Source organism: Neolamprologus brichardi, chromosome 1 (assembly GCF_056152115.1).
Source record: "Neolamprologus brichardi isolate AB-2024 chromosome 1, ASM5615211v1, whole genome shotgun sequence".
Lineage (NCBI taxonomy): Eukaryota > Metazoa > Chordata > Actinopteri > Cichliformes > Cichlidae > Neolamprologus > Neolamprologus brichardi.
In genome coordinates, this window is record NC_142104.1 from 30186147 (window position 1) to 30312416 (window position 126270).

Below are 126270 nucleotides of genomic sequence, written 5' to 3' on the forward strand. Positions count from 1 at the left end.
ACTCCATTTTCTCTGTCAACGTCCCAACAGACCTTTGGTCGTCTCACAGCAATGTTCATGGATTTACTTCCAGCCTCTAACTCACTTGGCTCACATCTCCAGTTCGCTGTGAACACTGCAGGCTGCATATCTGCTGACAGATTTCCGTCCGTTCTGGTCACCGGTGTCCTTTAACGGTGGCTTGTTTTTATCCAGTAGCCCCTTGGAGGTTTGCGCTCCGTCCTCACTGATGACCGCCGCAGCCAATATTGCAATAGACATTTTATCAAGTTTACGGATGAGGTGTCATATGGCTTTCTTTGCTCGAGGGAGGAAATGGACACAGTGATGTAGTGGATGGCTACGTCTCGGGCTATGATGAATTTATTTATTTATTTGGATGAAGAATTTTCGGAGAAAACAGGGCAAACCATTTTTAGAAGTTTATGTTTGTGTGTGTTAATGCTAACAGCTGTTAAAGACGCTGAGGTCTGCAGATTACTCTATTTTCTGGACTTTAGAGTACGTTAGGAAGTTTTTCCAGTAAACTGTTTTATTGTGCTTTCCAGTAATTGTGTCAGGTTTTAGCACCCAGCTTGAGTTGAACTGATATGATTTAATCCGCTAAGAGCGCTGATGTGACAGATAAAACTTAGCCAGGCTAGTGGTACTTGCACTAATACTGAAAGGCCTTTTGAAAAATGCTCATTTTGACAGTGCTAACCTGGCTGTAGTGTGTAAAATTGTAGTCACTTTTAATTAATATTAGAAGTAAAGTGACCTGACTAATGAGTTACATTGCAATAGAGTGTTTCTTCTTCCCCAATCTGGATTTAATCATTAGTTATAATTAAACCTGGCTCTCTAAAAGAGCGTCTTTGGTGCTGTCTACCTCCCCTCCCCCCCAACCAGGCGCGGCAGATTGCCGCACCTCCCTGAGCCTGGTTCTGCTGAAGGTTTTTTCCTGTTAAAATTGAGTTTTTCCTTCCCACTGTTGCCAAGTGCTTGCTCATAGAGGTAATCTGACTGTAGAAATTTCTCTGTACCATTGTAGCATCATTACCTTATAAAATAAAGCACCTTGAGGCGACTGTTGTTGTAATTTGGTGTTATATAAGTACAACTAAATTGAGTTGAAGTGGTTGGAACTGATCACAGCACCAGATGAAAGGGGGTCAGGATTACTGATTACCACTGCAGTGCATACATGGGTGTGTTCGTGTTTCTAACAAATACTGTGCCAATCTACCACACATTTGACAAGATTCAAGTCTGAATCCATGTAATGAACCAGCCAACAGACATTGCCATCACTAGATCCACACTGCTGTAAGGCAAAAACAACAACAACAACAAAACATGACTTGACAGCATTTTATTATTGCGAGCGGGAAATATTCATTCTCAAGAGCTCATTAAACAGGAAACTTGTTCTAAATGAAAAGGAAACTGCTTCTTTAACAAAGTGCTCTGATATCGCTTCTAACATCAAACATAAAGATACCGGCAGCGATGACGAGAGAGCATACAGGTGTCCTTTGAAGACCCATACCTGTATCTGGAGCGTCCTCAGTGTTCTGAGTCGCTGCATAACAAACTGTACTGCATGGGGAAAATAGTTCAACTTGAATTTAAATCAGACAACAAAGCTTCACGGGCTGTGATGAACGATGCTTGCATCAACTGTCTATTCTCGTGTTTTTATAAAATATTAATAAGATTCATTCACACGTACACCTTTAACAGCATTATAAATAAAGACAGTGGTGCTGGTAAATAAAGAAGGACAGCATGCCTCCATTTCATAACACAGCCTGCAGTGAGATGACTGCACCCTCCTCTCCAAAAAATATGTACAGTAAAAAAAAGGACTTGCATTTTATTAGCATGCCCTTTAAAAAGGAAAAATATCCACCGTTGCAATTCTTTAAAGTTCATAGTTTTCAGCCCTTGCTGCCATTGCTCAATCTGTGGTAATAAGAAGAAGGTATGGAGGCGAAACTACCCTGGGCTGCATGACTCTTGACCTACAGCTGAGCTCAAGGACAGCGGGATGTGTACAAATGAGACATTACTGTCTGAGGAGTTCTGCAATTCTCTTGCCAGCCGGCACGATGAACTGCTGTGTCATGCTGTTGTCTATGGCCTTAGGTCAGTACGAAGAAGGGAGTGAAAAGACTGCTGCTCAAGTGTGTCCGGTCTGTGATAATCAGGCAAAAAGATCATTATGGAACTTAGCATGAATCACATTTTCAAGGGTAATCATTTACTAGCTGGATAACTGATAAAACGTGTTCTTAAAAACGAACGATTTGTCGTTAAACAGCCTTTAAGCTAATGCCAAAGTGCTCTCTGTAATATCAATAATTAAGACTCTGTGTCAAAAAGGTGGGAATACATGTAGGAGGGATTAGTTCCCATTTCAGCGCCGCCTTTGGATGAGCACGGATCAGATATACAATGAGAGCGAAGCCCTGACATTCAAACCTCTGAGAAATTATCTGTCAGTCTAACTCAGGGGGATGAGGAGCTCCGCTTATGAATTTCAATTGTCATCACACTCTATTCTGTGATTTTAAAACAGGTCACTGGCTTTATTTTCTTTGTTATTAATGCTTTTCATCCATTTTCATTTTTCTGTCGATAAATGTCTTATCAGCTTGTCAAACATAAAGCAGTCTGGTATCAAAACGATAAAAGGAGGATAGAACTGATACTGTCGAGTATGAAGCCCACTGAATTGTGTTGGAAATTTTTATTTAAATATACCTCAGACATATGCTATGAAAAATGGCTGAATCTTTTTGTGTTGACTGTCACATCTATTTTATTTGTAGCCTATAGCACATTTAAACAACAGACAGTGACTTAGAGACAGGCACATTTACATTCCAGGTCTCCAAAAAACAGAGTTTCAAAATACACAAAAAGCTGAAATATGTGTTCTTTCGTTTTAACTAAATATTGTGGGACGTAAGGATTCATCTCATTAATCACGACCCGCTGCTCTCCCCTACATACGCTGCTTTTATAGGTAAAAAATATCAGTATCTGTATCAGCAATACTGGCTGTGTATTTACTTGGTATTGGATTTATACCCAAATTTGCAGTATTGTATTGCATAAGCACTGCGTTGAACCTCAGCAGGTCATTTTTGCAGTCTTTAATAATGCATTAAGTTGCTGCAATGTGATCGTATATATGTATATATACACACACACAGAGCTACATTCAGCAGACCTCTTGTGATAAGGGTAGTTCAGCAGCTTTTAATACCAGTAGCCCTCCCTGACACAACCCAAAAGGAGAGTTGTGTTCTGGAATTGAACCAGCGACCATTTATTTGTTAGGTCACTATGTAATCCTCTACACTGCACACTTCCAGAGGCTGAAATTTTTTATGTTTTTCTGTACTCATCCCGCACAAATAAAATAAAACCACACCACTAAATTTAAAAAAAATTAAGGGAACAATTATAGGGAACAGTATAAGTCAAAGTCAATTAAAATTCAGGGACATCGATTCGTCCACTTAAGAATCATAAACCATTTTTCATTTCCCCTGCTTTGGTGACAGTGAAATGTTTAAATGAAATGTTGTGTGCCCGACAGGTATTAAGACAAGACGCCCTGGGCGATGACTGAGAGTTCCCTTTTTTTATTTATTTTATTTATTAACTTTAAAACCCTGTTAGCGTTTGGATGATACTATGTCACCATCCCATTCACTGATAAATATGTTACTGACTTCATGCTCCAATCATCTATACAATGTATACATTACACTCCATATGTTTTCCCCCTTTACAAACCAAACTGCTGATAATACTACAGAAAAGTCATTTTTAAAAAACAACATGCTACACTATATCAACAGCACAGACATTAAATATTGAGGAAAAAAATCTTTATTTAAAGAAAAGAGGGGAAAAAAAGAGTTTTCTTCTCGTGTTAGGTTTGTAAAACTTGATAAATATTGTGGATTATTTCTTAAAGAGTGCATCACAGTCTTGAATGGTCCATCAGCCTGATTTGGATATGAAATCAGAGAGAAAGAAAAGCACATCTGAAAACTAAATGGCGAACTTGTTCCGGATGATTTCGCCACCTTCCACTTCCATCTGCTCGTAAAGCCACTTCCTGTCACAGCGGCACTCAATGCCACACTTGCGAGATCCACATTCAGGGCACGGGTAGAAGCAGCCCATGCAGTCCACATCCAAACAGTCACACAAGTCCTTGCCATTGGAGAGCAGTCGCCCTTTGTTGTCGTACACTTTGTTTTTGGCTCCAACATTCTGCCTGCGTGATTCAAACAGACAATGTCTTATAGAACAGTTGCATCTGGTTTTCTTTAAAGCTTTTCTCTTCTGATAGTTTTGGTCATTTTTTAAAGTTTCATTCTAAAACTGTCATATAAGAAGGTCATAACTGAATGTAAACCACCTCTTTATGAACCCAATTTAATGCTTATTATGTCTGACAATGTTAATAATACTTAAAAACCAGCCACAGTTCCTTGTTTGAAACCCTGGTAAAGCTTTGAGTCAGGAAAAGCTCATCTTCTGAACACACTTATAGGATAGTTACTTTGGGTTGGTCACTATATTTCATGTGTTTTGTCATAAAGTGGTTAAAATTTATACAAAGACTTTGTGTCATTGTTAGATGATACTTAACCTCCTAGGACCTGGCGTCCACATATGTGGACATCACGTTTTGGGACGTCTAGCCTAAAATACTTAATTTCTCTCTACAAGGGCCTGATATCCATTTACGAGGACATTATACTGCCACTGTTCTATCAAAATTTGAAACAAATGTCCTCATATGTGGATCTCATTTTTCTCAAAAAACAAAAAAAGAGGTGAAAAAAAAAAATCTGGTAATTTTTTGTTTTTACATTGTTTAGGTCCCAATCAACCCAAATAGCAAAGAAAAATTAAAAATGCATGCCATGAAAGAGTTCGGGTCTTAGGAGGTTAAGGATGTACAAAGGAAAAGTTTAATATACTGCAGGAATTACAGTCTTTGACTGATTGGTTGGTTGGTTGATTGATTAGATCACACCACACCAAATTCTAAAACTTGTGGATGCCAATTTAGCTTATTCTATCCACATAAGAGTTCCTGGCTGCTGTGGCAAAACCCCGCCAACTCATCAATACACACTCTGGCAAATGAGAACGGAAATCTGAGGAATGTCACCAGCAGATGGTCTTAATTTAAGTTTTTTTGGGGGGGTTAATGTGTTTCTTCTCCAACAGTCTGCATAAGGGCACAATCACTTAAGCCAGAAAAGGAGAATGTTGTCCACGCAGGCATAATTTATGTTCACATCTAATTAGCAAACTAAGTGCAAGACAGTAAAAAAGGATTCATGGCAAAAAGAACTTAGTGTTAAGCACAAACAAATGCTTCTACCATCAAACTCAGTGGAGATAACTGTATGCCTGCATCCACACAGGGAACATTTTTATTTTAAAACTAAAACTGATCCCTGTCCAGGCTTGACTTTTAGCCCAATTTTAATAATATTATTCACCAAGAGAAGCCACAACAATGGGAAGAAGAACCATGACAAAAAACAAACAAAGAAAACAGGATGTGAGCCTAGCTGTGATGTTTCGCCTTGCAAACATGCAAACACAGCATTAGCAGCAACACTAAACTGGATCAGCAAGCATTTCCAAAAGGTGTGTGGTAGTGGTAGGTGTAAGCACAATAAAGGTTTCATGCTTTAGAATGCATTTTTGTGGATGTACAGCAAGCATCTCTCACCTGTCTGACAGCTGTTTCGCTCCACGGCCACCTCGTCCCCCCTGCAACAATAACAATAATAAAGAAATATAGCTCATGCAGAGATAAATTAGGCCTAAAATAAATAATACACTTTATATTACACATAAAGATAACTGGGGAAAGAAATTCGTGGTTTAATGACAACAAAGAAACTGCTTTATTTCAAATGATCCAGTGGCTTCTGGTTAATATTCTAATACCTCTGATGTTATATCAAAACATCACGGCTTTGTTGCATTTATGCAACAGTCATGACACTTTATTATTATTTTTGCATTTTAGACTTTTAAAAATAATTCTTGAGGGGTAAAAAAGTGAGCACACATTACCCTCCCACAGTATACACAATAGTAAAAGAGACACTCACCCTCATTCCTCCTCTTTTGTCTCTGCGAAGAGCAGCTTCTTTTGCTCTGTCTCTGTCCGCTTGTGTCGTCATCTGATTTGCGACATTTGTCTCCTTCAGGATTACTCCTCTTTTACGCAGTTCAATCTGTGGAATTTACAGAGTTATCACCTCAAACAAAGAAAGCAGAGTCACCCGTTTAGAACAAGCATGATCCTGTTGTGAGACCGCACCTTTGAGGAATCCTGTCCTTGGGTAAATATGGTGGGCACCGCATCCTCTCGGAGAAACTGTTTGCCATTGTAGTCTCTGAAGCAGTCTGGCCTAAAGTGCTCCGAACACAGGCAAGTGTTGGCCGTTGGGATGAAGTTTTTCATCCCAAGGCTGTGCACCCATTTGCTGGCGAGTTGAGGCTTGCTAAGAGGAAACCTGACACACAAGAAAGAGAAGAGATGCTCCAAACCCTGAATGCTCCAGTCTGCATGCCCTAGTATTCCTAAGCAAGATACTGAACCCTGAGTTGCTCTCAAAGTGTGAATGTTAATCCAACACTTTTCCTGGCTTAAAACGAATATTTGGTGATTAACCACAGATGTAAAGAAATTATGGTTCAGCAAAGGTAATTTGGTAGTCTGGGGATGCCCCCCTGCCTGTTGAGAGTTCTGGTGTCAGTTGGAGGCAGTCTACAAAGTATAGGAGCAAAAGCAAAGGTCACTCTTGTAAATGGTAAATGGACTGGTTCTTATATAGCGCTTTTCTACTCTTCTGAGCACTCAAAGCACTTTATACAACTTGTGCATTCACCCATTCACACAAGCACATTTGTCTAAGTGCTTTTTTTTAGCTAAAATATTCACACACATTCATACTCTGATGGATGCATCGGAGAGCAATTTGGGGTTAGTATCTTGCCCAAGTGTGGAAGTTCTAACATACAAAGAGCTGAACTGAAAATGAATGTTAGAAACAATGAGCCCCAAGTCTCCACTGCAGTCACTGGCTGAGCTTTTCATGCTGTATATTTTGGATCTTTCAAGTTTTGTGGGGGACTTTTGCTAATCTTTCCAGCCCACCTGTCAACCAGTCGTTCATTTCCAGCTACGTGCAGTTACAATCTAGGAGGACTGCAAGAAACGTGCACGCAGAGGGACGCATTTGCAGGACCATAAATTACACTTAAGCATGACCAGTCATCATGTACAGTGCAGAGTCAGCATTGCCCTACTTAACAGAACCTCCTACAGTTTCCTCTCATCTTTTGCCAACTGAATAAGTTAAATGATAAGATAACTTTCCTTTGGTGAACGGCCAAAACCTCAAAACTCTGGTCTACATGGACTTGTTTTACATGCAAGGAAATTCCAGATTATGTTTTACAAACCTGTAAACTATATCTTTGCTTAAAAGCAGATACTGACCGAGGCATCAACGAGTGACCACATTTATTACAGTAACATTTTATCAAGCTACCAAATTATTGTCAACTTACCTTCTATTCACTTCTGAAAGCCTTATGTGCAACCGGAATTTGTTAAATATGTTTATTGGTGTGCTGCATTAACATATCAACACCGTGTACATGAACATAAGCCGTAACCATAAGCAACTAGCTTTAAGTAGATACTCTTCCTTCAAGAAAACGAAGCTTGAAAAATCAGGAAAGCGGTGAAGTAACTTGCCCAGAAAAAGCCATTACGTTGTACCGGTGTGGCGTCGTGGTGCACCACGACGCCACACCGGTACAACGTAATGGCTTTTTTAACGTTAGCTAGCTCTGTGGAGCTAATGCTAAGCTAAACCAAGGCAGCTTTTCTTGAAGCTAATGTCCAAACCTGATAATGTTGCATTCAATCTTGAGGCCATCTTAAAGCGACTGAAAACACACGCACACCAACGCTGTGCAACAATACCGTTGCAAGCTAAAGAGAAACTTTAGCTCCTCCGCTGCACAGAAAGCTTACCTGTAAAATCTTATTTCCGACCCTTTCACAAACTTATTGTTGCATCCTGTTGCCGCACATATAACGGGCATAGTGACTCTCCTTTTTTCTTCTTTTTGTCTAAACTATATGACAATACGAATGAAAAAACAAAACAACAGCAGTTTACAAACTTCCTTTCGCCGTCTTCTTCGGCCAAACTACTCGTACTTCTGATTAAGCTTCCTGTTTCCCATTGGAAGAGTCTGCCCTCTGGCGGCGGTTCATGATATTCACATACATGTAAAACACTGGAAAACAGTCATGAACATGGTTGATTTATGCACAATATGAATGGGATGGGAAACAAACTTTGACAGGCGGTCATTCGGCTCAAGTTACGTTGATATTCTAAATAAAATAAAATACAATAAAAATAGAAAACACACATGCATGTATCACTCAGAGGAATATAGTCACAGCTCGAAAAGTGCAAAAACATCTGTCTTAGATTGCAGACACAACGCAAGAGACTAATGGGACAAACATCCAAAACATTTTCTGTAGGTGCAGAAGTGAATCAATGAATTCACCACACACACTAGAACTGTTGACAGCGAGTGCAGAATATCCTTAACAACACATTTCCATTTGTTTTGCAATTTTCAATAACGGCCGTGCTTACAGACTAGCAGAACAAGCTGATGAATGACCTCTTATTCCAAAAGTCTGACCCATCCACTATGTGTCCTCCTCAGTCATGTTGGTTACCATGTTAACCAAAAAATTGAAATGACTTTGCCCTGCAATGACTTACAAGTGATATGGGTGTTTTTGATTACCAAATTGAACAAATAAGTGTTACTTATAAGTCAAAGTATAACAGTGGAATTGAGCTGAGCAGGCGCAGTGACTTTATTGGGCATGTTGTAACTCTGAACACTGTCTACATACGCTGTATACACTGTGCATACAGAACGGCGACAATAAAGGGAAACTAGAATACAGGGCTATTTAAGTAGGGTTACAAAGCAAAAATCCCCCAAAGATGGGTGCTCATTTAAAAGTTCAGTGGACCAGAAATAAAGCCTGGTGTACTGAGATGGATGCTGAATACTTGATCACTTCAGCTAGGGGACTTGTGGGTTATTTTACTGGTGTGATATGACCTTCACAGTCACAGAAGGTGGGGCTCATAGGAAATCACAAATAAAATGAGTATAGAAAACTGGTATAGAAAACATCGGGCATGGCTTTCACGCTCGTGTGCAGCCTTGTGTCCTATTACAGATTTATTATGAGAAAAATGGAGGGTCATGAAACTTTGTGCTGGATTATGGAAAAGAAAGTGTAATAAGAAAGGGAAAATAGAAGTATGTATAAAGTCTGTGATCCATCCAATTTCTGTAAAATGTACAGGGATAGACCCCATATTTTCTCAGAGTCTTACACATGTATAAGCAGGTGCATACGGTATAAAGATGGACTATAAATTACAGCAGCAACCAATACAAACACCAGGTTCCCTCTACAAATTCATCTTCTTCTCTACCTTTCAGCTGCACCCTTTAGGGATCATCTGCCTCCATCTCACCCTCTATCTATCCTCCTCTGTCACACCAACTTTCTGATGTCCTCTTTCACTAAATCCATGAATCTTCACTGTGGTTTTCTTCTTTTAATTCTGTCCAGTAGCTTCATATTCAGCATCCTCTGTTCAACATTTCCACCATACCTCCTCTGATATATCAAAACCATCTCAGCCTTGCCTCTCTAACTTTCTCTCCAAACTGCTCAACCTGCTGTCCCTCTCATTTCTAATCTCATCCATTCTGGTCACTCCCAGTGAAAATCTGAACAGCTTCAGCTCGGCCTCCTGTCTTTTTGTGAGCACTACCATCTCCAAACCATACGTCATATCAGAGCTTATTACCATGTTATAAACCTCCCCGTTCACACTTGCTGCAGTCCTTCTGTTATTAGGTTCCCTGTAAATTTCTCACAGTTTGCAGCATCATCAACCAAGGCGCATCTTACATTATTACAATAATTTATCGGTGTCATATAGAGGGTCCAAATTCAACAATTTCATTTCATTTTAGTTGATTATGAAATCATGAATAAATTCCTAAAGCACAAAAAAAGAAAAAGGAAAAAGGGGAGACTGAATATTATTTAAGTATAATTTAAACGACTTTTGTTTTTTTTTTCTGTATGTAAATAAATAAATAGGACCTCAATTAAATGTATATATTTTTTAAAAAAAAAATCTGTGTTCTAAAAGGCTATAATTCTAAACAAGTGGGCCCTGTGGCCGATTAATGTGCTGGGGCTTTCCGCGCCTGCAAGACCAAATCCGGGATAGAGAAGCCCCCGGCCCCGGCCCCGGCCCCCTCTGCCTGATGAAACCTGCTTCCTGCTGCGACAGCCGCAGCCGGAGCTCCCCGGGGCCGCTGGATCACATGATAGAACGACACTGGCTAGCGAGCTAACATGTTAGCTTATGTTGTTAAAGCCCTTGCCAGGAATCGCACACGGACGCAGTAGCCCGACTAACAAGCAGCCCCAAAGTCCTTAAGTCCTCGGTGAGTCTAAAAACGCAGCTCTGTGTCATTTCTGAACGTTTTTATTGACCCAGAGACGTTAACTTAGCCAAGCTAGCTAAGTTAAACTTGTTTATAGGAAGTTCGTTTGGTGTGCGGGGCTTCTCGGCTAACGTTAACGATACTGGCCTTGTGTGGCTCGATCAAGAAGCTAATCTCACCTAAACACCTGGTTGTTTTGCTTTAATAGCAGTGTTGATGGCATGTTTACCGTTTAACGTATGTCGATGTAAGCTGGCTGATGTTTACAAGCCAAACTTGAGGCTAGCTGTGTGCGTTTGTTTGTTACTACTTGAGTGGCATTAAGCTTAGTTAACTAACTAACTAACTAAGCTAATGTTAGCAGCAAATCTGCGGTCAAAACGGCCACATCACAGTATACCGGTACTGTCAAAACGATACTTGTCATACGTGTTAAGTGTTTTCACTTGCGCTTTCAAGTGCTCCTACTATGGTTGCAAAGGGCGAAAAAACAAAAAACTAATGGTACTACTACTAAAGCTACCTTAGCTTGACAAGCCAGGCAGGCTGTTTACTCCCTCGTCCCTATATGTGCTTGTTTTCAGTGTGAAAACCCTTTGATGCACCTGCCCCACCCGTTTCACTTGTTTTTCCTGACAAGTGCTGTGTGCAGAGGTGACATCTGTTGCACCTGCTATCACAGCGGGGTGCATCACATCTTTATCACATCTTTATCATATCTTTATCATATCTTTTAGTTCGGTGACCTGACTTAATTCCCAACACGGCTCCACCAAAGATTACTCAGAAGAGAAGTATCGAGGCTAAAGAAGTGAAAACATCTGGGTGGATCTGCAAGTGAATACACTTCTTCTATTCTTCTTCCACCACATTGTGTGTGTGTGTTTGTCTGGGAACATTGATTGGTTGTGGAATCTGTGATCCCTGAAAGCACTGACTCTTTCCTTTCACATCAAGATGTTGCTGAGTGCAGTAATCCATTTCTGCTTCACCGTAGAGAGTTGCATCCGTTGTTACTCTGAGAAAGGGATGTTTCCCAGTTGTAGTCATGCTGTCTTCGGACACTGGATTCGCACCTTCTCACGCCGTGTTTTCTCACATTCAGTCTTGCCCGCCACTCTGGCTGCTGACACGCGCAGTAATTTGAATCTTTCTCAGCAGCTTTGTTTGCATATTACTTCTCAGTTCACAATCACTGAAGACTCAGAAAGCCCATAATGAACACGGACATTTTTATTAGGGGTTTTAAACTTAAATATGACCAAATGAACAATTTGTTTTCTACATTTCTACTATTTAGTTATCTGACTGGCACATGCAAAAATACTAGTTGCTAAATAATCACACAAGTTTTTTTATAAAAGCCTAATTTTGACGCCCATCAATTTTATTTGGCCTCAAATTGTTTATTAAAGAGCAGACTGATGTTTGACTTGCTGGAGTGTAAATGGAGAACAGGTCCTTTCTCTGTTTTTTTTCTCTGCATTTTATAATACTGACTCTAGATTGATCATCAACTATAAAAGATTATGATGACCAAACCAGGTACAAATCATTATAAGAACTGCATTTAAGTTGTTACTGATGGGCGATTTTAGAGTTGCATCGATTCTTTGTTTCTTTTGTGTTTGTTTGTTGGTGCTCTCATTTAATTTCCAACAGTCTGTGGAAACATGGTCAAAGGTGACTGACTGATAAGTTGCAGGGGACATTGGACTTTATCTGCGAGACAAGAGCGGGGATGACTTAAGGTCACATGCAGATAGGAATTGTTACAGCAAAAGACTGTTAATTCACACGGGAGACCACGATGCCCTCGATCATTGTACATTTTAACTAGTAAATCAACGAAGCTTAGACTTGTATGACCAGAATAACACATCATAATCAACATATTCTGAATATCATTCGTTTCAAACCTCAAACCCCCAGGTTAGGCGTTTTTGTCCTTAATGAAATGACCCTGAATTGAATAAGTGGAAGAAAATATATGGATGAGTGATAATTCACTGTTTTATGTTAGAAAATATTTTTTTCTAATAAGCTGTGTGGCATTTTTGTGAGAAAGGTTTAGAGTGGTAAGAGAGAGGACAAGTAGATGCTATGTTTTGACAGAACTGGAGAAAAATGGAGTAAGAACCTTGTAAAGATTGAAAATGGGTGGCTCTAATACTTGGAGAAAAAGAATCGAACACCACAACCCTGTGTGCATTTAAGAGCTGTGCAAATGACCAATAGTAACCTATGGTGTTCCCTCTTTCACCTCCCTCCCTCCTCCCCGTCTCTCTGTGTGTTTTCCCTCCTGTCTCCCATAGGGCATTGTAGAAAGGGACTTGTCTTCTTTCGTACTTGCCCTCTTCGAGATATCAAGTCATTAAACTTCTGCCCAACAAGTCACAGGGGTTTTGGCATCCTTTTAAGGATCATCAGGCGAGCTAGTCCTTAGCATCACCGCAGAGATATCAGCAGGCTGTTGTGGACTCTAATGGGAAAGATGGATAGGCGATAAATAAGACACCAGATTCTGAGGTAAGGTCATTCCACCACTGTGCCTGTCACAGTCGGTCTTGCAGTTCAATTCTAGCTGATAAGGGCTTTGAGTCAAAGTGTCATTGACCTTGTTTTTCTTTATCATCAAACCAAAGCTGGGTTTTCAGTGAGGAAAAGTAAATGTTAGAAATTGCCAGCATGCTTTGAAAGGCAAACTTGGTATTATTCATACATAGCCTCATTATAGTGCCATTAGCCAACATGGTGTAACAATCACAACTGCTATCATGGAAATGTTACCAAAGCCTCTTTATCCCAACAGACGTTTTGTGTTCATTATCTTTTAGCTTAACTATTACGAACAGTAACATTTTACTGGTTTCTTTGGGTATGTAAAAGCTTATCAGTGAGACTAGGAACATTACCGCCATAGTAGCTGTGTTCTTTGTTTCATTTTATTACAGGCTTTCCCTTTAATTTTTGAACTGGCATAACCCCAGCAGAGTTATGTAATTTCAGTCACATATATTCACAGTTTCATTCTCTTTTCTCTGTCTTTCTTTATCTTGTTGGAAACATGGGCAGCTTTAAAATGCACAGAAAGGCTTTATGATAGTTGTATGGAAAAGTACTACTGTTACACTGATAAGTACGGATGTTACTACATAGTTATACCAACTAGAACAACTACCTGCATGTGGGTTTTTTTATGTTATGAAATCTTGCAGGAGTGGTTGCCGAGTCCTTATCACCATTTATGAAGCAGGTGCTTTGCAGAGTAGCCAGTTTTTGAGGTTGCAATGCCACAGAAAGGACCTGCACCATTTGGCATACCATGAGTTTCCATAAATTTGATGCCTATGTCTTTTATGCTCATTACTTTCTGGCTATAGTAGACCTTTACAGTCTTTATTCCAGTCACTGAGCATGTTGCATCAAATAAAGTAGTTTAAGTTGTCGAGTAATTCATTGTTTACTAATTGGTTAGTTTATGCACTACATTTGTGTTGGGGGGGTAGACTAAATATCAGAAGCATCCTTAAATGTAAGGCAGTAAAGTTCAAAATGTCATCAGCTACAGCCTCTGAAGTGAACCAAGAGTGACCGTAGTTGCTTTAAAAACATTTCCAAAAAAAGGATTATAATATGTTTTTTTTAATTGTAGGATTGAATAATGAACTGCATTAGATGTGCAGACAGAATACAGTTCTGTATCATGCCGTGTGACAAAGATGTCAGAAAGTTTGAACATTATCGTTTTTATTTGTCACAAAAATAACTCGGCCCTCATTTCCAAACTTGCTTGTTTCTTGTAGGCTGGTTAAGAACAGCCAAATAGCCTCCTGCTGATTCAGTTTCCTGAAATGTATCCATATGTGGCACATGACATGCTTTCATTTCTGCTTTTACATCCAGTTGGCTTTGCTGTATGCACATCTTTATAGCCAGGCTCCGAGTGGCCAGAACTACAAGCCTTGATCTATTTTAATTCTTTCTAAGAACTGTGTTATGCTGCGTAACAGCATAATAATCCACTTGTCATTGATATCTTCAAACCACATCCTTATTTTCTTAATTACACATCCAACCAAGAGGTTTCAAGAGAACTAAGTGTGTTTCTCACACTTGACTGTTTTGTAACTCTGTACCAGAGTGTCTACCAGAGTCACTCACACTTAAGTATGTCTCAGGTGGTTGCTAACATGTTGTCTGTGAAACTCTCTTTTTAGAAATGCTTTGTAGCCACAACAGCTGACTACATGTGTTGCACAGACTGTATATTTAAAGAAGACAATACATTTCCTTAAATTAAAGTCTGTCATCAGAACAGACAAAACTGTCTTTTTTTTGTTTTTAACCTGCATTGAGACCCTTGAGGTGTCCTTGTCCAGTCCAAGGAGGCTCTTACCCATATTTACGGGTAGGATCCAAGGAAAAACTTTGCTTCAGAGGATTTTGTAGTGATAGTAACATTTAGCATAATGTCCTGTTGTTTTCATTTCGCAGGTACGTGTTGATTTCGTAATGACAAGCTGCTGTGCAGAAGATGTCCACGCTGTCTGTGACTGATATCCCAGATGTTGGTCATGGTAAGAGGAACGATCTCTGTCACACATGTCAGTCCAAAGTGAGAGATTTACCTGAGCAGGAGCCGATTCTTCCGATACGTGTCATTGTTAGATTATGCCACTTTATATGAAGTACTTGCTCTACATTCCAAGAGTGGGTATAAAAGATGGTTTTTATATTGTATTATATTTTTATTTTAGTGGGGAGAGAGCCCTAAAAGAAATATCCTACTTTATAATAAATGCAGTTTGTGCATTTCTCAACAAATAATACTAAAATAATTTAGTGAAATAATAAGTAATGCCCCCCCCCCCCCCCCCCCCCCCAAAAAAAAAAAAAGCAAACAAAAAAACCCACATCTATTTATGTTGCTTATCTTTTATTTTAACTAGTCTTATTTAAGCTTACTATGGAAGTTTTTGCTGCATACCTCAGCCATTTACAGTTGTAATAGTCTCTCCTTTCCCTGCTCTCACCTCACACACATGTGTGTCACATATGGAGATGAGCTGCCAAAAGACAGGTGATGTGTAATTAAGTTATTTTAATTGCAACAAAAACTTCCAAACTAGTGTTAGATCAAAAATAACTCGAGTGACAGCGAGAAAGGAGCAGAGACGCATTGATTTCAGAACTTTTTAGTTGTGACATCTCAGACACACCCAGAGTTTGCAGTTCAAGTGAAAAGCTTTTGGCTTAGGAAGTGCTGTTAGCTTCCTTTATCCTCTCCCGTAGCGAATGGTCCAACATGCCCTATTAAACCCAGCACAGAATACATTGGCCCTTTCTCACCAGCTCATAATTTACCATTGAATCTGTGATTGCTGCATCATGTTGTATATGTTTTTGTGAACATGGCTGTTTATGTCAGACAACTGTCAAAATAAAGATAAAGACGAGTGGAACGGCTTTGGACGATGATTATTGTTTTCTCTGTGTTTGTCTTGTCTCTCTCAGATGAGAGTAAGGTGTTTGATGGGGCCTCTGAGCTGCAGCTGGACTGCATGGTTGAGGAAAGCAGTGGAAGTACCACAATGAAGCATGATGGCCTGCTGTCACTGACTGACCTCTCCCACCCAGACGATTTCCCCGTCCCCCCTCATAATGGCCCCTCGCTGGTTGAGATGAGCAGCCCTCTGCCAGTAGAACCAAATGACATTAAGCTGGATCCAGCTGCAGGTGACACATCTGCAAGCACAGGTGAGAAGGGGGGGTACAGCTTTCAGATGACTGCAGTAGGAACCATACATGTTTTAAAAGTTTGTTTCAGCAAACCTGCGTTAAATACTTACTTCTGTAAGTTGGTTATTAAGAAGTGGAGGGTGGGGAAAACAGTGTCTTTGTATTTGTCACTATTGTAAATAGTTGAGTGGAAAACAGGACCTAGTTGTTAAATACAAAAATTAGAAAAAGGCATGACTAAACTTGCCCATCTCAGTTATGGCTGTTTGTACTGCAAGTGGAGTGACAACTTCCACAGACCAGTATAACCAGTATTATTTCCTTCTGATCTCTTGATCTTAGGCATGCTTATTCTATAGTTTGGCCTTTATGATGAGTCAGTAACGTTTAGTGTGTTTATTCTGTTCTATTTTGGTTTAGATACAAGGCCTAGAAGTAACCATCGTTTCTTGAAAGGAGCATACATAGCAGACTGCTTCTGAGAAACTAGCTAAACTAAACCCAGATCATTTTCTTGAGTTGACATTGGTGTCATATCTCTTTCATTTGTGTGTAGATGGTCAGCCAGTGAAACGAAAGAAGGGGCCTGCTCCAAAGATGCTGGGCAACGAGGTGTGCAGTGTCTGTGGCGACAAGGCCTCTGGTTTCCACTACAACGTGTTGAGCTGCGAGGGCTGCAAGGGCTTCTTTCGGCGCAGCGTCATTAAAAGTGCCCAGTACTCCTGCAAAAACAATGGTCGTTGCGAAATGGACATGTACATGCGCCGCAAGTGCCAGCAGTGCCGCCTGCGCAAGTGTCGGGAGGCAGGGATGCTGGAGCAGTGTGAGTGTCTGTACGCCAAATGAATCAGAGATGAAGAAAACTTGCAAACCCACATGCAATGTTGGCATGTGGGTTTCTAGCCAGAGTGCAAGTCGTGACAATGAAAAGAAACTTTTTAATTAGCTTGAGCTTTAGGATGTGCATCCTCTTTTGACCTGTAGGTGTGCTTTCTGAGGAGCAAATTAGACTGAAAAAGCTGAAGAAGCAGCAGGAGGAGGAAACGGCCCGTACGTCCACAGTGGTCACACCCACCCCTCCTCAGGAAGCAGCCACACTGGATCCACAGCAGCAGGAGATGATTCAGAAGCTGGTGGCTATGCAGAAGCAATGCAACAAGCGGTCTTTCCTTGACCGACCAAAAGTGACGGTAAGTGCTTCAGAGGGGAGTTGGAGCTGAAATGGCAGCAGCTATAGAGACAGTGTCTCAAATGCTGAGGCGGGTCTGTCTCAGAGTCAGATTTATCTCACTACTGTATATTTACTGTTAATGTATTCCAGCCTTGGCCACAGAGTCAGGATTTGCAGAATCGAGAAGTGCGGCAGCAGCGGTTCGCTCACTTCACTGAGCTGGCAATCATGTCAGTCCAAGAGATTGTGGATTTTGCTAAGCAGCTTCCTGGTTTCCTTGAGCTCACAAGAGAAGACCAGATTGCTCTACTGAAGACATCTACTATTGAGGTCTGTTGCTAGTGTGACTTTTGTTAAATTGTACCCATTACACTAACTAGAGGGGGGGGGAAATGGTATCTATCTTTTACTGGCCCTTTTATGCAAAGATTTAAGACGCCTCATTATGAGCCCATTTTCTTTGGATTGGCTGTCCATTGCTTGATTTTTAACTCGGCCCCTCTAAGAATAGCTACCTTGTTGTCTTGCCTCTGTGAATAATCCACAACCAAACTCTAAACATACTAAAAATACTTTAGCATTTCCATTTCATTTTGGCAAGTACTCTGTGATTCAGAGGTGGGAGTAAACACAAGTGCAAGTCTCAAATCCCAACTGTTAAGTATCAAGCAAGCAAACTCCAAGTTACTCCAGTGAGACTCAAACACGTCAGAAAAAAATTCTGCTGATCTTTCGGTTCAGCTGTTTTCAGTGTTACTAGAAATTGTTGCAGCCGACGGTCTTATAAGCCTTCTGATCTAGTATTTGTTTTTCTGTGGCAGTAACAAACCCTCAACAGAGCCCAGTGCTCGGAAATAGTAATATGATCAGTATATTTCTGAAAGGAAAGCTCTGTAGTGAAAACAATTAATAGTATCCAAGGATGACTACAGTATACTTTAACATTGCTTATGATGAGCAAACCCAAAATACTTACCAAAGCAAATTTAGTTTAAAAAGAAGAGCAAATAATGACTCATAGGATACATATTCTGATTAATAACTGTGAATCTGTAGTGTACAAACTGACTATTACATTTTCATTGTAATATGGCAACAAATAGTTTGTGTTCCCTTTTGAGTACAAAAGTCAAAGGCTGGTGTAGTTGAAAGACAAAAAAATGTTTTTTTTGTCTTTCTCAGATTATGCTGCTTGAGACGTCTCGGCGATACAATCCTGCCATTGAAAGCATTACATTTCTGAAGGACTTCAGTTATAATAAGGAGGACTTCGCCAAAGCAGGTTCATTTGTTCATTTCTACCTACCAAATAATTGTTTTTATTACTTAACCAGAGTGTGTGCATTTCATCTGTCAGAATCAAAATGTCTTTATGATGACAAAAATTTAAGCGCAGTACTTATAGTGTTAAAAAGGAGAAATAATATATACAAAATTCAGCACATGTACGCCAGTCCCTGCATTCACCTTATTACACCAGTCCCATCAGTAATGATTAAAAACTCTGCTTTAATTGCATCTAATGCTTTAATGGTTGTGTCGTGTGCCTTCTAGCAGAAAGTCAAAGATTACAGAGATGTATAGAAAATATGTTTTCATATGTTCCCTTACCGTGAAAATGCTCAAATCCACAGCGTGCAGTTGCAGTGCGTTTCAATTTGTAACATGACATTTTATTTCCTCCCTCCTCTCTCCACTCTTACCTCCTCAGGGCTTCAGTTTGAGTTCATCAACCCCATCTTTGAGTTTTCAAAAGGAATGAATGACCTGCACCTGGACGAGGCCGAATATGCTCTGCTCATTGCTATCAACATCTTTTCTGCAGGTCAGTATTTATAAACTACACACCCTTCTCATAGTGAAAATGCTTCGAGAACTAATCCTTCCCTTTTTAGTTCTGAGGGAGAAATGAACTGTTTGCATTTGCAGATTGAGCGTTTTTTCCCCTCAGAAAGCTTTCTTCGCATTTTACCAAAGTAGATCGTTTTTTTTCTCCATAAATAAACAGGAGAGATTAATATGTGTGTGTGTGTGTGTGTGTGTATATTTGCTTTCAGATCGGCCAAATGTGCAAGATCATGATCTGGTGGAGCGGCTGCAACAGCCCTATGTGGATGCACTGCGCTCTTATATCATGATTAAGAGACCAAATGTAAGCGCCAGATATATCTGTAGCTTTTTCTTCTGTTACAGACTGAACGTCAGTATAATCAGGCTGTCATCATCACAACAAGCACATTAGGTCATGACTAAGGTCATATTGTATTGTTGCGACTTGTAGGGGGTTTGAACTGTTAGAAGAGCAGTTGTGTGCTAGATAAAGCTGAGTGGTGAAAGGAATCAAATGTAGACCACATATTGTTATCTAAAAACAGCAACAATTATACATTATCAGCTGAGTTGATAATAGGTATTTGTGTGTTTTCACACACATATTGTGAAGTGATTGTGTGTTTTGAAAGGCGTTTTGAAAACTATTCATTTATTTTTAAATGAACTTCCTTAGGATCACTTGATGTTCCCCCGCATGCTGATGAAGCTGGTGAGCCTTCGTACACTAAGCAGCGTCCACTCGGAGCAGGTTTTTGCCCTTCGCCTCCAGGACAAGAAGCTTCCCCCGCTACTATCTGAAATCTGGGACGTCAATGAGTGACTGCAAACTTGATGTCACACTCCGTGGCTTTGTTAAGCCTGAGACAGACATTGCATCCAGCAAGATCACTGACTCCTTTCTGACGATCTTGTCAAGGACTGGTTGTTTTCTTTTTCATGGGGAAGGGAGAGCAACGCTGCCCTTTGCTCTCAGACTGCTATATGGCTTTGTGTTCCTAAGAGGAACATGAACGCCTACTTTTCTTTGAACCTTGCTTTTTTTGTTTTGTTTTGTTTTGTTTTTCTTCTTCCATGTAGATACTGACGTGATTGTGGTTAAATACCAGCATTCGGCTCTTTAGCCAGTTATTTCTGATTTAATATTTGTTGAACGTTTTGTCAATCTCTAGTGTGGTTTTTATCCTTTTCCTCTAACAATAATAATCAACAGGAACTGAGCAGGTCTTGGCTGTGGCTGTTTCAAATGTATGGATTACAGTCACACATTCAGTTAAAATGGTGATATTTGCATTTGTGCAATAGAACGGGGAAAAGATGGGCATAATCAGACCCACGACAGCTTTTCACTTTATTGACATTAGGTTAAAATATAGGCCATTTGGTTGATACATAATATGCATTTTAATATGGCAGCAAATAGATTTTTGTTCCCTTTGGAGTAAGTACAAAAGTTAAAAGCTGGTGTAGTTGCTCAGGTAATGTGAAGTAGACCTCTGAGAACTGGAGGCTTCTTTAATATCTATTAGTTTAATAGATTTACTTTAGTTTTTCCAGATGAATAAGGGACCTTTTTGGTCGTTTATAGAAGCCCATTACAGTTAGTGTAAATTGTATATTTATTTACATTAAAAATAAAAAATGCAAAGCTTATCCTCAAGATTGTACAATCACATGCTAACGCACAAGAAAGTACAACTCTGCAGGTGACTAGTAGGCTGGGCCCTTCACAGGAAATGGTGTGTTTTGTTTTGTTTTATTACTCAGTGCAATGGTACCCTGAAATACAGGCGGTATTGTCTTTAAGATGTAAGGAAAGATGAAATTTCAGTTTGGCAAAGTCAATCTACCATGTCTCTGAGCCTTTTTTTGTTTTCCCCAATGAGGAAAACCCCTTTTCTGTCAAAGTTGCATTCTCAAATAAATGAAAAGTATTGGCTTGATTAACACCATCTTTGTAACTGTGTAAGTGAAATGTACTTTTGTGATTTCGCTCTAGCATTTAAAAGTGTGTCAAATGTTTGAGCAGAAAAGGAGACGTTTTGTGACATTTTATTTTTGATAATCTACTATGTAACTAATACGGAGAACAATAAATGTCAAGCTGAATTTCTAGTTAGAAAGCTAACTTGATCTAAAGGTCTGTAATAGTGTGAGTATCTTCCTTGAATGGGTACTCAACATCAACAGCTTTAACCGGTCAGATTTTGGGAAACCTCACTAAAAACATGTACCAAAATCTTTATTAACAGGGAGCAGGAATCAACAGGAAAGAACTACTTTACTAGAGATATATATGTTTTTCTTATTGCTGTGTTTCCCATGCCTTGTCCTGTGCGGTGTAACACTGAAATGCTGCATAATGGATGATAAAGGACTGCCAATGGAAATCCATAATTGTGAAGTCTGTTTTCTCTTCCTATGTTGAGTGAAGACGGCTGAAAATTGGGACAGTTTAATGGCTTTGCAGTCTGTTTTACAGTAATTTAATTACCTCTGTAGCCATTACAAGATGTCAAGGTTAGATTTCTCAATAACTGTAGATGTAAAATGCAGTTTGCTCTGCCCTAACAAACAACTTCTATTATTTCAGCCGGGAGGTCGTCCAGAATCATGTTTTTTTTTAGCATGTTTTTGGGGACCTTTTAGCTAATAAATTCCATCAGACGGCTAACGTGCTGCTTAAATGGGGCATCTACACCTGCTACACAAATGTCACACAGGCACAAGTAGATTCTTCAAAATTCACTTTATTGCACATTAGATTTTTGTCCAAAAGCACTTGCTGGTGGACTTGATGTTTAATTATTTGAATTTTTGGTTGTTAAGCTTGGATTGTGTAACCAAAATGACCCTTTGTTTTGCTTTTTAACTTTATCGCCATATTGACCAACATGTCTGTATTGTATAATATTAGCTTAAACTGATTATCTCTCCCATGTTCAGCTCATGCTTTTAATAAAATTGGCTTTGTTTATTAAAGTGTTCCTGTGAACCACCATGCACAGCATCGGGAACCCCGAAACTGACAATATTATTTTCCACTTTATTTTTAATTTAATTTTTTTTTTTTTGCTTTCCTGCCTGTGACATGTAAGAATGTCTTGTGTGAAAATGATATATTGATATACTAAATTAATGACAACTCTAGTGATGGTTTAAAAAAAATAGTGATGACAATAATTAACTGGTAAATTAACTCCCTAGTTTGTATTTGCCTTTGACATCGTCTATGACGTGGCCTCTATGACAACTTGACTTTTATGTTTCACCATGCTGATTAAATGATCTAATGATACAATCCTTTAGCCTGGTTCATGCATCTTTGACCAAGCTGGATGAAAACTGATTTTAAAATGTCTCACACAGCCTAACGTTAAGAAAATGTGTAAAATGGTAAAACAGTAAACGTTACTTAATGGTTGGCTGAATAAATGCAAATGCTTGTCCAGCCACATTCCTTACAGTATTCACAGTGGGGTGCTCTTAAGATGTTAGAATAGCTGTGGAAAACCTAGTGACAGGATTTTCTTACTTAATAGTTGCTTGTGGGAAACGTCTAACAAAAGGCCATCCATAAGGGTTTGTTCCTGCCAGAAGAAGAATGGAACAGCAGCTAACATCAGGAAGCAAACTTCAGCTATGCCAATTTTTTTTCATTCTGTAGGCACAGAAAAGATGGTGGTGTCCTGGCATTTCTGACCATGTACTATATTCATCCTTAAAATTTAGTTATAGATTTGGATTTTGTTGATATCCATATAATCAATCTCTGATATAGTGTTTTATTTATTTAAAAAATAAAGAGCAGGTTAAGACAAGAACGGATGCAGGAGTGTGTAACCAAACCGGTGAAATGCTTATGGAAAACTTTCCTTTAGGTCCCTTTTTAACAAAATGTGAATTTTTGTATTTTGGGTTTTGGTTTGATGCTTGCAGGACCTAAAAATAGCTTCTGTAATATTACTATTAATTTACCACCTTACCCCTTGGTTGTATACCATTTCGGTTCACAGAGGGAATATGATTAACTTTATTATTATTTTCTAGTGTGCGTACTGTAATCAAAGAGCAATAGCTATTTTTGTGTATATGTATATTGTGGTAATGCTGCAGATATCTCAGGTTCTTAGCTCAACCACACATTTACTGTTTTACAAGGAATAACCTGCTAATTGTAATGGATTGAGAGGTGGATGAGACTCGTTCAGTGCAGTTCTGGTTTGTCTTCAGTAGATCTTCAAGCCTTTTTATGTTGCTGACCTCATAGCTTTTCTCTCTCTGAATGTACCCAACCATTAATTTGGTTAATGCTATCTTTGATAGAGATGTTCAACATGTACCGTTTCATTTTCATTCTCAGCAACACATGCTGGGTGTTCAAAGCGAGAGCTTTGAAATGCAAATTCCACTTTTTGAATGATCTGGAGACATTTTAATTGCCCCGGGTTACTGACAGATTATTCAACACTACTGCTCTAGAGTCAGCATGAAGTACTCTGTCATCAGATTGGCTGATTGAAGAAACTTTTGGGGTTATGTAGCACATATTTCACTTAAAAAAAAACCAACTAAATTTCTTTATCATTGCGTTAAACCAAGTAGCCTACTAAAATCCATACAGTTAAAATTTATTTGGATTATTTTTAATCACTTTTTGGTCATTTTAACTTTAGTTAATTATAAATAATGTAAGGGTGGTAGGCTTATCAAAAAATAAATATGGGGACCCAAATGGCTTCCGGCGTTCCTGCTGCGCGATAAAACGCAGGGAAATGGTACAAATAGATTTTTAGAGTGAACCAATGGTAACGATCCCCAGTTGGGAGCATTAGGTGGGTTTTGTCCGTTTTGTTTTGTCGCTTCCGTTAGCTCGGCCTCTCAGTATGCGGAACTCCCTGCAGGCTTCTAGTGCTGCTGATGATGATGAGGAGGAGGATGTTGTGAAGGCAGGTTGTAACTGACCGAGCCACACGTTTCACTGAGCAGGCAGGCGGACACGTATTTCGCATAATTTGTTATGTTCCGGGACACTCAAACGGAGTGGCTAACCTTTTCAGCGGTTGTCCGCGCTCGATGTTTTCAATGATAAAAGAAGGATTGAATTCTGACAAACATCGCTGCCTCTCCGCCGTGACCGAGGAGAGCTCCCACCATCCAGGCCGTCATCGGCAGCTGGCTGGCTTGGCAGCGAGCATTAGCGGCTAACCGGCTAACGTAGGTAAGGTTATTCCCATTAACGCCTGTGCTCCGTGAACGCATTCGGGCATATGTGTCGTGTGTTCTCAACAGTGTCATTGCGTTTGTTACGTTTGACAGGTGTACTGTGTATGAGACTAACGTACTGGTGGTAGCTAGGCAGCTCGCTAGCTAGCTTGCTAGCTAATCCACTCGTGACGTAGGAAAGCATACGGCTAGCAGAGGAGGGGTGAGAAGATGCTTCCTTGGCGTTAATGTTTAGGATGAATCAAAGCCAGACAGCCTGTTTGAAATATTTATCCATATATATAATATAAAAAAATGACAGCACTACCACCGTGCACCAAGGACGGTTGTATCTGAGCTGGGAGGCGCTGACATTGCCTTATCACATTTCTTCTAAGTGCTGTTTGTTAATGTTACCTTCCTCTTGGCATACGTCCTCACCATGGCTAATCTCAACTGGTTCCAGTAAAATTTAGACTACACACCCAGACAGGCTAGTCATGCGGGATTTGTGCTCTGCAATCGCAACCCGTGACGGTTTTCTGTTGAAATAGGGTGCCATTGTGAAGTCCGTCATCACGCCTGAAGCATTGCTTAACAGTTGGATAATTTGACACAATGTTCACATTAGCTTGCGACATTACGTTGGGTACTAACGTGTGAAAACATTAGCACGGTTTCGTCATCGAAGAAAGAGTATTTTTTTTTCATGTGGATACTTAGTATGTTAATATGTACAGAAATTTAAGATATACGTCAACATATTTTAATAAAGATGATTTGAGGGTGACTGGGACATAATGTTCAACGGTCTTTTTTATTTGCTGTCATGGATGTCTTTATTGATATGACGACATTTAGGTGAATGAGAGAATAAACCCAGGCTTTATGTAGATTTCACCGTTAAAATAGCTATCATATTAAACCAAAATTTTAAGGACTATTATTATTTTGTGCTTTTGCAATACAATCAGTGAACGTGTGTTAATGTGATGTTTCTGGTTATGGCAACATTTCAGTGTTTGGGCGAATGACAGTGGGCTAAAAGGCATTGCAAATGAAGGATGTTGTGGTCCCACAGGCAGGCCAGTATTTCTTGCTGGTGACAGGTATGGATTGGCTCAGGGAATCAGGCACCTTCCGTCCGTCTTTGAGGTGCTGAGGTGAACGGCAAAAAGATCCCCGAAGTCTCCTGTCAGCATTGGACATATTCGTTTTGGGTGGGTTTATAAACTTTCAGGAATAAAGTTTTAACATAACTGAATAGCTAGCCTTCATTCTTAATAATGACAAGATTATTTGCATATGAAATTGTGTTAAAGTGTGAGTTAAACAGTGCAATCAATGTCCATACACTAGCTCCAATAGTCAATTGAATAATCATTGAATAATAATGGATTGGATTTATATGGCGCTTTTCAAGGCACCCAAAGCGCTTTACAATGCCACTATTCTCACACACTGGTCTCCACCAGTGTGTGAATGCTACGGTTGTAGCCACAGCTGCCCTGGGGCAGACTGACAGAAGCGAGGCCATATCGCGCCATCGGCCCCTCTGGCCAACACCAGTAGGCGGTAGGGTAAAGTGCCTTGCCCAAGGACACAACGACCAGGACAGAGAGCCCGGGGATCGAACCGGCAGATGCGCTTCCCAACCCCCTGAGCCACGATCGCCTCCTAAGAATAATACTTTCTTAAGCTACACATTATCCCTGGCTTGTTTGTGTGGCCTTGCTGACCTGATCGATTTCGATAGCATTCTCTGTTTGTACTTACTGCTGTTTACTGTGACTGTTAACCATGTTGGAGGCCCATGAATCATATCTGTCTCCTCTCCACGCTTACATAACAAGTGACTGCTTGCCTGCAGACCACTCTGAAGAGATTCATCTGTTGTGTTAATGTACATCATTATCTAGCCTTTGAAGATTGTTGTAATGTTGTGATAATTCTTTATTCCCGGTTTTTAGAGATAGGAAAAGTGGATCAGTACCACACTCGGTAATTAAAGACAATCAGCGAAGTGGCACAGTCCTGCCATCCTTATCTAAAAATAATGTTGTGAGCCAGTATCTCTGTGCTGGATGAGTCTGCCTGCAGTGCTACTGCTTCATAAAACAGCCATTTTGGCTTGGTACCAGGAAGCTTTCAGGCTGCCAGACCTCTGTATAGGTTCATTTTCCTGATGGTTTCATGAGATAATTGTTACATCGTATTCTCTATAGGCCTGTTGAATTGTCCTTTTTGTAGTTTTTCTTTGCTGTGACAAGGTTTATGCTGTTGCCGCTATCCAACCTTGTAGAAGTTGTTCCATGTATTTTATTTATCTTTTAAAGCTTGAGCTGAAAAGATTATTTTTTTTATTTTAAACTGCCGTTTCAGAGCACATTTACCCATTAATGTTAAGTGACAGTTTACTTTTCCTTCTTGTACATCAGTGTGCAAATGTCAGTAAAAAGCTGTCAGGCTTTTAGGGTATTTGAATAACTTTACCAAGTGTGATGAGTGTGAACATTAAGCTGACTTCCTAAGACATGTTTCATCCCACTTGGCAGGCCTGTTTGAACTGCATCTTTGTGTGGTTCCTCACATCAGATGCTCTTGGACTTAACAGTGTGGTGAAAGTTCACATTAAACACTGTCAAGCTTCCCAAAACCATAAGAAGGTATTATGTATCTGTGGTAGCTTAAGAATCAGTGTTTTAATACTGCAGTTTCAGTGAAATGTGTTAAACATTCACTCAATTTCAAATTGATGTAAAATAAAAATAAAAACATTAGAACATTTTAGCATGCATCAAGAATACTTTAATTCTAATGGTTCATGTCCCTCTGTGAGCAGCTTGTCTGCTCAGAAGTGGAGCTATTAGACATAATTACACCTATAATGCGTTTGAAGCCTTCTGTAATAATGTCCGCTGGACACAGCTGTGTCACGCACTGGTAGTTCTGTGGCTGAGGGGGTTAATGACCACCTTTGTCAGAATGTGTGACTATCGTGTCCCACTCATGATTTACATGCAGTCCATTTGTCTGCCCTGTTATCGTTGTGTGTCTGTTCTGTTTCTACCACACAAGCGCTCATATCGAAACACGATATTCATATCAGCATTTATTTCTATTTGGCGCAGATTCATTTTAAGCATTCTGTGTGGTGTCACTTCACTGAAGGTCGCTGCGGTTTTAATGTTCATAGAGCAAAACCTTTTTTCCTAGTGTAATAGATGTAGTTTCTGACAGCTCTTTCTAGTGTTGTGTTGAGCATGAAAACAGAACTGGAAGTGTAAATGAGTCTTTAGGGGGACTGTGGGCTTCCTGTTTGAAGAAAGAGTCAAATGAGGTCAGAAGTGTTTTCTATAGTTAAAGCTATGGAGTCTATAACATGTAACTAGTCCAAACGGCATGGGAAAAGAACAAAGCAACACGGGTTCTGTCAGACATAGGATATACTGCTTCTCATATGTCTGTGTGATGGAGTAGATGCGGTCATGTTGTTTAATTCAACAGCAACTCCTGGAACTGCAGTGAAATTGGCATATTTTCATAGATGTGCACAAGTTTTGCTGCTTGTTAGACTTCAGTAATTCATCCTTCGGTCCTTATGAATCAGGTCTTTTTTTTGAATGTGAAGTTTGAATCTTTTTTGCAATAATTGCACTGATAGAGGTGTAGTCATTGTAAGATTATCTTAAGCTTTTAGAAAAGAATCCTGGTCTTAGCTTTTCAGTGGGAATGCATCAATGATGCAGTATGAACCACTGACTAAATTAAAACTCCTTCAGCTTATCAGTTGTTGGATAACAGCCTTTAAGTGACAGTGAGAAACTGCTCTGGGTCCTGAGTGTTTGTGTTTCAGGGTGGGGTTTCAGTAGCATGGCCTCCTGTAGTATTTGTTCGTTTTAGAGTAAACGCTGTTTGGCATCGCATGATAACTCAAGTAGATCACGTTACTGTGGTTTTGTTTTTTGCAATTAGCTGATGTGAACATTAGCAGTTATGGTGTTTTCCTCTGAGGTGTTTTAAGCTTCTGATTTCGCTGCTTATTCCAGAAAAACAAAAAGCAGAGCAGTAATTTTGTAATGTTTGATGGTTTTGGGAGGAAAAAGAGATACTTCACACTGTAGTTTTACTGCAGCCACATTATAGTCTTTGAATTGAATGTCAGCGTGTTGGTTTTGCTCTGATTATATTCACACTGAAAAGCTACAAGTCGAAAAGTTGAGCATGGCACTGAAATTGTCAATTTGTGTCTTGTGGTTTTAAGGGGATCTCACTGTTGTTCTTTTCTTTCTTTTGGGCTTCCAGTTTATTGGTTACACCTGCAAGTGCTTCCCATGAGGGTTGTCCTGATTGTGTCATAACTACTAACATGTTCGGCAGTGCTGTTATTTGTTTAACTAGTACATGCCCATGCTACAGTATAGTTTGACCAGTTTGTGGTGTTGGTTGTAAAATTCAAATGATTGTAAAATGATGGTTATAACAAGTTAGATAAATATGTGTTCATTGCTTGGTGGTTGCAAGGCAACATGATGGCGTTATACTGTATGATGCATAAGTGAAGTTTTGTGAATATAAATTAATGTTACTGTTGTGAAACAAAAACGATTCAGTGCTTTTGCAAGGCATTTTAAAAAAGGTTATCTGAGCTTGTCGCTAGGTGATTGCAAGGCGATGTGATGACATCATCATAATAACTATTGATAAGAGCTGTCAGGGCCTGAGATGTAGCTGTGTGCCAAGGCTGGTTGCTGAACTCCTGATCCTAATGTAGGAGGATTTGTGAGACAAAGAAATAAATACACAGAGATTTTGTAAGTTATAGAACATGAGTGAGTTCCTCTAAAAAGCAGATCATATAGCTGCATAAATTATTGCTGAAAATAGCATGAAATGCCATGGCTGTGGGGATGTTAAATAGTTTTTCAGAAAAGTCTTAAGAGTTGAGCTTAACATAATCCTGGCCCTGACTTGTTTCTTTTGTATTTAGTGGCCAGTGCTTTGTCATTACTTTACAAGAGGAGATCCAGAGCTTGTGCACCTGTTTGTAAAGCTGCTCATGTTAAAGTTATTCTCACAAAAGCAACTCAACTAATATTTTGAGATGGTGTTGTTATTGTGTCAGGGAATGCCCGCTAAACTGTAGTCATGCACTGTATGTTGCCTTAATATGAATGTTAAGTTGTCTGTTGTCGCGATAAGGGAACTAGACTGGAGCTACAAGAGGCTTCCTGGTGTTTAATAGCCATCTGTAGAGGTGCTGGTTTAGTTTGCTGGACAAAGTCCAAGCTGTGAAGTGTGCTCATTCCACCAAGGCCCCTAAGCTGCTTACTTACCTCTCCTTACCCTCCAACAAAAACAACCAGGCAACACATTATTGTCAACTCTAAAGTGCAGCAAGTAATATTTTTTAATATGTTTAGAGTGATTCTTTAGTTATGTCTATGTAAATTTAACCCAAAATTATAAGTTTTAATCTCCAACAATTCTGTTTATAGGTTTTTGTGGTTCTTCTTCCTATGTCGTCTTAATGTCCAACATATACCCTATAAACACATATCCACACACTTTTTTGCATTTTGTTTCTTTGTTTATAGTAGTATGATGTCTTGTGAAATTTGGTAATATCAGAAAGCATTTCCTTGTCTTGGTAATTGTTATTTGTTCGAATACCACAAGGACAGAACAATGCAGTTCTTTGTCTGCTCTTTAACTGAAAAGGCTCCAAATGCTTTATTCCATCATAAAACCACCTCCACGTGAAACTTCTGCTGTTGTGTGGGGTTAAAAGCCTTGTGAAGAGTTGTTGTGGACAAAGGTAGTATATATATATTGTACATAGAGGAAAAGTGGAGAATGCTGCAGAGCTGAGTGGATTTATACTTTATTATAGTTTGACATTTACTGAAAAGTCACAACTATACATCATAAAACCCAATCTGACCCCATTTTGTAACTCTGAAAAATTACGCTGCTGTTTGGTGATATCCAGTATGTGCACCAGGTGCTTTCATTGTGCAGACACAAGCTTATTATATTGTGGTCATAAAAACGTACAATAATATATATTTTCTTCTTCTTCTTTGTGTGTTACAGATTGGACCCAGTCTTCTTCTTTTGTGGGGTTTTTTTTTCTCGAATCATCATAATGATAGTAAAGGCGCTGCATTTCAAGTATACACCTGAGCTTTCTCACTTGTGATGGAAAGGTACCCTTAACTCAAGAGGCGACGTATATCCTGGATGCTGTGACATACAGGACATGGTCAGTCCAACATGGAGAAAAAGAAAATGTGCCCCCGCCTTCTCGACTACTTGGTAGTGGTTGGAGCAAGGTAAGCCCTTAGGCAGACATGGCACCCACTACCCTTTAACCTTAATACTTTTTTCTTTAGTGTCTTGACATATAATAGGCATACAAAGTAGACCTCTTGGTTTTTATATCATCTTCTATTTTTACTCTGTTGAAAATTATCAGCACTTTTGAGTGCACCCTTGCAGTGTTTGAAGGTTTTTGGAAAACTGCAACCTTGAAATCTGATGATTTCACAGCTTATGTTTTTGCTTTGGTGTTTATACAACAGCTCAACCCTTATGAAAAATGAAGAAAAGTAGTATATTTTTTCAAGCATAGTGACTGGGCCAAAAAAAGTATTGACATAATACAGTGAAATCAGAGGGGACTCTCAGTTACTGTGTCTGTTTATTTGAGCGGTTGGTGATTTAAGTGTTTAAGAACAATTTCAGAGTTGTTATTGGATGGAATGTTGTTGCCTCATACTTCCTCTGCACAGATTTCCAAACAGTTCAAACACTTCAGTTTGAAATGCTAAATTGGTTACACATTTGCTTCTGTAACCACAGAAATACTATTGAGGCTTTCTTCAATGTTTTTGTTTGAACTCTGTGGTTTCCATTTCTTCCTTTATGAAATTTGTTTTTCCTTTTATGTCTTTCATATTAAAGGGAACCTGTTACACCTCAGATACTCTGCTAGATTAGCTTTGGTTATTTCACAATTTAAAAATAATCTTAATGTATCTTGTAGTGGGCGTTGGTGCAGCCCCTCAGTTCCTCCACTGTCTGAAACAAGCTGTTTTAGCATATTTCCCTCTTCCCCTTAAGCCAGCTTTATTCAAATTGACTGTTGTTTAAAAAAAAAAGAAAAGAAAAGAAAAAGGGTTTGAACAGAAAGCAGGTGACGGTGAGAGCACAGAAGTTGATGTCTTTTACATTCTTTTCTCATATTTGCTGTCGCTCACATTTGACACATAAATACACTAATGTCTTGATTTGATATTTTGATGTTTCATGTAATGGATTTTAGGCTCCCCACTTAACATGTGATGGGAACTCAGTTTCAGTTGCATCAGGAATTAGTTGTAATGTGCTCAAAGAACACATTAAGCAATAATTCTGGGCACTGCTGACAAATGTTTGCCATTTAACCTCCAGGCAACCTACTAGTGACAGTGTGGCCCAGACCCCTCAGCTTCTCCGACGCTACCCACTAGAGGACCACCAAGACTTTCCGCTCCCACCAGACGTGGTTTTCTTCTGCCAACCGGAGGGCTGCCTGAGTATACGCCAGCGCAGGGTCAGCCTTCGCGATGACTCCTCTTTTGTTTTCACCCTGACTGACAAGGACTCGGGAATTACTCGCTACGGAATCTGTGTCAACTTCTACCGTTCCTTTCAGCGAGGACATCATCGTACTCGAGGAGAGAAGAGCAGTCACGCTGAGACAGCAGAACAGGCAACAGAGACCACAAGCGAAGGGTCTGATAGTGGTGGGGGTGGAGTTCCACACCGTGTGGTTTCTCCACCCAAGAATGCAGAGTCAGTACCTCCGCCTGCTTCTGGAGAAGAGGGTGGACAGCAAGGTGCTGAGCAAAATGCCGGCAAGTCCCCGCAGCACAAACGGAGTGCTGCTAAGGTGGCAGCCAGGAACCGCAACAGCACACTGACCTCTCTGTGCATACTCAGCCATTACCCCTTCTTCTCCACCTTTAGGGAATGCTTATATATTCTCAAGAGGTTAGTGGACTGCTGCAGTCAAAGGCTAACACAACGGGCGGGGCTTCCTCGTGCCACCCAGAGGTGAGGTTTCAGATTTCATGCACTAATGCGAATACAAGTTTCCCGCTTCTTCACTCAAACAGGTTTTATAGTCTTAATCTTTCTTTAAAAGCTTTGTTAGCCAAATAAATAACACACAGATTATTTTGAAGGTGGTCCTGGCCAAGAACCCATCCTGTCAAAATAAGTTGTGTAGTATAGAAACACCAGAATCCACTTGATGATTGCTGTGTAATTGCTAAGCACATGAAAACATTAAACACCCACTAAACACTTATTTTTGTATGACCATTCTCGTTGTGCCAGCCTTAGGGGCAAATACCAAGTTAGATGACAAGATCTCATAAGCAGAGACCAGAGTGGATTCATTTTAAAGGCTTTTAGCATCCATATTAATCAGTACATTGTTTATTCCCTTCAAAGTTTTGTTTTGTTGACTGTAACATACTTCAGTCTCCAGAGACAGCAGTTGGCAGATGATACATCTGTTCATACCCACCTGTAGTTCATGTAAAAAGAGCAATTAGCGCTCTTTTAAAGCACAGTTTCAGTTGAATTCAACTCACTTGAATTTCTTGTGCAAGCTTTTAAATAATGTCTGTGCATTTGATGCACATTAATAACCATTCACACGGCTTATTATTTCACATTCAATTCTAAAGGCTAGAAAGGTTGGAGAAAACTTGTTTTGTCAGTGTTCCTGCTGATGTTTTCTGCAGTGCCCACTCCTTTGTTTCTACTCCCGTCTGCTTCTTCCGTTGTCCACCTGTTAGCTGTATGTTTGTGTTTCACAATTAATACAGGAGCCTTTGTCTGTGGTGCCGCGCAGTTTTGCAGGCCACCTGTGGCGTGTGTCTTGTTCTCACAGTATGCTTTATGCTTTCAAGCTCCACCTCAATGACAAATAATGCCAAACAAAATATCCACAGTGCATTTAAATCAACTTTGTTTTGAGTGGTTTGTTTTACATTAAATATTATTTCAGGAAGAATAACAATTGTTACATAATTCTAGTGAATCATTTTGTGTGATTGTTGTGTCAACCCAAGCTTGACAGATAGTGGGTTTTTGGGAAAATGAAGGGTCACTGTTTTAACTACTAAGCAATTTATTGTTAGGACACCACTTCATACTTCACCACCATCTGCTCAAGTGTGACATGCACTCTTCCTCATGTCCTGCAGACAATGCTGAGAGGAAGGTAAACAATTGAGTTTGAGTGCACTACACTGAACAAATAATATGACACTGCCCAGTTTGCTAAATTACTGTAATAAACTGTATAAAAAAGTTTTCAGAGCAGCAAATATTTCACAAAGTCTATCTGTTGTATAAAAAGGTGAAAATAGGGCTGTACGGACTTCATGGTCTTTTGCTTCCCGCAGTTAAATGAACATAATCAGGCAATATTAAACACCAAGTGAAAGCAAATGAAGTGACCCCTTAATCAGCTCTTGACACTCTGGCTGCATGTGCCAACCACAGCTGTTCCCTACACTGTGTAGCTTGAAGTTTCCTGGACTAGTCAGGACAAGTAACACTGCATATTAAGACAGATATGCAATAAAAATCAAGAACAAGAAGGTAAAGACCTTTTTCTCTTTAGGCAGATCATCAGCTGTTGTTTGGAAATACATGTCAACCAAAAATACATATGCAAAGAGTGCTGTATAGTTGGGTCTGCACTAAACCTTGATCAGTATATTGGCCGGCCAGTATTATTGGCCATTGTTAGGCCAATAAATGAAAATTTCAAAATGTAGCTTATGTTTTTTTTCCTGCGTTGTCAAGTTGCGTTAGTAAGGACTCTATACATAAGAAATGCTAGGGAAATCTGTTCATTTCCTGTGCCTGAAGGACAAAAGGTATTGACTCATGTATTGGAATTTTACACCAAATATTGTTATTGGTACCTGTTCTGTCCTAAATCCTGTTCTAGTTGGGTTCTAGTCTAGATAGCAAAGAAACAACTAACTTATTCAGCTGCCTGAAAACACACCTCTAAATGCAGTATAATTAATGAATGGATGCCAAGAAAAACAATGCAGTGGTTGTTAACATGAACTGTCCATGATCAACTCAGCAATCACATTCCATGTGGCCAAAAAAACACACGTGAGTAACAAAAACTCCAGGAGAAGGGTGAACATAGTGGAAACACAATTGTTCTTCCAAAGTAGTGATATCAGGGGAATGTAGAGGGATCTCACAGCTCACAAGATATTTTAATTATTAATAATACAGCACAGAGTAAAAGGGAGAACAGTACTTTGTTGATTTAATTTGTGTTAAGTTTTGGTACAAGTTTTTTATATATATTTGTTGATTTTTCTTCAAAGGTGCTGAATTTAGGCAGATATGGAGGACCAGTTTAATTTTGATGCAGACTTTAGTAGAATAGCATGAATGTTGCACATAGATGTGGAAGGAGTGTTATGTTTAAGTGACTGCAATTAAAAGATGTTTGTCACCAAAATCAATGAATAATTGTCATCGCAATAATGATCAAAATAATTATGGGAATCATTTTGGCCACAATCATCCATGCCAAGGTGAAAATATAACCCAGAGAGTGAAAAGAAAAAAAGCTCTCAATTGGATACCCTCAATATATCCAATAATATGATAAAAGGGTATTTATCGTTCTGTTCTGCCTATTAGACTTAACACAAATTGCTGATCATGTTTTGATTTTCTTAATTAAGCTTGAAGGCTAATTAATTCATTTTTAATTTAAGCTGCAGAGTACTCACAGCTGTATCTTGTATTTGATGCGGTGGCGTGATGTGGCAGTATTTTTCGGTGCTCTTTGGGTTTTTCTGTTGCCATGGGTGACTTAATAGATTGCAAATTTTGATTGACAAAGTGCTAATTAGGCTGTCACTTCACAAGAGCTTATTCATCGAATGATTGTTATTTATAGCTGTTAAACTAGCGCAGCTTTTCCCATCTTCTTTAAAAGGCACTGTTGGAACGTCTAGCACCTAGTTAAGCTCATACCTTGGCATTTTTTTCTTTGATAAAATGCCACTCTGCCTCCACTTATCAGTAATATAGAACTATGGTTTCTCTGACAAGCTCAAAAAGCCGAAGGCTGAACAGACCTGAGAATCTCTCTTTTCCCCTGACATGGTTGGTTGAAATGTGGTGTTGCAGTGACAAAGAAGTAGAGTCATCACATAATGACTGCGAGCATTTTCTGCTATGGCGGCTCTGACAGATTGAGGTCTCTGCCTGCCCGTGGGTAACAGCTGCAGTTGGTGGGAGAGACCCAAACGGCTAATGATTTACCTCCCTCAATCTTTGCCACACACACACATAAGTATGCACTTTAGAAAGGGTAGTAGCACTGCGTGCGTAGAGTAGTGGGTTTTCACATTACTATAGCGCCAACTACTTAAGAGCCTCTTGTGCATTTGTCTCATTTGCTCATCACATTAGTGATTTCACTGGTTATTTGTTCAGGTTTCTTTGTGGCTGTCTGCAGTAATAAAATGAACTGATGATTTCATCAACTCTGTTTTTAACTTTAAAATTGCCCTGGACATGTATCAATATATGTATTAGCGTTCTCTGCTTGTCACAGAAATTTGTTAAGCTTTTCAGTAAGTATACACACTGTCACGTAATATGTAGTTTTGAACAAAACTACATTAAACGTTGAGAGTATTATTTTTCCTTACTGCCCAAACAGATTGTTTTTCCTCCCTTGAAAAGTGAGATACCATCAGTTCATGCATTTTAATGTTTGTCTCAGTCTTTTTCTTGAATGTTGTGTCACAACGCACACTTCATTGAAAAATCAAAAAATCTTTAAATGTACATTAATGTCCTTCCCAGGGACACCATGTGGCGTGTGTTTACCGGTGCGTTGTCGGTGGAAGAGAAAGGCAGCCAGCTGCTGGCCGACCTGCGGGAGATCGAATCCTGGGTGTACCGGTTGCTGCGTTCACCAGTGCCAGTGGCGGGTCAGAGACGTGTGGATGTGGAAGTGCTGCCCCATGAGCTCAAAAGGCCACTCACCTTTGCCCTACCTGACAGCTCTCGCTTTTCCATGGTCGATTTCCCGCTGCACCTGCCCTTAGAGCTGTTGGGTGTGGATGCCTGTCTTCAGGTCCTCAGCTGTGTCCTGCTAGAGCACAAAGTAAGGACAGGCACAGGTGTCCTTCCTCTTGGGCCTTTAAATGGCTTTAAATTCTGAACAAAAAATGGAACATGGCTTCAAAATCAGAGTCAAATCATACACCAAAAACCGTCAAGTAGTGGAAACGTATCAGGGTGGTGAGAACCAACTAAATACAAAATTTGTTGCATTGTAACGCTCACTTTATTAATCTTCTGCATGTTGTGTGTTTTTGTTTTTGTTTTTTTCCCAGGTCATTCTTCAGTCCCGAGATTATAATGCTTTGTCTATGAGCGTCATGGCCTTTGTGGCCATGATTTACCCACTGGAGTACATGTTCCCAGTCATTCCCTTACTGCCAACATGTATGGCCTCTGCTGAACAGGTGAAACTTAGTATTTGTAACAGATACATGTTAAATAAATAAGTCATTTCTCTGTATATGTGTACATTTAAAAAAAAAAAAAGTGTCTTTTCACTTAATAACAGTTTTGCCTAAATGAACATTTTTCTTCCTTTGGCAGCTCCTTCTTGCTCCTACTCCCTACATTATAGGTGTACCCGCCAGCTTCTTCCTCTACAAATCCGACTTCAAAATGCCAGACGATATTTGGCTTGTTGACCTTGACAGCAGCAAGGTCTGTATAACAAGAGCTCCTTCTCATCTTGGATTTTCTATTTTATTATATTGTGGTTCATTTACCTAATGTTTATTGACTTTCAAAAAAAAATTAATTTTGTTTTTAAAAAGCTCAAATACATTGCAAAAATTAAGACTGCTATGTTTGCCTTCAGGTTATAGCACCTACCAATGCAGAGCTTCTACCACCTCTTCCAGAGCCTGAAGCAGGCGAGCTTAAGAAACATCTAAAACAGGTAATGTATGCGATTTGTTTTGATTCCTCTTAAATTGTTATGACTATAAATTTGTCTGATTCTGCTCAACTGTGGCAGCCATATATTTGCCCCAAATACAGTGAGACTCCTAGCATACACATGAGCATTTCACAGAGAAATTTCTGGAACCCGGGTACTTCTCTGGACCGTTAAAGTTTAATCCCATGATTGCTAGTTAATCCCATTGAATGTAAAACTTGTCTTTCAGCAATGTGAAGAGTAGGGGCTTCCTTCTTCATCAAAGTTGTATGTACTGTAGATGAGTGTGGGGGCATTTGAAACTGGTTTTGTAGTGCACTAACATAAACAAATTGTTCTTTTTCCCTCTATTTTCTGTGCATGCTCTAGCTTTTGGAGGTAAAATCAGATGCTAGGTCGCTGCTACCCAACATAAATACTTAGTATTACTGGTAGCAGCTAACTTGGCCTCTAACCTGATTATCTAACATCAGAATCTGGTTCTGATTCATGGAAATACAGCACATGTCACAAAATCCGCTCACATCTTTAATGTAATTAAATGTATTTATTTAAAATAATTGAAAATATTTAAGCTACCAATATGTGTTTACTTAGTGTGCTCTTTAGCCAGGAAATGTTTGCTATGGCTAATTCTTAGATGGCATTAGCTGCTGATATTCAGAATACCATACATCCTTATTTTCTAATTTATGTTATTACATTTTGACTTTACTTTTTATCTCTCCTAGTTGAACAGCTACACTATTAATATTCCAAAAGATATTTATTTACAAAAGATACTGACTACCTACTATTGTTCACTTTGTAATCGTATATTTAATATGAGGTATGAACAGCAATAAATCCCATAATCCCATTTAATCGAATAATGAAGTTGTTTTGTAGGCAATATCAGATCATAATCATTAAAGTCATTGAAAATGAAACCAATAATAATAATAATAATAATAATAATATTTGTGCAAAATAACCTTTTTTAAATTTAAATTAATAAATTTGAGTCTGTAGGCAATCTGCAGTCTGTAATCTGATGTTTATATTTCATTTTAAATATGATGGTGTTCATCAGAACTGTTGTGTCACCCTTGCATTCATGAAGCAAACACAGACCACAGCTTTTTCAAAGATCCAGTTAAAGTCTTTGCACACTCATTTAGTTCATTCTACCTTGAATCAGAGCCAGTCTGTTAGCTGTGTGTGGTTAGCATCCCTTTCCCTGTGTGCAGGCGTGTGACCGAGCTGCTTGTGTGTACTTGTAGGAGTGTGCAAGGCTCAGTAAAGCTGTTGTATATCCGGAAACAAGTTCACAGTGTTAATATGAGCAGTGGAGAAAATGTCACTGAATATGGTTGGAGTGATTATCTGAAGACTTTGATGCCATAGCTGAGTGCTACTGATGCTACAGTCTCTGAAAATACTTGCACTTGACCGTTGAATTACTGAGATAAACTGGTTATAACAGCCAATAATTTTTTTGTGTACTTTTGCAAGGCTGGTTGTATTATTACAACTTACCTGACTTTTCTTAAGGACTTGAAGTTTATATACTGCTTACATTTTGCTACAGGTGCTTTATCGTGCAAGTATTTTATTTATTTGTGAAAAGATCTGCAGTTTTCTGTGTGTCATCACCACTCCATTGTAACCACTGGTTTGTCCCAGCTGGTCACCATGGATGTCCTTCATGTATCTTGTAGTGGCTGGATTTTGTAGGTGAACTCTATTATTTGGTCGTGTTATTGTTTTTCCTCTGTTTTTGTTTTTCTGTTTGTCTCTCACATCAAACACAAAAGCATTTCCATTTTTCATCTTTCTCTGTCTCTCTTGCTCTGACTTTGTCACATGTCACTGTCACTCAGTTTTACTCTCCAGGCTGTTCATCACTTTTTCAAAACGGGCACAAATGAATATTTTCTTATCTCCTTTCTTCAGTAAAAAGTAGAATTGAAAATGGAAATGATAAAAGAGCAAAGCCTGTTTGTCGTTGCACAAAAAAAATCAAGAGGAACCTTTTCCCTCATGATTTTAGATCTGTTTAAATTACAAATATTTTTATTTCCTGTCAGCAAAAAAAATCTAATAAATAGGGAACTGCTGTTGAAAGGAGACAAAGAAAAGAAGAGGGAAAGGGCTACGGTGGTGACCCTTCCGTCATGTGCTGTTCCAGTGTCAGTCACAAAGTTGTCATCCCAGGCCTTCATGTGATTCTCCTCGCATCTCTCTTATCCCCTTCCTAGTGTCTGGTTAGGTTGACCGTGATCACCCAAAAGCAGATCTTCTCCTCTGAGAATAAGGTTACTTATTTCTCCTCCTGTGGAATGTGTCATGCCCCCTGCACGGATATCTTCTCTGTCTCACATTATTTTGCTTGTCACTTCTACTTGTTTCCTATTTTCAAGACCAAAAATGCATAACAGCGTCACAGAATGTTGCAAACCAGTGTTTTGATACACTGCTTAGCTCTGGCTTGAGCATGACTGAATGTGCGTGCATCTAATCTTGGCATCAGTGAGTATTCTCGTAACGAAAACACGATCCTGTATGATGAAGCTGATCACTTTGACAAAGTTAACATTCATCCAGACGCAGCAACTAAATGTTCCATTATGCTAAGCTAAACATTGACTCTTGAGTCTGCAGCAGTCCCCTCCAAGCAAACTTACTCCCTCCTCTGCTCCTCCTACTCCAAAGTGACACACCCACTGCAGGCATCAACATATGGAAACCTCATACTTTAGCTGCTTTAAGTAATGTAATGGGGTGGGACTCTGGTATATAATCTAATATTAGCACAGTGCTAAGCAGCAGAATTGCTACCTATAAGAGCCATTGGTTCTCCAATCAAATCCCCTTTTGTTTCAATTCTGCCTGCCAGTCTGTCCAATTTAAGTAAAGAAATTTATATTCCAACTAAATGTTGATGCCAAATGTGGGTGTGGTCTATCACAATGCAGTGTTTTTGTATTCAGAGCCACTGCTGTGTTTGTAATTAATGTCACCGGTACCTGTTCTAGGCTTTGACCAGCATGAGTTTGAACACCCAGCCAATTCTCAACCTGGAGAAGTTTCAGGAAGGTCAGGAGATGCCCCTGCTCCCACCTGGACGAGATAAAGCTTCGCCATCATCCACCGAATTCAACCCTCTAATTTATGGCAATGATGTCGATTCTGTGGATGTAGCTACCAGGCAAGCATTGAACTGTCAGGGTTTATCAGCATCTGTCTGAGCTTCCGTTAACACGGAAGTCACACTAGTCTTAATAAATAAAATTATATAAAAAAATTAATTAAAACTTCTTTGTCTTGCAGGGTGGCCATGGTACGGTTTTTCAACTCTCCAAATGTTCTTCAGGGGTTCCAGATGCACACTCGCACTTTGCGCCTCTTTCCGCGGCCAGTGGTTGCTTTTCAGTCGACGTCTTTTCTTGCATCTCGGCCAAGACGCTCTACCTTTGCAGACAAGCTTTCGCACACCCAGGCCGTAGAGTTCTATGGGGAGTGGGCTCTCAATCCCACAAACCTTGCCTTTCAGAGAATCCATAACAGTAAGACTCATTAAAGATCATAATAGGTTGTCTTTTATGTGAGTATGCATTACAGAATTTGTGTTGAACTCGGTTGAATATCTCTCTTTAGATGTGTTTGACCCCTCCTTAATTGGAGACAAGCCCAAGTGGTATGCACATCAGCTGCAGCCAGTGGTCTACAGAGTATATGATGGAAGCTCCCAACTGGTTGAGGCTATGGCTGGCCCGCTGGAGGATGAAGGCAATGAGTCTGACCCCACAGACAGGTAGGATTAAACCAAGATCTTTCTGTTTAATCCAGTTCAGTCTACTATCTGGGTTTTTGCTTAATTCTGCCATATACTAGCATATTTTGACTTTGATTGCTGTCGGTTGTGATAAATTCAATTTGTTGCAGCGGCAGTGACAGTGAGGCTTACGACGACTCCAGCTCATCCTATTCCTCACTTGGAGACCTAGTGAGTGAGATGATTCAAGGTGACATCCAGGGAGACACACCAAGTATGTGGTTATCTTGCCCAATGATCCACTTTGACCACATTCATAGCATTTCCTCTGTTGTAATATTTAACTTTTTTGTCTCAGGCTTGGACCCGCCTACCCATGCAGCACTGGGAGATGCTAGTGAGGTTGAGTTTCAAGACTACCATGACTTCAGGGAAGGGCATGGCCCTGAAGGCCCACCCAGTGGGGACGGACCTGCTGAGCCTTCTGATGGACAGCCTCTTCGCTCAAGCTCTAGCACAACTGCAAGCTCAAGCCCCAGCACAATCATCCAGGGGGTCAACCATGTATGTGATCTTTCTAATTCATTTCAAGATTAAATAGACTTGTGTAAACTGGTCCTCTTTAACCTTCTTTTCTTTATTTTTGGATGAACTAAATCTCCTTTTGTTTATATAAGTGTGCAAACTGTCTTTATCTGTTGAGTGTGCATCTTTTTCAGCATGATAGTTGTGCACATTGACGAACATTTACAGAATTCCCTTCATATGTGTTTCCATGTGTTTTTTTTAGGAGCAAGGGGAAGTACCTGAAATTGAGGCATCAGCAAGCGCTGCTTTACAGAACCCTGTGCCGGGATTGGCCAATCAGCCGTTCCTCAGACCTGCAGCTGATGCTGGTCTGGTGGAGCAAGCCAACAAAAAGCAAGAGTATGACAACCCATACTTTGAGCCTCAGTATGGCTTCCCCTCAGAGGATGACCCTGATGCAGAAGAGCAAGTGGAATCATACACCCCTCGATTCAACCAGAACCTCAATGGCAACAAGTGTGTTAAGCTTGTTCATCGCTTGAATGAATGCATTATCTTCATTCAAATGGGCTCTCTGACCATGCAATGATGTCTTTCCAAACCTGGCATGTCAGAATACTCTCTTCATTCATGGTCTTGAATCTTTGGTGGTGTTATGTTATACAGTGTGAATGCTGGAGGGTTACCAGTGGTGTATGCATATTTTCCCCGTGTCAAGGATGCACTGTAATGTCTTTTCACCATTTTATTTCCTTAGGGCACAGCGTCCTTTACGCCCCAGTAGCCTGAGGCTCCCAGGAGAGTCCGATGGGGAGGGAGACTCACGTAACAGTTCACCAAACTCCACCATTTCCAACAACAGCAACGATGGATTTGGAGGACTCATGTCCTTCGCCAGTAAGAACATTTTAATATTATTGTATTGTCGGCTAACCTGAGGCAATATAATGTGATTGATCTGAATATGGAGAAAAAGCAACTGTATGCTAAGATGAAGAACATGTTGCCAGCAGTGCCAGAAAGACCAGATAAGGTTGATGAGATGAGTTGCATTAGGAGATTTGTTTCTATATGAAATCTGTTATTATGTGACATACTTTATTTACATATTTGCTTTTGGTTTTACTTTTTAAGTTCCTCCTCGTTTTACCAAAGGCTTGTTTTGAGAGTAAACATGTTTTACCAAACTTAATGATAAGAGTCAGCTATGTTAAACAGTTTTTGCAATATAGTCTCAAAATTAAATCATTACATTTCAAGGACATTTTTGATGTTTATGTCAATATAGGGGAAAAAACTTCTATTAGCAGCAGCATTATAGTGCAATAATAGTGACAGCATTATATACAGCAGAAGTCAAATGTAAGCACAAAAGTAGCGTTTGCACCATTTTCCCTGGACCTAAAAATAAAACCGCTTATCCATCACAACCAACACACTGCTTGTGTTGTTGTTGTGCTCAGTAGGGAATGTAAACATATGGTGTCGCTATAGTATTGATATTGAGATATGGCATTTATATATGTCATAAAAAGTTATACAAACATTTTGAAGAAGGCAGGGTATGTCACAGCCGTTGCTATTACATCATCATTTCATCTTGTTTTTAAGCCTCCATAGCATTTCACAGCCAAAGACAGTATATTTAATGTGTGTACTGTATATGCATATGATATGGGTCTGCATAAACACAGATATAAACATGTTGGAGGAGGAATTCAAACACAAAGCAGTATTTGATTTTCCTCATCACTCCTTTTACAGGCAATCTCTACAAGAACCACGGCACAAGTTTCAGCTTGTCCAATCTTGCCCTTCCTAATAAGGCAGCAAGGGAGAAATCAACACCGTTCCCCAGTCTAAAAGGTAGGTGGCTAATGTGAACACTTACAGTTGTTCAGTATACTTATCTGTTCAGCGTGGTTTCAGTGGTGATTAAAAAAAATCATAATATATTTTGTGGGGATATGAAAAAACAAAAATAGGAATCGTGGGAAAAATAAGGATTTTGATACAGTTTTTGTTCATCACTGGCTTCATTTACTCAATTATACACTTTTGGATGCTTTAAATTACATGCTATTCTAATTCAATTTAAGTTTTTTTAATATTATTGACTGATTAATTTACTTTCCTTCTCTGCCTTTCTTTTCTTTTTCTAATTCGTTTTGGGGTAAAAAGAATATTTTAATTTTGATATTGAGGAGGAAGTGGAGCAAGCAGGTTTGTAGAATTGCTTTTTTGTAGCCTGACTTTCCTCCTTTTGGATTGGCAAACATATATGGCACTATTTAAAGGAGAATATTGAGGATAAATGAAATAAATAAATTTCTCTCGAGTCAGAAAATCCACTCAGAAACAGGGTTCACATTATTTTCATGGTCTTGTGCAGGTTGTTTTTGCAGAGATGAGCAAATTCAAATTCTATAATGAATTCTGTTTATGCTGGATTTTCGCTTTAGCTGAGAGAAAAACAAAACAATATAAAAAAACAAAACAGGTAAAGCATGATAAACTAACTCAATAGCTCCACACCATGTGGAATAGCTGCCATAGAAAATGTTCTGTTCCTTTGATTTTGATGTGTTTTGTCTTTGTCCAGATTCCCCTGAAAGCCCGGGTATGTTATGTCTGGTGTGATAGTTTGTAACCTCTTGAATAGGCATTTCTTTAACCTTGAAGTGACCTCTGCTTATCTTTATACCTCTTTTTCTTAGACTAAGACACACCTATAACACCACAGATCTAAACCCCTAGCTTCCCCTTTGTTTCTTTGCCATCCCCCTTTGTGTGCCTGTTGGGAGTCTTCTTGATGCACTGTGACGCACACATTTACAGTCAAAAGATTTTTGACTACAATCTGTTATTGGTGTGGCATCTGCTCATCATTACCGCTAGAGGAAAAATGTCAAGTCCTTATATATAATGGAGTAACATTTAAGTCTTTGAATGATCTGTTTATCTCCCACTGGCCGCTTGTCTCTTAACCTATTGTGTTGTTTGCTTGTTTGGTGGCGTTTTCTTTTTGATTTAATGAACTATTTAACAAATATGATTTTAGATTTGAGTATTATACTGCTTTCTATTTTGGTTTGTTTTTAATTCTTGAAACAAGATAATCACTTAGTGATAAATTCCTTCATGCACATGTTCAAAAAGAAGGGACTCGGTCCATTGCACTAGATTTACACTGTCTATGTTGAACTGTTCAGCGTTATTCATGTGGTTCAGGCTACTGATGTGTGCACAACAAAGTATGAGCAATACTCGGCTCTTACTTGGGTTGTAAATGTTGAACATCTTGCTGGCATTGTTCATTTTATCCAACATTTTCAGGGTCAACACCATCATCAGTACATACTGTGTATTTCTCTTTTCTGTCTACCCCCCCCCCCCCCCCCCCCTTTTTTTTCTTCAATATTTTTTTTTCTATTGTTTGACGCCATGTTGAGTGTGCATGTGTGTTGTATTATGGGTTGATGTTCAGACTGGTTGTGTCTGGGCCGGTGTCCCTCTCTCTGTCCACCTTTTCGCGGCACTAATTCTGGGTTTTGTGTGCAGTATTTGGGCTAAATTCTCTAATGGAGATAATTACAGAGGCCGGCCCGGGGAGCGGAGAAGGTGGGTTCTGCCCTTTTATCGCGTGAGCTGCATGCTTCTCCAAGCCAGTCAATTACATCTCCCAGCATTCCTTGTGTCTCTCTCCATTTCAGTCACTGTGTTTGTCATTAAAGGTCCAGTGTTGTCTTATCGCACTGCCATTCATAGTGACTGTTCTTTCTCAGACTAACTGTTCACTCCGCAGTACCTCATCTATTTCATTAGCAATATCACAAAATGTTAAAACAAATGAGGATATTTTCAGCAATCACAGGGAAATGAGAGCAATATGTTATAAAACTATTAAGCCCAGAGAAGCAAATGAAACACAAGACGGATAAAAGGATGTAAGAAATACATCACATGTGTAGGTTGTTTTACACCTCAGCTGCAGCATGCTTCCTGAATATGGCTACTGGACCTTTGACCATAGCTCTGGGAACAACAGTAGTATTATACAAGAGCACATTACAGGACTTGAGACTGTTGCATGCTGAAGCAAATGTCCATAGTCACATTAGTCTCCTACCTCATATTTGGGTCAGTTTTAGGGGCCACGTTCTCAAATAGCTCTGCTTTGTAAGCAGCGGCGTGGAGGAAACATTGTTTTTTGCCATGCTGGTGGCCTGGGACAATTTCTTCATTTTTTAAATTGATCTGGTGGTTTCTGTTACTACATTGGGCCAAGGTATAGTCGGCCCAGAACTCCATCATCTGTTGGCATGCTGGCTGTGGGCAGGTAAACCGGAATTTATTGTCCAGCAGGGTTAGCATGTTTGCAGTCTGCTGGCTGTCAAAGGATGGCCCGTCTGCCTACAGAGATCTCATCAGAGGGAGGCAAAAGTGTCCTCCCTCTGATGAGAGGCAAAGTGCAGAGCATATCGTACAAATGGTCTGTGGCCACTCTCAGACAGACCAACAACAGAACAAACCAAAGTACAGTACTGACAAAGAGGACAGCATGTGTTAGCTGGCATACTAAACTGTACAAAGAAACTACCTTACTGCATAGCTAAATGGTGGGATGTCCCAGCCTACGGCGAAGGCTCATGCTCAGGGTGAGGTGAAGCAAAAAGGCAGTTAGTGCCTGGTGATGGAGAAGTTGGCTAAGCACACCTGCCTATGGATGGATAAGCTGGCTACCCTATAAAACATATCGAAACAAGAAGAGGTGTTTGAATAATGACTGTGCAGTAGAGCTCTATGCAGGGTGTACTTTGCAGTCACCAGCCAATCAGGATATGTGTAATGAGAAAAGCTTCCCAGGAATAGACAGGGAGCTGCATCACATTGAAACGAATGCTAGGAATGAGAACCCACTGATTCCTTTGATAATGGTGGGGCAACCAACTCTGTCACCTGATCCACAAATAATATCTTAACTATAAATAATATCTTAAAATTATACCAGTTATATTTTTACAGATTTATTTCATTTGTATCATGATGAATCAGTGTTTCTGATTTATTGACAGAATTTGTTATTCCACCTGGCTCAGTCAGTGCAAAAATCTGACCGATGATTGTACCCTGACCTGCTTTTACAGTTGTATATTATTTCCAGGCTTCAGACTGGTATGCAGATTGATCTCACTTCCAGCTTTGTTTTTTTTTTTTTTTTGTTGTTGTTTTTTTTACTCAGGTCTTCTGAGCATTTTACCCCTGTTTTCTAGCTTCTTTAAGAAGCCACAAACAAAAAATTATGAAAGCTTCTCTATCCGGAGACTCAACTGAGTTTCCAACAAGCTTCTTTTCATGTGGCCTCAGACTTATCTGTTCATATTCACAGTGGACAGAGTCCATACGCAGTCTCCACCCTCTTCCTGCAGCAACATTCATCATACTTGAAAATTCCCCGTGTTTCAAGTGCTGCTTCAGCTGCCATCCCTTCCACAATAAATCATAAAGAAAACTGAAAGAACAGCTATGAGTTATTGGTTTTCAGACTAAAGCATGCTGAAAAATTCTTCTTGTGCAGTCGCAGCATCGATCTCCAATAAAACTTCAACAACAGAAATAAACAATAGATCCCCACTGCCATATAGAAGTGGAAGTAAACCAGCTTGTGATGAAAGAAAAAAGAAAGATTTCCATCCCCTTCTTTTAGGGGGATGCTCCTCACCCAGCCCAGTCTTAAAAACTGCTGAAGCTTGATGCGCTCCAGTGTGTTATGTTTGTATGTGTGGTTATAATGGACAGCATCCTTTCATATTGTTGGTTATTGCTGCCACAGCATGACTGGCCATTTTAGTTGCAGATGAGTCACAGCAGAGTTTCTGTGTCTGAACCAGCATGCTCTGTGAGCAAATGAAAGGAACCTTTGACCAATTTTAGAACTGGGCCACCAGACTGAACACAATGTCAAGCTTCCTCCACTTATGCCTATTTTTTGTTATTTCTATGTTACATTTATAGTGAAATAGCTCCATTTAATGCTTTTTTTTTTTTTTTTTTTTGGTCAGTGTTGTTGAGAATGCACCTGTTGTGTTTGAATAATTTTTACTGGAATTGTTAACTGACATAACCAAACAGGTGTGTCGCACATTAGTATTTAGCATGAACGCCGGCACATACAGGGTGAGTCGTAGAAGGAGCGGGTGCTATTAGGAAAGGCTGTTTGAATTGTGTAGTTTGAGTCAACACGGTGTAGCTGGAATAGAAAAACAATAATAAAATATCAGATCAGTGGAAGTTATTTTGTCTGAAATGGCTGAATGTGTAACAGCGTTTAGGTTTCTTACACACAGTTAGGTAAAGGTTTAAAAATGGATGGAAATTGCAATCCTTGGACTTGAATCATTTTTTTGATCATTTTATACTACAATGATAAAATGATTTCCACAGCCCTAACATCTACTGCATTGTGGTATCCATCCACTCACGTCTTTATTTTCCTTCATGCATGTTATCACTGATGTAGTTTTGCTACACACTGTCCTCCCACTGACCTCAAATCACTATTCTGCTAATGTGTGATGCCACCACCAAGAGCACCATTAGGACTCCTGTGTGTGTTTGTGTGTAGAGAGCAAGAGAAGAAGAGTGTCTGCACCATGTCCCTGTTTGATTTGTCCTTCACTTCTCCTGTTGTAATAATAGACTCTAGCAACGCCAGTAATTTGTGTGTTCAGCAGTAGATAACCTTCAGTGTTTGTCCTCTTCACAAAGTGATGTAAACTGCTTTCTTTCCTATCTGATGTTGAATCTTATAAAAATCTGATTTGAAAGCTCTCCCCCCTCCCCCTGGATTACAATTCCTGGTTAGCAAGTGCCTCTGTGTGAGTCTAATCCAGTGCTCCTCTGTGTAGCGAGCTAGTAGTTTGTAGTTTGTGTGTTATTGTTTTGTGATGTTTTAGAAACATAATTGTCGTGGTTGTTCTTCCAGGCGCACGCGCACCTCGAGCACTTGTTGACCAGAAGTCTTCAGTGATCAAACACAGTCCGACTGTGAAAAGAGAATCGCCCTCTCCTCAGGGCCGGGTAAACAACACGAGGTAGTAAACGATTTTAGATTAAAAGTATTTCTTAATTCTTTTGTATTTGTTAAGCTAAAGGCTTTAGATTGGATGCATTTTAATTGTTGTGTAATTGCTGTGTTTAGTGTGACTGAACCTGTGTTATGTCCATTCAGTGAGAACCAGCAGTTCCTTAAGGAAGTAGTGCAGAGTGTTCTGGATGGTCAGGGAGTGGGCTGGCTCAATATGAAAAAGGTGCGCCGCCTGTTGGAGAACGAGCAGCTTCGTGTGTTTGTGCTGAGTAAGCTGAACAGAGCCGTCCAGTCGGAGGAAGACGCCAGGCAGGAGATCATTCGGGATGTGGTGAGATCTTTGTTCTTGCCTGTACCAGGAGTATTTTAAACCTGGGCTATATTTTCTCATTTTGTTTAGTCTAAATGATTAATCTGGACAAAAACATTTGGAATTGGTCCAGTGTTGAGCCAGAACAATATAGAAGGAAGTTCTGAAACAGTATTCTAAGGCTCTGCTGTGTTTGATGTCAACCTGCCAGGCTTTTGCATATACAGATGCAACAAAATAAGCTAACCACAGTTCCACCACTCTGCAGCATGTTAAAGCACTTATCTGTTAAAAGTGCTTGGCTGTAGGATTTCTTCTCCTTTTTCACTTGCGGTCGTTATTTCGTTTGAAACATAATCACTGCAAAAAGTGACGAAAGAAAGAAAGAAAGAAAGAACAGCTTTTCAATAAGAGTCCTAGCCCCCCATAATGTATACATACATTAATGTATAACATTATGGTATCCTTTCTGCCCTCTCCACCCATCCCTGGTTGGTACTCTTTGAGTTCGTCACACTGTTGGCTTCCTGCAGCTGCTTCCATCACACAAGATTTTCGAGAGCAACTTATCCGGCATGTTTTTATGGTGTATAAACACTTAGAAGAACAGTGAACTTTGAGGGTTTTTTAAATTTTCAGAATATAACTATTGGAATAATAATTCCATGAGATTATATATTATATATGAAGTGTTTCAATCTGGGACTTGCTCAAAGTATTGTTTGCCTTTAATAACTGAGACTTGTTTAAGGTTTTGAAATGATAGTCTTTGACGATGGAAGCTTGTAGTGTTGTTTGTATTTTTCTATTGAGGTTTTCAGTAGAAACCATGTTACTGTGTTTTGTTCCCAGGAGGTGAACAGGAAGGTGTACAAAGGCATGTTGGACATCTTGAAGTGCACCGTTTCCAGTCTGGAGCACTCCTACACTAATGCAGGCCTCGGGGGAATGGCCAGTGTATTCAGCCTGCTGGAAATAGCACGTACACATTATCAAACCAAAGGTATGTCTCATGCTTTTAACACGGAAGAGTGGAAATGAGTGAGTTAGAGGATTTTTTTATTTTTATTTTTTTTTAACTTTTCTCAGCTTTTTTAAGATTCTTTGTGCTGAGGAGTGTAACGGCAGCGAGCCTGTGCTACTAACACGTGTCCGTCTTTGCACTGTTTATATTAAGCTTTGTGTTGCATGTTAGACTTCGAAGCACTAAAAGTGTGATTTTTCTTACTTTTAATCGATTCCCAGTTTAACCCGCCGCTTATTTTGTTTTTCTGTAATTTTGATGACCTCTGTTTTTGGCCCCTTAATTTCCGTAACTCGGTAGACCCAGAAAAGCGCAAGCGAAGCCCCACAGACAGTGCTGGCAGCCCAGGGAGTAAAGAGAGTCCTTCTGGTCGTATGGAGACTGCCAGACCTCAGGGCCTTCTGAATATTCCCCACCTGCAGCTGCCACACCACACAACGGGCAAAGGAGCCCGCCATTTTGATACCCGGAGTCTGAATGAGGAGAACTTTATTGCCTCGATTGGTGTGTACACCACTCCAGCCCGGTTGCATGTGCACTGTAAAAATCCCCTCCCCCTACAAGCTCATCACCCTTAATACCAGTCTCCCTCCCCTCCTCCAGCCGTCTCAAAGAAAGATCCCCTCACTTGTCCCAGACTCAGATTCTTGCAGGGCAATAATATTCCACACATTTGACTAAAAATAATCGCAAGAGTGGGCAGCCAAACTAAAAAACAAACAAAACGACAATAATAACAATAATGTCCTGCTTAGATGATTTTCAAAATTCAAATTCAGAATGAGGCCTTGGTTGCAGACATGATGAAAGCCTTGCAAAGTGTCTGGAATATATCCCTGTCTTTCAGCCTGGACTGCGTGTGCTTGTCTCCCTTCCCTTAAACATCTGTGCCCCTGTTTGCCTCCTTCCCAGAGTTCTGTCGTTAGCCTCTCGGCACCTTGAATGCATGTCATTGTTTTGGTCTTCCAATACGTAAATCTGCAGTAGTGGATGAGGGAAACCAGAGGTATGCGCATCAGTAGTCGAGACTGCCCTCACTGCAGGTTTTCTGCAAGGCGTGCTGTAGAAAATAGCAGCTCCCTTTGCTCTCAGCATGGAGGGTGGAAGAATCACTCCCCAGTAAACAGTCCCAGTAAGAATGCAAACGTCACCTAAGAAGCTTTTCTATTGGTCCAGATGGAAGTAACTGGAAAAATCTTTAATAATCTCTTCAGGATTTCAATTTCCAAAAGTTATTCTGGGTCTGTATACAGGGGACTTTCTCAGCTAAACCACCCTGACGCCTCTCCTACCCATACCCCCTTCTTTTCTTGTTAGAAGCTGCACCTTCAATTCTACAGAAACCTGTGAGACTTGCATCCTTCTTCTGCTTCTGCAACTGCTCCATTTCACATGCTGGCTAATCGGCCTCTCAACCTCATCCCATGCTCTTTTCCAAATCAACCATCTCTCTCACTCTTTCTATCTCCTGATCTCTCTCTTGCTGTCTTACTTGTGCTCTGGAGAGCCAGACAAATGCAATAAATGCAAATCAGTGGCCTGTAATTGGAGCAAAAGCTCATTCTGACGTCACTGTGTGGCTCTCCAGGACTTTGTGCCAGGAACTACGGGTGTGTTGTAATGTTCCCTTAGTAGCTGTTACACATGATGGATTCAATGTAAAAAAATAACAGTTCTTTTTCTATTTTTTAAAATGTTCCAGATTAAAGCAGAGCTACATGCAAACATTACAAAATACCTCCCGTCAATATTGACAGATTCTCAATGCTTACTTTGTTTTGCTTTTGATTTGAATGCTCATCCACCATACATGCCTTTTCAACCAGCTCTCTGACTCTCTCTCTGTCTTTCTCTCCTTGCTTGCAATGCATCTTGGGTAGAATTGTGGAGCAAGCACCAGGATAAGCAAAAAGCTATGGAAAAACAACAGAGTAAGAGACTTTTCACACACCAAAAAAAAGGATTAGGGTGTTCAGCTGCTGACCTTTTTTTCCTGCCGCTTTCTGTCTACCTTTTCAAACTTACCAGGATCTTTTATACATGAATAAATAAAAAAGAAATGAAGGAGAATAACCCAAGAAATATAGTTACACAGGTCTTGATTTTACTCTTACAAATAAAATGTGTATCAGGTTGTTTTTTTTTCTGTAAAATAATTAAGGCTAAAGCATTTTACACAAATACAATACTTTTAGGGAAAAGAAAGCCTTTTATTTTCAAAAATGCCATGCTGTGTTTAATAGAGACTGTTTCCAAAATCTTGTGGAACTTAATTGACATTTAAAAAAAAATGGGAATTTCATTTTAGTTACTGGCTTTAGCTCCAGCAATATGTCATTTTGTTTTACCAGTGTGTTTCTTTTTCCTTGCAAACATGCATTATGATGAACAGATATGAATACCTGCTGCCCTGTCCTCCTCTTTTAACTGTATTCTTTCCAGTTTCAAGTGGCTTTCTGTAAACTGTGTGTTTGCAGCCAATATTTCACAGGTACACTTAAAAGCCTTATGAAATGTTAGAAAAGTTAAATGTCACAAAATCCCGGGGGGGGGAGGGGAATGAAAAAGGAACAAGGAAGGGTCAGGATGTACTTGTCACCATCTGCACCTGCGGAGGTGACGGAACAAATTGCAAATCACACTTGAAACAGAAAATGTCTCCTTTACCGTCCATCAGTTTGTCTGCATGCCTAACTGCCTGTGTCTGTTTTTGGTGTAACTTGGGCCACATTTGCAGCATTGACTGAGACGTAATGTCACACGCTCTGGCAGTTTTGTTTTCATTTGTAACTTTTTCCCAATTTTACTGCACTCTGCTTGCCCCTTCTGTCTTTTCTCTGTCTGGTCTTGAACAACTTAAGCTGTTTTTTTTTTCCATAATAACACCAGTATTTTATATGGAAAGATAAAAATAAAATAATTAGAGAACTTTTTTTTTTTAAGATTCAGGAATTATTAATTTTTCTTCTTACAGTATTTTTTAGCTAGAGTGAGGTTATGGCACCAAGTCTTTGATACCAAACTTTGATAAGCTAGCGTTATACTGTATGCTTTGCTGTGCACAAGTGCAATGCAGTGTTTAAATTGAGGCTTTGGCACTTCAGATGGATGTAGCGTCAGTGTCGCTGTGCTGTGCTGGCTTTGAGTGAGGCGGCTCTGAATAAGGTAAGAAGGCAGCGTAGTTGTCTTCATGAAAATGTGCTTATAATCATGCCTATTTTGCAGGGTCAGAAGGAGCAAAGCAGCAGCGCCCCCAGGTGACAGATGCAGAGGAGAAGAAGTCCCAAATCAGTGCTGATAGTGGCCTGAGTGTAACATCTGGATCTCAGGTTTGTATATGCAGCACTGTGCGAAAACCTGTGTGAAGCAGAGAGAAGATTAAACTAGGTTTAAAAAATAAAAGCTTAATAGTTCAATCTAATTCCCCAGTCTTTGTATATGTTATTGCCAGAGCCTGTAATTCTTGTAGTATTCAAGTTTTGATGTTGCTCCTTAAATGTCATAAAACTGCTTCCCTTAAAAATACTACTAATAATATAAAAATACCACTGTATTGTTTTTTTCTTTTGGGTTACAGAAGAGTGACACTGAATCTGTAGCAAGCTCAGAGCCACCGATCCTGACAAGGAGCACCAGCCAGGAGTCAGAGGCCAGCACAGTGGTAGGGCATGGCCAACTCAGATATTAGTCACTAAATTTCTGTTTATTCCACCTACAAAGTAATTAAAAAAAAAAAAGAAGCAAGAAATGTGGGTGGTATGTGTTAGCATATTGTTAGCTGTAATCAAACAAACCAGTCCTCTGAGAGCTGTGATGTTGCTGTTGCTAGGTTATAGATTTAGTGAAGACTGAAAATGCCAAATGTCCTTAGATGATGAGTTTTCAGCCTCTCCATGAACAAAAGTAATTATATAAAAATGATGCAGATGTCATTCTCAAAGAGTGCAACCATTTAAAAACATGTAGTCATCATACAGTGATGTTAAGAAGAATAAAAATGGGCACCTCACAGTCACTGAATACCATCGAGTCAAATCTAAGGCTATTGGTTCTCCAGCTAAAGCTTGTAGGGCAGTAGGACAATGATCCCAAGCACAGCAGTGAATCTATAGCGGCTGAAAAAGAAAAGAATTAAGATGTTGCAATGGACCAGTTGAAGCCCAGACCTCACTATGATTGAAATGATGTGGCTGGTCTTTATCAGACCTGTGCATAGGAGAAATGCACATAAACCTCAATGAACAGAAACAGCAGTATCAGAGTAAAGAAGTGTGTTGTGGCCAAAATTCTTCCACAATGTGAGAGGTTGATAAAAGTACACAGAAAAAAACATAATTTCAAGGTATTTCTGATTAAGGTGGTTTTTAAAACTGGTGTAGTGCTGGGTTAAGATGAGGAATATGTTGCATAACTGTTTAATTTATTTTGCGTGATTGTGCTTTTTTTTTAAATTTTTTTTATGTTTTTTAGTAACTAAATACTCCCAAGAATAAACCTTCCCCACTTCTGTATTGTTCTTACACCTTGGTTCTTACTTTGTAGATAAGCAATAGCTCTGGAGAGACTCTCGGAGCTGACAGTGATCTGAGCAGCACAGCAGGCGATGGCCTTGGCGGGAGAACCGCCCCCCATTTAACTCAGTCCAGGGGGACTCTTTCTGACAGCGAGATTGAAACCAACCCAGCCACCAGCTCAGTGTTTGTAAGTAAAGGACTCACTGTTGGGGAAATGTGTTTATGACTTCACAAGTTAAAATAAGTGAAAGCTTCACAAAAGGTACTGGGCCTTGGTGGGATTTCAAGGTTCAGTTGAAGTTCAGTTACAACCAGTAGAGGTTAAAACCTGAAAAAGTTGAAGTGGAAAATAGTTTTTGTTTCTTTAACTAAGATTAAACTAAGGAAACCTACAGCTTCCAGCAATTCTGTGTTCGTGTTGCGTTAAAACTCAAGTGGTGTCAAAGTATTTAAATGAATTTAAGCTAGTTTTCTATATTTGCACATTTGCGAACATATTTGGGGTGATTGCAATAACTTCTGATTCACTTTGTCTTTTTTTCCAAAGGGGAAGACCCACACTCTGAAACCTGGTGTAAAAGATCATTTACCTGCCTTGGCAAAGGTGCTACCTGCACAGCCCATCGAGGACACCAGTATGAGGATTTACCTTTTCGAAGGCCTGCTGGGTAGGCTCCTGCTCTCTTGTTCTAAGGCTTTCTCTTACAGTTTGCTCCAACAGCTGATGCTTGGTAAAAACTTGCTTTCTGTTCTTTGTTGCTGTACTAACAACTTAAAATTGGTCCTTCCACTAAAGTAAAGACGGCAGCACTTTCAGTTACCCCTTACTTACTTTAACTTGCGCAACTTCCTAATTTGGTTTGCCAGTTAATGTAATCACAGTGAACTTTCACTAATTTGGGAGTTGCTTATAATAGAGCAAAGCAGAAGTCAGACATGTGATGATTTAGGATTATGTAATGTTAAATGCTACAAACCAGTAAACTACAGCTAAAGGTTAAAAGCTGTTTTGTTTTGTCTAAAAAATAAAATAAACTGTAAAGATAATTGTAATAATAGTAGTACCCGACTACATGCTACTACTTCTACATTGATTCTTCAAGTGTCTGGAACGCCACTGAAGGCTCAGACATCACTCCTCCAAAAAACATTCCCTCATTTGATGCTTTGGGGCAGGGATAGCTCAGTAGGTAGAGTGGTTGCCCCATGATCGGAAGGTCGGGGGTTCGACTCCACTGAACAGCTACCCTGAGGTACCCCTGAGCAAGGTACCGTCCCTACACACTGCTCCCCGGGCGCTGCATTGGTGGCTGCCCACTGCTTCACTGGGTGAATGGGTTAAATGCAGAGGAGTAATTTCCCTACGGGGACTAACGCATACACATTTACATTTACATTTTACATTTTCATCATGGTGTTGACTTTGGACTCAATGGAGTCCAAAATCTCCATAGATATACATTCGGTTAAAATTTTGGTAACTTTATATAAAAGCGTATACAGATATTTCTAATTGTGAAGCCCCTCCCACAAGGCCTTATAGCTGGAACAATTGTCATCTTTGATCACTCCCATTATTAAGATAGAAATGCTTTATTCTCTGCCAGGTTTTTCCTTTAATTTGTCACTCCTTCCTAACGTGTGCAAATGACTAATTTTCTTTGCTGATGAATTAACACCCCTGAACGTGGCACTTTTCTGAATGACTGTAATTTAGAACACCAGAAAAAATGGTATCTAATTGTGACTCTGTGTAACAAAACAGAATGTCAAACTAAAGTAAGAACCTAAGATAGTGTTTCATCTCCTTGAGTGCTGTTTATAAAATAACAAGCCAGCCAAGTTCTAGATCTGTGAATATCTGGGCTTGCTCTGTCCATTTCTCCTTGTTTTTGTTCCTCTCGTGTGGGTTTCGACTCGCTCCGCTTTTGTTGTTGCCATTAAACCTACTCACCTCTTCGCCTAACCCCCTCCTGCTTTTGCTGCTTTTTCTCCCTCCTGCTGCTCCTCATGGGGAATTCTTCCAGGCCGTGATAAGAGCTCCGTTTGGGATCAACTAGAGGATGCTGCCATGGAAACCTTTTCACTAAGTAGGGCTGATCTCTTGCCTTTGCCCTTTAATTCCTTTGTGTTTGTGGAGCGTATCCACGGTTCACCCCAGCTAGCTCTGTGTTTAATCTCTGTGGGGTTTTCTTTTTTCCTTGCACATCTGTGTTAAACATACAGAGGGGTAGAGCATGTAAGCAAAAGGAAGATGTCTCACAGGAAGATCACAGTTAAACTAGGAGCTTTTAGTTAATGTTTCTTTGATTTTTTCTGTTCACAAACATTTTCCGTCTAACTTTTATTTTAACCTAACAGCCTAACATTTCATGGGTTTGCACACTGGATGAGTGTTGCCTTTAAGTGCTGTTAGAGATGTAATTACCAGCTGAACACACTCAAACAACCAGCTGGTGAGTGATACTGTTAAATGTCAAGATTCCTAGTGACCAATTACCACATTGTAATAGGGGTGAGAAAAAATGATGTAATGGAAAGTGAAAGCAACTAATTTGAGGCTAAAGGGAAAAAAAAAAGCTCCACTAACTTGTTATTTTGGAAAGGTTACAAAAACGGCACTTAAAAGCTACAGCAGACAAAACTGTACCGTGTGTGTGTGTGTGTGTGTGTGTGTGTGTGTGTGTGTGTGTGTGTGTGTGTGTGTTTTTAACTAAACCATTTTGGTTTAGTTTTCATTGGACCTGTTTTGATGTGCGCTTAATTATGCTGATCCAAATGTTCCAGTAAACCTTATTGTGTGTAAGATGTGTTAACGACCAGCATGTATCAGACCCTGATACACGCATATTTTCTCCTGTTATAGAAATGTATGTAAGTCTTCGAAAGAGCTTGCACTTGTGGCTGCATGTGGTGTAGTTTGTGTTAATATGTTACCAGCCAAGGTGCAGACAGAGAAGATTTTCAAATTTTGGGGAGCTTCATCTGTCTTCTTGATGTTTCTAGGTAAGGAGCGCTCCACACTTTGGGACCAGGTGCAGTTCTGGGAGGATGCCTTCTTAGATGCTGTTATGTTGGAGCGTGAGGGCATGGGCATGGACCAAGGACCCCAGGAGATGATTGAAAGGTTCCACTTGGCCATTGTTTTAGTTCAGCCAGTGTGATTTATGTTAATTTTCATGCTTTTTTTTTTTTTTTCTCTTTTCTTGGTCTTAGTTTTTTCACTATGTTGCATCACTGTTTTCATATCTACTCCATGGAACTCATTGTGGACTGTAAATAAGTTCTTCTGTGTTGCATGTCAACACAGATACCTGTCACTGGGAGAACATGACCGCAAGCGCCTGGAGGATGATGAAGACAGACTTTTGGCCACCCTGCTGCACAACATGATTGCATACATGCTAATGATGAAAGTATGGAGTGCTTTTTGTCAGTTCATTCAAAGCACAGTAAAACTGTTTGTTAATATACACAATTTTTTGTTTCCCTGTGATTATCTCAACCTTTGAGGTTTGTGTTTGTTTGTTTGTTTTCATGTAGGTGACCAAAAATGACATCAGGAAGAAAGTGAGGCGCCTGATGGGCAAGTCCCACATCGGCCTCACGTATAGCCAAGAGATCAACGAGATACTTGACAAACTGGCTCAAATGGTAAACATTTGTATTAGTTTTATTTCACCCAGTTAAACTTCAGTTCATTGTTTTGATGAAATATGTGCTGAACTACATTTGCAGAACGGCCGAGAGCTGTCCATCAGGCCCAGCGGAAGCCGTCACATCAAGAAACAAACATTTGTTGTTCATGCTGGCACTGATACTACAGGAGACATCTTTTTCATGGAGGTATGCAAAGTCTGCATTTTATGTGTACCGTCTCCCTAATGACTTGGTCACATTAGAGTAAAAATAGGAGGGCATTCTGCTTGTGACTAGGAAGAATTTGTGGTTTGTCAGATTGATTACTAGTTACAACTTTTTGCTCACAGGTTGAGCACGTAACCGCCGTCAACCTCCGGACAATTGCACAGGTTGCCTGTTGGGAACAACCGATCTCCAAACAATCATTTTCTGACTTGGTCTGATTGTATCAAACTCAGACAGATTGTGTATCTCTTTGCAGCAGGGGACTCAAATGTTACACTGGTCCTAGATAAAAGCAAGTTTGCAGAGTGCTTATATTATTTTGCAGTTAAATTGCTGTAATGCAGCAACTGTGTCACTATTTGTGAAGTAATTTCAGATGGTTGAGGTTCTGGCTACACTCTAAATGTAAGTAGACGATGTGCATTTCTGTGTATGCAAATGGCAACAGATTTGTAATTTTCACATTATTATAAATGGTGTTCGTGTAACTGCCGACTTGACCTCCAACCAATAGCAGATTGAGTCCATTTCACTGCCAAATTGGTGCACTAAAGTTGCTTTGAAGATGGCAACCATTGACGTAACCATTTCATAGATGAGATTGGGAGCTCATTACACAGTCGCAGTAATTTTAGGTCATGCTGTGGTCTTAAACCACTGTTTTCACCAGTGTGCCTGTAGCATAACGCAAAGGTTGTAGCAAAGGATATTTTTCTAACATATCAAATGGTCTCAGAGTGTCTGAAACTTTCCTGAACATAAAAAAGAGTGTGCTTACTTTACTTGTGCTTTATTGTTCCAGGTTTGCGATGATTGCATAGTCCTGCGCAGCAACATCGGTACCGTTTATGAACGCTGGTGGTACGAGAAACTCATCAACATGACCTACTGCCCCAAGACCAAGGTGCTGTGTCTCTGGAGACGCAACGGCCAAGAGACGCAGCTGAATAAGTTCTATACCAAAAAGGTCAGAGGCTTCTTGTGTCTGCATCTCTTGTGTTAAATTGACTTAAGAAGATTCTAAAATCGAGTAACTTTGTGATTGCTTTCCAGTGTCGTGAACTCTACTACTGTGTTAAAGACAGTATGGAAAGGGCTGCAGCAAGACAGCAAAGCATTAAACCAGGTATGGAGTGAGTTAGAGCAACCACAGGCTCCTTTTTGCATTTTATTTCATTCATTATTCTCTTTAACATGGACATTGTTTCTTTTGAGAGTTTGATTGTTGAGTAGTACAAAATAGTATTTTATTTTGATTAATTTAATATTTTAGAGCAGTCAGTATTGCATAGATATAGATATGTTGATAATAACACAAAACATGGACAGACCTAGTGTTTAATAAAGCACTGCTGCAGTTTTGAAATTTCCAAGTACTTCCAGGTTGTTTAAGGTAAGAAGAACATGTGACAAGCTTTCAGACATTCCTGTTCCTGTGTCCATCCTTCAGGTCCCGAACTGGGCGGCGAGTTCCCCGTCCAGGACATGAAGACTGGTGAAGGTGGACTACTGCAGGTCACACTGGAGGGAATCAACCTTAAATTCATGCACAGCCAGGTAAGAGACCAGTTCTACTGCAAAGAAACTGCGTCTCATCTCACAGAAGGGCATGACAATGTAGAATCACTCATGATGGTTCAGACTTCATCGTCCTTCTGTCCACCCTCTCCGCTCGTCTCTCGTGTTTGCCTCTGAATCATTTCCTTTCATCGTGTGACGTCTTCCTCTATCACTACGAAAATCTTTACAACACATTTGATTGGCATCTACTCATACCTGTTTTTCCCATAGAGGAAGAATTCCTGTTTGTGCTTTTGCTTTTTTTGGATTTGCCCCCCCCCCCGTTTCACTGTGTTGTGTGTGTGAGTGTGAGTTTATTTCTGTGCATGTCTTTGCCAAAAAATGAACCCATCCTTCCACACAAGTTTCTTTTGACATCTGTGGTGCTCAGATTTCATGTTGAGTTACTGTGTGGGAGGAGATGTTAATCTGTTCGTGTGTGTGTGTGTAAGAGTGACGTTCCACAGTGGTAAGACGGATGACCTTGAGAAAAGACTTTTCATTAATAATTGGCTATTTTATAGCAACCTTTGATTTTAAGTTTGGACCCCTTGAACATCTTCATGTGTTGTCTTCATGTCTGAGCAGTAGCGATAGTTGGGTGCTTTGTGTCCACAGGTTCATTTAAAATGTGTAGCTCTGATTGAACTATGCTGAATAATACAAATTAGGGGAAGAAGTGTTCGTTGTTAGATACCCACTAGCTTTAAACTGACATCAGTTCACCCGAGGTCCTACGTTTTTGTTTTTGTTTTTTTGTTTTTTTTTCTCCTCTTAGAAAATTCTGCAGCAGTGGTGTTCTGGGTAATTTGGACGGTCCATCACACTGCAGAGACCTGTCATTGGACCCACTTTCCACCCCCAAAAACTGAAATATAATTTTTCTGTTACCGCATAAATTTCTCCCATTTTAATTACATGCACTGCAGTATTATGCAAAAGACTTCATTTATACCTTGTTATATTTTGGATGTTGTGATTAATTAGAAGCAAAATGCCCAAACCCAAGTTTTTGGGATAGTACTGTATATCAGTACTCAAAATGAGGAACTTTGTTCTATTTAGTTTTAATTCATGATGGTGCCCAATACAATACCAGTCAAAATTTTGGGCATAGTGAGGGCATGCATATTTCTCATGAACTGAATTTAATAAAAAACTGATGCAAAATTACACAAAATTAAACTCTTTGAAACTCCCAAGTGTTTTGGAAAATGTAAATGTCTTAAAATTTAGTCTAAACAAGAAAAAAGATTATAATTTAGTTTTTCTCTCAGTGAGCTATTAACGATTTATCTTAAACATTTATGTAGTAGAAAAGTAAGGTTATACCCAAGATACACATATTTGGTGGACAGCACAGTACTACAGCAAAACGAGCTCAACTTACTGTTGGTCAGTGAATAACTCTACAGTAATTATTCACAAATCACAGTAGAGATAAAATGTGGAAAATAACCAAAAATAAAGAAACAACCTAGTGGTGGCAAAATATTGACTGTAGATATATATGTGTGTGTAAGTGTTTGGCTGGTCAGCAATCATAGACTGTATATTAAAGACGGATATAGCCACTGTGATATTGTAGACCCTGTTTATGAAGTGTCGACTTGAACATTTTGGCCCTTGCCATCTTGATTTCTTTGAAACCAGACATGACAAGTAGATCCAACCAAGGAACTGACAGGCACCTTAAATAATAGCCTGCTTTAATACTTTATGGGACACTAATTAGCAAAATGCATTTAATTTTGTGTTGCATAAGAACTGAAACGAACAATTGAGACGATAAAGTAATCAGAAAATACATAAGATCATAGATCAAGTGAGAAATGGGACTGTTTTCCACTTAACTTTTACATATTCAGAGTTGGTTTTGCAGCCAGAGGAAACAGCCCCTGGTGGCCATTAGAAAGACTGCAGGTTTAACACTAGAACCTAGTTAACCTCCTTCATCGTCCACACTGCTCCACATCGGTCTGCCACCCTTCACCCCCCCAACTCTCCTTCTCAGGCCTGAAACCGTTTCAATTACCTGTTCTCCACACTCCTGACTCAGTTCAGCTACTGGTTTCCCCGCTGCTCTGCACAGTCGTACACTACCCCGCTCTGACTCGCAGCACCTCTGCTCAACATCCCATCAACAGTCCTGCAGTAATTATTCATCTTCTTCAGTGTGTATGTGTTTAGAGGGATTTTTATCCATCAGTCACATCTAGCTAGCTTTGGCTCATGGTGTAGCAGCTTTCACATCAAAATGTGTAAACTTTGTTTTGCTACACAGCCAGGTGTGCTAATATTGAGCTGTGGGGTTCAAAATTACTCAGATTCTAGGTATAAGTGGTAGTTTTTAATATATATATATACTCCCCTCATATGATTCAGTACATTGTGGAAAAAATTCCCTATATGCTGAGTAACTCTTTGGAAAACTTGTGGAATATCAGATGATAGTTTTGAAGTTTTTTTGTTTTTGTTTTTAGACAGAGCCACATGATTTTTGAAATGCCAGGAAATCAAAATGACCATCTTGGTATTTTAAAGCCTAAAGGCTTCTTCCATCTTTTAAATACAGTCCATTGTCAAAACCAACAATCATGTCTATTTTCATAGTTTTTTTTCACTTAATGTGACTAATAATATCAAACTAGTAGTATATAATTCCAGTAGCTCTGTCATATTTCAACAGACCACTATTACTAATCCCAAATACAACATGATTAATTAAAAATTTCCATGCACAGTATTTGCATCAGCTCAATAAACGTCCTCATAGATCATGTTGGGGTCAAGAAGACTAACTGAAAACTAAGCAGTGTAGTGAGCGTCCGCCTTGTTGGGTCCCTCTGCAGTGAGATGTATCAGAGGAGGCATCCTGCACATAGTGGGATTTATTGTCCATCAGTAACTACCCTCATTTATTTGTTCTGCTGTGTGAGCAAGTGGCGTTGGTGCCAGCCCTTGTTGCTGGAGGAGGAGGCATGGAGGGCTCTGGGGGGGAACTGAGATGTTTAAAGTCCAGGAAAACAGAGGTGAATCCAGTTCTTAATACCCTAGTCAAACCTCTAGTCTTCTCTTTTTTTTCTTTTCTTTTCTTTTTTTGTCGTCTTCTTTTTTTTCTTTCCTATTTCCTAGTAGTTTTTTGGGGGCTGAGTCCTCTGGTGATGGATTTTTTTTTTCTTCAAATCATATTGGCTCTTGTAACCACTTAGCTGGATTTTTGATTTGAATCTGTACGAGGCTCCTGTGGACAGTGCCCTCTCAGAGTGTCGTCGAGTGTTTGTGCTCTTCTGTCCGATAATAATCCAAACCATTTCTCTCCCATGCTCTCTCCCCCTGCAAGGAGCGGAAGGTACACAACCTCTGCTGTGTTTGCTTATTAGCAGTTACATCTTATTCGGTTCCTTTTGTTTTCTCTACCTCTTTTCTTTCCTGTTGTAGCTGTATGGCAACTCTAATTTTGTGTCCTTGTCTACATTTTCTATGGAACTTCCATGTATGCATCATATGGGCCATATTGCATCTTTGAGCATAAAGAAAACATTTTTTTAAAAAGTATCTATGCTGTTTACACCAAACATGACAAAACTGTCCCAGTTCTGATTCATTTCATTGATGAGCCACGTTAAATCAGCGTTGAGCTTCTCCTCATTGCCCATGTATGCGTTTGATCATGGAAAATTTCTCATAGTGTGCTTTTTCTTTTCCTTTCTTAGCCGTTCAAAGCTTGCATTCCATGTGTAGCCTTTTATTTTGACTTTTCACACTGAATAAAACAAGTTTAAACATGGCTAATTCTTTAAATATGACGTGTTCACCATCCAGTGTTGTTGAGTTAATAATGTTCTGTCTTGTTTTGTTTTGTTTTTTGTTTGTTTTTAGGTTTTCATAGAGCTGAGTCACATTAAAAAGTGCAATACAGTGAAGGGAGTCTTTGTCCTGGAGGAATTTGGTAATTACACCATCTATTGATTCTAGGCCTGTACTCGGCACGGCAGTAACTCAGCTTCATGGCAAATGTATTGATGAAAGCTAATAAGGGTTCACTAAATTGGATAGCCGCTCTCCTCTGGAGCATTGAGACACTGACGTCTGCAGGCGATTAAGTGAGTCATGCATTATTTCGAGGGTGTGGTTTGCGCTTAGTCATATGCAAGTGTTAAGATTTAGAGCAAGGTAATAAAAAGTCAGCATTTGTGAGAAATGCTGTGCGCAGTGTAGAGAAGGAAGGCTGAAACGTGTATCATAAATAGCTATGCCAGTTTGTGTAGATGTGTGACTTAAAGGGGACCTGTTCTGCTTGTTTCCAATTCAATTTTTATGTTGGAGTCTAATAGAGCAGCTTTCAAACATTTAGTAATTCTCATTGATCTTATACTAGATTATGGTGCAAGCAGTTTAGTCTCATTTTAGCACACTTCCTATTTAACTTTAAGCCAGCTTTCTGTGATTCGCTGCTACCCACAAACAGCAGGTTTGGACAGCGTGGCAGTAGAGTGGCTCTGCTCACAGTATAAAGATATTTGCTCTCAAACTAGTCTGAATGCTCTGATTTTAGTTCTATATATTTAAAATATTGCACATTTTTCAAATGAGAATCCACCGCTGTAGTATTAACATATAGACACACACAAACTCAGCAGAAAATAAGGACAAGGTCCCCTTTAAAGGTGCCATACAAATATTAATAATGAAAGCATCATATTAACTGATTTTCCAGAAACGACATAATCAAAGCTTATAATGCTTGGAAATAGGTAAGCATTAATTTTGCTCATATTATGGTTTTCATTTGTTAACAAAAGCTATAAATAGATCTAAATCTCTCAAGTAACACTAGTCCGCTCGTAGCTAAATGGCAGCCTTTCCTCCATGACAGCAGTGATGTGTTCTAGCCCTGAGTTAGATAAGTTGTTACTAGAATTCGAGCGGGCCCTTTTCAATAAGACTTTAACCTTTTTCAGATCTTAAACCATAAATTTTTTTTGGCCTGGTTTAAACTGTTCCATGTTGAGTCAGCCTGAGGGAAGAGAGCAGCAGAGTCTGAATGTCTTTAAAAGCGGTCGATACTGCATCGTGCCTGATACATGAAGAGGAGGACATTTAGTCTCATTAGTGGGATGGTGTAGTGGCTAACACGTTTGCCTACGGAGGAGACACAGACCCAGCCTCAGGGGGTCACAAGCTAGTGTACTCGTAGTGCCAGATGAATGGGAGGGTTGCGTCACGAAGGGCATCTGGTCTAAAATCTGTGCCAAATCAGTCACACTGATCCATCCGCTGTGCGACCCCCTACTTCAGGGAGCAGCTGAAAGTACAGCTCAAGTATGAGGATTCTGTCCGACCGGAGATGCGTCACACAGTTAGTGGGTTCCTGTTAAGTTTCATGGAAAATGCAAATGTCTGACTGAACGGTGAGCAGTAGCTGTAACTCTTAAACTTGCTCAGACGTCGAGCGCCTGGCTGGGTTACTGTTGTGTCTCTGTGCTGCTTTTGTAATGTTGCCCTCATCTTTGCCACTATGAAAACCTTCATTCTCCAGCAGGTAAAGTGTCGTCACCTTTCTCCTTTCTTATTGAAACTAAACCTGTGCAGAATATTTCCTCACTCCGTCCTTTTCATAGATTTTTTTTTTTCTTCCCCCGCTTCCTCTCTTTCCCCTTTTTCTGTACCGCTAATTTTTCCTCTGCTTCTTCCATCACTTGCTTCTGATTCATTTCGGAGATCACCCCAGACTCCATCACTCACGTGGTCATCACTCTCTGACCATCTGTATCTCAGCAAGCGGAGATCTTAGGTGGGACAGTTAGTTTGTGGGGGTTGAGGATTTCTCAGCCCTTTCACCTGTCCAGATCTCAGCCTTTCCATCTCTGCTATGGGTTCAGTTACTAATGAAAAGTCAGCCTGTCCCGTGGACAGCGACGTGGTCCCGGGTCGAAGGATTTTGGCCTCTTGTATCGACTCTTCTGTGATGTTTAACTTTGAGTTCACTGGCTTGAAGGGCTTGGGGAGGTCGTCCTTTTTATTGTTTGTTTTTTCATATATTAACTTTGCGGCCTTCTTGGTCGCAAACTCTCTTGTTATGACATTTGTACTCGTATTTGTTCATCATGTGGGCCACGAACGTCTCACCAACTAACCCAAGCTCAAATTGAACATTTAGCTTTCTTATTTGAAGACAAAGAGAACATTTGATCAGTTCATTAGTCACAATGAGGAAACACAACATGAGCAGGATTTCACAATTGAATTTTATCTAAGCTAAAAGTAGACAGCCTCTTCTGCCCCTCAATCTGATCTTTAATTGACCTTTATGGTGAACTTTTCTTGGCCCACATCTCATTTTACACCCTGTTGAAAGTCCAACCCTATAACCACCCCCCGCCCCCTCCCAAAAGCTCTCAAATATGAACTCATTGAGGTTTCTGCTGCCTTTGAATTCTCTGTTTTGTCTCTTGCACCGGCGTAGTTCCTGAAACTAAAGAAGTGGTGATCCACAAGTACAAGACCCCGATGGTGAGTCCTCTCTTCCTTTATCTGAAATCATGAATACATACAGCTATGTGACTGCCGAATGCCAGTGACAAGATGGACACAGCAGAAATGTTCCTTAAATAAAAGCGCTTAACTTAAGGTGCTTTCAGACCAGAGTTCATTTCATAGTTCTTAGAACTCTTGGAGTCAAAGAACTGACTTTTTTCTGTGCGTCTGCACCACATGAAGCAGGAACTCTCAAAGTTTATAGAAGATTTTTTTGTGGACTGGAGTTTCCGCTGCAGGGTATGTACTCTCCAGCACAAGAGCAGCCTTTGAGTGATGTGAATGTACGGTGATTGGTCTCAGAGCAGAACTGTTAACTCTAAAAATGGAACAAAATAGAGAGAAAATGGGCTGACAGCAAAATCCAGGCTCTATTAAAGTTATATGTGAGAGAAGAAAGTACCATGAGGTTCAGAGTTTTGACAGTGAATATATCAGGAATTTTGGCATGCAGCTGGACGTTACATCATATCAGTGTGCACTCTGGTGGTGCAAACGCAAACAGGAAAAAGCCCTGAAGGTAAACGTAGTTCTCAGGCGAGCTCCCCAGTGGGCACTGGGCATCTGTAGAGCTCTGGTCTGAAAATGCCTTTGGTTTTCATTTCATTTCGACAGTATGCTGACACAAAAGACCTGCCTCGTGGCTCTGTGTTGATTGGAGTTTTTCTTAATTTTATAGTATTAGACAGGTTCTTTTAACACAAGAAATTTGCATTTTAACCACTGTTCAAGAGGTAAACAGCAGAGTGACATCACCTGAGGTTATATAGCGTTTAAAGATGCCCGCTTCCATGTATCCGTGGCTCAACGCCGCTTCTTGTCAAACCACCACACTGCAGTGCTGTAGCTTCTTTTTTGCTCAGAAAATGAGGACGTTTTAGCAGTTGTAAAACGCACGAGGACATTTCTCAATGTGTCAAAAAGTGACACATTTCCCACAACTCAAGTAAGACCATAGCATGATGAGCCTTCAGGTTAAAGGTCAAATAGTGCTTCTTATTAAAGAAGTGCAGGGACATTTAAAGATTTGTGATTTTATACTTCTGTTTTTTAAACTGCTGATTAAGCTGCTACGCTGATTAGTGGTTTCCAGCCAGCGGCAGGAACGTGTGTCACGATGCCAACTCCCGTAGCACAAATAAAACTGAAGCATTTGTAAAAAGCGCATCATATCATCATTAGTGGCAAATGATTGACAGAGTGCCTTGAAATACCCCACAGTATATAGACTGAGAGGAGCCTTTTATCCAGCTTTGTTCATTGTATTATTGATAACTGCACGCAGGTGGTTCCCTCTCACTTCCTCGTGTTTGTTCCTCCTCTGCAGGCACATCAGATCTGTTACTCGGTCCTCTGCCTTTTCTCGTACGTGGCGGCAGTCAAGGGGAAGGAGGCGGAAGGAAAACCCAAGATGCTGTCACCGAGACCCCTTCCTAGCTAGTCTACACCCCACACTCTCCTCCCCTTCCCTCTCTCCCTCATCCCCGGCGTGCCTCTCTCTACTTGAAAATGGCATCTCGGCTCCTAAAACCAGACTCGACAATCCCCAACTTCACTCTAAGCACACAACTCCCGCGCTCCCCTCCTGTGTATATACAAACCCTTTTTAGATCCAATTGTGTAGACATGTTTGGTCTGTGATGTCATGTAAATACTTCCAGCTCTTCACTGCTGTTGCCCAGATGTTCTTCCCAAACTAGCTAAATATTTGCCCGCTTCATTACTCTGGAAAGTTGCTCCCCCCCAGAGCTCCTCTGCTCCCGGTGAAAGTTTTGCTCCTTGTTCCTGCTAGCAGGACCCAACAGTTTTTACTCGTATGTGATGTGAGGGCTCCATTACCCCATCACCCCCCAACCCCCGAGGCACTGAGTGCTTGCAGGTCCCGCGCACAGCCTCGACGTACAGCGTAGCTTCCTGCCCTCTCCTGCCCGTCTCCATATGACTGTATGACGTATTCTGTGATATGTGGTTACTGTAAAGGTCCAGTCTGTCCCAGTTGGTCCAACAACCAGAGACTGTCGTGTAGTGCGGGATGTTCCATGCTGAAAATGCTACTGTATACTGCACCAGAGCACCGCATGTAAACGCTTCGTTATGGTGTTTGAACCCTAAAATACCGTGAGTGTTCTCAGATGTGTACTCTTGCTCGGCCCACCCAGCTCAATTACTGTTCTAGTTCTACTGTAAAATTTCGCGTCTGTGGTCTGCTGTTATCAATTGCATGTTACTATGAGGATGACAAATAAATATTATATATATTTCTATATATAGTATTTATTTAATATATACATATATTGACTGTACATTTCTGGAAAACAAAATGTTACAAATGTTAATTTGCTAGATGTGCAATACTTAAAAAGTAGTTAGCCATTGCCAGAGCCAGGTTTTCTTGAGTGAACTGGCTTTCACAGGGTGACGAATGTAAGAACGAGTTTGTTTTTCTATAGTACACATCGATCGATTGAATATTACGACTTCAGTGTGACACGAGCATTTCGTTTTAAAAGGTGATCACAGGTCAGTCGGTGCAAAGGACTGCTGCTGTGTCGCTCTCTGTGGGTGCTAACAAACCCCACCCCAATCCGCGATGTCACAGCAGGCGGCGGGGATGCCGGGATAAATGTCACCGTCTTCTTACAGCTTTTAATTGTAGGCAAAGGCTGCATGGATAATGAGCTACTAAAGGCAGTGCAAAATGTCTTTGATGGTACACATGTGAGCTGTTTGTGTGCCCCCTTTAAACAACGGATGTTTCAAAACTTCTGCAATTTTTTTTCCTTCACTTGACCATAAATACAAGTATGTAAGTCATTAAAACATTCAGTGGTGGGTGATAATCTAGAGACATAGTTGTATATATTTCCATATCTGTGGTACAAACACTGGAGTTACACGCTGGTACTTAATGAAACACCAATAAAAAGTAGTGGGGAAAAGAAGGCATTTTTAGTAACAGTGTAACATCCGCGCTGGAATTATTCCTGCGCGACTGAAAACACAAATATTCACTAGAGAAGCCGAAACCAGTGTAGGAGCTGCATAATCGACTGATGGGTTGTGGAGAAATGAGAAATAAGCCACCGAACCCACAGCAGCAGTTCTTCTTCCTGTGACTGACCCTTCAGACGCGGTGAAGATGCCATCAGTGGTCACCTGATCTCCAAGACGATCGAGTCTTTATGTCGTGTCTGGTCCCATCGCTGGCTCGTTTACTTTCACAGTGAGAGTGCGTGTTTTTTGTGGTTCGCGTGTGTGAATGTGGTGAACACTTTTCTCTAGATCAGCAATATATCAGTACAGCTGTAAGGCTGGAAGATGTTATTTTGATCCTGACATGCTTGTATTTTTAAGGAATTTAACTGTGCAAAAGGAAATCTGAGTGTGGAGAAGATGCTGTTAATAAATGACAGAACTTGATCTGAAGCATCTGCAAAACTGATCTGAGAATTTTCTGCTTGAGTTAACTTTTTTTTTTTTTTTTTTTAACTGGATTATTACAACTCATCTCTGTTGCTGTGAAATCTGATAGCTGTAAAGAGAAGGAAAAATGACATGAGATGGATGGTGTAACTATTCCAGTATTCAGAAAGTATTTATAAAATATGTACAGCTTTGGCAATATAATAAAGATGTCCCAAACGAAGCTCTGCGTGCTCGTCATCCTGCAAACAAGGGAAGTGGCAACAGGTGGTGCTAGTTGCTGAAACCTTTTCTTAAAAAAACAAGTTCACACTGTTTTACAGAAGCAAACGAAGACCTTAGGCTTTCATCAAAAGAAGTGTTTCCATCCATATCTTGATCATGATTGATTTTTCCTCTACATTGTGCGTGTGATGGGTCCACCATAGCTGCAAACAGTGGCTGAGTAACAAAGATGCAAACGCCACAAAAATGCCAGCATGAAGTCTGCAGGAGAATGCAAAACATTTTAAGCACCCATCTTTGCTGCCAGAGAACGAACCATCACAGTACAGATCCGTTTCCACTAACAGCAGTGTGTGAGCGGGGCAGCTACTGAATAAAGCTCAAACTGCTTATGGGGACTCGATCGGTTTATAGCCATCACAAGAAGAACTAAAGAGCTGCTGCTCAAAGTAACCTAATCAGAGTGGTGGTTGCCATGACAGCTGTGGCTCAGGAGGTAAAGTAGGTCCACCAATTTGGAAGGTTAGTGGTTTGACCTTCAGCTCCTAAAGGCTGTATCAAAAGGTGCTTAGTCAAGACACTGAACCCCACAGTGCTCCTGATACATCCACTGGAGCGTGTGGGATAGAAGGTGCTCAAATACAGGAACCAAAGCTCTGTGTTTGTGAATAAAGGAGAAAAGCAAGAGTATACTCACTGGACAATTTGCTAGGTACAGCTTACTACTACAGGGCTGAACCCCCCTTATGTCTTCAGAGCTGCTTTCATTCTTCACAGAATCAACAGGGTGCTGGAAATGCTCATTAGAGATTCTGGTTCATGTTGACCTGATGGCATCACTCAGTTGCTGCAGATTTCTCAGCTGCTGCAGATATTCATCAATGTTGAATATTGCAACTCTTTCCCAGTCTTCAAGTGGTGCAAGTTGTAGCCTCGGTTTCCTGTCAGCTGACAGAATTGGTACCTGGTGTGGTCTTCAGTGCTGTTTTGTGCATTCTTTGGTTATAAAGTGTGCTTGTTCAAGTCACCAAACAAGTCGGTCCATTCTTCTGTCATCAACAAGACATTTTCATCCAGAGAACTGCTGCTTACTGGATATTTTCTGTTTTTACAACCATCCCCTGTAAACCCTAGAAATGGCTGCTCCGACCAACACCAACAACCATGCCACATTCAAAGTCACTTAAGTCACTTAAGTCACCTCAGCTATTTGCACTAACAAGTAGCTGAATAGGTGTACCTAATTCATTCCATTTACTGAAGCTGGGCATCTCAATGATGTCTCTCTGAAATTTCACACAGTCAACAGGAAAAAAAAGCAACATGATTTTCGATGAGTTTTAAAGTTTATTTACCATCAGAAGCAGAAAAATTCATTTTGGACAGCAAAATTCACCCTGGACAGCGGCAGAAGTATAACTGAGCTGCTGCTGGTATTTCATAAGGCCACAGCTAACACAGCCGCTGTACTGTAGCATAAGGCAATTCAGAAACTGCAACTCTACAGAAATGAAAGCAAAGTGAAGGACAGCACATCCTTCACATCGGCACAGGATCAAACAGTAGAGGTAGAAAGATACTGCAGCAGGTAGTGAAAAACTGAAAAGGGGAAGGAAAGAAACTTGGATTCAAACAGGTTCCACCTGAAACCGCTCCCTGTTCCTTGTACACAATAATATAATGAACAATAAGCTTGATTTCAGACTCGTGAATCGTCGTCTTCAGACAGAACAAGTGAGAGACTTCAGAAACGGGGCTTGCTGAGCCAAATATTTCCACCAGAGAATGGGCAATGGTAAATTAGTGTAGAAAATGTATAAATTAAGAAGTAGCAGGACAGAAAATAAAATCTCATAGTTAAGCATGTAAAAACTCATTTATAAAAACCTTTGTCAGCTTCAAAGCACCTTTCAATTTAGGAGTAAGGTGTTTCTCTTAATTCTTGCATTGTTGCGTTGCACAGTGCGACACATCTGCAGCGCTCCAGTCATCCTGTAACCTTTGCAGACTTTTGTAAATCACTATATATATATATTTTTTAACATTTATAGTTTAACAGTTTGATTACAGAGGCAGCAATTCAGCTCTTGACCTGTTGCCTGGTAGGTCAACACGTTTGCACTCTGCCCTCTCAGCATTTTTAAAACACGTTCAGCTCGACTTCTTCTGCAAAGCCTCTAAACCTACTTATTTCAATATGGCCGTATGTCTGGAGCTCACGAGTTCTCGTGGACCGCCTTGCGGAGAATCCGGAGACGGGACATGACTTCGTCCCAGTCCAGGTAACAACCCTCGAGGTGCCGGAGCCTCTCCGGCCTGCTGATGTAGCTCTTTCGGCTGTGAAGCAGACGCCAGTTATCAAAGGTTACGATGTCACCTGAAATAGAACCACCACCAGAGATCAGATGTGAAGCTGTGGGGAACGTCATTGATCCTAGATTTACTTCAGCACAGACTTTAATTTTCTTATTTGCCCCACCTCGTTTAGAGAGGTCAGAGTTGGCTGCAGAACAGCTTATAATAGCTCACAGGCGTCATTATACTTCAAATAAAATCTGAAACCTCTGACATCGTCTTGGAAACCGCCGGACGACAGTCCTAACTTCCCAAAGCTGGCACTACCACATCAAACAGCACGAGCCAAAGTCTCATTGTGCTGTGGGCAAAATTCAGCACAAGACAAAAGCAGCTTTAAAGTCAGGTCATCAGGATGGAAGCCTGAGGAATGCTGTCAAAAAGCTGCCTCTGCTAACACCATTGTGCCTTCGAGCCCCACTCTGAAGTCCTTTAAATACGTTCATCTCCGCTACCTGATGCTGCAGACTCTGCACACTGTTTTTTCAGAGGGTGTTGCATTACACTCTGGTCGTTTGCTTTTCTCTGCGGTAGCGGCACTGACACGTCACATGTCATCGCGACCCTGACGAGGAAAAAGCTGTTGTTGCCCATCGCCGTCCCAGTTCGTTTTCTGTTTAACACAAGCCTCCCTCTCCGCATCCATTTTATTTGCACTCTCTTTCCTCGCACCTCTCACTTATTTTCATTTCGTTCTTCCACTAACACACACCGTTTGGTATACAGGAGCATGGACGGGGGCCTTTTACACACACATTTTCCTATTCTTCTCATTTTTAATGGAAAGAGGTGCACGCTGACCTGGCTCCATCCTATAGGTGACCACGTTCTCCGGTCGGTTCATGATGTCCACGTAGGCCTTCAGTGCTCTGTAGAAGGGTTGGACCTGATGTACGGGCAGGTCCAGCACCGAGTCTCGGGTGGCGTTATTGTAGTTGATCTTCACGACTCGGCCGTCTGCGTCGACGCTGCACCGAGAGGACAAAGCTCAAAGTCAATGGGACTTTTAGAGATGAGACAACCAGTCCATTAGATGCTCCACAAGTATGAATTAGAAAGCATTTCATGATTAAGTATTTTAGTCAGGTATTAAGGAAGCATGCAACTCACTACCAATTCACTGAGTCTAACAGTACAACTAAATTGAATTAGTCAGTTTAATATCTTAGAAGTAACTCCAGCATTATGAAATTCACTGCAGATCATTTTTCTACTCATTCGTCTTTGCTCTCTACTCCCACCTTATCATCGTGACAGTAGTTACCGCACATTGATTCATTTGACATAAATCCAGCTTTTTTCAGTTACACTTGAACAGACACATGTGACCGAACATCTAATTAGCATACAATTAATACGAAGCTACGCTCTTATGATCTGCACAGTTCACGTGTGAACATAATCACTGTGAACAGCAGATGGCAGTGTCCCATTTCAAATGACAAAAACACACAAGTGTATACAAGTGTGCAGAAATGTCACTGTGTAGTTTCTCTAAAAGTCGGAATCTCTGCTTTATATAAAATGAGTAAATGTGTGTGTGTGTGTGCCGGGGAAAAAACCTCAACAAAACACAAACTGATGATCTGCCTGATCATCTCCACTCACTCGATGATGCAGTTCTTGGACTGCAGCATGAAGTCGCAGTAATCCGTCCCGGTGTCGGTGAAGTCCACGCGCAGCGAGGTGAGCGTCTGGAAGGCCTCTGGGTCTTCTCTCTGCAGCTGCTCAGCCATGTGGAAGCCGTCCACCACTTCGCTCTCCCCTCCTTCCTTAGCCTGGTTGATGCAATGTAGAAACTGCACCTACGCCAGCCCGACACAGACACACACACATGCTCCACAAATGCTCGTTTTACAACTCGGACAACGTAAAAGCCGAACGCAGCCGTAACTCAGGAGCGATACCATATCTGTCTGCTGTTGTTTCATCTTCCAAACAGAGCGTACAAGTAAGATTTTACTCACCCCAGGTGCAAAGTGTAACGCCGGGTAGTCTGTATGCAGACTGAGCTTTCCTGAAGTGTAGGCTACATTGTTTGCCATGGGTTTGTCCTGGACCTGCCATGTGTGCCTGAGGACAAAGATAACATTCATTAATATACTCCACTTGAATTATTTAACTTTAGCTTTAGAAGATCAGCGGCGACAATTAGGCCGCGTGGAGGAAAAAGGACGAGATGAGATGAAGTTCGGAGGGTTCCCTGAGGGGGGAAAGCAGGCAGCTTCACAGGAATGCTCAGCCTGTAGCCTCTTAAGCAGGCACTTCATTGAGATGCAGCAAGAGTCGAGCGCTAATGAGGTAAAGTTATCTTCCATGTTCTGTTTGCATGTCTCGTTCGGATGATGCGGGGGTCGTAAAACTGTCTCGTTTCTGTGATGGCAGGCCTTCAGCTTTAGTCTGCAGACTCTTTTACTTCCAGTGGCATGAGCTCATCCGCTGGCTGAGGCAAAGCTTTACGCTCCAAACCTCTGTTCTGACTGAGTGCACCAGGTAATTCCTCTGGCTTAAAAAAAGCTGGAATGCTTTTAGGTTGTTTTCCCCGTCTCTGTCCTCAAGTAATCAGCACAGCAATAAGTCAAAATGATGAACTCTGGTGTGGTGAAAGGGGCCCCGACGGCCGTTCGCTAAGCTCCTCCATGAAACCGAAATGAATCAAAGCTATGGATTATTCACTATTGGACATATTTCGTTAATGTACCAAAGTCAGAATCTGAGCCCTTCTTTCAGCACAATATCGAGCTCTTTCTGACTCACTGGAAAAAGACAGGGTCTTTTGTATTTAAATTCTTACTAATAACACTCCTGGGCTCTGCTCCAGCTAATATATGATCGGTGGAAAATTCAACAGCTCGGGATTTAGAGGGGAGTCAGATTATTAAACAATGGCCTGGCTGAGGATCACTGGAGCAAAAATGGAGGAAGATCACAGAGTCTTACCCGTAAAATGTCAGCCTGAGATAGCCAATCCTCTCAGCCAGTCTGGCCACTTGGCCTTGCTCTGCAGGAGCCCCCTTCAGGTAGACCATGCCAACACGACGCAGGGCCAGGAGCCAAGCGAGCGCGGCCTTATCGTCACGGAGGACTTCGTCAAAGTCTGCTGAGGGAATGCGAAGCGTCGAGTCCCAATAATAACGCCCTGAAACGAGGAAGCGGACACGGCAGAAAGTTCACTCCTTATGTACGTGTTTATTTCTGGTTTCTGTCTGTCAAGAATTAAAGCTGGTTGTGCGACGCAGGAACACGAAGCGTTCTAAAGCGACAGCCTCTGTGCCACAACGGCTCCGTTACACAAACAAATGCTGTTCAGCGAGGGCAGGAGTGCTCTGCAGCAAAGCATTGTATGAGATGTTACACTCTTGTTTCGTCCTTCTTTGTCAGCGTGCTGGTATAAACCCGAGTTAGCTTCTAGCTGACTGAGAGACTGCAGGTTGCACAGACAGTTTTATATAACCTGCAGATATTTGGAGGTCTTTGCACCCTCTGAAGGAGGTCAAGCCAATAAACTGGGTGGCAATGCCCACACCACAAAACGTTCTGAGCTGTGTGCCCCCCCAAGGTGGATCCTCAGGTGGTTGAACCAGTCCCTGCAAGTCATCTCACTTCTTTCCTCCGAGCTCTTCTCCTCCGCCGCCGCCCTCCTCCAATAAAAGGCGTAAAAATTCAAAGAATTAATCTGAGCCTGTTGACTTCAGCTGATGGAAAAAGACTAGAATCAGCCAGATGTGCAGCTGCAATCAGATATAGGGCACGTCTGCTCTCTCAGACTTTCCATCAGCACACATTTGACCTTCCAAACCCCCTCCCCCCCTTCTCATCCTGGTATGCTGCAGGTGAACGAAATCAAGTCAACATGGAAATATGACCACACACACTTTTTATTATCAAATGAAACACAATGAGTAGTTGGATTTCCTTTGTTTAAAAAACAACAACAATATTAAGTATCAGCTAACAGTATGACTGATGTGATGTTTGTTTTATTGCAAAAAAGGAAACAATTCATTTAAAGTCCATTACTGCCCCCTGCTTATTAGTTCCAATTAAATCTATAAACGCTGCAGCTCTCCACTGCATGCCATCGTGTGTGCGCTTGGAGAAGAATAGCTTGCTGAGAAAAATCAGCACGTCTCCATCAGACAGACAGAAGTGGGGAGAAAACCCCCCGAAAATCCTCCCACTGCTCTCCACCCAACTGGCTCGACTTCTTTTTCCATGCAGCCTCCCTCCAGTGACTTCCAAAGAAACAGCTGCTAAGTGCATTTGTGGGGGGAGGAGGAAGAGGAAGGTTTAAACCGAGGAGATTTCGTACCTGTCTGATGTTTGTGGCTCCTTTTCGTGTCTTTTTTTCCCTTTGTCCACCGACTTCCAAAACAACTTTCCAAATGGCTGCATCATAAGCAGATTACAAGGCTAAGGCTTGCAGGAGATGGACACACAGGGCGAGCGCGCTGAACCTAATGGATAATTTATCATCATCTAAAGTGTTTCAAACCGCAAAACAAAACGCGACTGTTTGCTCTGAAGGCCACAAAGATTTAGAGGTACGACAAAAAGACTTTAACTGGTGATGCGGAGTTTCAGAGCCGCTGAGGCAGAGATGCAGCATCAGTCAGAAACACAGCGATCATGACTTGCAGACCTCCCTCCAGGCTGTTGTCACAAACAATCAGTTTCTGGCTGCACAATTCAAAGGGTCAGGAACCTGCCGCTTGTTAAAACTTGTCAAGAGGGCGGTGGGCAACAGAGATGGGGAACGAGAAACTGGGGCAAAGGTCAAGCCCCGGTGTTACAATTACTCTTGTGAAACTGGAACTGTCTTGTACAGGCATTGCGGCGTTTCAGCTCTGCAGTTTAGGGTGTCACTCGTGACAAAGGGGCTACAGCGTTAGCTGCAGTGTGCGTATACATCAGCTGAGCAGTCCTGGCTCTAGTTCAGCTCCGATCTCATTGTGGAAACGCATCACGTTCGCCGCTATCAGGGGAATTCACAGCGTGGCTGCTGGCTTGAACAAAAGACGAGAACTTTGCAGAGTATCTGCTTTCTAATCAAGTAATCAGCACCTAGCGTTAGCTTGTTTTTAACCGGCAAGGCTAATCACAAATCTTGCATGGGAGGAATCACAAAGGAGGATCTTCCCCCGTCACACTGATCACACATTATGAAACAAAATAAGTTTTTTTTTCACCCGAACAGCTTTTGCTAACCTGTTTCTCTGCAGCTGCTGTTACACTCACAGTGCAGATCTATTCAAAAGATATTCTTTGATTTAAAGCTGCTTCTCTGCATCAACGATGGATTAAAAGCAGCATGTGAACATGAACGATGGCAGACAATTTTCAGTCGTCAGCTTGCCTCAGCTTATTGGAGCCTCTCCTTTTCACTGCTCTCGTAGCTTGTTTTCCCAAGCAGCTGGAAGTGGGTTTTTGGCAATAAAACACCAAGTTTTTTTCTACCTGCTCTGCACTTAACGGTTAACAAACACAGCTGCCAAGATGCTGGTGAACACTGAGGAGTGCTGGTAGCTAAAGAGACAGATTTGTAGGAGGTGGGGGTGACCAAAATCAAATCTTAGTGAAGTGAATGCTGTAGTTCTATTAATGAAGTGAACACAAGCTCAGTGTCCTGCAGCAGTAAACCTGGGCAGATCAAGTCCAGTACACAATATTCTTGTCCTATAAGAACAAACCACTCAAAGCTCTTAATCACCAAACTTTTTTGAGTATTTTTTTGGAAAAGCATCCACACAGGCAATAAGAACCATCACTCTCTTTCGCATAGTTTCCAGCTGTGGTTACCGGTGGTCCGGTGTCAGAATTAGCATGTGTGTGTTTTTTAAATATCAGTATGCAAAAGAAAAAAAATAATAAAACAGAGCAGAGCAGTGTCAAACTGAGGCAGCCTCGAGTCTGCACTGTGTTCATTTGTGTAAAATCACTGTGGGTTTCACACACAGGACTGTGCTGCCATGTGCTTGAAGGGACACCCTCCGACAGCCTGACAAGATATGTGCATAATCCCCTCCGCTGTGCCCCCACCCCCCCCAGTCCTGGTCTGCTACAGTGGCTTTTCCAGATGAGGAAACCTGAAGCCGTGGTTCCCGTGGTTGTCAGGCAGCTCATGGCAGTTTGGCTCTGCTCTCGCTGGGCTGTGTGATTTAAGCTCGCAGGCCCAGGGTCGCTCTCCTCTGCTACTGGGAGCGCCTTCAAAGCTCTACTTGAATCACTGCAGTTTTCCAGAGCTTTTGTTTTGACTTGGTTAAGTTTTATCACAGAGCTCAGATCAGCTCACTTCAACGGTCCGTCTGTGGAATGCACAGTGGAGGGTCCACGGCCAGATGGGCATAAACAATCTATTTTTTTAAGGAAGAGCGGTCTTTAGGAAATTCAATTCAAACTGCTGTTTATACTGAAAGCAGATTTTAGAGGTTTTACTGAATATAGATATAGAATAGAATAGAATAGAATAGCCTTTATTGTCATTGTACAAAGTACAACGAAATTGGAGTGCCACTCCCTTGGTGCAAAATGCAATAATAAATATAAATGTAAAATATAAAAAGTACAATAAAACAACCGAAGTACTCAGACAATAATAAGTACGATATATACAGGATAGCAACATAATATAATGATAGTATGAATAGCAGCATAATATAGTGACAATGGCAAGTATGGTATAGTTAAGCAGGTTCAATTGTTTTGTGCTTATTTACTACGGTGATAGCTCTGGGAAAGAAGCTATCCCTGAATCTGTTAATATATGCAATCTCCTTTGTTTTTGTTTTTTTTAAAGTGGAAAAATAACCCCTCCATCTGTACCTTTTATTGATTTTAGTGATGCATCAATATAAACTATGGTGGAATCCTTTGTACTCTTATTGGTTAAAGATCTACAATCAGTCAAATCAGTTTTGTTTTAGTTTTTTTGTCCCAACAGATTTTGCTTTGTCTCTCTACGAAGGACTAAAAGAAGCTTTTCATGTAAAGAAGAAAGAGCAGAAACGGTCACTACGGGCTTTTATCAATGTTTTAAACTATTTAATGTTCCAATATAATCCTTTTCTAAGAAGACACCTGGAAAGAAATGTGCAGTCATGTTCTACTCAACAATTACCAAGCACATTTGCATTTTCCTAGCATATGTGTGTGTGTTTATCAATGGCACTGCAAGACCGTCACGCCACCTTTCCACTAGTGCAACAAACACACCTTTATTAATGAAACAGACGCGGATTACGGAGCAGCCAACTTGTGCATTACCACTTTGAAAGACACAGTGTGAGCAGTGTTTTCTCACCGAGGAGCAGCAGTCCCCTCCGCACGCTAATCCAAACTTTCTCCATCTGCAAATTTCGTTTCCCGAAACTCAACTGGACACTGTGCTAGTTTGTCAAAATCATGTCTTTTTTTTGGAAACTTATACGCAACTCTTTCAGCATTATTTCAAGCGCCAAGCGGGACGTCCGCCTTGCCAAAGAAATGAAAAATCCAATCATTATAGTCATTAAGCTTCCCGTGGAGTCTGATGCAAAGGTGTTGAAATTTCGAATGAGATGACAAAGAAAAGGGATTTAACCCAAATATAACTGATCCGTGAGGAATTATAGGAATACACCGTGAGAAATAAACTGTGTTGCGGGTGAAAAATGGTGAAATCTGTTGAAAGGGGGCCAATTTTGAGGTCGCTTGAAAGAGACACCTGATATATGAAAGGCTTGGCGAACCAATCGTATTTCTGACAAGTCTGAAGTGCTAAACCCCTCAAGACCCCATTATTGCAGAGTACACAGTAAATAAATAAAAGCCATTTATGACAAATTAAAAACACCCAAAGTTAAAGTATACACCAGTTTCTCATGTGAGGTTGGTAAAACAGCCTGTGAGAGCGCATGTGTTTGGAAAGTTGGTTGTGCTGAAACTGTAAACGGCGCGTGAAGTGACGATCCAGTTTGGAAGAACGTACGCGTTTTTCCAATGTTGGACTTCCACGACTGTTTCCAGGGAAGCCGCTCAGTCGACTGATGATTGGTGAGACAGAAGGCTAAACTCAGACCAGATGGCAAAGGGGAAAAACATCATTGACACTGGGAACTGACAAATCAGCTGCTATTTGGCTAAGCTATGAAATCCATCAGCAGACTTAATGAAGAAAAATCGACCAGTCAGTCAGTACGTTTACGATATATGTCCAATTCAAATGGAACACTAATTGATTTATAATGTAAGTATTCAAAGCAGGAAATTAGGGCAAAAAAGACATTTTTATTGCTACGGAGAGCAAAGAAAACTGACACATTTCTCTTTAGAAGGGAAAAGAATAACTGAAAAAGCCAACCAGGCAAAAGTTGATCGAAAAAACAAACAAAAAAATGTGTATCTGTATACAGGACATGGGTGCCAACACATATGTGTGCAAACTGTATATATTTAGGCATTTTTATCAATGTATCTCCCAGAAAGAGAAACTGAACCTAAACTTCTGGACTTTATGGCTGCACTGATGCGAAAATGATCATTTCCCCGATACCTTTGGACAGTTTCATTTTAGCCTGGGATTCTCTAGTTAGTGGAATCGGTACAAAATCGAGCAGCAACGGATTTCAATTTGACAAGACGACATTACAGTTTGTCAAGTCTGTTAGGGAGTATCTCTGTGGATGTTTTTAAAACGTATTAGCAAGTACTATGAAAGTGTCACAGTCTGGTGCAGTACGTACTGTAGGGAAATATTTCTCCCTTTTTCTGTTTAGGTCAGCTTTTTGTCAGACGTTTGACAGCAGAAATACTTTTTTGGCTGTGATAAGTTACTAGGAAGTTTTTTTGGCAGGCCAGAGAAAGGACAGCTGTAAAAGCGAAAAGAAACCTCAGTGCTTTTTCAAATTTAAAAAAAAAAAAGTCCAGTATACTACTTCATGTATTGCTTCAGATTTTAAACACACTTTGTGTTTCATTTTTACCTAAACTGATCAACAGCAGCAGTATTGAGTAATGCATGTGTTGAAGGAGCAAAACCCAAAGAATGACTATGGAAAGAAAACGTCGTGCAACTGAAGAAAAATTGCAAAATGATTGTAAAATAAACCCTGCTCTTTTATCAAATATGATTAACAATAAACCAGGGGGCCAACGATTACTGTAAACACACGCATAAATCTTTTGTTGTGACTTTGCCATCTATCAGTGAAGCGCTGTTTTGATATTCAAAATCACTCTGAATGTGAATGGATGTGCTTCAAAGAAGAAAGTGCGCTTTTACTAATAAAACCTGATCCTGATATTCTGCGAAATCGCATTTAAAGACTCGACTTGTTACAAGAGTAATGACATGTCATTATGCCCCAGTTGAGGATGAACAGTTGGCTAAATTAGAGAATACTCATAACTGCAATTTAGAAAAAGAAGAGACTACATATGTGAAGTGGTGGATAAGTGTGACGAAAAAAGCTCAAAGCCACGTATTCGGGCTTATTTTTACTTTTTTTAAAAACCCCACTTAACCTGTTTAATTTCTGCCTTTTAAATACCAGTGACATAAAATTAGTCATGAAATCAACCCCGGCTAAATAAACATGACAAGCTTCAAGTGGGAGGCCCGTGATGATTACATGGCTCAAATACTGAAAGCATCTGGCAGGCTTTAAGTAAATCACTGACAGATTTATTATGAAAGGAAGACTCATTGCAGATAAGGATGTGAGTGACATATGCTTTTAGTGTTCCCGGGAGCACTACGACATCGTCACTCTCCTTTAAACGATGTAAAGGGTTCATAGTGCCAGCAAGATAATGGCACGAGTGTATTCCAAAGGTCCCGAACATATCTACAAAGGAGATGTAAATACTCGATCCACACAGAATAGCTAAGTCTATTAAATGCGTCATTCCGTGTCGACTGTGCGTTGAGCTCAGTATGCGCGCATGCCAACACATCTGCTGTAATATTTTCTAATATGTATGAGCAGGAATGATTTCACAGCTATGTTTATTTGCAGCAGCATTTCTAACGCAACAGACTTGAACTAACAACACTTATTTAAGCTTGTAATGCTGCAATAAAGCATAAAATCTCAAATCCAGTTGGTACTTCCTGTCCAGGCTTTGCTCAAGGAATAATCCTGATGGGGAAAGCAGTGGATCGAACAACAAGAAAGCACTGCCGTTCATAGATCCACGTCACACATCAAAGCTTTTTTAACTCGTGGTGGACTCTTGGTCATAATATCAGATCTCAATTTTAGATAAGTTCTTTCTAAATATCAAGTAATCAAACAATTTCTGCACAAATGCAGTAAAACATGAGAGCATATAAGGCAGTAAGAACCACAACAGTTTAAAATAAAAAGGTACAGTGGAGTTGGTAAGAAATCCCCACTCGCAGAAACCGAGCAGCGCGAGTTTAAATCTGTGGTCGCACGTTATCTGCAGGCTCAGGGATTCGTTTGTTCAGAAAGGAAGGAAATACAACGGTGAGCTTGTATTTGCTAAGAACATGCTGCTGTGTTCTTGACCCTCAGTCTGAATCCATTTTCCATATGGTACAGACAGACAGGGGTCTGCGTGAGACTCTGTTACACTGACGTCAGCTTTTTTTTTTTCTCTTAAACACAGCCCACTTCCTTACAGCGTTTCACATTAGCTTCGTTTTTTACTGAGTGTGTTTATCAGGATAATAAACGTGAAATTCTGACATATTACAGACCTGTCTAATATATTTAAGTTTATACATTTTTGGAAACTGACACAATCTTTGTTATTTTATTTTTTCCAGGTAAAGTTATGAAGAATACGGGCTTAACGTGCAGACTCACCTGGACTTCCACAACAAAAACAGCACTGGTAGATGATCACAGAATCATTTCCATCGTAAAGATAAAATTTTACCGAAGTCAGCCAAGGAATTCTGTTTAAAACCAAAAGTCAGCCCAGCTCTGGAACAGCATTCTTTGGACAGATGAGACAGATCAGTCTGTACCAGAACAAGGAGAAGGGAAAAGTACGGAGGAGGCTTGGAAAGGCTCATGATCCGATGCATACAACATTCCCTGTGAAATATGGCGGCTGCAGTGTGACACATGGTTAAGCACTTTGTCCCTGCTGTAGACAAAACAAAAGGCAAAAAACGGCATTCTTCAGTGATACTCATCTGTATCACTGAATAACTGTCCCTGATTGATGTCTAATAGCATTTCACCAATAGCTTTCTGGTGAGCTACACACTTGTGATTTGAAAGGCACAAATAGTAAAAGAAAGCAAGAAAAAAGCCCTACTTTAGACAAAAAGGGAAGTTTTAAAACATGATGAATAAAAATCCCAAAGCTAAAATTATCACGTTGACCTCACTGCGTCTCAAGTGTGCTACACTTTCGCTTTCACAAGGCCACCTGGGCCTGTAAAATCAAGGAGCGCTGCATGTAAAAGCACACAGAAATTCAAACGGTGGGCTTCACTTTAGCCATAAACAAGTAAGTGAGTGAGAATACAAGAAAAAACCTCAGAGGTGAACGCTCTGCATCATCCATCTTTCGAGAATGTAGACCTTTCCGGTATTTTTCAGTTCGAGGAATTTCACGCTGGCGCTCAGGAGGAAATAATTAAACCCAGTGAGTGCGTGTGTGTGTGTGTACGTCATCTTTTATTGTGTTTTGATGCATGATCTTAGCAGCGCCTTCCAGGAGCGCTCCTGGCTCTGAGCTGAGCGCTTCTGAAAAAAGAAAACAAACCCTAAACAACAAAATGACTGTCTGTAAATTGCTATGAGGGCGATCTACTTACACCTCCACATGAATAGAGGAGTTCTGCAACACAAGACACACACGTACAGACCCTTAATCAGTCTGGAACAGAGCAGGAGCCGCTCAGCCCTGTGGGTCCTTCAGGACCACGTGTGTGTACACAAACCAACTACAGTCCATCCCCCGCTCCACTGAAGTGCTGCTACCTTGTTCCACAGCTGAACTTTCTCCTCTGCTTGTCTGGCAGACTGTGAAGCGTCCTGGGCCATTGTAAATGTACTGTAAAATGAGTTTTCTTCTAGTCTTTACTAAAAAAAGTATTGTAATGTTACAAAGCGGAAAAAAAAAACAATGTCTGCAAAGACGAGTTTAAATCGGGGGCATCTTTTTGTTCCCCGGGAAAAGCTTAGCTCGGAATTTACACGAATTTTCATTTTAGCAGCTACACAGTCAAGCGGCGCTCACAGTGACTGTATTCACGTCGCATGCCAAGTGCTATTACATTTTCTACTACACATACATTCATATATTTCCCTGCAGATAAACCCGTCGAGTTCAGACACACTATTGTCAGATACAACCGATTGGAAAACACTTTGAACTAAAAAGCGACGATGGAACAAAAACAACAACTACATGAAGTATGAAATACCAGTCTGCAATTGTTCTAACTCTACAGTAATCCCAGCAAGAAATTTATTTCAACTGAGCAACCTTGACAGTCTCATTAACAGACTACAGGGATCCACACAAACAGCTTCCAAATATAATTGTGACACAGTGGAATAGGCCTACAGAAATTACTCAGTTTATGTCCAACAGCACTAAAGCAGAAAATGTTTCATTTACACCGTCCACACAGGAGGATACATAATTACCCACTTCCAACGTGCCTGCGTTGAAAGACGAAAATTAAATCATCTTGTATTTTGCAGTAAATTACTGTGAATGCATTACTCAGAGTTTGATACCAACTCATCGCTGACTGAACTTTTCTGTGTTGGACAAAAAAAAGAAAAAAAGAAGTCAAATTAATCACCGTGTGCTGAAATAAAACCGGCTGCACTTAACTTCTATTCTTCCCGTTTGGACTGTGAGTCGCATCTAACGTGAAATATGAGGTTCTGTGGTCACAGTATGGAAAATGTGATCTGTGACGAGCTTCGTTGGACTTGCTGGTTTACCGTTTACGTGCAAGCTGGGAACACCTGCTGCTTGGCAAGCTGATAAATTGCCGTTTTCAGATACCGCTTTGAAAATGCAGTTATTCATGACAGTGTTTGTTCATCCTGTTAATTTTGAGACAGCTGCGGCGTGATTTATGGCCTCCTTTAAAGATAATCTATTTTACCATTACATCAAAAATAATTAGAAAGTAATCACTGGTTTAAGACTACAGCAGCCCCAATAACGGCGGCACTTTTTGTCACCAATTTAATGGATTAATTTTGTGGCCTTCTCAGTTAAACTCCACATAAGTAAATACAATACAGTAGAAGATAAAAATAAGAGTAAATTCTACTTTACAAGAACATCCCATCTAAAGCAGAGATATTAAATGTACATAAAACATTCTCTTGGTGGAAAGATTTTTTGCACACGCTGTTCCAATCTGATAATACCTTCTACCTTCGTTCAGGTGACAAAGCTTAGCCCGTGATGAAACGCATGCAATTCAAAAGATCACAGCACAGCTCGGCACAGGAAATCCTGGATAGAGGGCGAGGCCGCTGCTCCTATCAAGTACATGACATCCTAAAAGTACAGACTTTAAATTGAGTGAAAATTATGAAAGCTGGACTCACTATTGAGGAAAAGCTCTTCCTGCATTGCCTGTCGGGCAGCAGGAGAGAAGCAGCGTTTCTTCAGCCACTCTGCATCAAAGACACTGATGTGCTGGTCGGGCCATACGATGGAGACCTGTGGAGAGATGAAAGCTTATTGAACTGGTTTGTCAAAGTGTTTTGAGGCTCTTTTTCTTTTTAAGTGTTCACCTAATATTTTGTAGTGATTGGTAATCAACTGAAGTAAAGTTTGTGTCAAATGAACAATCCATGACTTGTTTATTTAGAGGGTATTCTGTCTTTTTAGTAACACATGACTAGGATAGAAAAAAAGATGGGTCTGCCCTTTAAACACTGATCTTTGAAGATGTTTTTTTTTTTTTTTTTTTGCTTCATAAGGTTAAAAAAACCCTAAAACTTACTCCCTTCTTTCCAAATACCTGTGGAGGCTTTTAGCCAATCCAACCACGTCCTCAAACCTTTTGGTATTTTTAAAGACACGTGTTTGCTATAATGCATAATGGCTATCCAGTAAATCTTGGCACAGGAAACAGGATGCACACGGTAGCTTGGCAGTGCTGTCACGTCAAAGGAATCTGTTTATAGCCGTGTCCTACTTCAGGGCCTGGATCCTCTGAAGGACACAGTTCACTGGGGAGATTTCTTTGGAGGACTTAAAGGTCAGGCTGAATGCGCCAAAATTAGACTGTCTGACCTCATCGACCTCCTTAGTTCATCACCAGGCAGTTTCTCAGTAACGATAAGCAAAGTGTAAATGTCTGAACTGGAACAAGTTTCATGACAACCAAGTATAATGAGGTGCGTTTAAAATTTTAAACACGACAACGACACGAACGCACCCAAACAAACTGCTTAAAACAGAGCAACGAGAATAGAGTTGTGGCGATGTCATGTTTGAATCTTTGTAAAACATTTGAAATATCAGTTCTTCTGCTGAATTCATGTTTAATTATTTGTTCGGCCTGAAAACATCAGATAAAAGCAAGTAATCACTATATATCTTCCAGGGCTTAAGGTGACACCACTTTTTCCCCTAAAGAACAGTAAAAACTAGAATCCCTGCCTAGTGCCTGTACGCCCAGCAAACTAGCCAAGGTGCAGCTTTCATGCACATCTGTGCTGACTCATGATGTATGCAGTAAAGGCTAAAGGAACTTAACATTTTAAGTATCACACCAACCTGAAATCTAATCACATCTCCTCCTTCTGTTTCCGAGTTAATGTTCTGAATAATGGGCAAGAACGTGCAGAACATCATAATATCAGTTAAGTTGACCTTTTATCCTGTTTGATATTTGGTGAAAAGATCTTACGCTATGACCAAAAATAAAGAAAGAAAGAAAGAAACTGTGAGATAACACCAGTGACCTTTGACCACCAAAATCTAATCAGTTCATCCTTGAGTTTAAGTGAGCTTTTGGATATTATTTTGGATACTGATTAACTTAAAAGAGGACCGACTCATCTGCTGTTGATCTTACAGTTGAAAGTTATAAGGAGCGCAAAAGAAGTGGTATTTCAAAATAATGTGCAAGCACAGCTACATGACTGGAGAGAAATTACTGTTGAGCCAGAGAGTAGCTCTGGAAATCCACAGGCAGCCAACTTGGGTCATAATTTAAACTTCCATCTTTTTCTCTAAACATAAAACATCCATCTTGTGTGTCTGTGTGGAACTCTGAAAACCACAAGCCAGGTTTGGCAGCAGCCCACCTTGTTGTCATTGGTGACCTCCACAACATCTACTCCTGTGTGGATATCGAGATCGGCCAGCAAGAGCGTTCGGGCTTGAGCAGATTGCAGGGTACACAGTGGACACTGGCAGTTGTCTCTCAGCCAGGTGAACGGGTACAGACTGTGGCCTCCATCCTCCCACTCCACCTCCATCTGCCTGTCATCGTCCAGAGCTCGGACATGCCTCACTAGGTGGCGAGAGACAGGAAGGGAGGCTGACTCCAGTGTGTGCCGCCCACGAAGATGTAATGAAATCAGGCAAGGAGGTAGAGGAGCAGCGGTTGGCCCCGGCCTACGACAAGCCCTCAGAGCCTGGCGGGTCATGGCAGAGGTGCTCCTCTGCAGAGCAGGCAGGGCCGAACGTGCAACAGTGCTCATCCACATTTCTGAAGGGTTTCGCCCCCGGCAGCTTTATCGCCAGATTGGAAAGGGCTAACACTCTGCAGAGAAAAAGTTAGTGACTTTAGAGAACATTAAAAAGCAAGATTTTTTTTTCTTGTTTCCGTGCAGCTTTTGGAAATGTGGTTTGTTGCTATGCTACACTCTGCTGACTGTGTGTTGATAAGACAAAGCTGCAGTTTAGAAACCACACAATTTTTCTTTTGACTGAAATGCTGAACAGTTTGCATGCACAAGACACATTAGCAGTCTGAAATTGAATATGATGATGATATTCACATATTAACCTTCACCGTTTCATCGGTGATGTGCCCATAAAATACAGATACCGTTAAGCTATAAAGCCAGTTTATGTAGGGGAGAGCAGCTCGTTATGATTTATGAGATAAACAATCATTAATTTTGAAATTCTTTTAAGATTTCATTGACCGGCTACATTGACCACCCTCTAACAGATCATTACATGAAGGAACCTTTTAAAAACAAGCGCGTCCATGCTCACAAGTGTACACACGGGTGCTCACACACACAAACTACACCCTTTTTGGCTCCTACCTCAAAGCACACTGTGCGCTGTCGATATTATGTGCTGCACCATAATGTTTAATATTTAGTAATTACTGTTATATTCCCATATATCATCGTGATGTTGTTTATTGTATTGCTCTCGTTTTCTTCTGCTTGTTTTCTTTTTTCTTTCTCAACAGGTGATCCAGGTGATTGATATATGTATTTTTTTTGTCTGCTTATTTAGTTGGTTTTTGGGGTTTTTTTGCCCTTTATCCCCATCCCTCTTCTCCGCTGTTTTTCCCCCCTCTTCCTTTCTCCCTTTTCTTTTCCTCATTCAAGTCTGTCCCGTATCTAGCAAGTGAAAATAAAAAAAATAAATAAAATAAACAATAAAAGGTGAATCAAATAGACCATTACGGCAAGGTTGGGATGGCCAATTTGGTAAAGTAAATCCGTTGGGCATCTTTCCTCGCCTTTAGACAATAATTCTGATGGCAAAAGAACCAAACGGGACAGGCAACAAAAAAAAAAAAGATTTCATTGACCAGTAAATAACTGTGATTTGTATTTTCCACAGTAATGAGTTAATACAACAAAACACAGCTTTCAGCTTTTCATGTATTTTAAATTTGGGTTTAAACTGTGTTTAAAGCACTCTGGGTCAGCTTCTGTTGTTTAAACGTGTTATAGGCTATAAACAAAACAGACAACAAGGTTTAGACATTTTTCATTTAAAAAATGATTTAGACAATGACAATTCAGTGGGTTACATACTGAACTTGGATGGAAACAAAGTATCAATCCTATTGTGTTAGTATCAATCTGATACCAATACCAGCTTTGGTATCGATACTATCGATATTTGGCCTGATCCGCCCACCTCTAATGTCTGACCACCAACCACAAAAAAACGACTGGCGACAGCAAACTCACAGTTGGGAACCTATAAGTGTGAAATGTTCGGAATGTGCTTTAAAAAATAAAAGACAGCTGGGTAATTTTGCCACCCAACTAACTAATGCATCATTCCACTTTCACAGATTCAAACAATAGCTGTAAAACATGTCGTGGGTGTAACTGTCTGTGCTGAACAGGGTTAGGTTTAGCCCTTTGATTCGTACCCCCTCATTTGACAGCTGTGGGTGCTTGTTTTGTTACAGTTTATTTATATATAACTCAGTGCGAGATTAGCTTCTATTTCTTTAATACTGCTGACTTCAAGCTTCCCGATTCTACTGTTGTTGAACAGGGCTGTGGCACTGACAGCTCGTTTTGATAAGCATACAACATACATTGACTGAATCAGAAATGAGTTGGTGACCAGCTACTGACAGAGTGACTTATCCTCGGTCTAACTCCGTATGGTCTAAAATGACAACATTTAGCCGGTAGCCGCTGGGTTTGAAGAACGAGCTAACCCTCGACTGTTAGCAGGCTAGTTACCGTCAACGCACTCGTTCATCCGGTACAGCGACATCCTGAATGCAGCTTCAAAGCTAATAGCGAGACTAAACAGTGGAGCCGCGTACCCAGCAGGACTCCTGTGTCAAGTTTGTGTATTAAAGTGGCAGGAAGAAGAAAAAAAAAGTCCGCCTTTTCGCCATCAACAGAATTTACCTGGATCAATTAGATGACGGTCGGTGTGTTGTTCCCACGAGCACTGCAGACGTCACAACACAACCGCCGGGTGTCAGCGTGCGAGAGAAAGTAGGTGAAAGGTTAATCGGCGGCAGCATCGAACAGGATGACACAGTCACTACACGCGCGTAAACTTTGCTCTACTTTCTTATCCCAACCATAATACAGCCACGATACAATCTGATAAGGACAGGGTGGATGTGTTTTTAGAAACAGTAGTGGGAAAGTACAGTAGACACACGCTACACAGCTACCAGTTAATCTAACACCATTATTTTCATTCTAATAGTAGGTGGGTCACAGTTTCAGTGTGATAAGCGCCATTGGGTGGTTAGGGGCAAACATGTGCGCGGTTTGGAGGTCCACTAGGTTATCATTGCACGTTAAACGCAGGTGTAATTACAAAAATGATTACAGTCCCATTTGTTTGGTGTACCGCATTCAATCCAGTTAGCTAACATATAAAGAGCCGTAATAAAAGTTATTAATTATATCTGTGTTTACCCTGCAGTCAGATATTAAAAGATAAAGACCCTATAATAACACAGAAAAAACTCCAACAGTCAGGCAACTCCCTATGAACAAACACTTTGGCAACAGTGGGAAAGAAAAACTCCCTTTTAATAGGAAGAAACCTCCACAGAACCAGGCTCAGGGAGGGGAAGACATCATAACAACTGATGATTAAATGTAGAGGGGTGTATAAACACACAGTCAATGAAAAAGGTGAGTAAAGAAGAAACACTCAGTGCACTTCAAGCTCTGCCTCCCATTCTACTATTACGTATCCTAGGTACCCACAAGTAAACCAGAACTCTGAAAGCAAAGTGCTCTATTGAGGTGATATGATACTATAATGTCTTTAAGACAAAATGGTACCTTGTATGTGATAAAAGTTCAAATTTGATTCTGGATTTAACAGGAAGCCAATATGTGCGAAATATGCCCTCTCTGCCTAGAGCTCATTGGTTTGAGACAAATGCTGGGAACAGCGTTGTTTGTTTAACTTGGGAACGAAACTTAAAGGAGCACTTGGAGAAAAATGACCAGTGCCACAATCCCCCATTTTAAAGTAAATGAGCCGGATCTACACCATCATTTAAACCTTTCACTTTCAGCTTTTCATGTATTTTAAAACTGGGTTTTTTGGAGACCTGGAATGAGAATGTGCCTGTCTTTAAAGCACTGTGGGTCAGCTTCTGCTATTTAAATGTGGTATTGGTTATAATCGAAATAGACGTGACAGTCAACACAATAAGGTTCAGACATTTTTCATGGTGCCTCACTGAGGTATATTTTTTCATTTCCCAAAAAAATTAAATAAAATAAATAACACAATTCAGCGGGCTTCATACAGAACCTTAACGGTTATAAACAAAGTGTCGATTATATTGTGCTACTATTAGGCAGATACCAGGCCTGCACTTTACAATATAAAGGACCCTGAGAATGACTGCTGTAAATCAAATTCTGCTGAAAAATTACAACACATTTCCTTTCATAAATCTCATCTGCCTCTACTGCTTGTCAACAGATTTCAGTCTGAAGCATGTTAGCTTGATGGTAGCACATAAGAAAAAAGTCCTGTAATCCCCAAAGTCTCCTGAGGAGTAAGAAATGAGTACAAAGGTTGATGGGAAGCCATCCAATATCTATTCAATTCAATTCAATTCAATTTTATTTATATAGCGCCAAATCACAACAAATGTCGCCTCAAGGCGCTTCATAGATACAGAGAAAAGCCCAACAATCATATGACCCCCTATGAGCAAGCACTTTGGCGACAGTGGGAAGGAAAAACTCCCTTTTAACAGGAAGAAACCTCCGGCAGAACCAGGCTCAGGGAGGGGCGGCCATCTGCTGCGACCGGTTGGGGTGAGAGAAGGAAGACAGGATAAAAGACATGCTGTGGAAGAGAGACAGAGATTAATAACAGATATGATTCAATACAGAGAGGTCTATTAACACATAGTGAGTGAGAAAGGTGACTGGAAAGGAAAAACTCAATGCATCATGGGAATCCCCCGGCAGCCTACATCTATTGCAGCATAACTAAGGGAGGATTCAGGGTCACCTGGTCCAGCCCTAACTATATGCTTTAGCAAAAAGGAAAGTTTTAAGCCTAATCTTAAAAGTAGAGATAGTGTCTGTCTCCCGAATCCAAACTGGAAGCTGGTTCCACAGAAGAGGGGCCTGAAAACTGAAGGCTCTCCCTCCCATTCTACTTTTAAATACTCTAGGAACAACAAGTAGGCCTGCAGAGTGGGAGCGAAGTGCTCTAATAGGGTAATATGGTACTACAAGGTCATTAAGATAAGATGGGGCCTGATTATTTAAGACCTTGTATGTGAGGAGCAGGATTTTGAATTCAATTCTGGATTTAACAGGAAGCCAGTGAAGGGAAGCCAAAACAGGAGAAATATGCTCTCTCTTTCTAGTCCCTGTCAGTACTCTTGCTGCAGCATTTTGGATTAACTGAAGGCTTTTCAGTGAGTTTTTTGGACATCCTGATAATAATAATGAATTGCAGTAGTCCAGCCTGGAAGTAATAAATGCATGAACTAGTTTTTCAGCATCACTCTGAGACAGGATATTTCTAATTTTAGAGATGTTGCGCAAATGGAAGAACGCAGTCTTACATATTTGTTTAATATGTGCGTTGAAGGACATATCCTGGTCAAAAATGACTCCAAGGTTCCTCACAGTGTTACTGGAGGCCAAGGTAATGCCATCCAGAGTAAGAATCTGGTTAGATACCATATTTCTAAGCTTTTCAGCGCCGAGTACAATGACCTCAGTTTTATCTGAGTTAAGAAGCAGAAAGTTAGTGGCCATCCAAGTCTTTATGTCTTTAAGACATTCCTGCAGTTTAACTAATTGGTGTGTGTTATCTGGCTTTATGGACAGATAGAGCTGGGTGTCATCTGCATAGCAGTGAAAATGTATGCTATGTCTTCTAATGATGCTGCCTAGGGGAAGCATGTATAAAGTAAACAGAATTGGTCCTAGCACTGAACCCTGTGGAACTCCATAATTAACCTCAGTGTGTGAAGAGGACTCTCCATTTACATGCACAAAATGGAGTCTATTAGATAGATATGATACAAACCACTGCAGTGCAATACCTGTAATACCTACAGCATGTTCTAATCGCTCTAACAGGATATTATGGTCAACAGTATCGAATGCTGCACTAAGGTCAAGAAGGACAAGCACAGAGATGAGTCCACTGTCAGAGGCCATAAGAAGATCATTTGTAACCTTCACTAAAGCTGTTTCTGTGCTGTGATGAACTCTGAAACCTGACTGAAACTCTTCAAATAAACCATTCCTCTGCAGATGATCTGTTAGCTGTTTGACAACTACTCTTTCAAGGATTTTTGATATGAAAGGAAGGTTGGAGATTGGCCTATAATTAGCTAAGACTGCTGGGTCTAGAGATGGCTTTTTGAGTAAAGGTTTAACTGCAGCCACCTTGAAGGCCTGTGGTACATAGCCGATTATTAGAGATAGGTTGATCATATATAAGATCGAAGAATTAATCAATGGCAGGACTTCTTTGAGCAGTTTTGTAGGAATGGGGTCTAAAAGACACGTTGATGGTTTGGAGGAAGTAATTATTGAAGTTAACTCAGAAAGATCGATTGGAGAAAAAGAGTCTAACTTAACATCAATGGAACTAAGAGTAGCTGTAGATAATATTACATCTGTGGGATGATTATTGGTAATTTTTTCTCTAATGATAAAAATTTTATTTGTGAAGAAGTTCATGAAGTCATCACTAGTTAACGTTAAAGGGATGGTTGGCTCAAAAGAGCTCTGACTTTTTGTCAGCCTGGCTACAGTGCTGAAGAGAAACCTGGGGTTGTTCTTATTTTCTTCAATCAGTGATGAGTAGTAAGCTGTTCTGGCTTTGCGGAGGGCTTTCTTATAAAGCAACAAACTATTTCTCCAGGCTAAATGATGATCCTCTAAATTTGTGACACGCCATTTCCTCTCCAGATTAAGAGTCATCTGCTTTAGGGTACGTGTTTGAGAATTATACCACGGGGTCAGGTACTTCTGATTAGAGACCTTAGTTTTCACCGGAGCTACAGTATCCAGAGTCGTACGTAGTGAGGAGGTGAAATTATTAACAAGATAATCGACCTCTGTTGGGGTAGCGTTCAGATAGCTGCTCTGCTCTGTGTTGGTACAGGGCATTGACGATGATAACAGTGGCTGGATTATATTCTTAAACTTAGTTACAGCGCTTTCAGAAAGACATCTACTTTGATAAAGTCCACTCTCCACTGCTGCGTAATTAATTATTGTAAATGTAAATGTTATCAAGAAATGATCAGACAGGAGAGGGTTTTCAGGAAACACTGTTAAATGTTCAGTTTCTATGCCATATGTTAAAACAAGATCTAGAGTGTGATTAAAGTGGTGGGTGGGTTCTTTTACATTTTGAGAGAAACCAATTGAGTCTAACAACAGATTAAATGCCATGTTGAGGCTGTCATTTTTAGCATCAACATGGATGTTAAAATCACCCACAATAATTATTTTATCTGAGCTCAGAACTAAATTAGATATAAAGTCTGAGAAATCAGACAGAAACTCTGTGTAAGGCCCAGGTGGACGATAGATGATAACAAGTAAGACTGGTTTCTGAGTTTCACAGCTGGGGTGGACAATGTTAAGCATCAGGCTTTCAAATGAATTAAAAGTCTGTCTTGGTCTTTCATTAATTAATAGACTGGTGTGAAAAATTGCTGCCAAACCGCCCCCTCGACCTGTGCTTCGAGATTTCTGGTAGTTAGAATGACTCGGGGGTGTTGATTCATTTAAACTAACATAATCATCCTGCTGCAACCAGGTTTCTGTAAGGCAGAGTAAATCAATTTGTTGATCAATTATTAAGTCATGTACTAACAGAGACTTGGAGGAGAGAGACCTAATATTTAATAATCCACATTTCACTGTTTTACTCTTTGGTTCAGATGTGGATACTGTATTGTTCTTTCTTTGTAAATGTTTAAGTTGTTTGTTGCTGGTTTTTAGTTTGTTTTTTGTCTTTTTGGAAGCAGACACAGTCTCTATGGAGATGGGTTTTTGGGGGGGTAGCAGGAGGAGAGAAGCTGCAGAGAGGCGTGTAAGACTGCAACTCTGCTTCCTGGTCCCAACTCTGGATAGTCATGTTTTGAGGGGTTTATTAAATTTGTCGATATTTCTAGAAATGAGAGCTGCTCCATCCAAAGTGGGATGGATGCCATCTCTCCTAACAAGACCAGGTTTCCTCCAGAAGGTTTGCCAATTATCTATAAAGCCCACATCATTTCTGGGACACCACTCAGACAGCCAGCAATTTAAGGAGAACATGCGGCTAAACATGTCACTCCTGGTCTGATTGGGGAGGGGACCAGAGAAAACTACAGAGTCCGACATTGTTTTGGCAAAGTTACACACCGATTCAATATTGATTTTAGTGACCTCCGATTGGCGTAACCGGGTGTCATTACTGTCGACGTGAATTATGATTTTACTGAATTTACGTTTACCCTTAGCCAGCAGTTTTAAATTTCCTTCAATGTCGCCTGCTCTGGCCCCTGGAAGACAATTGACTATGGTTGCCGGTGTCTCTAGCTTCACATGTCTGAGAACAGAATCACCAATTACCAGAGTTTGACCCCCAGCGGGTGTGTCACCGAGTGGGGAAAAACGGTTAGACACATGAACGGGTTGGTGGTGTACCTGGGGCTTCTGTTTAGGACTATGCTTCCTCCTCACCGTTACCCAGCCACCTTCTTTCCGCAGCTGCTTGGGATTTGCCGGGGAACAGCTAGCGGGGCCTACGCTATCTTCGGCTGCACCAGCTACAGGGGCCTGGCTAGCTAAGGGTGAGAGAAGGGTGCAAAGCCGAGTCTCCAGATCAGTAATCCTGGCCTCCAGAGCTGCAAATATGCTACATTTGTTACAGATATCATTACTGCTAAAGGAGGCCGAGGAGTAACTAAACATCTGACACAAAGAGCAAGAAAGTGCAGAAGGGACAGGTGAAGTAGCCATGGTGCTAACGGGTCGGCTACGAGCTAAGCTAGCGAAACAGTACAGAGACAGTGAGTGAATACTTTGGCTATAAATTAGGTAGTGAGTATACAGAAAGTGTGCTTCGGATGAAGCACGTGAAGATTATACTGTGGAAAAAAAAGAATGTATTTAAAAGTTGTTAATTAAACTGCTAAGCAAATAAGCTACTCAGAAACACCACTGTGTTTGAGCAGGAACAGGAAGCGATACTATACCACAGAGCGAGCGAACACCAAGTGACAGCGCCACCGACCAACCGATATCTGTTATGTATTTATACTTCAATCTAGAGAAAAGTGAATGGATGACAGCCAATCCCCAGAGCCTATAAATGTTCATAGAAATTACATAAATTCTAAGTTTATATGTCTCTGTGCTTTTGAGGATGCCAGTGGAGGCACTAGATCAAATATTTATCATTCTGATATCAATAAATCTTTTACATTTATCTGGAAGGAATGTCCGAATAAAAACTGTTTCTTTCAGCTTTGAAAGTGTGTCCACTTGCTGCTTCTTTCTTTTAGACCAATGGTTGGGAGGTAATCAAAAAAACAAACAAACAAAAACTCATATTGAAAACTGTAAAACTAAAAAAGACATGAGTGGATAACGCACAGAACTTTTGTGTCCATTCATACCTTTTTTCCCTCAGTTTTGATGCCTTCTTTGTAGGTTTCAGACGAGGATGACCAGCACACAGCAGTGGAGGAGTGCAAGTTTTAATCCAAGTGGCACCTGCTATTGCCAGAGTTTTATTTTAAAAAGTATCATTTTGAAATAATTAACCCAGGAAGAGACACATGGTCACCTAGTTTATAACTTAATAGATGAGCGTTTCAAAGGGTAAGCGATAATTTCTACTCAGTCACCCAAAGGCACTGGACTTTGTGCAACTGGTTCAAGTATACTCTCTGTGTTACATATGCTGTTAAATCTGTATCACAATTTTTCTGAAATGATTGAACCAAATGGACAAAGTGCCCAGCCACAGCTGAACACTGTTCATTATGTAACACTGGTTTTCATATAAAACCAAAGGTGAAATGATGACTTACCAGTAAGAATGGTAGTTAAAGCAGCTCTGCTATCACTCATTAACCACTTTGTTAGGTACACCTGTTCATTTACTCATTAAAGCAACATGTAGTTACCAATTACGTGGCATCAACACTACATGCTAAAGTTCAAACCGAGCATCAGAATGCGAAAGAAAGCTGATTGAAATTACTTTGAATGTGATGTGGTTGATAGTGCCAGACTGGCTAGTCTAAATATTTATATCTAAATCTTATATCTAAATAAACACCATGAAAGCATGGGTCTATTCTAACTTGTATTACGGTTCAGGATGCTGCTGCTGCTGCTGTAATGGCGTAGGGGATATTTTCTTGGCACACAGCATTTGCTGACCATGTTCATTCCTTTATGGGCTCGGTGTATCGATCTTTTGATGGCTGCTTCCAGCAGGATAATGCACCATGTCACAAAGCCCAGATCAAACTGGTTTCTTGAACATGACAGTGAGTTCACTGTATTCAAATGGCCTCTACAGTCACAAGATCTTGGTCTAATAAAGCACCTTTTGGATGTGGTGCAACAGGACATTTGTATTGTTGATGTAAGCTGTAACTGTGAGGGTGTCATTTGAATACGAACCAGAATCTCAGAGGAATGATTACAGCACATTTGTGAATCTGTTCCACAAAGAATTTAAACAGTTCTGGAGGCTAAAGGGGTCCAATCTGGTACTAACAAAGTGTACCTACTAACTTGGCCACTGAGTGTATGTAAGTGATTCCTAGCCTTTTTGGTGTGCATACTCACACATGCCTGTCAGATGAGCTTCACTTCCCTGTTTATTGATAAAACTCTTCGTGGTTTAGTGTGTTCATTTGATTGAACTACTACAATAGAGAAGATTCATGGATGTAGTGCAGGAGGACTTGCAGATGGTTGCTGTGACAGAAGAAGATGCTAGCGACAAGGTGAGATGGAGGCAGATGATTCACTGTGGCAACCCCTAAAAGTGCAACTGAAAGAAGAAAATCCTTTCCATACATTTGAGCAGCCTGTGTTTGGCTCATTTGAGTAAACCTGGTATTCATATATAAAATTTGGAAACAGAACACTGGTTAGACATAACTGAATGCCCTTATTAATGTTGCATCAACCATGTGGATTCTTAATTCATTGATATTTTTAGTTAACTATTTGGTTAAAATAAATTTGGCTAGAATTTTTTTTTAATTATTTTCCTAACTAACAATTTATCTGATATTCAGCAGCATATTTTCCATCATTTATCCATTAATTTTAGCTATCTATTTGGTACTTTTAGAAAGTGATTTAATTCACAACATTCAGCTGAGCTATCTTTTTAGCTACCTAATTTTAAGCTAACAAATACTTCTGGTAGCTTGCTTCATGAATCACTGCAGATATTTACTTTTATAATTGGAATTTAAAAGTTTGGCTTTTTCAATCTGTTTTGCATGTACACATTGGGGAATGCAGGAAAACCTGCTGGAAACCCTGACGTAGCCTGTCAATGGTTGGGGTCAGTGGCTTTAGAGAACTAGGATTCAGTGTCAGTGTCTTTTTTTGCTCTGCATGCTGCTAATAATCATTTTATTTTAGCTAAAAAAAACCCAAAGTTTTTACCCTCTTGTGGAAACAGTGTAAGCTATAGTGTTCCCAGCTTTTATGTTTGCTGCTGGGCCTATACTCTGTCTTCTTTTTAATGTTGGCTTCATCCCAATCGGTCGACTCAAAGTTATCTGCAAGTAAAGCTGTACTTTCCAGTGTTACATAATGCGCACAAGCTGGCACTTTTAAATATGGTTTTGAATCAATATTATTGACTCATGATTTCTCAGTTTCTCCAACTCAAAGCCTCACCCTCTTTATTCAACCTTATGTGTGGTCTTAAAGGGCCAAAGGGAAAAAAGGATTTTCGGCTTACTGAAATAGAACTCAGGAACAAACAAAGTTGTCTGTAAGGTCCACCACACTGCTTAAAACACCAGCTACACAACATCCTTACGTGTCTGTTTCTTGTAAATGCCAGCATGCAGCTTCTTCCTTCAAAGCATCCATAATTATGGGGCATTGCCTGTGTGTATAATTCACAGCAGACTTCAAAACCTTGTAAAGCAAACATGGAAGGCAACTTTGTTTTGAAGCACGTGGCAATATATTGTGCATTCCCCCATTGTTATACTGCTACAGCAACATTGTGGCGTGTGCTAAACACCACAAACTCTCAGGACCTCCTGGATGGGGATCCATGGGGATCCCCTGCAACATAATGAATGGTGTAAGCTCACTTTCATGTCAGTAACTACTAGAAGAAAACAACAACAATGGGAGGGACCCAGTGCTCAAAGGACCAGCTGTTGCAGCAACACTGTACTTAAAACACAACTTCTTTATTTAAGAAGACTCGACGCAATCCATTAAGTATGTTGTTTTACAGATTAGTATTTGACACAGAAGTCTACTAGTGCTGCCTGCAGTCTTATCCATCAAAGTATTACAACTGGCCACATATCTTAAAGGTATACAAGAATAGATTTTTTTGCTGCTCTATTTATATAAACAATGAATACATAATAGATGTTCAGTAATAAAGATATTGGCACTCACAGTATTTACTTACCTCTAAAAACACTGTACATTTTCAAAGACTACAGGAGACTTTGCATTTTTAACCATGTCACAACCTTTAGCATCGTGACAGCAAAGAATTGTGCAAAGTCTGCTAGCCTATAAACAAAAACATACATCAGATACATATGTAAACATTATTTTGGGTTTTGCCAAAGAAACACTCGTCTGAAGCACAAACTAAGAGCGACATAAACACATAACCTTGTAATGTTGCTGCTAATCTATTTAAATTTTGGTGTCAAAGTCAAACCAAATAGATGGCATTGAGCGCAGGGTAAGGATTCTGCTCCAAAACTCACTCTGAGAGAGAACCGAACGAGTGTTGGAAAACTCAAACTAAGACCTGTGTGTTGAAAAAGGATTTTTCCTGTTGTCACTCTTGTGATTGGCTGACTCCTATACAAAGCCATTGTTTCACACGCATAACCCCACACATACACACATGCAGAAAGCCGTGACAGGTAAACTCAGACCACTAACCAATAAAAAGACAAAAAGAGGCATTTCTGGTACACTCACTTGCAGAGAGACAGTATTGGAGTAACATTAAGGCGATGTATTATCTACTGTAAAACATTACTTCATATTGAATCATTTTAGATATTCTACTAACATTTTGTATTGTAAGGATAGAGTGTACAAAGTTATCAAAGTACAACAGTGCACACAGAATTGTCACCATGCTGTATATCCTATTAATATCTGGATGCTTTAACTAAACCTGGATTGTGTTACTGGATTTTTTTACATCATGTTTTTACATCAGTTGGATGAAGCACTTTGATTCGTTTGGTATTTGGATGAATCTGAGAGAAATAGACCAAATTAAGGAATGTCTTAACTGTCCCCCCTTCCCCAGAAATGGTATCACAGTATTGTTGGATTATGTTGCATACGATGAAAAAGATTATTCCTTTTTGCATAAGAATATTTAAAGATTGTTTCCTACTCCTCATATTTCTTGTTTATTTTAACAAAAGCTTTACTGTGCCAGAGACAGTCCAAAAGACTTTTTCTAAAATAATAATAAGAGGAAAAACAGATCAACTCTACCTGTACCTTACAAATGGAGATAGCTACATTTTAGGTTAGGGTAGGTTCTTTTTTTATATTCCTTCAAAAAAAAAAAAATTCTACCCTTACTGTAGTGTATGCAGTGCCAAGTGAATGTCCCCCATACTGCGTTTTTAGTTTCGAACAGACTTAATTGGAATATGAAGCCAACATAAAAAAAAAAGCATAAAAAGAAAAAAAAAGGTCAAAGTTCCCCCCTAAAACACATTTGGTTCCTCCCTGAGATTTTGCAATGCGAATTATGATATTGCACTTTTTTTTTTTTTCATTTATTAATTTGTTGGCTTGAAATCTTTAGAGATATGTTAAAAATACAAATACAAATAAAAACCCCGGGCACACGCACCCAAAATTATCTTCATCTACAGAATATTTTAGTGAGGAAAATATTTGTTAGTTCCGGAGAACTGATCCTTTATGCTCTGGCTTTATGCCCCTGGTATGTAATTTTCTCTCTGCCTCTGTCTCTTGGTCAAGCGCAACTATAATAATAATAATAACAACAACAATAATAAAGAAAAATGTGGTGCTGCATTAATGAGATGATTAGGGACTATTTTCACTCAGAACTTGAGGTACTCGTTCTTCAGTCTGCTCAGTCTCGTGCCGTGGCTGCGGATGATCAAAGACAGGAGCTCGTGCTTGTCCTTCAGGCCCAGAGAAATGTCCAACGTCTCCTTCAGGACGTCCCGCGTGTGCACTATCATGTTAAGAAAGTCGTCATTGAGCCGGTGCTCCTCCTTCAGCTCACTCTCCTGGCTCTGTTTGAATTTCACCTCGAGCTCCAGCAGAGATTTCTCCGAGTTTGTAAACGCCTCGTTTATCTGGGTTGTCTCCCTCCGCAAATACTTCCCGTAGCTGTCCTCTCCGTCCAGGTCGTACGAGATGCTTTTCCCAATCCCCTCCAGCACCCTGGCAGAGTCCTCGATCTGCCTCTTGATGATAGTGAAATCATCCCGTATGACGGCGTCCTGGTCCTCGCCGAGGCTGCACTTTCGCTCGTCTTTCATTTTAAAAAGCATCTGGCACTTCTCCGGGTCGTCGTTGTCCTCGTAGTCGCCGTCCGGCACGAAATAATGATGGAAAGTGCCATTAGACATCTCCGGATGTAAAGGTCCCTGGTAAAAGCCTCCATACACCGACAGTGATAACCCGGCAAAGAGAAGCAAGTGAAAAAGAGCCATGATGCCCACTTGTCCCAAATATACTCACAAATAGGAAATAAATAAGTTTAAAAATGATGTATTCGAAAAAATATGAGCCCGGTTGTCTATTAAATCCCAAACCGGCAGAAAACCACAAACATTTCAGTTCGTTTTAAAGTCCAAAGTGCGCAGTTGGTTGAAACTTTCTCGCAACTCTCTCTGATATTCTTCTGGGTCCGAGCACATGAAGTGGCGTAAGTTGTTTTCCACCTCTCGTCCTTTAACGGAGCCTGCCAACTCCCATCACTGTCGGTGAGCACGAAGGCGATGTATGAAAGTTTGTTTCAGCAGTTGTACTCCCGGCTTTAGTCTGGTGCCTCAAACGCAACATCTGGAAGTCTCAAGTGCCGCGCTTCGGTTTTTGGCTAATAATACCTCTGTGCTACTCTCAAATTACAGCCCCTCCGTCACTTAAAAGGCTGCATTCAGTCTGCACCAGGCTGCTACCAGCAAGGCCAAAGCTGTTAAAGCCCCATCGAAACCAGGAAAGACCAAGTTTGTGTGAATTCACATAACCGTGACCAGCTGGCAGAAAAGGTTCAACAAGTTATTACCCTACCGAGAAATATAGGCTACACAAGACCACATGTAAACATGAAATGCAGTCGGCCCTGTAATTATAGTGAATATAACCAGGTAGTGGCCTGGTTTTATAAAATCTGTTTTTTAATACCTGACGATGTGAAGTGTGGCAGACATATAATTTCTGTGGTAGTATTGCATAATATAAAGATGATGTGGACACAAACAGCATTAGTATATATGTAGAACAGGAAAAACGTATCTGATTTCATTACAGTTTGCAGGATTGTTTTCTTACACCTTACATCCAGTCACTGCAATTCATAGTCGAACAGTGCATTGGCTCAAGTCTATGTGGAGACGCTGGTATAGCTGTCTCATTGTGGGTGCATTTCTTTTTTCAGTTTTTAATCTCGTTTTTGTGTTGTCTGATGTTTTGTTTCTCTGGACTGTGAGACTGGAATAAATAGAGACTGATAAGCTGCCTATGAACAGTCATAGTAATTCATGTAGCTTAATTTTTAAAGTTACTGTACATACAGTAATCGATACATTTGCCTTTAAGCCATGGTTACTAGTTACTTTTTTATATGCAAAATAGTCTCATAAATTATGTCATAAACTATTATAGACCCAATTGGGTGCTCTCCAAGGTTCCTGCAATTTGATCCCCATAAATATGCTACATTAAAACGGTCCTTAAGGGTTTAGGCATATTGATTTGCTAGGGTTAACGGTGAGATAATGGTCTTTCTGCTGCTGTGGACTTTTACTCAAGTTCTGCAGTTTGCAAACAATAGTGGAAATGCCATTTTAAAGTTAGAAGTTAAGAAAATTGATCGATGACTGAAGTTTTTTTTCTTTTTACAGTATGCTATTTCCATTTCCCAAACAACAGCAATTCAGAAAATCTGGGATGGTGTGTAAAACACTTCCATAACTCTTTGTCTTTGTTCGTCCTCCTATCCACTAAAGCAGCGGTCCCCAACCTTTTTTGCGCCACGGACCGGTTTATGCCCGACAATATTTTCACCAACCGGCCTTTAAGGTGTCGTGGATAAATACAACAAAATAAAACTAGTACCGGTACCGAAAAAAAGAAGATTTATTCATAACACACGTGAAAAGACCCAGGAAACTGAGTTAACGATAAAAACAATAAGAAAATAACGCTGAAAACCAATAAAAACCCTGAAAACCACACATTTCACACCTGAGCCTCAACTCTCGCGGTCCGGTACCAAACGACTCACGGACCGGTACCGATTGGGGACCGCTGCACCAAAGCAAATTAAGCTAAATGTAAATATGTTGCTGTCTTCTCTGGGCCAAAGCTCATTTAAAGAGGACTGACATTGTCCTGGTGTCAGACAAATTGAAATTTTAAAGTGTTTTTGGGGAAACAGATGCTGTAGCTCCTGAACTAAAGAGGAGAGGGACCAACTAGCTTGCTATCAGCACTCAGTTCAAAAACCTGCATGTGTTCATATCTTCTTCTTGCACATCTGAAAATGCACCGTCAGTGAAAGACCAGTTTTAGATTTAGAATTTTACATATGCTCCCATCCAGATGTCTTTTTCAGAGAAAGCACATTTCAGCAAGACAATGATAAATCTACTACAACACCATGACTTTGTCTGAGAAGTGTCCAGGTGCTGAAATGGTTTGCCTATTGTCCACACCTTTCACCGATTGAAAAACAAAAACAAAACATTGGCACATCATAAAACACAAAATACAATAATGAAGGCCTTTGACTTCCTCCCAAACTGTTGTTAAAAGTAGATGGGATGCAGAGTGGTAAGCACTGCCCTGTCCCAACCTTTTTGAGATGTGCTCCTGCCATCAAATCCAAATATTAGTTCATTATTTTCTTAAAATGGCACGTTTTCTCAGTTCAAACATTTGATGTGTTTTCTGTGTTCTACAATGAATAAAACACAGTTTTATAAGATTTGCAGTCAGTTTGTATTTACATTTTGCACGGCGTGAACTATTTTTGGACTTGGGTTGTACTTCTTCCACAAACCTGATAATGTAGAATCTTCATTGTAAAAGAAAACCGTTTTAACCTTCACTTCACTTCTGCTAAATATTGCATTATTTGTTTAATATAGTAGGGTGGTTTGATCCTTGACTCTTTGAACCAAAATGTGGCCTCGGGTAAGATACTGAACCCCCACAATATGCCGCTGATCCATCAGCCAGTGTGTGTGATAGGATTGCTGCTCTATAAAAAAAGACTTGTGTGACCGGGTTAAATGTGGCTTGTAGTTTAAAGCCCTCTAAGAGGATGATAAGACTAGAAATGTACTGTATTTGGCTAATGCAGTCCACATTAATGTAGAAAACTCAGCTCTGTAGCGCTGGCGGGACATAGAGAAGTCGATTCCAAGGAGTGTAAAAACATGTTTGCTAAGCAGCCTTTAACACAGTAGCCACCTGTCTTTGGGTCACTTACTGGTGTCCAATGACAGGCCGACTCTAGTTCAAGCTAAGGGAGTGAAAATGCATGAGATAGTGAATGAGGAGAGAAAACTTTGTGTAGCTTTGACATGTAATTTGTTTAGATTTTTACAATTCTCATGCTCATAACTACTGATTGTGAATTAAACCACAGCTGTGAAATATGTTCCTGTATTAAAACATTCTGCCAGGGCTGGAAATCCAAGAGTTGCTATTAAATTGAAAATGTAGTGATTTGTAAGCGGCTTTAGTCACAAAAGCAACGCACCAAGAGAAGGATAATTTTGTTTTTATATGTAATGTTATATCTCAAAGAGCAACATCTCAAGAGTGATCTAATTTGTCAAACCCACAATTCCGCTCAGCGTGTGGATATCTTTCCTGTTGAAACAGTGAACGTTACACCGTCACCAACCTCAGAGGAATTTTGTTCTTCGCCACATGAGTGATTATTCGGGGTTGGGACCTGCATGAATTTAGCTTGAGAATGACACGTTTCATTCGGTAAACACGATGTTAAAATGTTTATTTCTTTTTCGGTTGGTTGAATAAAAACATCGTGAGAAATATATTTATAAAAAAGGAAAGTCAATGGCTTTGTTACATAAGCCTTACATAAACCAAGGTCTGCGATGTGAATCAGTCAGATTTATGATGTGGACAAATACCTCACTCCTCATCCTGTCTGGATCTACCCTCACTGACACGAGGAACTGAGAAAAGAGAGAATTTGATGTTTTCTCCCACCCAGTCCTTGCTTCCAGGTTTTCCATTATAAATTGTATCCCCCCACACCAGCATTAATAAGACACTGTGACAGCTTCTGACTGTCAATGCTCCCACTAATGTCCTGTATTTCTTTCTTTTTTTTTTTTTTAGCTAACAGTGGGCTCAGCTGTTTATGGGTGTTTGGGCATTCTGTGTTACTCTCCAGCAATCATCATTTAGCCTCCACCTACTCAGAATACTTTATTTTAACAATACAGCACCCGCTTACTTACAGATTTGCCTCTACTGCTTTTATTTTAGGTTTGAATGTGTTAGTGCAAAGCTATTTCCATCCTCTCTGCTGCTCATTGCATCTGGGTCGTGACAGCAGTAAGTGCAACCTTCACTTTTATGAGAAAACCTGCAGTGTCAACTCAATGTGCTGTCAAAGACCAGACAGGCCTTGAGACGCTTAACGGCGCCCATCCTGTGACATCATTCTGCAGAAGGGCTTTCTCTATGGTGTCAGGAAGAAAAGAAATGGAAAATGAAGTCACATTATGGGCTCAGGGTGTGATGCTGTTTTGGTTCAAAGCCTTTTGTGGCATGCATCTACATTAAATCATTCTCAAGAGGTGAAAAAGCCACCTACTCGCATAGGACAATCTAATAAAAAAAAGGGGGAAAAAAACAGCGAGGAGGTTTTAGTGACCTCCCTCCTCTAAAGCTGCGACACAAAACACAAGCCAGATATTTCTGTCCTCCCAGTTCTCTGCAGCATGAGCTGCTGCAGTCTATTTTTCTCCACTTTATTGTGGATATTGAATGAAAATTGAATTTAACAATACATAACAGCATTTAACAACCTTGTTTGTGATAAAGTGCCTCCAACTTTAAGTTAAATTGACCGAACTGGGACTAGATCCCAGCTTGGCAAGCTGCTTCCCAAACTGAGCTTGACTCTGGGTGATTCAGCAATCAGGCTCGGAGTGTTTCCTATGATTGCAAATAGGGCTTATTTGAAAGAAAATGGCACCGGGTAAGACTTACTTCTGCTCTAAAGTCATTGATGTTATTGGAGACCATGTTATGGGTGGTTATTGGATTGACGTCTTTCTTACCTAAGTTCCTGTAGGTAAAAATGAATATCATCAAGAGCAGAGCAAATTAAATTATGGGCGTTTGATCATCGTTCAGAAGAGTATAAAGAAAGGAAAAAGTGCAAAAAGGAGCTGGATGGCAGATGTGACACAGCAGGCAGAACAGGAGCAGATGGCTCAAAGACAAAAGCGACACTGAGAAATTTGGCAAAGACCTAGGGTTTGTGGGTAGGTATGTGTAATATAAAGTATATGTCTGATAAGGGAAAATAGGTAGACGAGTTAGACAATGACTAAATTGTTTTAACTGCCCTTTCTGCAAGCTCTCTGCTAAAAAAGAAACAGCTTGCTTGCTGCACAGTTAAAGTCTATACAAATCTCCATTGATTCAACTAATGAACTAACTAACTAATCAGGTTGGTTGGCAATCTTTTGTCCACTCCTCTTTTTATTATAAAAGTATATATTTACTAAGTTACAATATTGTGAAAAAAGCACTGAGGTATCCTATTAGAAATTTGTTGAAACATTGCAAACATAAATGGAAATTTTATAAGGCAAAAACAGAGTTTGTAGAATTCTAAGAATCTTTGAAATCAGTATTTGGTTCAATTTATAAAAGCATTATTTAGATAGCAACAAATCACAACAAAAATTGCCTCTAGGTGCTTAATTTGGTACCAACTTTATTCTTTAACACAGCCAGAACTCTCGTAGGCAAATAGCTTCCTTATGTAGTCTTCAGGAATAGTTCTCCAGGATTCTTGAAGGTCATCCAAAGCTCTTCTTTGGATGTTTCTGCCTTTTGTTCTGTTTTTTTTTTCAAGACGATTCCACAATGCTTCAATAATGTTGAAATCCATTCTGTATTTTTCTATCCAGGTAAACTTTTAGTGCATTGGCAGTGTGTTTGGGATTTTAGCCATGCTGAAAACAAAGCAGTGACAATCAAATGCTTTCCAGATGGCACCTTAGCTTTCTCTCCCTGTTTTACTTTCTTAAGAATGGCTTTTGGACAGTCACGTTCCACTGAGACCACTTCTGATGACACTTCAGTAAAAAGCAGCTGGATCCACTGAAGGGCCAGAAGCATCTCTCAAGTCCTGTGTCAGGTTTTCTTTGGAGTTTTCCCCCTGTCTCTTAAGGACATAACTTTGAGTTAATGTTCATCTGCTATGGATATTTTTTTTCAGGCCAGCTTCTTCTCAGATTTTTCGGGGGACACATTGCATAGCATGCTGAGATATTTCAAGTTTTCAAAAATTGGAAAAAGTACTATTTTAGGTCTGTAAAACTGAGTTAAATATATTAAAAATGCCAACGATAACAAACTACAAATTGGAAGAACGTATGTGTTTTTGCTACAGGCTTCTAGTAACAAAGTGCCTAAAGATCTATTTTGTTCTTTACTAACTTGCTTGAATGATTCATAGGTCAGGTACAAGGTCTGGACTAGGAATGAGTGAAAAACCAGCCAGTGTCCAAAGAAAGACTTTGAACAATCTACAGAAAACCTGAAACAAAGGGTGGCTCAAGACTTTTGCTCAACATTTTTTATTTCATATCTTATGCTTTATATCATGAAGACAAGTCAATGTGATAATTGAGGCAGAAATAAACTTAAAATGCCTCACATCATATATCAAACGCATCCTCCACATTTTGTGGTTTATTTAATATACAACATTTCTCTTCTTTCTCTCTGACTTGTCAGTGCTGCTTCTGTCCTGCATCTTTGCCTGATGTTTTAACCCAGGATCCACATGACGATTAAGGAGGTTATCTGCTTTTTGGCCCCTCCAGACTCTTAGTTTCTCTTTATTCACCTGTTTGTGGTGAATGTGGACCCTAGAAGCCAAATCTAACTCTATTCTCATGCTAAAATAAACCCTTTCAAATGTGGGTCATCTGACTGATCTTCTTTTGACCACAAATGGATGCTATGATATCTTTAGTTAGGTATTTGAATCTTGTAAAAGCACAAATAAAATACATGTACATAAAATTGCAGGTAAAATGCAGGAAATGCAGCTTGCCGAATTTGTGGTAATTCTGATATCAGACATCTGAACAATTTAAACATCTGGCAAAAGGTCATGTCTTAAACTGTGGCACATTTTTCCAGCATTTGATCTGAGCGCAACACATATTTGGACCATTCATGCAGCTCCTGACCTACCCTTTTCACACAGTAGCTCACTTGTTTAAAAATTGTGTATGATGCTGCAACGAAATTCTGCCATACTTAGTCTCCTCCAATTAGACACAACTGAAAGTCTCCCATGAAATTGTTCTTGGCTGCACTTGTTACAACCTTGCTTACTTTGAGCCCTCAAGCCATAGTTTGTTTCAAATTATATCCAGAAACTGAACCCCGTGGCATTCTTCTGTCTTTGGCTTGTATATCCCCGAGCCAGAGAAATAATGACCCAGCATATCCAGTGACTACAGGATGGTGGCACTCATATCATACATTATGGGGCCTTTAAAAGGTCTGTTTGTGCAGCAACTCAGTCTCTGTATAACGTTCCACAAAGGGTAATTCCAATATTCATTCTTATCCTTTTTCATTATCAGCTGTTTCTGCTAGTCAGCAAATCTATTGTGTTTTCTGACAGATAGTGCGCCATGGAGGATTTAGATAGTACAGCAGGGAGACAGCTGAGCTTGAAGATGCATGGCCTTGTCCAAGAAGCCTCAAACTCAGTATCTGTAAAGCAAAAAGTCCTGGGTATCTGTAAAGTCGACAGTCCTATCATTTTGCGCTTTTTGGGCTCCCTCTGTTCTGGTGAGACGGAGCTAATGCACACGGTAAGTGTGATGTTACGTCACCGTACAGCTGTAAAACGTTTGCCAGCCCAGTCTTTTACATGGGTTTAATGGATTCTCTGGACTCTGTCCAACATGCACACCAGACACATGTTTTTACAATATGCAGAACATGTCATGATCTTTATTTCCATATGAACAGATGTGTTGGCGCAGAGATTCAGACAGAAGCAGTTAGACATTTCAGAAAGGCAACAACTGTAAATGCAGAGACTGTAAAATGCAACCAAATGCTGTTTTTATGAACCCTCCACAGTTCGGTGGATTATCTTTCTGTCCAGCACATTGGTTTGGGATCTCTATGAAATTTTTAACAGCAACAGGTCGTAATGCCACTAATGTGGTGGAAAGATTCAAGGTTCCCAAACTTCACTAACAGATTGAGGCCCTGACTATTTTGTTTTTGGTAAAGTTGCAACTGGCAGAAATTGAGTAAAAAATTTAACAAGCCAGAATTTAAAAAATAGACACACAACCTGCAGCTCTCCTGTCTCCAAGAGACTATATATGTAACTGATGGATCTATCTTCTGGATAGGAAATGTGAATCCACTGCAGTAAAACTGCTTTGTGCCTTGTGGCTGGCAGGAGTGATTCCTTTGGTAATAAAAAAAAAAAGCAGTACAGTTATATATGGGGTGTATATAAGAAAATGACTATTTGGGGTCCTCTGATTTGTCTGATGTGATTATGGCTTGAATCACTAGTTTGAAGTCTTATTAAATACAACATGGTGTTTATTTTGTACATTCAAGCCCCCATTAAAGGCCAGAAAACCAATAACACAGAATATACTGTAGGTTGGGCCTGACAAGTTGCTGTATCATGACATGGCCTGAAAAGACTGGGAACACTCTCCTGTTGCAGGCAGCGTTGGTCAAGTTACTTGAAAATAATAATTAATTACTAATTACTGATTACTTCTCCAAGAAAGTTATCCAGTTACCTTACTGATGACTTATTTTCAAAAGTAACTTTATTACTTTTTAAACATAGAGATACAACCTGTATACGTAATAAAGCAATAATAGACCTTTCAGCCAGATTCTATTTTTTTCTGCATATTTCATCAAATCTCTTTTTACAAATTGCATATAAAATAAAATGATCTTTTGTGTTTACACTCACTCTTTCAAATAACTGCAAGTGAAACACAGCAAAAAAAAATAAATCTATTTTCAGCTGTTTAGCAGGAGTGGGACCGGTGGAGGTTTGCCCGGTGTCGCAGCGGTCATGTCAGTGGGGGGATCCAGTTGTTCCTCTGTGAATTTCACATTCCCATGCCGGCATGCTAGGCGCTTGCTCAGATTTGAAGTTTAATTTTTTGCTGTAGGAAGAAGTTTTCTTCCCACACAGAGTATACAGTGGACGCTAATGTTTTTGTCACGTTTTACAGAATCAAACAAGTAATGTAAGTACTTCCAAGCTTTAAACTCTGCGTGGTCGTACTCTCTCCCGCACTCCAGACTATCCATTGATGTTTTCCACACGTCTGTTGCTGCGACAGACGTCGCACGCTCATACGTCACTGTCATGCGACACTCTCACAAACAAAATAAAGGTTTTGTAACACAGCGTGCTTACGCAAAAGAAACAGTAATCGAATTACTTTTTTGCAACATTAATCCCTTACTTTACTTGTTACTTGAAAAAGTAATCAGATTACAGTAACACGTTGCACATCTCTGGTTACAGTCCACTTTTTTCTGAGGTCTAAACTGATCTTAGATTTAGAATCAGTGCAGGACGTGAGCTGAATGGTTGTTATGGATTTGTTTTGTTCATTGATTCCAAAAACACGTTCCCTCATCTCTAAGTCAACTTTGGTTTACGACTAAATACTTGTTGAGTATATAACTTGCCCATCAGTCCCATGTTTTCTTTTTGTCCATCCATCCATCTTCATAACCACTTGGTATATTAAGAGTAGAAGTGTGGAAGATGAGCCTTTCTCAGCTGTCACAGGGTAAAAGGACAGAACAGATCAGCAGTCTATCTAAGGACTAAAACATAGAGACAACCATTCACACTTGGGGTTTTCTGTAATTAGTAGTAAGCCAAAGATATATATGCATACTGTCTTTGCTCTTATTGAGTTGGACAGAGAATACATCAGTATACAGCAATTCTCATTTGTTGGGTAACTTTTGCTGTTTTTCTAACTGCTGTTTGCATTAAGTTTATTCTCGCCTAATTTATTTCGCTCCAATTTATTTGTTCTTCCTTTTTTCTTTCCTTTCCTCTCCCTTTTCCCCCTGTCACTTCCTGCTCCAGCAGCCTCGTTGCACCTTCCGTCTCCAACCCTAATGAAGTTATTTCTTCTCAGTCTGAGATAATGGCCCGAGAACAAATTTGTTTCTCTGCACACTCAGTGTCTGTGTCATTACAAAAGACATCTCAAAATGGCTGGTAATTCAGTTTTTCTTTGCTAAATTCCATAATATATGTAATGCATTCTTTTTGCTGTGAATTGTGGTGTTTGTTAGCTAGAGAAAGGCTAACATGGTTTTGCTTTTGATGCCATCCTCAGTGATGTTTATAAGCTCTATCCACACGAGCAAAGAGATGAGGCTGAACCCTACCCACGGGCAAAAAATGTACAGGCAGACAGGCAGACAGACAGACGGACAGAGGAAGATTACATTAATTAGTGTCTCTGAGGTATGTGCAGGATTAAAATAAGATGCTTCTCGGTATGTCATTTTGTTTTGGTGTTCATTAATTTTGAGCACAACATAATTAGTCCTAACACGATTTGTGATTGGTAATTGGATGTATCTGACATCTGTGAAGGTTCCTCTTGCATGATGTGGTGCCATTTCCATTTTTTGAATGTATTTTGATTTCTGTATTGTAACGTTGTCTTCAGCATTCTGATACCTGGACTCACTGCAATTCTTACCAACCTAAAATCAATGTGCAACTTCTGAAGCATTTTATGATTCACAGGATGAAAAGTGTTTCTTCCTGCTTTTCACAGTCGTTTTTCTTGATGTCAGATATTTGGATGTTTATTTGAAGTCTTAAAAAATGATAGCCCACGAGTGCTTTCGCCTAAAAAGTTTCCGAGCTCTTGTCTGTTTCAAATCACGGTCTTCTTCCCTGCAGCCATTGGCAGGCTGCAGCTGTTGCTTTTCAGGCTAGCTCATATCCTTTGACTCACTATGTAAAACGAAGACAGTTGTGACTAATAGGCAGCAAAGCGCAGACTTGTACTGGCACTATGTTCGTGCACATGTGTGGCTTGATTGATCTTTTAGAAACAGGGAGTACTTAACCGCACTGAACCTCATGTGAACTGGTCTTTCACGCCAGAAAACAGCTGGATTTAGGACGCTGGGTGTTTCGTCATTATTTCTGTGGAGACTAATAAGAAATTAAATGCCTTCAGATTTCAGTATTTCCAGATAAACATAAAGGTTTCTGTTTGTGGTGATTTCTTTTCCAAGTGCCATATAACATTCACTGGCAAACTATTTGATGACAAAAATGATTCATTCCAAATAAAACGGGCACTCAAACAGTCACTGCGCTTCATGCTCCTTGAGATCATTGACCTCAGTCTGAGCACAAAGTAGCACAGTTTGTTTTTTAACACAAGTAAATAAAGATGTTTCCTTTCACTCGCAGTAGGTAGCTTAGTATTAAATCAAAACATTTTGGAAGTCTGGGTAAAATTGCTTTCTGGCAGTGACGTAGATAAGAAAATGAATCCCGTTCTCATGCTTGTTACAATGATGAAGCTTCACTGAGCAGCTGGTTAGGTTAGCATGCAGTTTGAAAGCACGGGACCAGCTTACTTGGCTCTCTCGAATTGCACCAAAATCTGCTACAGTATATCCAGATAAATAAAAATGTAAAAATACCAATTCAATTATTTACTATTCCCTGTCTCTTGATTGCTCGCTAGGCAATCAGAGAAGTTGCTAGATACTAGCCAAGAAGGCTGACACAACCAGGCTCTATGTCAGCCAATGAGCTTTGGTGAGTTTCCACAACTCGGACCATAACTTTAAAAAATCCTATCACGGTGTATTCAGCAAGACAAAAAACTATAATGACCACGAACCAATCAGATAGACTGAAACGACCTGTAAGGCCTTGAACGGGAGATTCACATCGTGGATTTGCAGCAAGACGTCCACAGCATATAATGCCAGTATGGAACAAATTTTCAAAGGAATGTTTCAAACTACATCACGAAAAAGTAAGGCACTTCTGAAGGTGAAAGATCGTCAACCAAAATGACAGGTTGTAGTGATGGATTAGATTTTTTTTGATTTTGAGTAAAATGCAGCTGGAACATATATAAATATATATACAAATAATTAATCATTAAAGGCGACATTTTTGGAATAAACTAAATGTATGCCAATCAAGTACATTTCATCTATCTATCTATATAATCTATCTATATATATATATATATATATATATATATATATATATAAAGTGTGGAAATATGTATTTGGGCCACACTCAAAAAAAGGAAACATTTACAAAAGTCTAACTTGTAATTTGAACAAAATATTTTCATGTTACTATGGTGAACGTAATTAAATCATAAATCATGTATGAAATTCAACAACTTAATTTATTCTTGTTGAGATGACCTGATACAATCTAGTAAGAGTGGTTAGTTGCCTGGACTCACAAAATTCACAAGATCACACAAGAGTTCAAACCACAGGAAAATCACTGGAGTCAGAAGAGACAGACAACCATACACACACTACGTATATGCTATCGCTATTTATTGTGGTTTAGCCTGTAAAGGACAGAAATGTACTAAAAATTCTATATCAAGTCTTGTAATCATAGCTTCCCTATTTGAAGTCTGGCTGACAGCTCGGTGGCACAGTGGTTAGCACTGTTGCTTCGCAACAAGATGGTCTTGGGTTCAAGTCTGCAATCTGCATTTGCTTCTCTCTGGGTATTCTGGTTTCCTGCCACAGTTAAAAGTCATGCAGTAATTAGGGTTAGGCTAATTGGTGTTTCTACAATACCTGTGAACATGAGTGCATATGGTTGTCTGTCTCTCTGTGACAGACTGCCAACCTGTCCAGTACTCTGACTCTCACCCTATCACATCTGGGATAGGGCCCAGCCTCCCTGCTACCCTGGTAAAGATAAGAGGATGGATGGAGTGGAAGTTAATATAAATCCATTAACATTTTATGCAGGGGCGATTCTAGGATCAGAGCTCTGGGGGTGCTGAGCACCCAGAGAGCTGCCCATCCAGGCAAGGTAAACTTTACTCATCACAATGAGACTTCTTCCCTGTCTCTGTCAGTCCCTGCATCCCTAAATGTCTCCAGTTGTCCCGAGTTCTCTCTGACTGCCTCCTTGGTGCATTTAAACCCCTGTTCCTCCCTGTCCTCATCGTCTGTTGTCTTCATCTCCATTATCAGTCATCATAATTTTACCCTCTCTGTGCAAGTCTGCAAATTTCTTTATTAAATCATAAGTTTCTTAAATTCATCAAGTCTCTCTGTGCCTGGGTCCTCGTCACAAAACATGACATCACTGTTTTGTACATTTTAACACAATTTAATCCCCACATTTTTGAAAGAATAGCAAAACACTTTTTTGAAAAGTCTGTAACAAAACCATCAAATCTGATCAAGGTTATTAAAATGCTGCCAAAGAAGAGTGGATTGGAATTTAAAAAAAAATACATATCCTAACCTTAATTACTGGGGAAAAATGATAAATGATGCTCATAGTGAGTAAAAAGTAAACTGTGTGCATTTTTTGGACAGAGATTCACTTCTAAAGTGTATGTATAATACAATACAGATACATAAAAAATACACTCCAAAAATAGAAGAGTCCTTGAAATATACAAAATATTATTAGAAAATGGAGACACTTGGCCTTTGGTACAATGTATACAATGTATGAAAATATCTTTACTGCAGATACTACTATGGCTCTGCAGATTTTTTCTTTTCTTTTAACCTATGTTGCCTCACCTTGAGGTTGGTAAATCTGTCTATCACATTTTGGTGGTCAAGTCTCTCATGCATCTCTTTCTCAACTGACATCACAGCCAGGTGCTGGAGTCTGCTTTGACCCATGGTCCTTCTCAGCCAGGTATGGAGCTGACTCAAGACACTAAAAGACCTTTCACAGCTACAGCTGCTAACTGGGTTTGTTTCGGCAACCTGAATAACAGTTTTCAGTTTGGGGAAGATCTGATTATCCAGAAGATTGTACAATGTTAACATATCTGGAATGGCACCAGCCTCACTCTTGAGCTTTATAAAGTCTTTGGCAACCGTGACTTCCTCTGACTGAAGCTCAATATGGTAATGCAGTGCCAGGGCTGACAACCCAGTTTGTTTTGCAGATTCTGTATAGCAGCTTTAATATAGGGAGAACACAACTTCCAGATTGTATGAGTTGTTTGTATTAGTTGTTTGTATTAGTTGTTTGTCTTTCTTTTTCTTTGCCAGTTAAACAGTTACTGTTTTGCCTGTTAGTACTCCCTGTCTGTTTTCTTACCTGGTACTTCCTGATCTTGTACTTTGTCCTCATGTTCCTCTCTTTCCTCTCTCCCTCTTTGGACTGACAATCTGTACACACACACACACACACACACACACACAACAGGAGTTATAAGGTTAATGGGCATCCAGTCAGTTAGCTAGTTAGTACCTTGGGTTCAATATCGGCACATGCACGTATGGCAAAATAACCAGTTTCTCTCATTACATTTCAAACAGGACCGTGGTAACAACAGCAGGCTACGGACAATGTTAAGTTTTAGATTTTAAATAGGCTGTATACATTTCAATGAGATCAACAGGGCAGTCAAATATCGCTAATTTTACTACAGAGCAAACATCGTCGGAAAACACGTTTTCAACTAGGGCTGCCACAAACGATTATTTTGATAGTCGACTAGTCACCGATTATTTTTGCAATTAGTCGACTAATCAGATCATGCATCCATTGGATGTACAGCGTACAGCTTATTGCACCAGCATGCATCTGCTCTTATATAACTATCATTAGCTTACAGCTTTAAGTGTTTAAGGTATGTGCTAACTAAAAATAAAGACAAGATGATAGTTTATTAAATTTGAATGAAATTTGCAGATTGTTTCGGTGAAGTTTAATAAACTCATTGTTATCTAAAATATAACGGGACACCGGAGTATATACTCGAGCATCTCACACTTCTGATAATCAGTTGTCTGCTTGACGTTTATTCAGCTGTGTAAAAACTATAACTTTAATCTCAGCCTAACCGATTTACTCAGGAACAAATAAAATACTAAAAAAAGCCAAACAATAACATTTTTAAGTTATCTAAGTGAATTATATATGTTTAACCTGAGTAGCGAAAGACCACAGTGGGTTTGAAAACCATTTGCCGGAGTCCGGTGTTCTCACGGGCTCTAGTGAGCCTTGCCCCCGGCTAGCTATCAAGCTAGTGGGTAACAGACGTCTCCGAAAACGTCGGAGCGCTTTTGAAAATATGTGGTGTCTTGATAAACTGAGCAGATATTTGAGGTTTATGAAAATATGCTAAATATGCTAAACATTTATTTTGTGACCCAGAAAGAATAATAAGAGTAATATTAAAACTAACTAGCTGCCGCCATTGTTGGAAACTGAGCTGGGCTGCACTATGAATTCTGGGACACAGCTCCTTCTTCTTCTGCGGGGTTTAACGGCAGCTGGCATCCTTGTACATGCAGTGCTGCCATCTTCTGTTTCAGTCTGTTATTACACTCTTAAATTCTACTACTTGTTCCTGCGTCTTTTGTGATCTTACAAAGCTTCAAACGACACGTCGACTATTAAATCAGTCGTCAATGATTTTGATAGTCGACGTAATCGTGACTAGTCGACTAATCGTGGCAGCCCTATTTTCAACACAGCAGGTTATCTGGTGTAATGTTTTTCAGTTAAAAAGAAACATGGTCTGACTCCTACCTAACTATATAAAGAGTAACTGAAAGTTAAATGCAGCTAATATGTCCTGTTTTAAGCCAGGCACTTCCACCTCCCCTCAGCTGCGTCTCAGCCACCATCGCTCTGGCAGCAACGGCGCTAGAGCGAGTAGGAGAGAGCCGAGCTGGAACAAACCATTTTGGGAGGGGGGAGGGGTTATCTATACTTTTGTTGTTAAAATGTTCCATCTCAATTAAGTACTGTATGCTTTTTATACTTTTAGTAGTGTGTCCCACAAACAGCAAATATTTTCAAAAAAAAAATAAGACATCTTTGGGGGTGCTTTGATTCATTTTGGGGGTGCTGAAGCACCTCCAAAACTGGGCTAAAATCGCCCCTGATTTTATGTTAGCCAGACTCTAGACGTTGTTGAACACTCTTAAAAAGCAACACTTTTTAAGTGAACTTAAAATAATTATGGAAAGGACTTCCACATTATTAAATGGCTTCCTATACGATTACGCATTTTTGTCGCAATTAAATTAAGTTGGACTCTACTGTAGACTCTACAGTTGATTCATCATTAATTAATCACGTTAGTCCAAATCAAGTACATTAAGTTGTAATAACAGAATTGCATAATGCTAAAATAAAGCAATTTAATTATGTGGAAATTCTTTCCATGTGTTTTTTATGTTCATTCAAAGAGTTATTTTTTTGAGTATATGCTGTGAAACAGCATTCTTCTTCTTGTGTCAGTTTCAATGTCAAATTGAACAATCTGTAAATATTGAGGTATTAACATCGGTATGGCAGTCAGCATCCCCCAAGCCTCCAATAAAAGACATTGTTCCATGACATTTTTTTTTTAGATATCAGTTTTCAGATGACATGTTTTATTTTTTTTGTGCTATTCGTTTTGTTTTCCACCACTTACTAATTTTCCAAGTCCAGAAACAAAACCAATTTAAAGTCAATTACAAGACATAACACATAATTTGTACCTTATCTTTGGTTACATGACGAGCAGTTATTACAAAAACAATTAATTTCATTTGCATTTTCATTACATCCCAATCCACACTTCAGCAGAGCAGCCTGCTTTATCTGCCGGGTGATGCTGGGTGGTTTTTCTTATGATGTATATACCAGAGAAACCCTGCTTAAAAAAAGGAAAATTAAACCAAGCAGCCAAATGAATGGAAAATGAATGCTTTTGATTTTTTTTCCCACCGTGCATAACAAACTCTAAATTGTACTCTAAATTTAATCAGACAAGTAAATTTCCCCATAATTTCAAGATAAATCTGCTGACTTAACAGAGCCATGAAATAAATATTGGAGCATTTCAGAGCACAAACTCCACAACCCCCTTTGATTAAGAGATTTTGAATCTTGGCCGCTGTCAGAGGAATCCTGCGTCACTCGCCTTCCTCTGAGTGAACACAGCTTAATGCTCCTTGTACTCTGTCCAGCGGTGACTTCAGCTATTTCACCACACAGTTACTGCTATAAAAGATACAAAAATGACTGAATAGACCTTTGCAGAGACTTTGCATGAGAAAAAAACCCTTTACCCTCTGGGTAAATTCCCTTTGAGATAGTGTCATAATAGCAACATGTCCTCGCTTTAGCTATTAATTCTTATCATTCTAAAAGTAACATTTCTCCACATTTCTATGAACAAATCTCTCACATATAGACAAATTAGCTCTATCAACAAATGAAACACAAACGTGTGTCCAATATGAATATATGCAAAGGTAGTAAAAATAGTTGAATAATCATAAAGACAACATTTTATCAAAATATCCGTGAGACCTGAGATGTGACGTCTTTCTGTTTCATGCCCGCAGGCTGTAACGCGAGGAGAACTATGATCATAAAACGATAATACCTTGCATACGCAGTCAGGGGTGGCGTCATTTGGTGCACGTCTCATTCGATGGATAATGACTTCAGGGACTCTGTGGTATATGAACTTGGGAAGCATAAATAATGCACTGCTTGGTTCACTGCACAGGAAATTTGGAAACATAAACATAGAAGGAAGCCAGTAACTTCTGCTCGTTTTTATGATGAAGCGCTGATGAAAACAGTTAGTGTTAAGAACCGAAGTTCCTGGTAGCGGTTTTATGCTCACCGGCAGGACTGGCAAAGGTTTAATGTTGCAAAAGTTACTAGGGCAGTTTCTCATTCGCTTTTGAAGCGTGTGTGCTCGAAACTGACGTCAGCTGTATAAGCGTTTGCAGTCGTTTTGGGGTGTGTGATGACTCTGCCTGTCACGGAGGGTTAAAAGTTATTGTTGATTAATAATCGTGTCAGACTTCTGCAGATATAGAGCCTTTATTCCACACTGCGGGTTAGCATCTGTGGAGTCAGCAGAGATTTTACTGTCAGTGTGCGGCTCCTCATTGAATTGAAGACGGGGATATGCCGCAGTTTTTCAGGCACAACAAATATATCTAGAAGCTGTGAAATACATTCCCTGAAAATTCAATAGCATTAATCTTGCATTATATTCATTATGCCAGTGATGGTAGCAAACAAATGGCACTCACTATTCTGCGCTAAAGGTGGACAGGCAGGTGCTTTTATCAAGTATTAGGCAGCATTGATGATGACTGGACTGCTGCTGTTGTTGTAGAAGTACTGGCTCTATATATTATTTATTTGTTTGTGTGTGCAGCCTTCTGCCAGGTGAAAGAGGCTGCACAATAAAAGCTCACACTGGCTTATCTTTTTGTACAGCTGAGCACAACATATTTGTCGTTTTTTATTTTTTATTATAAATTATTGGCAATCTTTTCAAGGTACTGGAACATTTTGACCACTATGCACACATTTAAAAGAGAATTGTAAACTTTTTCAGCAAAGTCTGAAACTGTTTCCCATCTTAAATATATAAAGTGGGGAAATATGTATTTGGGCCACAATCAAAAAAGGAACCATTTACAAAAGTCTAACTAACAAAATAAAATAATTTCATGTTTCTATGGTGAACGTAATTAAATCATGTAGGACAAGGGTCTCAAACTCAAAATGAGCTGCGGGCCACTTCTGGCACCGTCATCTCATTGGAGGGCCACTATAATGTCCAAGTAGTACTTAGTATTTCCTAAAATGTAGTGTTTTGTTTGTTTTATTTAATTCCAAATATTGTGTAACAAGATAAAATTGCAAACATGAACGCAATTTTTTTTCTCACTAGTAACTAACTGAAGCCTTTCAGTTTCATTTGTCATATGCGAGTTAGCACAGGGTCAACATTGCAATGAAATGTAGTTGACGAGCAGAAGACAGTCACTCAGCAGTATAGTACAGTATAGTACAGTAGTTTCATTGAACTACCAAATAAACAGCTCTTTCTGGCCAGACACGTGGCAGCACTTTTGCTACAATTTTGTTTGTATTTAACAAAATAAAAATGCAGGCATAAGCGTACACATTAGTTTTCGACTGCAAGTGAAAATTGTTTTCTTTCCAAATTAATCTCTCACTGAACTAACACAGCCCTCAACATGTTTGCACTCTCTTGTTACCTCGGCCAGGTCCGCGGCTCCGAACCGTGGTAAGGAGACCTCTGGCTAATACTTTGCGTTCTGTGTCAGGCTCGTAGCCGGGAGCTAGCTTTACTGTCTGTGTTCTAAATTAAACCTTTTAGGTTTGTTGGCTGTCGTCTGGCAACTTAAATGTCGGCTCTGCCCACAGATTTTCTATAAGATCGAGGTCTAAAGACTGGCAAGGCTACTCCATGACCTTAATGTGCTTCTTCCTTTACCAGTGTTTCCTTGGCAGTATATTTGAGGTCATTGACATGTGAGAAGACCCACCTGACTCATCTTCAGTGTTCTGACTCATGTAAGGACGTTCTCATCCAAGATGTTATAGTACTATGCATGGACCTTTCCAACGCAGTGAACTTGTTCTGTACTGTTGGCAGAAAAACAGCCCTAAACCATAATGTTTTCACCTCCATGCCTAAGTGTGGGGATGGTGTCTGCTTAGATGTTAATTAGCGTACTTAAGATGGTCTTGTGCGTGTGCCTTTTTGAGATGTAGGACCTTAAGAACACTGCAAGACTTCAATCCAATATGATGTGATGTGTTACCAGTGGTGTTCAGATGATTAACAACTTCTATGTAGTTTTGTGCAGACCCTCCACCTTTCTCATGATAATCCTCACCCTGTGAGATAAGAGCTTGCACAGAGCTCCAGACCAAATGCTGACTGATGGTCATTTTATATTTTTTCCCATTTCCAATCGATTGCACCAGCAGTTGTCACCTTCTCACCAGAATTCTTGCTCATGGTCTTGTAACCCATTCCAGCTTCGTGCATGTCTAAGTCTTGTCCCTGACGTCCTTTGACAGCTCTTTGGTCTTGCCTATAGTGGTGGGGAGGTTGAATCTGTGGATAGGTGTGCTTTACAAACATAAAGAGTTGAGATCAGGAATATTTGTAATTGACTGATTATTTGTTATCTGTGTGGCACTTGGGCACAGTCTGTGTGAGCCAGAATTCTGCCTGTTACATGGTTACAGGGGATCAAATACTTATTTCACTCAATGACTTACAAATCAATTAACAAAAAACCCTCCACTGACAAATACAATACACAACCTTATGTTGCCTTTGTTATTTATTTCATTGTGAGAGTGTAAGAACGTATGAAGGACAGCAGCATATTCAACAGCATGTCCCCAAACAGCCTTGAGTTTAAAACGTCAGCTGGTGGAGTGAAAAGACAAATCCTTGAGGCCTGAATCTTTGCGTGAGTGAATGTGCTTTAAAAACTATAATTTCAGCACTCTCCACTAGCTGCTGGCAGAACAGCACTAGGTTTATAGCATAGTGTGTCATCATCATTTCCCAAAGAAGTCTTCTGTGTTTAACCTGAGAACATTTCAGTTAACATCTGCAGTGCTTCCCCCCACTCAAAATGTGATGGCCTCCGCCTGATGGAGAACATCAAGATAGACACTCTATTCTTTGTTCTTTGAACCTCTTTTTTTAAAGAATGGAAATACACACCCTGTTGCCATTAAATACACTTTAGAATTCAGTGATCAAACAGTGTCAGGACCGTCTCCAATCCCTTAGAGTTTAGACTCTTTGATCTTATCGCGTCATTGTATTATAAACCATCTATCAGACCTTAGCAGCTACACTCTGCCTCCCTTTTAGTAATTTGTGGTATAAAATGCAGTTGCTTTGAAATTATTTGGGTTGACTTGCCTTCTCTGATACCCTATGCTCACTGTACAGATCGTGAGTAAACACACCAGAGCAGCAAACTTTGTAACAGGACTTAGAGTAATTTCTTCAACCTGCCCCAAGAGGTTAGGAAATGAAAGTAAAATCATTTCTTTTAGCAGTGTTGGGAAGGTTACTTTTAAAATGTATTCCATTACAGATTACAGATTACATGCCCCAAAATGTATTCTGTAACGTATTCCATTACTCAATGAGAGCAACGTATTCTGAATACTTTGGATTACTTAATATATTATCATGCTGTTTACAACTACATGAATGTACTATTGCTGTGATTTATTACTGTTACTGAAGGTCCGCGGCTCTGAACCGTAGTAAAGGGACCTCTGGCTAATACGGTGGGTTCTGTGTCGGGCTCGTAGCTGAAAACTAGCTTTACTTTGTTGTCTGGGTCAACTTTGCTAGCGACAGACAGAGAGAGGCATTGAAAGGCTGCTCCAACGGAACTTATTGTTTTCAGAGGAAAACACGAACACAGCGTACAGTCGAGTCTTAATAGCTTACTTACAACTGGGCTCGTCAGGCACTCTTCTTGGCTGCAGTGGTTATTATTATATTTACATGCTTCCAGCTCCCGTTTCTGCTCGATGACAGCTCGTACTTTTCCTTTTTCTCCCTCCCTCGCTCACAGACACATAACGGGTATGGCAGCTGCCATACCCGTTCACCAGTCCATTCTCCCTGCAGCACGGACTACACTGCCTATGATGCTACATTCTTTAGCGCTATACCGGTAGCATTCTGCCTGTTAGCTTAGCACAACAACAACAGGCGCTCTCTCACCCAGGAAACACGCAGAGAGAGAGCGTCACCCTGTAACCATAGCAACCGTAACGCTGCCACCTGGAACAGCAGAACGTAGCTGTCAAACAAAACCCAAACAGTCCTGACCCGCCACAATATGAAACAGGGAAGTACCACCGTGTAATCCATTTATTTCAACAAAGTAACTGTATTCTAAATACCACCTTTTTAAACGGTAACTGTAACGGAATACAGTTACTCATATTTTGTATTTTAAATATGTAACGGCGGTACATGTATTCCGTTACTCCCAACACTGTCTTTTAGTCCGTGTTTTTTCCAGGCTCAGCCAAGGTCACATTACTTGGTTAACTGCCCCCAGGATTCAGACCCCGGGGGATCTCAAAGGTGCTAGGTAGGTCAGCTGGTTTGTGATGAATTGCAAATTTGATTACCACTAAAATTATAAGGGGGTTGAAGTCCCTGCAATGTTGGCCATCTTTTCTAGAGTGAGCTTGTGTCAAAACTCCATTGACCAAATGAGCTTCTCGCTGATATTAAATCATAGCAGTCTTAAAAAAGCCAAGTGATTCATACAATTTCTTCTCTGTATTGCTCCCCAAATCTCCAAGCAACTAATAAAAAAAAGAAAAAAAAATGTTATTTAAAAGAAAGACAAATTATTACAGTTACAGTAAGCCAACTGAATGTAACTGTTGGGATACCAACTTTTCCACCAGACTCACTGTAGGAGTTAGCAGTAGGGAAGACCGCAGTGCTCGGGGAACTGGCTGTTCCAATTTGGGAGAAATCTGGGTAGATGCAGAAAGACCACGTAGTAGTGTTGAGTCATCTTTTAAACAATGGCCAAGCATGCATGTATGTTTGCATGAGTTTTGGAATACACAGCAGTGATGACAAACAAACCCATTTTGCTGAAAAAACCCCAAACCCAAATGAAACTCTACTGTATGTGCTTACAGTAAGGAGGAAGACGAGAAATGACAGAGAAACTGAGCAATGCTTCAGAATGAAATCAGTCCCATTGTCACACTGAATTTGATCCGTACACTCATGCAGATTAGTATAAAGCACTGATTGGAAGTGACTGATTTTGAACACCAGTCACCCATCTTTGCAAACAATAGGATTAATCCAGCTTGCTGGGCAGATGGACATTTTTCATGATGCATTAGGTGAAAATGAAGAGATGAGTCAGAATCTAAACAAAAGCACAGTTTGAAATTTTTGCAGATTCGAATAAGAATTGGTTTAAATGAGACGTGATTCATTCAGCCGCAGTGAATCAGCCTGGCTGTGTGTTAGGAGAGTTGATATGAACCATATAATTGGTCGGACACTAACGGAAATGACTCAAGCAATATTGCATAGCAGGCTGGCTGTAAATCTGAGGCTGTGATGGGGAAAGGCATTAAGAGCTCCACATCTACAGTACGGCTATCAAAAAAATATATATATAAAAAAAAATTACACACACCGGTGACAATTTTCTTGGGTTTTGAATACAAACCATGTTTGTAGATGAGTAAAAAGTCCACTTTTTAGATCAATAAAGACGTGTGTCACTCTTTGGCTTGAGATTAAGAAGCTAGCTGCAACTGTAGCATAAGAAATTGCTACAGACCAACTTTCTGTAGTGCAGAAGCAAGCATCTGCATTCCACATCTAGCCTGCAGCTCTTTTACATTTTTTTTTTTATTTAAGCACATACTGTAAAAATGCACACACTCAAGCTGTTAGCACAGCAGCTGCTGCAGATATAGGTTAATGATGCCTGAACCAACAAAATGGACTCGGTCACTTAGAAATAACTGGAAGTTGTGAAGGTTAGATTTGATCTCTGTAAAATGAAATTCACTTGCCATTTGAACTACTGCTATAAGACCCATTAAGTAGTAACATAGATCAAAGGTGGGCCAACTGAAGATTTCTTCATTCATTCTTCATTTTTCAGAAAAAGAGTTTTTCTTTTTCTTTTTTACGCTATAATTATCATTATTTAAGACC

General features: G+C 40.2%; 5 protein-coding genes across 20 annotated transcripts; 2 read left to right on the plus strand and 3 right to left on the minus strand.

The window, feature by feature from the left end:
• Positions 1-2704: 2704 nt before the first annotated feature.
• On the minus strand, positions 2705-8286 carry arl14ep (ARF like GTPase 14 effector protein). The gene is made up of 5 exons (XM_087840801.1): positions 8090-8286; positions 6362-6557; positions 6150-6275; positions 5762-5802; positions 2705-4282 (listed from the first exon to the last, which is right to left on the minus strand). The coding sequence occupies exons 1-5, from the start codon at positions 8158-8160 to the stop codon at positions 4054-4056; spliced, it is 663 nt and encodes a 220-aa protein (XP_087696927.1). The 5' UTR covers positions 8161-8286; the 3' UTR covers positions 2705-4053.
• Positions 8287-10463: 2177 nt separating this feature from the next.
• On the plus strand, positions 10464-22676 carry nr1h3 (nuclear receptor subfamily 1, group H, member 3). 3 transcript variants are annotated; one of them, XM_006793810.3, is made up of 12 exons: positions 10464-10632; positions 11370-11469; positions 12948-13161; positions 15130-15212; positions 16150-16392; positions 16931-17197; positions 17359-17564; positions 17696-17875; positions 18728-18827; positions 19257-19370; positions 19603-19697; positions 20052-22676. In XM_006793810.3, exons 4-12 carry the CDS (start codon positions 15170-15172, stop codon positions 20196-20198), a joined length of 1395 nt encoding a protein of 464 aa, XP_006793873.1. In that variant the 5' UTR covers positions 10464-10632; positions 11370-11469; positions 12948-13161; positions 15130-15169; the 3' UTR covers positions 20199-22676. The 3 variants fall into 3 exon arrangements, with proteins under 3 accessions (XP_006793873.1, XP_006793874.1, XP_035764999.1); XM_006793811.3 differs by lacking the exon at positions 11370-11469; XM_035909106.2 differs by lacking the exons at positions 11370-11469; positions 12948-13161.
• A 1524-nt stretch (positions 22677-24200) lies between these two features.
• On the plus strand, positions 24201-70509 carry madd (MAP-kinase activating death domain). 14 transcript variants are annotated; one of them, XM_087840809.1, is made up of 38 exons: positions 24201-24596; positions 30677-30915; positions 32036-32680; positions 36500-36803; positions 37036-37167; positions 37307-37420; positions 37578-37658; positions 39899-39955; positions 40676-40848; positions 40971-41206; positions 41298-41454; positions 41586-41689; positions 41774-41979; positions 42206-42459; positions 42701-42840; positions 43708-43809; positions 44546-44563; positions 45505-45564; positions 48929-49037; positions 49175-49361; positions 50193-50343; positions 50665-50868; positions 52245-52295; positions 53590-53693; positions 53942-54025; positions 54907-55065; positions 55426-55546; positions 56906-56968; positions 57885-58005; positions 58189-58294; positions 58422-58532; positions 58617-58724; positions 59548-59712; positions 59799-59871; positions 60196-60302; positions 64188-64257; positions 66775-66821; positions 68173-70509. In XM_087840809.1, the coding sequence occupies exons 2-38, from the start codon at positions 30857-30859 to the stop codon at positions 68284-68286; spliced, it is 5097 nt and encodes a 1698-aa protein (XP_087696935.1). In that variant the 5' UTR covers positions 24201-24596; positions 30677-30856; the 3' UTR covers positions 68287-70509. The 14 variants fall into 14 exon arrangements, with proteins under 14 accessions (XP_087696935.1, XP_087696940.1, XP_087696938.1 ...); XM_087840814.1 differs by having other exon boundaries at positions 53942-54022; XM_087840812.1 differs by having other exon boundaries at positions 24201-24592.
• Positions 70510-71820: 1311 nt separating this feature from the next.
• Positions 71821-90764, minus strand: bbox1 (gamma-butyrobetaine hydroxylase 1). The gene is made up of 8 exons (XM_087840839.1): positions 90650-90764; positions 88103-88563; positions 86390-86504; positions 75789-75987; positions 74816-74921; positions 74457-74653; positions 73650-73816; positions 71821-72870 (listed from the first exon to the last, which is right to left on the minus strand). The coding sequence occupies exons 2-8, from the start codon at positions 88505-88507 to the stop codon at positions 72710-72712; spliced, it is 1350 nt and encodes a 449-aa protein (XP_087696965.1). The 5' UTR covers positions 88508-88563; positions 90650-90764; the 3' UTR covers positions 71821-72709.
• A 9385-nt stretch (positions 90765-100149) lies between these two features.
• On the minus strand, positions 100150-103020 carry fibinb (fin bud initiation factor b). The gene has a single exon (XM_006793789.3). The coding sequence runs from the start codon at positions 102667-102669 to the stop codon at positions 102049-102051; it is 621 nt and encodes a 206-aa protein (XP_006793852.1). The 5' UTR covers positions 102670-103020; the 3' UTR covers positions 100150-102048.
• Positions 103021-126270: the final 23250 nt, after the last annotated feature.

Coding starts and splice junctions, on each gene's coding strand:
- nr1h3 (XM_006793810.3), top strand. CDS start 15,170: ATGTCCACGCTGTCTGTGACTGATATCCCAGATGTTGGTCATG. Junction 17,565..17,695: donor TTGACCGACCAAAAGTGACG/GTAAGTGCTTCA, acceptor AATGTATTCCAG/CCTTGGCCACAGAGTCAGGA. Junction 19,698..20,051: donor TCATGATTAAGAGACCAAAT/GTAAGCGCCAGA, acceptor GAACTTCCTTAG/GATCACTTGATGTTCCCCCG.
- fibinb (XM_006793789.3), bottom strand. CDS start 102,669: ATGGCTCTTTTTCACTTGCTTCTCTTTGCCGGGTTATCACTGTCGGTG.
- madd (XM_087840809.1), top strand. CDS start 30,857: ATGGAGAAAAAGAAAATGTGCCCCCGCCTTCTCGACTACTTGGTAGTG. Junction 37,421..37,577: donor TTGACCTTGACAGCAGCAAG/GTCTGTATAACA, acceptor GTTTGCCTTCAG/GTTATAGCACCTACCAATGC. Junction 64,258..66,774: donor CTTTGTCCTGGAGGAATTTG/GTAATTACACCA, acceptor GCACCGGCGTAG/TTCCTGAAACTAAAGAAGTG.
- bbox1 (XM_087840839.1), bottom strand. CDS start 88,507: ATGTGGATGAGCACTGTTGCACGTTCGGCCCTGCCTGCTCTGCAGAGG. Junction 86,505..88,102: donor AGGTCACCAATGACAACAAG/GTGGGCTGCTGC, acceptor ATCTCTCCACAG/GTCTCCATCGTATGGCCCGA. Junction 75,988..86,389: donor GGAAGAGCTTTTCCTCAATA/GTGAGTCCAGCT, acceptor TCCTCGTTTCAG/GGCGTTATTATTGGGACTCG.
- arl14ep (XM_087840801.1), bottom strand. CDS start 8,160: ATGCCCGTTATATGTGCGGCAACAGGATGCAACAATAAGTTTGTGAAA. Junction 6,276..6,361: donor AAGGACAGGATTCCTCAAAG/GTGCGGTCTCAC, acceptor TAAATTCCACAG/ATTGAACTGCGTAAAAGAGG. Junction 5,803..6,149: donor ACAAAAGAGGAGGAATGAGG/GTGAGTGTCTCT, acceptor TTATTGTTGCAG/GGGGGACGAGGTGGCCGTGG.